This window comes from Lipophrys pholis (assembly GCF_963383615.2).
Source record: "Lipophrys pholis genome assembly, chromosome: 1".
In the NCBI taxonomy this organism is placed as follows: Eukaryota; Metazoa; Chordata; class Actinopteri; order Blenniiformes; family Blenniidae; genus Lipophrys; species Lipophrys pholis.
Window position 1 is genome coordinate 16,128,021 of NC_137635.1, and position 101,851 is coordinate 16,229,871.

A 101,851-nucleotide genomic window follows, 5' to 3' on the forward strand; every position below is an offset into this window, starting at 1 on the left:
CGTAGCTTTATTTTTATTATTATTATTGTTATTATTATTATTTTTATTATTATTATTATTATTAATAATAATAATAATGTTATTTATTAGTATAATTATTTTATATGTGCAGCTATAGAAATAAGATAAGACTTTATTCATCTCACATGGGTGAATATACTGATCACAGCAGCTTCACATTGCACAAAATAAATGGAAAAAAAAAACAAGAATATCAAAGAATAATAAATATAATGTAGTGTATATATGTTGTAAGTTACTTCTCAAAAGAACCTCTGAAACACTTTTCTTGTTTCACTCTTATTTAAATGTAGCACGTGCACATATGTAACCACTGTTGTTGTTTTCCCTGATTTAAAAGAAAAGTACAATTACATTGCTGTGTTGTGTTATCATCGTAATTATTCTCATGTTTTCACACCGACTGAAATGTGGCCAGTAGGTGTTTGCTCTGTGGAGATTTATTGGTGGGTGGAAAAAAAATGGGGGAGGGAGAGGAGGGGGCGCCATTATAGGCAGTGAATGAAGTCACTGATCCAAAAAGCAGTTTTTGTCATGTAAATCGGGGAGGAGGTGGGTGCAAACTGGCTGAAATGTGGAGAGTCTGGACATCGGAAGCCTCTGAGAGTTTTCCTGCTGCGGGGAGAGAGAAGCTCCGTCCTGTCTGCTCATGAGTCCACGCTGACAGCATCTTTCTCATAGTAAGTCATCTATGATACATGTCTGAGGGTGAAAGTGGTGTGTCACACCATGAACAACTGTTTTAAAGTGGACAAGAATGTAATTTACCTTTAATCTATATGCATAGTTAAGATGACAATTACAGCTTTGTAAGGTTTACACTGTGGACGCTCTTGTCTACAATGTCAGGCTTGATTTGGAACAAATATTCGCCTGAATGTATCAAGAGTGCTGCTTTGAGACTCGAGCCAAGAAAGCCAGAAGATTTGTGCCCCCCCTGCAGAGTCATCCATTGAATCAAACCAGGTGGTTGCTAGGAGCTGCCCAGTGTGGCATGTACAGTAAAAGAGGGGCAACAAAAAAAAAGTTGCTTTCACCTCAAGTAAACTCTGTTCTGGTCCGGCCTGGAGTCCAGATCTCAGCCTGCAGCTCCTCCTCTCATATAGTGAGTGATGGTGAATAACCTTCAGCACCTGGAGTGTGTGTGTGTGTGTGTGTGTGTGTGTGTGTGTGTGTGTGTGTGTGTGTGTGTGTGTGTGTGTGTGTGTGTGTGTGTGTGTGTGTGTGTGTGTGTGTGTGTGTGTGTGTGTGTGTCTGCTTGGATCCAGAGGAGAGGCCTCTCTTTTTGGACTTGTTTTCCTTCAGAGATGAATCCCGTCGTTTGATCAAAGTGTTTTCACACAGTATCACAAGAGGAATCATTCAAGCTTCTGACAATCTCAAAAATCTTGCCGTTTAACATCTGTGTTCTTTGATGGGAAAGTCCGTGAATGCCTCACATTGTTTGATTCCAGAGGTATCAAACAAGAGGATATTGCCTGTTTTTTTTTTTTTTTCTTTCTTTTGTAATGACACCACACACACACACATACGCAGAGAACAATACACTATATATATTAATGGCGAGTTCACGGACATTCAATTGGCCAGAATTATGTTGGATTGCTATTACGGGTGACTTAATTCTAAAACCGCCAAGTCCAAGGAGAATATGGCCTGAGAGTCATGACACTCTGGAGGCCGCCATCGTTGTTATTGTCCATCTAATCTTAGTCTCTTTTCCGGGCTACACTTATCTTGGAGCAGAGCTTCACGACCATGTAGAAACAGTCCCCGAACCAGCAGATAAAGAGAAAAGGTTCAAGTACTTTCAATAAAAAAAAGTGATAGAAGACATACTCTTCAACGTTCCTCGATATCTATACGCATTAAAAGCCTCACTGTCAGGTATGGCACCACCGTCTGACTCTATACCTTGACCATGAGCTAAAAGGCGCAATGTGGTCGGAACATTTCACCAGGAAGCAGTTTCCTTTTGAGAATCTGCAGCTGTCTGAGTTCGGGGCGAACAGAAGGGGCGCCGGGACACGGCCCCGAGGCGCCCCTGGACTGGAAACGAGGACATCGGCCATGAAGCCATTAACTAAAAACACTCTGCTTCCTGTCAGATACAAAGTTGAAAGTCAACAATAAATGTTGATCAGGGAAGTTAAAAAAGGAATGACAGTCGGTCAGTAAAGCTTTTGCCGCCCCACGTTATGAAAAGTTGAAAAGAATTGAAAAAAAACATCTGCGAGCTGGTTGCCGCAGCATTTCAGATCCTCATATCAGTTCTCTTTCAGAGAGGAGAGACTCAATCTTGTAGTATTCCAAGCTCCTCATCACGTACTGATTGATGCAGGCCCTTGATCCCCCCCGTCTGGCTGCTGTAATTTTAGCTTTTGCCAAACAGAAGTTTTGTTTATTTCAGTCCAATATTTTGTTTCAGTTTGAAAGATTTCATATCTCACGTCTCCAATGTCATCTCTGAAAATTAAGAAAAACTTTTTATTTCTGTCAATACCTGATTCAACATCTAGCAGGGCTTGTTTTTTTTGTTTTTTTTGAATAAATAACTACCTAAAGAGGGCATGCAATGTTTTTTCTATGAAAGAACCTTGAGCTCTGACTCAGAGGCGATGTTCTGCTCAATAGTAATTCACGCCAATCGTGCCCTTTAATAACCGACTGTTGTTGGTAAGAGCGCAGCTGAGTCATAAATATTTACTAATTGGTCCATGAAGAAGAACCTTGGGATTGAAGTTGCTGAAAGAGTATTTATTGATAAAAAAAAAGTATTTGAAATGGAACATTGCACAAGGTGAAATGTTTAAAAAAAAAAGTCTTGTTACAACTGAGGAGCTTTTTGTTCTTTTAAGTGATTCAGTTTCTTCATACCGTCTCCATTGTTCTGAAAAATAGGATGATGTGAAGCCTTCTGGTTTAAAACAGCTGAGGGGCAGACGGGGTCTTGGGGCTTCTGATGGTCTAAATTGAATCCTCTTGATAATAAATGTAAGATTTTGTGTTGAAATTGTAGAATTGTCATGTCAATCTTCCAGACCGCTTTACTTGATTGCGATTTCTCATAAGAAACATCCAATTTGGAAATGTGCCGTCGTGTTTAGTTGTTTACGTCGGAGGTCTTCTTAGAAGATCTTTAACTTTCTCCTGTGAGATTCCTCCACAAAGGTCAAACCCTCGGTTTTGACTCTGCAAACTCATTTGTAAAAAGGGACCAGCAAACACAGCGATCGAGAGTCGGGGTCACTGTGTCACGCCGGTTCCTCCGTTCAGGAATGTAAATACCCTCCTCACTCACTCGTATGCCACCTCCTCAAGCGAAAGAAGGAAGTCTCTCTGCGCCCTGCAAAAAAAAAGGGAAAACGCTTATGTGGCAATGTCGAGATTAACTATTAGACGGGGAGAAAATGTGCCCGTGAGTGTGGAGTACGTGATTGTGTAAACACAAAGTCACAAAAGCAGTTTCCCATAGCCTGCGGCCAGCGTTGTGCTCTGCAACGCCACTCCCAAGAGGGGGGAGGAAGCCGCGGAGGGAGGGGCCCTGACTCCCAAGTGTCAAGCCCACACAGGTGAACTCCTGTCGGGGTGGAATGCAGTGGGGGGGGGGGGGGGGGGGGTTCTGACACATGGAGGTGTGGAGCTTTCAACTTGTAACTGGGGTGGGGAAGAGAGATAGAGGCAGCGGAAGGGAGGTGACCATCGGAGCAACTCACCTGGAGAGGGAAGGGTGTGTGTGTGTGTGTGTGTGTGTGTGTGTGTGTGTGTGTGTGTGTGTGTGTGTGTGTGTGTGTGTGTGTGTGTGTGTGTGTGTGTGTGTGCGTGTGTGTGTGTGTGTGTGTGTGTGTGTGTGTGTGTGTGTGTGTGTGAAGCTAAAGGAGGGATCAAGTCTCAACCCTCAGTCACATCCACTCAGTCTTATTCTCACCGCGGCTCATATCTCTCCCGCACTATACACACACACACACACACAGACACAGACACACACGCACACACACACACAGACACAGACACAGACACATACGCACACACACACACACACAAGCTCGACTGAGCGGACTTTAAGGGCAAAGGAGTCAATATTTGACTGGAGTGAAGTGTGCAAGAAGGAAGAAGCAAAGCGGAGGACGTTACAACTGGAAGTGCATTTGGGAGGGAACACAGGGACTTGGACTTGTTTTGATTTTTGTCTTTCGAGCACAGGTGGATACGAAGTTCCCCCAAACTTGTGGGTGAAAAGAAAGAAAGGAGATACTTTTTTTTTCTTATTTATTGCTGGACTTTTGGACTTGGACTTGGGCGAGAGCACAGTGAAAGGTTTGTTTGATCAGTAATCTCTTTGTATCCAGTCGTTAAAAAAAAAAAAAGTCCCAATGCCTCCATTGTTTCTTAGCGCACAGTTCGCTTTTTAAACGCTGAGGCCTCGCAACAAGTTGCACATACGACTTTTCAAGTTGCCTAAACTTTTTGTAAATTCCAGACTTCAGTCTATGGATTTTGAACACGTTGCCAAAGTCTCCAGACAAACTTGCATTGAGCTCAGTGGTTAATTTCTCTTTGAATCTCTTCCACTTCTATTCTTGCCCACATGAAAGAAGGACAAAGCGTCGCAGGTGAAAGTGGAGAATCGGAACGAACAAAGGCGGGAGGATTCCTTCTAAATCCAAACCTGCTGTCGCGGTCTGCGTGATTGATTTTCCAGCTCTTCCCTTTGGCACTGGGTTCACTGTCAAAGACCCCTGAGTGTGACCCTCTAACCTGCTCCGCCAAGCTTTTCTGGTGACGGGGTCGCGCCCACGCCCAGTGGTGGTATGTTCACCTGGCAGGCATGTTGTTGTCTGCAGAGCAGACTGTTACGTCGTTGAACTTCAGGGAGACGATCCTCGTTTTTTTTCCGTTTTGTTTTGGGGTTTTTTTCCAACCACACAGGATTTAGGAATAGTGAATAGTGACTATTGAAAAATGGGAGGTGGTCCCTCTCACGACAGTGATTTATGTCACACCCGGTGTTGTGATCTCTCCCACACACCTGTAGCCAGCTCCAGTTCACGTTGACACGCTAAGGTGCTTTTCCCATGTTTTTTTTTGGTTTTTTTTGAAACTCGGACAGGTCATCCTCTCACCAGAAAGAGAAATTCCTTCTCGCTGTTGTAAATCTTAAACAGGAACAAATCTTTTTGACAATGTATTTTTTTGTGTGTGTGTGCACCACCCAGACAATTCATGCCACACTGCAGCCTTTGTCTGCTCTCCACCTCCTGTTTTTAGCAGGGTTTCTTTTCTCCTTCTTCTGGCTTCATGTACATCAGATTGTTCCTTATGCATGAAATTATAAAGGTTTTTTTTGTGTGTGTTTTTTTAATGCCTCCAGGGATATTTCCAGATCCCATCCTGTCACTGCCCTTTTCCTGTCTCAATTACCCCAAGCACTCTGTATCAAGCCCGGACTGGCTCTTTATAGTCCCTGCATGTTACGAACTGAACGAAAGCAAACAAGCGAGAAGGGTTGTTTCTTGCCTCAGTCAAGAAGAAGATCAAACTTTTAACAATAAAGTACTTTCAGATTAAAGAGGAAGTAAAACCAACCAGATATTCTTTATCTTATGATGGATGTTAATAGACATTTTCCTCAACACATCAAGAACATTGATTTCACTGATGTTCAACAACAGACCTTAAAATCTGCTTTTCCTTCAACTGGAGGCAGATCTTGTGGTTTTTTTTTTTGTAAATTACATTTACATGTACTACATGCAGACATAAACGTGTCGACACACCGGAGGTTAAAGAAAACCCCCATAAACAAGCAGTGTTTATGAGACATCTTGAAAGCCATTATTTACGTCAGTGGTTGGAAAACACAAGAACAAGGACTGAAGCACAAACTGAAGTTAATGCCAGGAAAGTGTCTGGGCCAGTCTGTACTTTAAAACCAAGCCGAGGTGGTTCAAGTTACACCTTCGCTTTTGAAAACACACTCCCAATCGTTCACTCCCCCCCAACTCTCTCTTGATGTGGATTCAAGCATTTCTTGCGTGATTCTAAATGTGTTTGTGTCTACTTACAGGAAGGAGATGGGGAGATGGACGGCGCATCTCTCGGTGGGGGTCGGCCTTTTGGCCGTCCTGGTGACCTGCTGCTTTGCTGAAAGTGAGAAAGACTGACGTCTTATTTTACGAACCCTAAATGAACCAGCAATCGTTTGCTTACGGGGGGAGATCATGCCAAAGACGTGTGGCAATGTAGACTCTCTGCTGGCTGCTGATGGATGGATGGATGGATGGATGGATGGATGGATGGATGGAACTTTTATTGAGCTTTCCCTCCGCTTGTAGAGTACATCTCAGATCTAGAATTGCTTGTGAGGCATTTTAGAACAAATCAATCAACCCAATTCCTCAAATTGTGTTGAGAATATAGACTGAGCAATTATTCTTGATACCCACATCCAGAACTGAAACCCATGTGCCTCACACTCAAGGTCATGACCAGAACCAATGCATCTCCGGAAGCCACAAAGTCCAAATTTACTGTTGAAAAGAAGGTTTTCCGTAAATCCGCATTTCTAATTTTGCTTGTTCAAACCGAGGACTCAGTACACTGTCATGTGGCCCAAACCGGTACTACAAGGTCAAACATGTCTAGGTTAAATTGCTTGATCACTAACATGTACATTTCTTTCAGGATAGATTTGAATATTTTGCGTGAACTATGTAAAAGGAAAAGAGAGTAAGAAAATTGAAATGACGCATTTCATCCTCTCTTGGATTTGGCCCTATACTACCCGGAATTAAATACACTACGTGCAAATGGCTACTTTCACATTTCCTACATATTTATCTTGTTCTTCCGAAGTTTGAAACCAGCGACTGCTTACATTTGTGTTTCTCCACTTTTGCTTTCACCATTTTGCATTCCAGACGGATTTAAGAACAGATTGTCAACAAAATTGATTATAAGCAAAATGAATACACACTAACAGTCAAAAAATATTATTCTCTTTTTTTTTTTTTTGTATTGATTTCAGTCATATTTGCCAAAATTGACAGAATCAGACATATCAGAAAGCAGAGGAATCCATAATAGAGCAGATTCAGAGCGGCCAAACATCTTTAAACTGTGACCTCATTGGAGAAAAATGGTTAAAGTTGTGGTGAATCTGTTTGGAGTTACCGCAGGTATTCCAGCTATGGATCACGGTTTTAATTTCCACGTCTTTGTATTGTGCTCGTGCAGTTCTGACACTTCTCTCCTCACTCATCTCCTCTTCTCTCTTTCTCTCGGCCGCGCCCCGACAGTAAACCCCTGCTTCGCTTCCAGGGCCAAGACCTGCTCAGAGTGTCTGCAGGTTGGGATCGGCTGCGCGTACTGCCCTGATGAGGTGAGAGCGCGAATCCGCAGGATGGTATCTGCTCGCCAACATCGGGCAAATAGATATGCGTTTTGTAGGTGGTACAATATCCTGACGCAAGGAATCTTAATTTTTTCAATCAGATCGCACAAAATGTGTGAGAAACATGCATTTGGAGGATACGCGGAATAGCTGAGCATGTGGGTTGTGTGCACATGAATCGTAGCGAAAGATTTGCTTTTAGGAGGAATTGATACAACTACGAAAAACAGATTACCCAACGCAAATTCCTTTCAGGAGTTATGCAGTTAGATTCTGTTTTCCAAGACTTGTTTTGCTGGGGTAGAGGTTGAAACTCATGTCAAATATCATATTTTAAAGTGTAAACTCAAAACCTTCGTCAATTTTGAGTATCCGTTTACACGACAATGGTAATCGGGGTCGTTGAAAACGCAACTTTTTTTAAACCGCTCTCAAGGTGGAACTTTTCAAAAACACTTTGACACCCTATAAACAGGGAAAAAGCCAACTTTTTGAAAACGCTTAGGCTCAGTTGAGAGTCCCTGGAATAGCCATCCTACTTTGCTGTTTGTCCATACGAATGTCCGTGTACTCCCATTGTTAATGTTTATAGCGCATTGTTCTCTGCTGCACGTGTTTTGTTTGATTACAATAACAAACAACAGCACCCACTAGTGGCCCAGCATAAAAACTACATCATTTTCAGACTCAACTGGAAGGAGCAAGTCAGGAAAGTGTTGGAAATACAAGCACTTTCAGATGACATAAGAAGTGTTGTTTTGTTTCATTCAGCTTGTTAATTGAGGTTAACACCTGATTTTTGTTCACACCTGATTTGAACAGACACTGTGCGGCTGACTGGTTGAAGTGATATTCATCAAAACTCTTTCATCAAACTCTTGATCCCCTCTAGAATTTCAACGGCCCTCGCTGTGACCTGTATACCAACATCAAGGCTCACGGATGCAATCTTGCAGCAATCATCACGGCTAAAAGCGCCATGAATATAGAAAAAGTAAATCTTAATCCCTCTCATTTCCCACGTTGTGTTCATTATGATTTCAAATCTCAAAGGTGAACTTTTTATTTTTGTCCCTTTCTGTTAAGAACAAACAAATCGACATGAAACTCGCGCAGTCTCAGGTGTCTCCGCAGCGGATGAGCATAAGCTTACTGCCGGGAGAGGAGAAAGAGGTGGACATGCAGGTGTTCGCTCCCACTAAAGGTCCTCTGGATCTTTACATTCTTATGGACTTCTCAAACTCCATGGAGGACGATTTGACCAACTTGAAGAGAATGGGGAAAGAGCTCGGTGAGTTCGAACTGTGATGTGAACTGAATGTGCCTGTTTTTAAATTCGATCTTTTATAGCGATTATACGTCACCCGCATTGGTTCGGCGCCGATGCCGCCCGTCCACATGTGAAACACACACAGAAAATCTCAACTTGGACTCTTCTAAGTTGTATGACTTCAATCTGGTTGGATTTCAACAACTTTTGCTGTGCAATTCCAAAAGCAACTAAGATGTTCGCGGTCCAAAAACACCAGGCTTGGACTTTGTTGTGTTTTGGGTGTCCGTTTACACGACAACGGTGTTTGGAGACGCTGAAAACGCAACTTTTTGAGAAATGCTCCCAAGGTGCAACCTTTTGAGAACGATCTCACTCAGTCTCCGTGTAGACGGAGGAAAACACAACTTTTTCAAAACGCCGCTACTGCGCATGCAGATCACGACTGCAGTAAATCTCTCGTCTGCACATGCGCAAGTAGATGACCAACAACGATGGCGGCCACCAGAGTTTCATCACTCCCATATTCTCCTGGGATTTGGTGGTTTTATCACTGGGAGTTACGATTACAAAATCTGTCTTCGAGTCGTTCCAGGACAGAATTCAAAAATAGCCTGGAAGAGTACCATTAATCGGAAGTCTTGTGTTTCTTGTAGCTTCTCTGGTGGAGAAGCTGTCGGACGACTACACCATTGGATTTGGAAAGTTTGTGGACAAAGTGGTCGAGCCGCAGACCGACATGAGACCTTCAAAGTAAGACCTGAAATGTGACTTGCTTAGGGAAAAGAGAGAAAAAGCAGAAACACTCATGTTTCATTTGTCTTTTCTTTGTCCTCTTTCCACTTTTTCAAGGCTTCGGCAGCCGTGGCCAAACAGTGACCCTCCCTTCTCTTTCAAAAATGTCATCACGCTGACCCCCAAAGTGGACTTTTTCATCAGTGAGCTCCAGAAGGAGAGAATCTCTGGCAATCTGGATGCTCCTGAGGGAGGGTTTGACGCCATCTTACAGGCGGCAGTGTGTGGGGTCAGTTAATATATAAATCAAGCTATCTCTGAATTTGGGTGGCAAACAACCCTAAAGTGATGGTCTTTACGGTTCCAGCGGCCATCGGGGATATATGTGGCCCCTGAACTAAAATGAGTTTGACACCCCCACTTTACATGATCAGTCACATTCACTCATTCAACGGTGGACATTCAGAGAAAGTTGGGTTTTCATGGGAAACTTTGTTTTCTAACATCCATTGCTATCTTCCCACCCATTCCAGGACAAGATCGGCTGGCGCCCAGAGAGCACACATCTCCTGGTTTTCTCCACCGAGTCGGCCTTCCACTACGAGGCCGACGGTGCCAATTTGCTCGCAGGCATCTTGCCACGCAACGATGAGGCCTGCCACCTCGACTCGGACAACAAGTACAATATGGACATCTATCAGGATTACCCCTCCATACCCACACTGGTTCGAGTGTTGGGAAACAACAACATTATCCCCATCTTTGCTGTCACCAATCACTCTTACACATACTACAAGGTCTGTGGACTTTCATTCATGTTCTGGTGTATTTTTCCAGAATTTTGTTCTTAAAATCTTTTTTTTTTTTTGTGGAACCTTTGTGTGCAGAAACTTCAACAGTATTTCCCAATTGCTGAGGTCGATCTGCTGCAAGAAGACTCGTCCAATATCCTCCAGGTCATGGAGACAGCTTTCAAAGTAAAAGCTCGCTTTTTGTGTTTTATTTTTTTTAATTTTGAGGATATTCCGGTCACATGAAAAGTTCTCAGTGTGCTTAAGTTATTCTGTCTTTGCAGAATATCCGTTCGAAGATGAGTATCCGTGCAGATGACACACCCAAGGCTTTCAAAACAGAGTTCTTGTCCACCAGTGGATCCATTACGGAAAACGGAGCGTTTGATTTCAAACCTGGTGCAATTGTAAGTTTCCAAGCAAACATCTGATATTCGTTGTCTGATGTAACTGAAAATAGTTTGGATACAGGCACATGTTTTGTACACTGCAGTGAGCAATGATACGTTCAAGCAGCTTGAAACTTAGGAAGTTTCCATGTGGGAAAGTCCCCCCCACCAAGTCATGCCAATCTCACTTAGATAAGCCAACACACAAATAAAGGAGTAACTGCAAAGTGATAAATATTCATGTGATTCAGTTTTGAAATTGTTTTTTTAATAGCTACCCATAGAGGCTAAGCCAGTAAGCCTCAGAGCTTCAATGTGGGAAGTTCCCAGTTCGACAGCAGGTAGATGTATTGGAACATTCCCACTTCCTAGTTTCTCATGGACACATTGGTACCCAGTGAAGATCTGAATCGAATTAGGATAAAGAGTAGAATCGTTTAAGACAGAAAATGAATGTAAATCGGTGTAACGGTCTCTGAAGTGACGGAAACGTGTGTGTGTGTGTGTGTGTGTGTGTGTGTGTGTGTGTGTGTGTGTGTGTGTGTGTGTGTGTGCAGGGAAGGTTCAAGATGCGGCTCAAGGCCCAGCGGATGGTTGACGAAGAGCTCGTCTGCGAGATGGAGCAGGGCGACAAAGAAGGCATGATGAGAGTCAAACCCTCAACCTTTAACGCTGCCCTCAACGTCCAGGCCTCTGTTCTGTGTCCACAGTGTGACTGTGAGAAGGTCAGACACAGGCATTCAACAAAACATGTCAAACCGGGCGAAACGCTTCTTTGTGTAGCTTCATCTCTGAATTTCTACTTTGTCCTAATCTTCTGCAGACCACCATCCCCAATGCGGAGAAATGCTATGGGAATGGAGACCTGGTGTGTGGGAGGTGCTTTTGTTATGACGGCTGGTGAGATTTTAATTGATCTTTTCATTGTCTCTGTGGTACATAACGCCGAGTTTCAGACAAACTCTTCGTCTCTTCTGTCCACGTGTGTCCTTCAGGGTGAGTACTTTCTGTAACTGCTCAGCGAGGTCTTCGGCTCTGGACACCAGCCAGTGTGTCGGTCCCAACATGACGGAGCCCTGTTCGGGGCGCGGCGACTGTATGGAGTGCGGGACGTGCGTGTGCTACAACCCTGAGCAGTTTGAAGGGCCCTACTGTCAGTATGACAAGACCCGGTGTCAGCGGTACGGCGGCTTCCTATGCAACGGTACGACGAACTGCAACGACTGGATTTATAAATTCTGCAATGCATTTGGCTCTTTTTTTTTTTAACCTCTTCACAGCATTTTTCAGAGTCAGACCAATTTAATTTGCTTAGATTTAGAAGTGATCACGAAGCATACCATTGGGAGAACCTTGGCGTAGTGTCTCGTATGAGGAAACTTGGGCAGAGATGATCAATCTTTCAATCCTGGGATTTGAAGATGACAAGTACCCTACATCTGTGTTTCTCTGCCTTTTTTTCCTTGTGCAGACTCGGTTTTAAACCTCTGATTCGCTAAAAAAAGAAAAAGACAGCTAAGCTTGATGGTGTGGAAAACTGGAACTGTATACAAAAGCGAGAGCCTTTAAAATAACAGATCAAATGTCCTTCTCTGGTTTTCTTTTAACAATTACCATACTGTAAACATCAACAGCTAAGAAGATATTATAGGAAACTAAAATTTTGGTGGCAGCTTGATGCTTTAAAAGTGGCTTTATTAGTATATCGAATAAGACCTTTTTTTGGCCCCTTTTACGCGAACAATTTGGTACAGGGTGGTACTTTTAAAAAATGCTCTGAATCCATCTCCATGGAAACGGGGCAACTTTTTGAAAGTTCGTCTCCAGAGTGGCATGACCTCCAGTCCATGTAATCATGAACCTTTTCAGATACGAAAATGAAACAAAGATGAATTTTCACTTGAAACTTCGCGTACATGGGACCTAAGTAACCTCATTTCTGAACTTGGATCCACTGACGTGATGGAAGTTGGAAAGATCCAAAACAGATTTTGAATGAGCGTGAATGTTTCTGTTCGGTCTTTTGTGCCATAATTATCAATAAGGATGATGTGTCAGCATCTGCAAAGTGTCGTAATTGTAAAATCTCTGCATTTTCTTGACACCACAAGATGCTTCTCAGGATTTGTGGATCACCTTGTCATGACGACCCGTCAGTAGTTCAGCCCTTAAGTGTCGTTTTTTCGTCTCCGGTCAGATCGCGGCTCCTGCCTGATGGGCCGGTGTGTGTGCGCTGAAGGCTGGCAGGGCAACGCCTGCGAGTGTCCCATAAGCACCCAGACCTGTCTGGACAGTAAAGGGGTGAGAAGAGAACAAACAATTTGTAGACAAAGTTACGGCAGCGCCTTCCACCTGTGTTTGACCGCGCTCTGTTATGTGCCAGGGGGTGTGCAACGGGCGCGGTAATTGTGTGTGTGGCCGCTGTCTGTGTCCAGACTCTGGCATTGAGATGACGTCGACCTGCGAGCCAAACTTTGAGGTATGAACGTAAACTTATAGATATCTAAGTTTATATTTTACCTTCTTTCCTGACTTGTTTTTTGTTGTTGTGTATTCGTCCTCTTTAGGCCCAGCTGGGTGTGTGTGAGGCAACCAGAAGTTGTGTCCAATGTCAAGCCTGGAAAACCGGAGAGAGGAAGGAAAAAGAGGAGTGTGACAAGTGCCCCTTTAAAGTCGTCATGGTGGACGAACTGAAAGAACGTAAGCGCTCGCAAAAAGGGATAACGGTGTACGATCTGTACATACAAGTGTCGTTATTTACGAGCACGATATGGCGTGTGTATGTTTTCAGGTGAGCAAGTGTTGGATTCCTGCAGTTACCGTGATGAAGACGACGACTGTACGTACCACTACACTGTGGAAAACCCCAAAGATCCCACAATCAAGGACCTGGAGGTTCAGGTGCTCAAGAAGAAAGGTGGGCAGTGTGTTGGACACAACGTATCTTACATGTACAGCTTTCGAGGGTAATCGCTGACCAGAATGATTGATCATCTAGTTTGATAAACTTGTTTTTGGTTGTTTGGATGCTGCTTTTTCACTTTTTAGTCTGGTTGTAGTGTTGAATTCCCAAACTGCCTGACAGCAAAAAATTGTTTAAAATACTGATCAATATTGATACTTTTTCACTACAGTTTGTTCTTTATTGATCATTTTTAACTACAATTTGTACAATTTATGCCTCCTAATTATTACTGGTACTTTATTGATACTTTTTGACTTTTACTGGTCCCTTCACTTTTTTAACTCTTACTGCTATCAGTACAGATACATATTATCTTCTCTCTCTTTCAGACATACTCATTCACACTTTTTTGATACTTTTTGAATTTTACTGGTACTTTATTGATACTTTTTAACTATAACTTGTACTGTATTGATACTTTTTTACTTTCACTGTTATCAGTAAAGATACCTATTATCTTATTTGTCTTCCAGACACTCATACACACAATGATAGAGCTATTGCTATTAGAATGTACTTAATAGTGGCAGCATAGATGGGCTACTAGTTGGCAGTGAGCATCAGACACACTCAAACTTTAATGGGGAATTTTCTCGTGCTATTGCAGTGTTATAAATCACACACATTTCCAATCTGCATTTAAATTTGTACTTAATCAAGCACACAGTTTTTTGAATTGTATGATCTGTGTTTATGGTTTCTTCCTGGCGACCCTTCAGATTGCCCCCCGGCCAGTCTCCTGTGGCTGCTGCCACTCCTCCTGTTCCTCCTGTTACTGCTGGCACTTCTTTTACTCTGCTGCTGGAAGTACTGCGCCTGCTGCAAAGCCTGCTGCCAGGTATGAGCATTACTTGTACTCACATGTGATGGATACTTCCCAGTTGTATCTGAAATAAGAGCTTCTATTTCCCTCTTCACAGAACTGTCTGGCCCTGCTGCCCTGCTGTAACAGAGGTAAGATGCTTTCTGTGTCAGGAGCAACGTGTAATAAATTAACTTGTTTTGGCAACTTTTGCATTTGTTGTTGTTTTTTACTTACAACTGGACATTGATGACAATCATATGAATACATCATTAAATTGGTAGTTTCATCTGATAAATGGCAGAAAAAGTTGTTTCATACTAAGTTTGGATTCTTTAAAGGGAGACAACACGCTGCAGTGTTTGTGTGGTATTTTACTGAAGGCCTTATAAAAGGTTGAAACATTCAAACATTAGGTATATCTGCCACCACAATGAGTCACTTTTGTACTTCACTGTCATCAGTCCAACAACAAAGAGGAATTACACATACAGAGACTTTCAATGTCCCTTAAAGTTTACACATTGTACTTTTGAATCGCTCCAGGTCGCATGGTCGGCTTCACGGAAGATGAGTATATGTTCCGTCAGTCTCAGCTCACCTCAGATCATCTGGACACCCCCATGGCGAGGACCGGTCCACTAAAGGGAACCGATGTAGTTCGCTGGAAGATCACAGACAATGTCCACCGGCAGTCCAATCACCCTCAGACTCTATTAAAGCCGAATCCCAAAGAGATCAGTAAGTCCTATATGTTTTTTCCTGATAATGTTTCAAATTGCGACTCTCATTTACGTGTGTTTTCTTCCATCCTCTGTAGTCCCGTTCCCAATTTCCCTCCGACTGAACAGGATCTTCTCAGAGAACCTGTCTCGCCCCGAGTCTAGAGACGCCGAGCAGCTGCGCAAGGAGGTGGCTGATAACGTAGGTGTTTTTATTTTGTCGGTTTTAAAGGGCGTACGAGCAATGACCGTGTGACAGCGTTTAAGATTTGCTTCTCCATCCAGCTGAATGAAGTGTACAAGCAGATTCCAGGGGCGCAGAAGATTCAAAAGACAGCGTTCAGGTACACACCCGAAGAAGATGTTCGAGGCAGACAATACTGTCGTCTTCATGCCTGTGATCCAAAATTAATACAAGTTTTTACTTTTACAGATTGCAGAAAAATGCTGGGAAAAGGTGACATTATGTTAAACTGCATGGCAACACCAGCGTTTATCAAAGTAAAAGTAACATTTGTCTCACATGTCTGACCGTCTTTTGGTTAAAAGGCAGGACTACGCCATCATGGACACCGTCCTGTCTGCTCCACGCAGCAGCTTCCAAGATATCGTGAAACTGACGGAGAAGAACGTCCAGTCGGGCAGATTACAAGACCTTAAAGTGGTGCCTGGCTACTACACCGTGGAAACAGACAGAGGTGTGTGTCTGCAGAACAAGAACCCACAACCTGATGAGTTGATTTCAGCTGTTGTATCTCTGATAACGGAAATCGTTCCTCTGCAGATGCTGTGGGAGCCATCGAGTTCCAGGAAGCAGTGGAGTCAGTAGACGTCCACGTGCCGTTGTTCGTCAAAGATGAAGACGACGACAAGAAGAAGCTGCTGGTGGAGGCCATCGATGTTCCGCTGGGCATCGCCAATATTGGAAAACGTCTCGTTCACATCACAATCATCAAAGAGAAGGGTGAGTATACAGGTATATATATATATATAGTATTTAGTTACTTTTGCTCTTAAAATTTTTATTTGACATAAAGATTTGTTTATATAATTTTTTCAGGATAAAATATGCAGTTATTTTAAGTGACAAAAATGATCATAGTTTAAATATATTAGTGACAAATACAACATATTATAGGTGTAAACATCTTTGTTAGACAGGTTATGTTTAGGGGCTCCCTCCGCACAGCCTCTGCGTTGACGCTACGCTTGCTTTTGGTTTATACGTCAATGTTTCTGAAATAATTATGTGTTTGCACGACACTGATTACTTGTCCTCTGTCTCCCTCAGCTGCCAGCATCTTCTCATTCCTTCAGCCTCACTACTCGTACAGCAGGCAGGACGGAGTCGCCCACATCCCGGTCAGTCGCGAGATCATTGAGGACGGACGAGTGCAAGTCAGCTACCACTCAAAGGACAGCACCGCCAAGGACAAGAAGGTGAGACGAGTGCGGAGATAAAAGTTTCGCGTTGACACAGCAACTTTTTGAAAATAAAGTCCAGCTGAAACACTGAGAGCGATGTCGTTAGCATGTTGGGCCACTGGTTGCTGTTGCTCATTTTTGTCGTGAAACTACACAACTACACAGAGAACAATAAGCTATAAACAATAACAATGGCAAGTTCACAGACATTTGTCTGGACAGATGACAACGTTGGATAGTCCAGCTATTAATTAGGTGAATTATACTTCTTTTTTGAGAAATTGCTCAATGTATATGATATTGTGATATTTATTTATGTCATTTATATTGTAATCTGTTAGTGTGCCGTATGTCAGCCACATCACTTCTGTGTTCTTCCATAATTTGTTTTAGGACTATGTGACTGTAGAAGGAGATCTGAACTACAATCCGGGTGAGACCCAGAAGATCGTTCCTGTCCGTCTGCTGGAGCTGAATGACAGAGACGGCCTGCTGGAGGAGAAGCAGGTCAAGCAGTTCATCATGGAGCTCAGTAACCCACGTCAAGGGAGCAAGCTGGGTCGATACCCAAAAACCACAGTGACCATCACGGACCTACCGGGTGAATAAACACAGAAACCTTAAAAGTATGATCGATCCCATCCAATGGTTGGTTCTCTTAACCACCATATCATTTTATTCTCCACCAGAACCCAGTGTGATGAATTTCAAGAAGGGCACCCAGAGCTTCATGACATCAGATCCTACCTACTCCATCCCCGTCGTCCGCTCTCGCAACCCAGACAGCGCTGCTACAGTGAAATGGCGAACCAAGAAGGCGAAGCGTTTCGAGCTATCTGGTCCTCTGAAGTTTGCCCCTGGAGAGACAGAGAAGATCATCACAATCGACCCGAAAGCCCACCCAGGACCAATCCAGCCAGAGACTTTCCAGCTGGAGCTGTTCGACCCAAGCAGCAACACTTCCCTTGGAGAGAGGAAGACCACCACTGTCAATATCACAGATGGGGGTGAGCATCATGAATGTGAAAACCGGAGTCTCGTTTGTGTTTGCTTCATCCACTCTCTCCTCCCAAAACATGCAGGTCCCAGATCTCCAGAACTGGCCCAGATGCAACAGAAGGGCTTCATCAACCAAAAAACCACCGTTGGTGGTCATCTCACCTCCCCAGGGAATCCGAGGCCCAAAGCCACTGGACCCAGAAGCATTCGACTAAACTGGGACCCCCCACCTGGTAACCCCATGGGTTACAAGGTACAGCAAATCAGCTTTTTCACAAGCTTTAACTTTGAGACATTAGGTCTTTCTCAGGTTCTTTGACAATTCCTCGTGTTTTAGGTCAAGTATTGGATCTACGGTGACCCGGAGAAGGACGCCCAGGTGTTAGACGTGAAGACAAATCATGCTGATTTGACCAACTTGTACCCTTATTGCGACTATGAGATGCGAGTGTGTGGCTACAATGTAATGGGAGATGGCTACGACACCGACGTTGTTACCTGTCAGACAATGGAGGATGGTAATTACTACAATTTCAGTAAAATGCAATTCATGACTGTATCCATCGGGGGATTTCAAAGTGTGAAAAGCTGAATTGGACATTGATTTGGAAATCTTTACTCTTGCGTTGCTTGCAGTGCCCGGTGAACCAGGTCGTCTGGCCTTCAACGTCATCAGTCCAACCGTCACTCAGCTGAGCTGGGGAGAGCCTGCGGAAACCAACGGCAACATCACAGCCTACGAGGTCGTCTACACCCCCATCGATGATGAAATGAGTAAGGCACTCCCTCAATCGAGAAAACACTTCAATAGTTTCCATCATTTCATTTTCACACTGGTGTCCCTTTCTCCTGACAGAGCCGGTGGGCGCCGCCAAGAAAGTAAAGATTGACAACCCAAAAAAACGGATGCTGCTCATCGAGAATCTGCAAAACGCCCAAACCTATCAGTACAAGGTCCGCGCCAGGAACAGCGTGGGCTGGGGTCCCTTCAGAGACGCAACCATCAACTTGGCTTCCCAGCCTGCAAGACCTCTGTCCAGTAAGGGGAAACTTCAATATCCAAGTACAAAAGTTCGATTTGATATGGCAGAGATCTCACTTTCTTTTTCTTCACAGTTCCCATCATCCCTGACATCCCCATCGTGGACGCTGAAGCAGGAGACGAGTACGACAGCTACCTGGCGTACAGCAACGAGGTGATGAAGTCTCCGGCGGGCTCCAAGACGCCCAGCGTCTCCGGTGATGGTGGGTAGAGTCAAAGCTGCACGCACACAGAATGAACTCGCACTGCTTGACTTCTGTTCTCATGTGTTTTTGGCTCTTTCGGCGAGATGACTGCCAGACTTCCAGAGTGAGCTATCGTTCTGGTTGCTCCATCGGGCTTTGTCATTGTGACGAAATGAAATGTGTTCTGTCGAGGTGTCGTTTTCCCCTTCAGAAATGCAGGATGACCAGATTTCGAGTTTCCATTCCAATCATCTATCTGGCTCTTTGTCACTTTTTATTTTTATTTTCTGAGATTCAACCCACAGAAAGCTGCCATTAATTCCCTACAAATAGTCTACAGTGATTTCTCAAAAACAAAAGCAAAAAAAAAAAAAATCTCAGAAATGCCAATATTTCCATTGTTCTATTCTTTTTTCCTTCATATCACTTCCATCTGGGAGGCATTTGTTTTTGCCCATAGAAAACGCCAGACAGACAAGCAAAAGATTTGCTTCCATTGCATCCCCAAACATGTGCACTTATCCTTCATTAAACGTTCTGTTGGTCTAGATTCACCTGGAAGACGATGTTGTCTGTAACATGCAGTCAGCACTGTAGCACTGTAACCCGAGATATCAATTTAATATAATCCCATGATTGTGTTCCTTTTTTTTTTTCTAAATTTGGTAAAACACCTCTTCCATACAAAACATATCCTCCACCTATGGCTTCTCCCCTCCCTCCCCCTCCCCTGTCACTGCAACACCAAGGCTGGAAACATGTCCAGCTGGTGGGGTCCGACCTGAATCTCCGTAGGGTGTCATGGAAAAAGCGAGTGGACGTCATCGCCAGGCGCCTCAGCACAGACACAGAGACGAGCTCAGAGGAGACCCCCCGCCCCAGCCGCGCCCAAACGCCCTCCAAAGGTGACGACCACTCCCACTGACAGAGGGCTAGCAAGCATGCCGAAGTGTGGTGCACGGCCGGGCATGTCGCCAGCAGCGTTTTTCCCCCTCTGCGATGTGGTCTGCTCAGAGATTTTGGCGGTTTGTGTTATCGGCCAGTTTCGGGCTTCAGTCCTTGCCCATTAGTCGCGCCTATCACTGCCATCAACTGCCCCACCACCAGTTGATAATCAAGGGCAGGCTTTCTCCGAGCGCCTGTCTCTGTCTGTGTTTGCTACGCGTCCGAGTGGGGAGGCAGCGATCTGGAGGCGGCTTGTCAGCTGTGCATATAGAGGCTTCGTCACTGTGCAGCAACATGGAAATAATGGCATACTCGATGAACCCATTCGCATTTCTGCAGGGCAGTTTCAAAGATGACACCTTTTCTTTTTTTTTTCTTGCAGCTGTGTTTGCTTTTGTCCTCAGATGTGTCCTCTGTTTTTGTTTTGTTTTCAAAGATGCAAAGCACCTCAGGAAACCAGCCAGAGAAAAAAACCCACACACTCCCACACAAGGCCTTCACACAACCGGACGTGATGAGCACATAACACACAAAAAAACTGTGAATTAACCAGACGATGCAAATTTGTGACAAATCCTCTCTCAGCGGTTTGAATAGATTTTCCTTGGAGCGGGATTGATTCATTGCCATCTAGCTAAAGAAAACCTGGTCCTCTTCCTTCTCTCAAGCATGAAGAAGAGATCATTTTGGTAACATTTTTAAATCTCATGGTAAAAGAAAACGGAGAGTTCTTCAGCCTCAAACCGAACACTTTTGCTCTGTCTGTTTACATGACAATGGTTCTCTGAGCCACTGGATACGCAACTTTTTGAAAAAGGTTCTCAAGCCCAGTTCCGATCAAACATAGACACACAAGTTTTGGAAAACACTCCTACTCTGTGTGGATGGGGAAAATGCAACTTTTTGAAACCGCTCTGCTTCCATCTCCATTGAAACTGTTTAAACTGCAACTTTTTGAAAATGATCCATCTCCGGGGAAACAGTGTAAAGCGCAACTTTTCTGAAACGCTGCTACTATACATGTACAACATGGCTGTAATAAATAATTCTTCTACACAGCGGGAAGTAGATGGACACTAACAACAATGGCCTCCAGAGTGTCATGACTCCCAGTCCATATTCTCTTGGGACTTGGTAGTTTTATAGTTGAGAGTCACCCATAATAGCGTCTAACTTTGTCATCTGATTTTATAAATGTCTGTGTACTCGTACACACCATAAAAAGTAGTCCCAGGAGAATATGAACTGGGAGTCATGTAACTCTGGAAGCCATTGTTGTCATTGTTTATCAACTCAAGCATGCGCAGAAGAACTATAAACTATGGCTGTGGTGCACATGTGTGGGACCAGCGTTTCAGAAAAGTTGTGTTTATTTTCACCATTTACATAAAGACGGAGTTGGGGCATTTTTGAAAAGTTGCATTTTCACAGAGATGGAGTTGATTTCAAAAAGTTCCACTTCGAAAAAGTTGCATATTCCGTGACTCTGAGCACCACTGTCACGTAATCAGACACCCAAAACACTACCGAAGTTTTTCATTTTCACTTGAAAACGTTGTTGTGTAATTGAGGCCTTAATCTGCAGGTGGAGTTCTGTTAATGTCAATAACTTTTCAGTCATTACTATGTTGATCCAAAGATCTTCTTCAGGTTTTTTCGTAAAATGTTATGAAAAGTCCAAGGTGGCAAATCTTAAAGACTTTTTTCTTATTTTCCCATGTGACGGTGCAGTGAAATGTGAAGTCTGACCCTGCCGCTGCTTCTTTCCTGCAGGCCGAGTCGAGCTGGTTTGGGGCGCTTCGCATCAGCAAAAAGAGTGAATCACGTCTGTCCTGATGAAGATCTCGGCTCTCGTGTCTTGCAGATTTCACAATGAACGGCAAGTGGGACCAGAATTTCCTCTTCCCGGGAGGTTCGGCCACACGCAACTTATCGGCGTCGTCCTCCCCGATGTCCACGTTGAGCTCCAACTACAGAATCGGAGGAGGAGGAGGAGGAGGAGGAGGAGGAGGCTCCTTCACCACAGAAACCACCACCACCTTCCTGACTGGGCCAGGTGGGGACAATCTCGCCGAGGTGGAAGGATAAGAAACAAATCTGTGTGAACACCTTTTGTGATGCGACGGTTCTGCCTGCAGGGAGCCCTCGCAGGCCGGACATGATGGGAGGAGGCATGCACTCGTCCGAGGTCATCATGAGGAAGCGCTCGGAGAACAGAGGTTACACGGAGGAGAACATCCGCGACTCCATCGTCATGGGAGATGTGTCGAGCAAGTTTCCGGACCTCAGTGAGTTTTCATTTGAACGTATTCCTCAGTGATTGCAGAAGGACATACCTTGTGAGAAGGATTTCAATGTGCTGTGCAGTATTTGTGATGCCTCGGCAGGTGCATGAGGCCGTCGGCTCATTAGCGGCGGGGGTTGGGGCTGATGGCTGTTCAGCAAGAGCTATGCTGACTATCGCTGTTTCTCCCTCCCTCTCTCCCTTTGTTCCTTCTATTTATTCCACTCCACTTCCTCTACCTGCCCTCCTCCCTTTCTCACCGTGCCACTCCTGTCACCTCCTCCCTCCGCGTCCGTTCTTCACCACCTCCGCTCCCTCCTTCCACCTCCTCCGCTCCACGCGCCGCCAGGCGAGTTCGGCTACGCTGGGATGCAGAGCAGCTCTCAGAGCCAGTTCAGCTACAGCCTGTCTCAGGGCACCAGGGCCAGGACGCCCTCCTCAGACGTCCACGAGGCCCTGTATAACCTGGACAGGGTGCTCCAGGGTAAGTGTGCTGCAGACGTGCATGAAAGCACCGGGCGGGTTTCTCGCTGGGTGTGACCCTCTTCAGCCATCTTCACTCCTGCTTCTGTCATGGTCACAGACTTTAACCCTAGAGTGGGCCGGGCTGGTAAAGTAGTGCCATAAAATTAAATGCCTTCACATTTACACTTTAAAGTTGTTCTTCGTTGTGAAGTCACAAACAGTACCAGAAATTATTCTAATCTCAATATAAAGCCAATTTTGATTTCTGATGCAAAATACAGTGAAATGTCCAACAAAACTTCTCCTATTGCTGTTGCATTGTGCATGTTTTTACAAACTCACCCTGACAGCATGGCTTTAAAGCTAGTTTCCTTTCTTATAATGCAGCATCATCGATATCTCAGCTCAGATCTTAGTGTTGTGTTCACTACTCTTAAGAAATTTGCTATAAAAGAAATGGATTTTATACAATTTGCCCAGTGGTTTGGCTGGATTGGAGCCGCTCGTTAGTTTTGTCACACGGGCCTTATGTCAGACACTCCTGCTTTAACTCCCTCTTTAATCACAATGCAGCAGTTTTTAGTTTCTCAGCAAACACAATTCCTCATATATTCCATTTTATACCTTAACCATTCTTTTTGGAGTTGCTTTTCATCTTTGTATGCCAAAATAAAACATTTAAGTCCAACAGTTGGATGTTGTTATAGAATATTTCAAAACCTACCTCATCATATCATGAACAAAGATGAGGATTGCAAATAAAGATTTTCTAAAAATTTAATCGCGATTGAATATTTACAAAATGTCAGAAATGAAGATGAAATGTTGCTAATACACTCAGAATGTCTCGAATAAAAACGAAACATCACAAATAAAGAGAAATTATTGCAATTAAATATGAAATACGTTGAAGAATGATTAAATGTGAATAAAGACAAATGTTGCTAATGATCATGAAATATCATAAAAAAAGACACAATGTCATAAATAAAGATGGTATGTTGGAATAAAGATGAACAAGAAATATTCCAAATATGAGAAAATGTAAATAAAGAAAAATGTTGCAAATATAAAATGTTCTTAATTGGATTGCGATGAAATGTCACAAACAAAAATGACACATTGCGAAAAAAGAAAGAAACTTAAAGAATGAAACAAAGACTTTGTGATTAAAAGTGAAACTGTCATATGTATTTGCTTTGAATTCAAGTATCTGTTGTTGAAGTCTCACGTTGACCCGTCAGATGCGCGGCTCTCCCCCGGGGTCCCCGACACTCCCAGCAGGCTGGTCTTCTCTGCTCTGGGGCCCACGGCCCTGAAAGTAAGCTGGCAGGAGCCCCACTGTGAGAAAGACATCCTGGGCTACAGCGTCCTATACCAGCTGATCAACGGAGGTAAACACCTGGGGGCTGTTTCTGCTCATGGACCACGCCCGTCTGCGGTTTGTCACAACCTCTGTCCTCCTGCAGGCGAGATGAAGCGCATCAATGTGACGAACCCGGGGCAGAACTCGGTCGTCATCCAGGACCTGCTGCCGAATCACTCCTACCTGTTCAAGGTCAAGGCCCAGAGCCAGGAGGGCTGGGGTCCCGAGAGGGAGGGGGTTATCACCATCGAGTCGGCCGTGGACCCCAAGAGTCCCCTCAGCCCCATGCCAGGTGCTGCTTCGGATCCGATGTTACATGATGTTTCATGAGTTCCTCATTTCTCATGCTGTTTTTCTGTCTGGTCCTCCTCCAGGATCACCGTTCACCCTGAGCACCCCCAGCGCTCCGGGCCCCCTGGTCTTCACGGCTCTGAGCCCTGACTCCCTGCAGCTGAGTTGGGAGAAACCTCGCAAACCAAACGGAGACATCCTGGGATACGTGGTCACCTGCGAGCAGCTGCACGATGGAGGTGAGTCTCCCCAGACGCCGTCAATCTGGCATCACAGTGAGAAGAAAGTGGCCGTTTCGCCTGACGTCTGTTCCCGGTTTGTCCCAGGTGACGCTCGCTCCTTCCAGGTGAGCGGCGACAGCGCCGAAACCAGTCTGAAGGTTCAGAGCCTTTTGGAGAACGTCCCGTACAAGTTCAAGGTCCAGGCAAGGACCACGCAGGGCTTCGGCCCCGAGAGGGAGGGGATCATCACCATCGAGTCTCAGGACGGAGGTACAATCAAGTCGGTCGAAACGCGATAATACTAGCAGCTCGCTGGTGAACGCAGAGAAAGTAGCATTTATTTAGTCGGTGGACACCAAAGAGGATCTTTTAGGGGGACAATGTTGACACCTGAATATAAAATCAATAAACTACTGTAGTTGTTGATGGACCTTAAGTGTTCCTCAGGTAAGCTCGGGGGCGAGCGAATATGATTGATATTATAGGACTAGATTGCCAAGATTATACAAGACGTTACCTTATTTTGGAACAGATATAGACATCCTTGTTTATTGTTGTGGTGCTGAGTTTGTGTGTTCTGCCAGTCAGCTTCATCCACAGGAGACATTTGCCCATGTTTTCTTTGGGTTTGGGAAATGGGATAAAGTAAACCCTGTTGTTTATCCTTTCAGGATACCTCATCTTGCTGTTGCCTGTTCTTCAGGGACATTGTTTGACCATTTTTGTGCCTTAAATGACTTAAATCACACAGAAACCACAAAAAGTATCACCAGCTCTAATGCTTCTCAACAGAGTTTATAGTTGAGATTGTCCCAGTCGGCTTTTCCAGGAGGTTGATAGTTGAATGCGATTGGTTTGTTTGCGTTCATGGGCGTGGCTTAGCCACAGCTCAGTGTGTGTTCTAAGGAAGTGACCTTGTAATAAATGAATATGTTCGAGTACTGAAAGCAACTGGAAATTACAAGCAAAACTTTTAGGGGGGAGGGGCTTAAAGAGAGAAAGGTGAAGGAGCCGATTTGATGGAAACTGAGACTGTAAACCAGCATCAAAGCTTGATGCTTAATTTCTGCCTTCCTGCCACGTCCTTCCTCCTGCAGGAGCTTTGTCTCAGTATAACAGCCAGTCAATGACGAAAAGGGAAGTCTTCCAAATGCCGACCGAAGTCACAACCCGAACCAACGTCTCCCAAGCCATGATCAACGACCCCTACTTCACAGGTACAAACACAGCTCCACCTGTTCAGTGTCGATGAGACGAACCAGACGTTCACTCATGCATAATTTCCCTGTGGGACAGATGGGATGATGATGACCTCGCAGCTCATGGAGAGCAGTGGCATGATGACCCGCCAGGTCACCAAGGAGGTGGTCCAAAGGAGCATGATGGGAGGGACCACAGTCACCAAGAAGATGTTTTATGAGTCTTAAAAGGTCCAGACTCTCTGTAAACTCAAGAAGTGGGCTGTTTTTTTTGGTGATCTATAGATTAAAGAGGGGGAGGTCGTCCTTTATGTGTCTGTTACACACACTTTCAGTTCAAATGTATCTGCTGGTCTGACCTCATGTGAGTCGACTCCCTCTGTTGGCTGAGACTCGGTAACGTTGGGGGGCTTTAGAGAAGTAATCCAGTAATCCAAAATGAACCTCTACCCCCCACCCCCCTACCCCCCACCTCCCACCCAATATTCTGACTCCCAGGTTGCTTTAAACACTTTCTGTCTCTTTTCCGGTCCTGAGCTGGTGGATTTGGGATTTATTTTTATTTTCATGTTGATACATTTGTATTATAATAAAGTGTTTCCAAACATATTTAATTCTTCTATAGACTCGCTCTGCAGACACAGTTTGTGTTCAGTATTTTTTTTTTATTTTAACAATCAGGGCAAATGATCAAAGATCAATTGCAGAATGTGGGTGCCGTATCTGCTTGGTGTTTTTTTGTGTTTCTTCACCCCTGCAGGCTTGTCGTATCGCTTTTTAAGCAGATTAACGTCTGAATGGTGAGATATTCTGTTGGGTTGGAAGAACGGGGTGTGAGGACAGAATGATTGTATATGCTTCCACTGCCTTATTTTTGTCTTTTTCATACACTTTGAGGATGACGATCGAATATGACCAAAAAACAAACAAAAAAAACACTCATGATCAACAAGTATGACTCACATTTGAACAGTTTTTCTTTTTCTTTATTTTTTAACCCTTCTTCGTGTCAATTTTATTGCACTCAATAAAGATTCTAAACACAGTGGGAGTATTTGCAATCGATTTATTGATGCTCGGGAGGAAATATAAAGCACTGCCATCTTGATACTGCATTTATGAAGAAAAACAAGCTCATGCCAGAAGAAAACATCAAACGGATTAACTACAGACATGCGGCAGCCCAGCTCGGATTCATTGGACAGAGGCTTCATCACACCACAGCACAGCACGGGGTCGATTTTCATCTGTAGGTCATAAAAAAAGTCATAGAAAAAAAAAAAATGTTTAAATAGTGTCCCATTGCATGAAAGTCCCAAAGAAATGTAGTGACGCGTAAATCCTGGATGGTGTGGAGGGAAAAAGATGACATGATACAAAAATTCTGTGCCACTTTACAGAGAAAAACAAACATGTTTTAAATCTGTGAAACTGAGAACGTAGTCTTTTTTTTTCTCCTTTAGACTGCTTAGGACTGGATACAATAAAACTTTATTGATCCAACATCAGGAAACTTCACACAGGTTTTGTTCTTATCATTTAAATCTTTTCAGAAATCACAGCTTTACTTGAGACATGAATTACAACATTTAGTCAAAATTATGCAGTGTTTCGCATTATTCTTACACTTCTTTTTCCTTATCAGTGACATTTCAAATTTATTGTAAATTCTTGGCCTCAATGTCATACATTTTAGTTCATTTAGGACTTCTATATTTTGACTTCATTCGTTGTGTAATTCTCAATAATTGGAATTCATTCTCAATTTTTTTACTTTTTGTGATTTTGTTTTCAACATTTTTGACTTTCTTTGTCATTTAGAAGAAAAATAATAAGAAGAAGAAGAATGGACTTTTTTCCTGATTTCACGAGGCACCTCACAGAAAGACACTTCGAGACCCCGTTCACACAAACCTTTGAAGAGAAAATGCATAATTTTTGAGTTTTTGTTTCAGAAAAGCATCACATTTACTCCGTAAAGTTATGAAAATACTGTTTGTTTATACAGAAACAGCAGAAATGGTGAAAATTAAGTAGTTAGCACATATGGCCACTAGAGTATGCTGTTGTTTGTTTTTGGAAAGAAACCACACACACATGCGTGCAGAGAACAATACGCTATAAATATTGACAATGTTGGAGGTTGAAGTTCCAGGAGAATATGGAGTCATGAGACTCCGGAGGCCGCCATTATTTCCATCTACTCGCACATGTGCAGAAGAACTATTTACTATGGCCGCGGTGCGCATGCACAGTAGCAGTGTTTCAGAAAAATTGCGCTTTCTCCAGTTTCCACAGAGTCGGAATCCGTTTTGGTAGCCGTTTTCAAAAGTTGTGTTTTTTGTGGCTCCAAACACCGTTGTCATGGAAACGCACACCCAAAATGCAATGAAAGTTGTCCGTTTTTACTTGAAAACGTGGTGTAAACTGGGCCTTAGTTCAGAGCTGGCACATCAAACTCAGACTGTCCAGAGAGAAGCACAGACTTGGGGGGGGGGGGGGGGGGGGGGATTCAGTTCCAGAGGCAGGGTCCGGGGCAGAGGCATGGCTGTCTGAGGTCCGCGGGCCTGATCACCAGGTCTTTCACCACCTCCACAGTCCCGAACAGCGGGTGCAGCTCCTCCGTGAACTTCTCGCTGTAGGTGTAGAGGTGCGAGCGTTTCTCCACATCGTAGAAGGACAGCTGGCCCTGCTCGTAGTCCAGATACACCCCCACCTTCCTGGGCGCCAGGCCCTGGGGCAACGCAGCAGTGGGCATGGTGAGGGCTTTCAGGTCCGTGCCTCTCTCCAGACGCAGGGTCAGGTATCCCGTCTCCGTGTTGAGCGAGCGGAAGCCCCGCCTCACCGCCGACGCTTTGGCCACGCCCAGCCGCCAGTCCCGCTCGCCCACCTCCACCTCCCAGTAGTGGCGCCCCGAGGTGTAGCCCTCCTTCGCCACAGCACACCACCAGCCGTTGAAGCGCTGCGGGCAGCGGGGGGCGTCGCAGCGCTCCAGGCCGCAGCGCATGCGTTTCTCGTCGCCCGAGATGACCAGGTCCGGATTGGCGGTCTCCGGGTCCAGAGTGACGTCCTCTGTGGGGAAAGAGCGCAACACTGAGTCTACAAATACCAACATCTGATTGTACAATCTGACATAAACTGAAAGTTTGACATACCTGCTGCATCACAAATCCAGTTCCACACTGGAGAGGAGAGAAGAAAAACAAGTTATCCTCTTTTTCTTTTAAAAAAACACATTTTAAACTGGTGGAAACCAAAAAGCTCAAAAAGAGAGGAAGGTGATAACTAAATATAAGCTGTTGGCAAACAATCTGCTTTGTACCAGAGAATGAATGCTGTAAAATAATGGTAAAGTGTCTGGAAATTGCATTAACAAATCATTTCTATTAATATAAATTTTGAAAAAATTCTAATTGTAAAATCAAAATTAGCACAAAGTGAAGTGATTAGTATTTGGCTCAGTGCCAATACTTAAACTAAATGATAATGGTGCAGAAGATGGACAGACTTACCACCATGGGGGATGTAGCGGACAGCATCTGAAAGACAAAGATCATCACTGTTATTACAAAGAAACAAAGTAAAGTCACAGATTCCATATTTTATAACAAACTGTATAAGAAGCCAAAAAACAACAGCGACTATTTTTATCTCTTTGCATGTGTTAACACCTAAAATGTGATGTCGCTGTAAGAAATCCTAAACATGTTGGAAAACCCGGATTGTGTCCGATTTAAAGGATTATTATATAAAAGATTATGTATGTGTGTTGGGTATTGCTACCTTCTGTCCAATCATCACTTCATATCAATGAAGTTTGGAGGTATTCGATTTATGTAGCAACATAATACCTTTTAAACTTGACAAGCTCATTGTACCACCTTGTGGTGGAAAGTGGAATTTCAAGAAAAGTCACCCTGGAGGTAATTTGTGAACTTTAGATTCTTCCTTGACATTTTATTATAATTTCCTGTATAAATCTTTTAAATGCTTTAGATTAAGAAAATTACATACTACACATTTGGAAATATATCTTTATAATGTGAGCCTGACTGCACATTTCTTATTGGAAGACGTAAAAAGTCAGAAAACGACTGCAATGACCTTTGTCTCTTTACATGTGTTGACTGGTAAAATATGACATTGATGTAAGAAACCCTAAGCTTCAGACGTTGGAAACCACATATTAAATCGTAGTTTGTGTTTTAAAAGCTTTTTTTTTTTTTAACTTGAGTCAGTTATAACCTCCCCTCGTCTCTCCACTCACCGATCCTCTGGTTCCTCTGCTTTCTCACCAGCCACTGCTTCGTCACGTCCTCCTACACACACAAACAGACAATAGAAACATCCGCCAAATGAGGCCAAGGTGAGCTGCACAATGAGATAAAGGGATTAGCGACGACTGCGTGTCACATAACATCCTCAGAGCAGCGTGTAAAATTCTGTCCTTCTCAGGCCTTTTCTTTTTTTTTAAAGCATCTAATCTAGGGTCTGATTATTCAGCGGCTTCAAACAGAGAGTGGATGAACTAGTTTTCCTCTGGAACGTCGTGAATATTCATCAGGGTCCAATTAGAGGAGTGTTTGTTTGTTTTTTAGGGAATGCACAGACCTTCACGGGGCTGTCTGCGTTCAGCACGGCCAGCAGGACGAGCTCCACGGCCGGCAGCAGGTTGGGCAGGCGGCCCCGCTTCCACTGGAACTCCAGGTCGTCCAGCATCATGAGGACGGGCTCCCCCGGCCACACGGCGGGCTGCACGGGGAGCGAGCACAGACACTTCAGGGTGACGGTCAAGGGCAAGGTTTAACTTAATCATCCTGATCGGGTGGAAGCGGGGAACTGGGTCAGACTGTAATCGCCGCCCAGCCTCCGGAGGGGAGATGCGGCGCACGTTATTCTCCGAGTGTAGTCACCTGAGATCTGGCTTTAATCTCCCGCGTCCAGTCCAGGATGACCCTTTTATGGGGCCCCATGTCGTACTCGCCCCCCGACTCCAGCATGCACAGAAAGTGGCCTTTCCAGTCTCGCTTCTCGTACTGGTATTCGGACGGGAGGATTTTCTGCTGAATAGAAGAAAAGACTGTCAACACAGTTTCTTCTGAAGAAGTGCAAACCTAAATGACCCTGTGTAACAACCAATAACATATAATCTGCCAATAACATAATAATCTGGGACTTTTTCAATAATTTTGGCCTTTTCAACTGTAATAATGACCAATAATTTAAGATTATTAGCCTTTTTCAAAATAATGCCGCATAAAAATGTTGTAATGTTGATCTTTTTAATGTAATAAAGTCCAATGACATAATTTGGACTTTTGTCACTGTAATGCCTGCCAATAAGTCTTAAATGCAATAAATCCAATAATGTACTAATGTTGAACATTTCTGGTGTGATATTGGCCAATAATATAATATCTACCAATAATGTAATATTTTTGGCCTTTTCAAGCGTGATAATAGCCAACAATTTCATAATTTTAGTCTTTTTCAATATAATACTTGCCAATTATTTCATAATGTTGGTATTTTTCAATCAAATAACGTGAATAAAGTACTATTTTTTGCTTTTTTTAAAGGAATTAAAGCCAACATTGTGATAATTTGCCAATAGTGTAATAACAGATTTAATCCCTTATTGTCATAACATTTTGTCAATAATGTTATGAGTTATTACATGAAAATAAAATGTCATAATACACGAACAGGGCTACATTTCTTGGAAATTAAAGCCTAAATTTCTTTTAATTTGGACTTGTCTTTAATTTCTTATTTGTTCAAAACTTCACAGTGAAGCCAAAGACTGTCAGACACACCGACTCCCAAAAGCTTTCATAATAAGACCGTTATCCAGATCTGATGTGTGCAGAACTAACCTCCCCTCCGGGATCCCCCCCGGACCCTTGAGAGGGTCCCAGACCTCGGGTTAGAAACCTCTACTTTAAGTGGTGTGGATTTCCAACAACTGATTCGTGGACCGACTCAAGCAAAATTCAGCCTAAAAGAAGACTTTCTGACCCAAAAACAAGTCTTAAAGAAGCTTTCAACTTCATCCAAAGATCTGCAGGGGAGCAGGTGGCACATTTATTTTACCGGTCTGTGGAATCAAACTGTGAGACTCAGAGGCTTAAACAAACTCCCTCAGATCTTAGTATGACGCAGATGAGAAGTTTGACGCATTTGAGCAGTTCACATAAAACGGCCCGTCGCTCTCCAACCATTTAAACCTTATTGGGAAAGAAAAGACGCTATTTTTCCATGCGGCTGCTATAAATGCAACAAATCTAGCAATTGTGTAAGTTTACATACAATATTGAACAAGAGATTTGGCAATGAGCACAGTGTGATTGTAATCTGCCTGGTTTTAAGCCCACTGCTAACTTTCTCACGCTCAGGTTGTATCAGGAAACATCACGTTTGATCAAATATTTTAAAAACAAAATGGTGACGACATGTTGAGGCGACAACATTTTCAAGTGAAAACTTAAAACTTCTGTTGCATTCTGGGTGTTTGTTTACATCTGCAACGGTGTTTGGAGCCCCTGAAAACACAACTTTTGGAAAACGGCTCCCAAGGTGGAACTTTTGGAAAACCCTCCGTCTCTGTGGAAACTGAGAAAACGCAACTTTTTCAGAACTTTTTGGAAATGCTGCGACTGCGCATGCGCATAAAGGCCGTAGTGAATAGTTTGTCTGCACGTGTGCAAGAAGGACAATAATAACCTCCAGAGTGTCATGACTCCCAGTCCATGTCCTCCTGGGACTTGATAGTTTTACAGTTGAGAGGCACAATAATAACAAACGTCTGTTTATTCCCATTGTTAACATTTTAGTGTCTTCCTCTCTGCGCCTAGTTTCATTACAAACACAAACAAGAGCACAAACTACATGGAAACTTTTCTTCAACAAGATGCAAAAACTTTAACTTTAAAACGTTGCATAAACAAGGCCTCATTTTAAGAGAGAAAATATTTGAAGGGATGCTTGTGGTAATTGAAAGATTACACACACAAACAGGTGTGGGGGGTTCATGCATTGACTTTGTTGCACTATAGTTCTATTTTTTTATTGAAATTGTTAAAGCAGAAGTTCTTTTTTGTCGGCTTTGTGCCGATGACTTTGATGGTTACTTCATAATGCTATTTCATTTTTCAGCACTTTTACCTCACTTGAGTTTTTTTTTTTGTTTTGTTTTTTTCCTTTAAATGTACGCGTACATCAGGAAAATGGGTTTGAAGAGGAAATAATAAATAAAAATGAGTAAATGCAAAAAAAAAAAAAAAAAAAAAAAAACAAAGAGAGAAAATATTTGAAGAAGGTTTTGTGCACCCCCCCCCCCCCCCCCATGGATCTTTGACGCCCCCTGTGAGGGTGTGGCCCCTCAAGTAGTTTAGCTCCAGAATGTGAAGCCTCAGCTTCAAGCAGGATTACCTGCATCGATTTCCCAGTGTTGTTTTAATTAGTGGGCAGAGTGTCAGACGGAACGATTCAGTTCCAGCTTCCTGTCTGTCAGCTTTTGTACCTGCACTCGTTTCTCCAGTGTGGCCGCCCACTCCACGATGAAGTCCCTGCACACGCCGGCCGGCCAGATGTCCTCACCGGTCCAGATGTGGCTGAGGACGTTTGACCTCTGGAGGGTGGAAGGAGCGACAATGAGAATCCACACTTCACAAAGAAGAGGAAGAAGAAGAAGGAGAAGAAGAAGAAGAAGAAGAAGAGGAGAGATGAGTGGAGCTCACCTGACAGATCCTGTTCAGCTCTCGAGCCAGCTCCATGATGAACAGCTGACTCTCCACCAGAGGCTCCTTCTTGTCGAGCTTCACTTTCTTCCGAGACTCCTGGAGAAAAACGGAGGATTAGAAAACTGGGCCGGAACATGACTGGGGGGCAGATTTCTGAGGGAGCGAGCGGAGCGGGGTGGCGTGCCTTGAGTCGGATCTTGAGCTTTTTGGCCGGCTCCACCAGGAACTGCAGGCAGTCTTTCATCATGCTGGCAGCTGGAGAAGGAGCTGGATGCCCTGTGATGCCACCGTTTGGAGGAGGGAGGGAGAGACAGAGAGACAGGAAGAGAAACAGAGAGAGAGAGAGAGAGAGAGAGAGAGAGAGAGAGAGATTTAGTGAGCTGGCACTCAGCTGCAGCTGACAGAGCTGCTGTGGCCCCCACATGAATCGATGAGGGAGCAGAAATGGCTAATAAGTGTAGGAGAGGACAGAGAGAGAGAGAGAGAGAGAGAGAGAGAGAGAGAGGGAGACTGCTGCAGAAGTTTCATCACATCAAGTCCACAGAGAGCTCATTAAGAGACACTACAGTTAACATTAGAGGAGGAAGAGGAGGAGGAGGAAAAGGAAGAGGAGGAGGAGGAAGATGCGGAGGAGGAGGAGTTTGAGGAGGAAGAGGAGAGAAGGATGAGGATGAAGATGATAAAGTGGAGGAGTTGGAGGAGGAAGAGAAAGAGGAGGATGAAGAAAAATGAGAGAGCAAGAGGAGAAGGAAGAGGATGAAGAGGAGGATGAGAGGGGGAGGAAGAGGATGAAGATGCAGAAGAGGAAGAGGAAGAGTTGGAGGAGGATGAAGATGAAGATGAGGAGGATAAGGAGGAGGAGGATGAAGGTGCGGAGGATGAAGATGAGGAGGATGAAGATGCGGGGGAGTGACATGGTGTGTGTCACTCTGTGGAAAATGTTGCATATTAACAGGATTTCCTGACACGTGTGAGTCGATTCGTCTCATCGACGCTCCTGGATTGGAAAATGTTTCCCGAAGAGACATGGAGGGGGGGAGTGGGGAGGGGGGGGGCTGTTGATTCAGCACCCCCCACCTCCTCCTCTCCTCTGCCCCCCTGTCTGATGCACTGAGGGGGGATTTACTGTTCTCTCGGATGGAGGAGGAGGTGGCGGCGCAGCCAAAAAGGATGCTGGCAGCTCCAGCGCTTTGCTGAAAACACTGCAGCGATCAGCAGCACTCAACACGTCTGCCAGCAGCGAAACTAACTATCGTCTAGTGCGTTTACACTTATACACCTCTGTCACATCAACAACAAGGAGTTACAATAACTGACATCAACAACAAACTTTCTTTGAACAACAATCTTTGCAAGTTAAAGATGAAAAAGAAAGCTCTATATTCTTGTCATTTGAAAGAACTAAAAATCAATAGATGCAACTTGAAAGTTCCACATCTGTACATTTCCACTGGTTAAACAATAGTTAAATAAGTTTATGCACGGCCCATTATTGTAAACATTGCCACAGTTAGTGATATTTTCTAAGCATATCTAATTTTCTGAGCTAATTTCAGTAAATATTTTGAGTTTAAAAAGCTTGGTCATGCATTCTCATATCTTAATCCAGGTTAATATTTTTTTTTTGGGGGGGGGATCAATCACTCTACAAAATGTAAAAACTGTAATTACATCTTCCCACTCAATTTGGCTCCTTGACCCACCAACAGCATGAAATGATTCTCGAATCCTAATCCAGATTGAGCCTGCTGACAGCAGGTCCTTCCAATTGCATGATGAAGATGGTGATGATGATGAAGATGACGAAGTGAACGTGGGCACCTGAGTGACTCCCGTGTGCAGAAGTGTGTGTTTATTTCTGGCTGCGCGTGCAGGAGCTGGAGGAGCTTGGAGATTAGAAGGAAATCTAGGATTACTGCTGTGCAGCACAGGTAGTGACTTTTCTATATCGGGAACGTCAAAACACAAAGGCTGCAACGCACAGAACACAACAACAGCACTGCACACACACGGGGATAGTTTGCATACTTACCTAAAATGGATTAATTTAAGATATTGCTTATTAAGATGAATAAAACTGCGGTCGTGCATTCTTTAAATGTATCAACAGTGATTGTCAGGTTCATTATCAGTCCGCAGGAGGTGACACAACACATTTCTTTTCACGAAATACTTTTAAAATATGCAGAAACGGAAATCTGACCTTATCAAATGAGAAATTGTGAGTCGTGTGCGGTGTTTCTTCTCTTCTGGAGCAGCTCAGTGCTCTTCCATCATCATCCTCTTCCTCCTCCGACGCTCCTTCGGCTCAGACTGAAACTGCGGCTCTGCTCTCTCTCTCCGCCTCCAGGAGCAGTTTGGAGGGAGGCCACCAGGGGGCGGCATTGTCTGCAGGTACAGCTGTGACCACAGGCAGCGGTCGTTCTCTTGTGGTTGCTCTGGTTCAACTGGATGTGTCAGATTTTGCTGTGGATTAAAACCTGAACCACATGCCCGCAACCCCAAGAGCTGTACTGTAATGTTAAAGAAAAGTTTTTATCTTCATTATATTTGCATATGGTATTTCTTTCAAAAGACTCTTATTTTCTGGGTAAAAATAGCTAGAAAACGGTGAAGCAGCCAAAGTGGCTATAATTGCATAAACAAGAGAAGAATAAATTGAAAAGTCTGAAAAAACAAAAATAGATAACGCTAAAATGGCTCGAATGACTACCAAAAACGGAAAAACTGACTTCTAATTTCTAAAAGAGTCAAAAAAAAAATCTAAAACAACTAAAAAAAAAGGCGAAAACAACCAAAAAGTAAAAAAATAACTAAAACAGATTTTAAAAATTACAAAAGTAGCCTCAAATAGAAAGAAAAGTCAAAACACTACAAACAGCTACAACAGCTAAAATAACTAAAATGGCTCAAAAAAGAAAAAAGAAAAACATTAAAGTAACGACAAAAATATATATCTGATGTTCTAAATTGTATTCATGGTAGGTGCTTGTGAATTTCCCCGTTGTAGGAGGAAACAAATATAATCTGGTATGAAACATCAGACACGCATCATATATTTCCCTGTGGTCCGTGTAGGCAGCACGGTGACGTTGCAGTGTCTAAACAGACCGGCAGAGGTCGCTGCAGTAAACAAACATCTCGTTTATGATCTCAGGAAGAAAAGAAAATAAGCGATTCAATAAACAGGCGGATTTGGCTGCGCACATTTTTTTTAATCTCTATCGCGCAGATTTAATTCAAATTGTTTCCTTGATCTTTATCGACACTGCGGACGTTGAGGAAACGGGTGCGACGCGGAAGTGCGACCTGTGTGCGTGTCAGGTGTTTGAATGACAGCAGGCTGAGCGCGCGCTGCGCACCTTTCTCCTCATCATGGCCCCTAAAGACCCCCTGCTCGGCACCCTGAAAGGTAAGCGTCGGGATTAGGCGTTAATCCTTCGATATAATCTCGACTGATCGCACACGTTGCAAACAGAAATCAACAAACGCAGCTGTCACGCAGCAGATCCGCTGTAGTGTTTGTTGTTGTCGTTTTTCTTGCAGTGTGTGTCCTCAACCTGCAGTCTGATGGAGACACAGTGACAGACTCCAACCCGCACCTGGCCTCGTGCTGCGAGCTACTGGAGCTCGTGCTCAGAAAGGGGCTCCAACGTCAGTGTCGATTACATGAATTCCCTCACATTGCTTCTCTTTTTTTCCCCACATTTATATATCTGTGTGATCATAATGTCTCATCTGTCATCATCACCTCTAATGCATGTTTATGGACTGTGGAGGGAAACTGGAGAAGATCCACACACAGGGAGAACATGCAAACATCCCCACTGTTAAATCGTTGCATTGCAGAAGGGAGTTTTAGGTAGTATTTCTGTAGAGGTAGGTGTGAGTATACACTATGAGTATTGCAGTATAATCTGTATAGTTAAAAGTTATTATGCAGACATTTTACTGGTCTCACTCACTAAAGGCCAGATTGTTCTCTGAGTGGCCTCTGGACTGAAATTACAACTCTGTTGCTGTGGAAACGGGCATGAAAAAGTGCAACATTTCAAAAACGCTCTTTCATCAATAATGTCAGCTTATTGTTTTCTGTGGCTGTTGTGTGTGTGTGTGTGTGTGTGTGTGTGTGTGTGTGTGTGTGTGTGTGTGTGTGTGTGTGTGTGTGTGTGTGTGTGTGTGTGTGTGTGTGTGTGTGTGTGTGTGTGTGTGTGTGTGTGTGTGTGTGTGGTTTCATTCCAAAAACAACTGACAGCACCAACTCATGGCCTGGCATGCTGCTGTTTCTAGGAAACTGACATAATTGTCAAACGTTGCCTTGTAAACGTGGAACCTTTTCTTGGAATGATGCGTTCCCACTTGAAAAGGCCCTTTAACGTGGGCCTAACTGACGAAGGAAAGAGCCAAAGTTTAGTTTCTCTGACTTTGTGGCACTATGATGACATAATGTCATAACGAGCAAGCACATGTATAACACAGTAAGTTAATTGAGAGATGTTTGATATGCACGATAGCAGGCACACATGAACAATAATCTGCAATCTTTACACAAATAAAACAGTGAAATGATGGGTTTCTGTGACGTGTCGGCAACCATTCAATGATCCACAGAGAGCTTACCTCCACTGGGTGTGTTTCTGTCCCTTCAGAGCCGGTTCTCAGCCTGGTGCAGAGGGATTACTGGCAGTGCTTCGACCAGCTCCCTCATCAGGACGTCTGCGGCAGGTAAGGCCGTCCTGCATACGGTGCAGCGTTGTGGAACTCCTCCCCCCGGTGTGTGACGCCTGTGTGGCTGTGTGCAGGCTGTCCGCCGTGTCCCTGGCGGTGGAGCAGACCAGAGTCTGCAGGAAGCTGCTCTCGGCTCAGGGCCGGGGCCGCTACCTGCTCCGGCTGGCCCTCAACCGCCGGGCCCTGCCTCAGTTCTTCACACACCTGCTGCACACGCCCCGGGTCCTGGAGGTCAGACACACACACACACACACACACACACACACACACACACACACCCTCCTCTGAAAGACTTGTTGGGATCTGTTTCACCGTGTCGTCCTCCCCTGCAGTGGTACAGTCCGGCTGTGTCCATCCTCAGAAATGAAGAGTTTGTGGGTGAGCTTTATCTTACGTCATCTCTGTTTCCACTTCGGCATCAACAGCCGAGCTAAAATCAACCTTTCTCCTCGTTTTCAGAACCTTTTATGTCCCTGCTGCTGGTTCTGTCCCACATGGAGTTCAAACTGGACATGGAGGTAAATCACCTCCAACATCAAAGTGTCAAAACCACGAATATTCTCAACACGTTTCAAATCCAGCCCTGAGATGTGTTTTCTTTGCACAGAATTGCAGTTTTCTGGATGAGAGCTGGCTCCTCCCGGTAAGGACAAGATCTTAGCAAAGCTGATCTTTTAAACGAAGAAAAAAACTAAACAAGTGAACACGTGGGTGTGTCTTCTTGTAGGTTTGTGACATTTATGAAGTGGTGCCCTGTCGAGAGGTCGGCATCGTTTTGAGGTTCGTATTCTTCAACTCTTCAAAGAATCATTCTTTTAGTAATATTAAAAGAAAACGCTATAACATTCTGCATGACATTTTGTGTGTGGTTGAGGCTCGCTGGCAACTAGTATCACCTCCATGCTGTCATCACTGAGTGAGTTCAAGTCGCAGTAGCTACGTATTGTGTGTAAGAGTGTGTTTGAGAGGAGAGAATGAGTGTCTGATAATAACAGTGAGTGAAAAAATATTGATAATGTACTAATGTAACTTAGAGTATAATTTCTACCAGAAGAAAAGTATTGATAGAGTACTAGTTATAGTGAAAAAGTATAATAAAATAACAAAAAAAGTTAAAAAGTAGCGTCATAGTAACAGTAATAGTGAAAAGGTGTCATTAAAGTACTGGCAATGATTAAAAAGTATAATTAAAGCACCAATAAAAAATGTCAATAACAATGGTCTGTCCGTCTTCGGCTCCGCCCCCTCAGGTATCTCAGTGGGCGTGTCTTCGTCCTCGACCTGACGCCCGGCAGTCAGGCCCACGTTGATAAGTTCATCTCCCCCGGTGACGTCATTGATGAAATCAACGGGACGTCGCTGAGGAATTCCAAAAATGGACAAGTGAGGAAACCCTCCGACGTGTTTCATTTAAATCCATATATATCGAATTAGAATAATTCCTACCGTTTCACTGCACATGGAGACAAATCTGACCTCAGACCAAAACTGAGAGGAAGCAAGAGTAACTTCTGACAGTTTTGACTCTTCCACTTCTTCCTCCCAGGCCGGCGTGGTTCTGTCCCGGCTCAGAGGCTGCCCGCTGTCCATCCGAGTCATGCGCTGGCGCGCCCGCGACGGGACGGTTTACCGGCCCCTCATCAAGCTCCTGCAGCACCTGAGGACGGAGAACCCGTCCCTGCAGCTCGGCCCCCCCGCCACCTCCACCTCCACCCCCCAGCAGACCTCCGGCAGGGACAAACCGTCTCAGTGCCTCAAAGAGGGAAGGCGAGTTACCGGCGAGGGGCGGAGGCACTGACAACGCAACTTTGGTGGAACTTTTTGAAAACATTCCAGCTCAACTATGGCTCATTTCTCCTTTCAGGATCGTGTACATCGTGCAGTTCTTAGGAAAAGCAAACATAGGAATGGTAAAAAAAAAAAAAAGAAAATTTAATGAAATAAAATGACTTTATTTCAGCTGTCGATGTTTCGAAAAACTGAATCTGATTTGCAACTTTCCCAGTTCGGAGGGAAAGAAGTGCTGCAGCACACGATTCCACAAGTGCTCCAACTGAACCAGCCCAGCAAGGTAGTGAAGCAGCCGGAGTAAACCCAAGGTTGGAAACACTGCGACTCGGCCGTGGCTCAGGTGGTGTGATGTGTCTCTGCAGGAGGTGCTGCTGGACCTGAAGGAAACGCATCTGACCTGCACGGACAGAAACACCAAGCTGGTGCGGAAATCTCCTCCTCTGTGGTTGAAATCCTCCTGGGAGAGTCGGCCGGCTGTATTCTGTTTTCTCCCCCACAGGAGCTGTTCGAGCATCATTATCCAGAGATCTCCTGTGTGGGCAGATTCGCCCAGCCGGATTACACCATATTTGCATTCTGTGTGGCGTGAGTATGACATTTACCACTACTCGGAGCACGCAGCTGAGCTAATCTGGGAAGATAATCCACAAAAGCAAATAGTCCAAATTTCAAAGAAAACAGATTTTCCTTTTTTTTTTCTTTTTTTAAATCAAGCAAATTTAATGAAGAATAGTAGACACAACAAAACACTTAAGACATTGGTTTCTGTTGAGATTGTGGTCGTTTTCAATAATTGTTTGGTTTTGTGAAAATATAGACATTTTCATCACGTATATATTCTGCACTGCAACAAATCAAACATTAAAGTCTAAGTTTAGAATATATATGGCACTATTTGATGGTCTGGCCCACTCATGTTTCTTCATGTAAAAACTGTCTGTAACAGTGGAGCTGATCTCCTTTAGGGGGCGCCACAGAGCTTTTGGCGGCAGATCGTTTGGGTGGGCTGGTGCTTTCCAGCAAAGTTTCTGTTTAATTTTGAGAAGAAATCATATTTATAAAAAAAATAAGGAGAAGGTACAACTAAACTATAATATATGTACGTTTATTAGAATGATCAAATAAGCTGCTTCATTTCACACAAAGTAGTACGTTTCACTTCATATCTAAACAAGTGTTTTAATAAAATAATTCCACTTGTTTCTTCTCGTCATGAGTCTTTTAATTAATTTATAGAAAAACTCCTGATGAGTAAAAGCACAATATCTCCAAAACCCCCCCAAAAAAAGACCAGATGTCTCAATATTTATAAAGTTTCAACTATTGACACTGGGACCTTTTTTTTTGCCAGTTGCATTTGGGAAAAGTCAGACTGGGAATTTCCCAGTGGGGAAGTGGGAAGATTTAGATTTCTCACACTTTTTGTGTCTTTTCTGGAAACATGCCACTGCTTGTTATTGTCACATGGAGGCTGTAAAGTGGGAAATGGGACCTTCCCAGACTGAACTATCTCAGTTCCCACCTGTGTGTCCCGGCCACACCCGTCAAACAGCTGACTGATCCAGATAAGAGTCCGTCCACCTCGACGGACATCACGTCAGATCCTTCCGCTTCCTGACTCAGCAGGTTGAAAGCAAAACCAAGCTTGTGTCTGGAAAAGTATTCCGCTTTAACTGGATCACATCACTTACAACACAGTTTAGTCTGAACTGATCTCGGCTCGCTCTCTATACCGTTTAATACAGGAGGACGTAGTTGTGATCGTTGCTATTCCGTCGCTAAATGTACATGAAATTTGAAAAGATAAGTAAAATGACTCGCCATTAAAGGTTTCAACTGCTTTTACCAAGAGATAAACAAATCTCTCGTATTTTTATTATGAGAATTGTTGTAGTTATTCCAGTTGGAATTACATGATGGGTTTATGCATGTGGGTGAAGAACATTACGAATAGGTTTATAGATGCAAACGGATGATTTGTCCGTCAGCTCATTTCTAAACCTCTCCTGCTCTCTCTCTGCAGCCGACTCGTTTTTGGGTTGACTCGGTTCCCTCAAAAGAACCGACTCATTCAGCTCCCCAGTGGTTCCTCTAGTTTCAATTTTTTTGCATTTTAATTTATTAACAAATATTGCAAAACATATCGTAATAATTGTGTCTGTGTTTCTTTGCGGTTTAATATGTTCAAAATGGAATAGATGGCTGCAAAAGAAAGAAAATATATATAGATATATTTTAAACTCTTTAAATTCCTGCTCAGAGAAACTCGAGTCAGATAAACTTCCCTTGAACCTGATGGAACCGTCGCCAGCGACCATGCGGCTTTTAGCATTTTGTGGAAAAAAAGGTTTGATTCTCACCGGGAAAAAAATATTTTAAAGTATTTTTGTGGATGTAAAAAGGTAAGAGAGGGATATCATTTTTACTTACCAATATATTTCTCAACCCATGATAGATAGATAGATAGATAGATAGATAGATAGATAGATAGATATTGCCTTTTTAAAAGAAATTCCACAACACATAAACATGTAAAATTTCATATGTTCATTTAATATTTGTCTTTATTGGATATTTTCTTTCTATGACAAGTGTTAGAAGGGGAGTTAAAAACAAATACACAATATAAATTGATTAAAATAAAAGACTGAGTCTCTGATTGTAAATCCAATAATGATACCTTTTAACTATTTACAGTGAAACTACATAAAAAATCTTTGAGAAATATAAACCAAAAGGAAAAAAAAAAGTTGACCGTTTTTGGAACTTTTCTTTTTTTTTTTTTTTTGCCAATTGCATTCCAACAAAAGTCAAAGTGGGAATTTCCCAGTGGGAAGGTGTGAGGATTTAGATTCCTCCCAGAAGCGGATCTGGCCTGTTTGGGTCTTTTCTGGAAATGTGGACATGCCACTGCTTGTTATTGTCACATGGAGGCTGTAAAATGGGAAATGGGACCTTCCCAGACTGAACTATCTCAGTTCCCACCTGTGTGTCCCGGCCACACCCGTCAAACAGCTGACTGATCCAGATAAGAGTCCGTCCACCTCGACGGACATCGTGTTAGATCCTTCCGCTTCCTGACTCAGCAGGTTGGAAGCAAAACCAAGTTTGTGTCTGGAAAAGTATTCCGCTTTAACTGAATCACTTATAGCACACTTTACTCTGAATTGATCTCCACTCACTATACTGTTTAATACAGGATGAATTAGTTGCTCTTAACCATTCAGATTTCTGGTATTAGTATAATGAAATGCTGTTACAGAACTCTGACATTTATCCATATATTTAGAGACTTTTTGAGATGAGAAATGTTTTCATTTTTAAAGTTTTCTAAAGCAAATGTGAAAAACACAGAAATCAAATCGCTTTTTAGAAGACAAATGAAATATCAGTTTCCACTCCAGGTTCAGCTCAGATTGCACTGAAACTGGTTAATTGTTCTATTTCACAACGTAATGACAATTATGGCAAAGCAAGACTTGACAAATCTATAGTCTGGTTATTTTAATGATTCATAGAAAGATTTACCTCATGCAGGCCAGTTTTACCCTCAGCTCTTCTCCTGCAGAACAACCAGGCCCATTAAACCAAATTCCTAAAACAGGATTGAAAAAAAATATGTATTTGCAGATAAGCTTTCGTGTGATGCAATTTTATTTTGGTGTTCTAGTTTCATTAGCCTAAAACTACCCTGAATCTTGTGAGACTAATTGTCATTAATCTGCTTCCTCTTTTAAGACATTAGCAAAATGTGAAGTAAGTGCACAGTAGCAGTTAGGAGCCTGTTGTGGGCTGAATCTGGCCCACATTATCCATGCCTGTTCACATATAGTTATTCTGCCTCAATTCTAAATTTTGGTGCCCAGTAAGACGTTTCTTATCAAAGCCCTGCAGACAGTATTATAGGTTTAAGTCCCACCCCTGCCAGCAGAACATTACATGAGCCAGTGTATCTTCTTCCATTGGCTGGACTCAGACATTAAAGCGTGTGATTGGCTGTCTCCACAGAGACTCCCCTGAAACCCCTCAGTCCACTGGATTCTGCTGTGTGGTTTTCAGAGCCGCCGGCATCAAGGAGTGCGAGGAGGTGGTGTGTCGGATCGGTGAGAGACCGTCTGAACGTCACCAAACTAACCCTCACCCCGCAATGATAAACTCTTCCTCCTCTCTTTCAGCTACTGGGTTCAAACACACCGAGTGGTTCGTATGAGATCGACTCATTTAAAGTGTAAATAAATTATGTGACTAAACAAACTGTGTTTGAATCAACAAACAAAACACATTATTTTCTACTCATAAAGACCTTTAATAGAAAGACATGTGACGACATTTCATAAATAGTATTAAATGTAGCTGCCAAGGTTTTATGTTGGAAAAACATGTAAAAAGCCATCCAGAGGACAGAGGGGCGTAGTGAGGTAGCCGACACTCCCTCACACCCCTCCATGTGGAAGATGTGAAGAATTCATCCTCGCTTCGGAAAGATAACTCCATCCCCAGAAGGAGCCCAGCACCCACCAAGAATCTGCAGTAATGACACATTTAGTACAACCAACATGGATTTGATGCTCCTGCTGCTACCCTAACATGTACTCAGGCGTGTGGAATGGTTCATGTATTGTCGCAATCTAAAATACAATAGACAAAAAAAAATAATCCAAAAAAGAAAACTTATAAAAAAAAAAAAGCAAAACCAGGAAATAAAAATGTCCACAAAAAGGTTAAGAGCGACAAACAGGATCATTTGTCGTGGCAGATCAGCCGCCGGCCACTCAGGCCCTCTCGCCCCTTATCCTGCGAGCCAGCTGGATGTCTTTGGGCATGATGGTGACACGCTTGGCGTGGATGGCGCACAGGTTGGTGTCCTCAAACAGACCCACCAGGTAAGCCTCGCTGGCCTCCTGTTAGAAAAACAAACAAAAAGCCCACATTAGAGTGTTGGCCTGGCCGACTCATTGAGATTCTATTTAGTTTTATTTACCTGAAGAGCTCCAATGGCAGCGCTCTGGAAGCGCAGGTCAGTCTTGAAGTCCTGGGCAATCTCTCTCACCAGACGCTGGAAGGGCAGCTTGCGGATGAGCAGCTCGGTGGACTTCTGGTAACGACGGATCTCCCTCAGAGCCACGGTACCCGGCCTGGATCACAGGAGTAAAGACATGTTTAACACTCTGAATCCCAAACGGCTTCAGTCACATTCCCACTAGCTGTGGCATTTTTCTCCACACTATGAAATCCCGTCCTGCACGAGTCAGATGAAACTCAATGTCTCTTGAGCAGTACAACATAATCAGAATGCAATAATAAATGGTGAACCATTTGCAACACAACATTAGGAACTTTTATCCAAAAACAATGTTCCCCTGGACCACCATGCAGGGTCCACTCTAGTGGCTTGGTATACAGAGCATAATCAGTGGTACCAACCAGCTCTGACACCTGCAAAACAACGCCATGGGAGGCAAAATTCAATGATTCTTTTGAACAGCAAATGCAGGCTGCATGCAAATCATTCAGTGCTTTCTGAAAGCATGTTTGTAACATAATTAACTAGAGCCAACTGCTCATTATATGCTTTTTCCACCTATCCTGCTCAGACATGTTGATGACGTCACATGTGAGCCATTCAAGCGCCCTCGAACACGGGGGAATCTGGACGACACCACGTTTTGGACAAATTGTAAAAGACAATCATTTACACACTAATTTTTTACTATCTAGTACTTAGATTTCTGAAAGTCAAGTCAAACCTCACCTGTAACGATGGGGCTTCTTCACTCCTCCAGTGGACGGAGCGCTCTTTCTTGCCGCCTTGGTGGCGAGCTGCTTCCTCGGAGCCTTTCCTCCGGTGGACTTACGGGCAGTCTGCTTGGTACGAGCCATGTCGTGCTTGCTGAAAAGCCAGAGATTGAGAATTGTTAGACAACTGCAGAAGTGGATGGATTACAGCTTGACGCATGCGCACACTGCGATGCTAACACAGCTAACAGACTAGCGCACCTCCCCTCCCCCCTCAAATCTATAGTCGTTGAGGATTTTAAAAACAGATCTCAATATATACAAAACCTTATTTAACCTAAACATTAAGTCACCACTAAAGCGATGACCGTTTTGAATAAGAGCAAATACGCTTTACCTCTATACCCAACAAGAACCCGTTTTTTTGTCATTAAACTCTATTGAAATCAGATTTAATGGCGGTCGAACTGTCCCGCTCCTCTTCGCCATTTTCCCGTCTCTCGTTTCTTCCTCAACCAGCTTCTATTCGACTCGCTTAATCCCCACCCTCAATACAACCAATTAATTCCACAGCATCAACAAAGCAAACGACACACCGAAGACTGTGAATCCAAGGTGAATGTCCTCGGTTAAATTTCTCGGCCTTGTTTATGTTTTCTGGTAAAAGAGAAACCACAGCCTTCACCAGCCTCCATTGTTCTATTTTTAGCTAAGGTAGTCATCAGCATGCTGCCGCGTTCACGCTCGACGACACTTTTAAAGCGAAGCAAAACCATGGCAGGAACATCAATACCGATAATTTATCATTAATAACATTAATTGATTAGTTTTTATTATCGCCTTACCTTTAGGGCGTCTGTCGGCTGAAAGATAATATCAGTTAACGACTCCAACGGAGTGGCAACCGCAGATAACGACTTCTCGCTGGAGGATGGGTTGCAGTTGGATATATATACATTCTTTGACGTCATACGGGTACACCCCTGCACGCTCATTGGCTCAGAGCTTGGAGTTACATTTCTCTCATCCAATCAGAAAACAGTACAATTTTTTGTTCTTATTTTTTCAAATTTTTTAATTTTGTATAATCCCATCACATCTTTCTTTCTTCCTACTTGTAATCTAATTAGCCGACTATTTAAATTAATGGTCATAATGCCACGAACTCCATGTCCCATAGTTCCGTATTATGTCTATGGGTCTCCCCGCTACTACTTCCGCTAGCCTTGCGCAAGCTCACATCGTCGTAGAATGCGGATTTCGAAGCTAAAAACAAGCTTCTCGTTGTTTGGCTCCAAACGGGTAAAATGTCCAAAACGCACTCGCAGCCGCCGTCGGCTTCAGCAGTGACTACCACCGGGGGCCCCTCCTCGTCCTCCTCGTCGTCGCCCGCGGGAGGGTCGACGTCTCCCGCGACAGTGTTGAACGTCCAGCCCGAGAAACCTCAACATTACACGTACGTAAGCTAGTTAGCTGGATTAGCTGCACGCAGCCTCACGTGCAAACATCAAACAACGTTTGGGTTTCAATATATATGTATATATATATAAGGACTGCGCAATAAATGTGAGGATGTTTGAGTGTAGTGAACGGAAGCTATCAAACCAGAGCAGGAGGCCTGATGTTTCTCAGTAAGAGGAGCCATGTCAACAATGACTTTGTTTACAGTCTTCTCTGGGTGTTTGTCTTATTGTCTAAGCAGAGAGTGGTACTGAAGAGAAACCCAACCAGTGTTGGCAATGTAGCGCAAACATGTGTGTGTATATCTGCTTCTAATGCTTTTTCCAATGTGTTCCTGGCTTCCCCTCCCTTGTAGATATCTGAAGGAGTTCAGGACCGAGCAGTGTCCCCTGTTCGTGCAGCATAAATGTACCCAGCACCGGCCTTTCTCCTGTTTCCACTGGCACTTCTTAAACCAGAGGCGCCGGAGACCCATCCGCAGGCGAGACGGGACCTTCAACTACAGCCCGGATGTTTACTGCACTAAATATGATGAGGGGACAGGCACCTGCCCCGATGCAGACGAGTGAGTACAGCCGAGGATTCAGTGTTGTGTTTTCTATTATTTTCTATGGCTCTTGTTATGGTTTGGCGGGCCAGATGGGAGCCTCTTGTGGGCCGGTTTTGGCCCACGGACCCTAGGTTCCCCCCCCCCTTGATCTAGATATATAAAATATGGATTAGCATTAACAGAAATCAACCTCAAAATTAAAACGTGTAGTATAAATGAATCGGATACACTGCGATGAACTTCTCCGTGGTGGAAAGCGAGATGAGCAGAAATACATTGAAAAGACACAGAACACACTAAAAGATTCAGTCATACTTCAAAAATAAATAACTATTGTCATTGAAGCATCATGAAAAAAAAATGCAGTCATACCACCTGGGACTCTTGTGAATGAGGTCTATAAACAGTATTGTGTTATTAATCTACCAGATATCACAAAACTTAAACACCTTCAGCCCAGATTCAACTGGTGTTGATGTTTAATTGTGGCCTTAAACTTCTCCTCGAAGACATACTACCTTTTCTTCTGTGAGGAAAAACTCACAGAACATCAACGTAACTGCAATGCTGCCTGTGAAAGCAGGAAAACCCCACATTTATGTCATATAATATATCACCTAGGAGCTAATCGTACATCTCTATCCAAACAATATAGTGTCAAAATAATTTCAAGCTCAAAAGTGTTTGTTGAGAATCTCTATTTAATTCAAACGTACAAAACAAGGTTGTTTTGAATCTCATTTGCCTGTGAAATTGTTTCTTTTTATTCCAAGATAATTAATGTAGTTATTTATTGGTCTCCAGCAGACATTTTCCCATTATTGTGAGAGGTGCAGAAGTTCATCCTCACTACTCAAAGCCATTTGACATTACTTACACATTTCATCATGCGTTGTACAGACCACAGTATTCGCTCTTGTGGTCGCTCTTTTGAATGTGGTTTCTCTTTGTCCTCCAGATGTCCATTTCTCCATCGAACGGCGGGCGACACGGAGCGGCGGTATCACCTCCGCTACTACAAGACCGGCTCATGCATCCATGAAACGGACGGAAAGGGCCACTGCAGCAAGAACGGCTCCCACTGTGCCTTCGCTCACGGATCCCACGACCTGCGGAGTCCCGTTTACGACATCAGGTGCGAATCGTCTCCACGTCCCCCCAATCAGTTTCTGTGCACACGCCGTACAGGAGAAACTCATGTTGTCAATATTTCAGAGAAGTGCAGGTGATGGAGACGCAGGGCGGCTCGGGGGGCACGGACGGTGGCGGGGGAGACGGGCAGTCGGGACAGGCGGCGAGCACGGCACTCATCGAGAAGATCCTGAGCGAGGAGCCACGCTGGCAAGGTAAACATGGAATCATCCGGAAAACAGCAGATAAGTTAACGAGATCGAAAGAAGTTTGTGTTAATTTTCTGGTTCTATTTTTATATATGGAAGGTAGTTTTTCTTGTGTTCGTCTGTCCCAAAAATATTTATCTGATGTAGGCTTTTGACAGCCTCACTGCTCACCCATGAGTTCGTTTGGAAACGACTCACTGAAATATATGTGGCGGAGCCACGTTTAATAATCTTTGGTAAAAAATGTAAGTAATATAGTTTAGTTACTCTTTTTTCTTTTTTAATCAGATAAGTTGTACAGTGAACATTTAAGTGTGAGTTAAATTTTATCTGAAGTATGAAAACCATTATAATGGCATCTGATAAGTACTCATTACAAGTTAGTACTCGTACTTTAGATAAGTGGTTTTGGGTCATTCCCAGTAAAAACACATTTTCCTAAACACTACCTTGTGCCTAAGGGCTTTTTCATATACGTTTTGACCTGTGGTCATGTGTCTTTTTGATTCGAACCTAAATATTTAAGATAAAAATCCTGTTTTAGAATTTTTCATGTGGAATTTCCTGTTTTTTTCTTTTGTTTGTTTTCTTACCCCTATAAACTTGGCAATCATTTGATGAGTGCTTGTGCAGTTTATCACACCAGGTGAGAGCGACTGTATGACGTACATTCAGGCCTATTGGGTTCTGAAAAATGTTAATCATCTCTAGAAATCACCCAGCATGTGTTTGTAATTTGACACCAGCCTCTTCACCTTCCGGGCCCTATAAAGAAATTGGATAAATGGATGTCAGCAGCTTAAACATGACATTTACCTCTCTGTTTAGCCGCAATACATTTGATTAGTGCGATGACAATAAGGTGAGAGTTCGATTCTGGAAAAGTGTAACTACTCTACTGTTAGATCCTGGTCTTGGATTTAAATTATTTTCTGAATCTCTAAACATTTCGATGACTCTTGCTCTCATCTGATGCCAGTCTATCAGCTCCCAGAATGCAGCCTGTTTTCTCCTCAGATAACAACTACGTGCTGTCCCACTACAAGACAGAGCTCTGCAAGAAGCCCCCCCGCCTCTGTCGTCAAGGTTACGCCTGTCCGTACTACCACAACAGTAAAGACAGGCGGCGCAGCCCGCACAAGCACAAATACAGGTGCATCATCACACCAGAAGAGCTTTGTGGTCCATCTGTATTGTGTGTTTGTCTTTAGTTTTTTGATTGAAAGATGCGTGTTGTTGCAGAGCATTGCCGTGTCCAGCAGTGAAACAGAGCGAGGAGTGGGGCGATCCCAGTAAATGTGAGGGAGCAGAGGGCTGTCAGTACTGCCACACGAGAACAGAGCAGCAGTTCCACCCTGAGGTTTGTCCTCGTCGATGATTCAGGCCCCGTTTACACGACAACGTCTTCAACTGAAACTGGAAAACTGTCATTGTGTTTTGAATGTTTGTTTACATGACAGCGGTGCTCGGAGCCACTGAAAATACAACTTTTTGACAACGGCTAACACCGTGGACCTTTTCGAAAGCTGCGTTGACTACATGGCAGGGGGGGAAATTCAGCTTTTCTGAAATTCTGCGACTTGCTACTGCGCATGCGCACCACGGCCGTAGTAAATGTGCGAGTAGATGGACAGAAACAAAGCTTTTTCACCTGAAACGTTGTCATGTAAACAGGGCCTCAACACAGAGCTAGAGTGAGTGGAAATCAAACTGAGTGAATGTGAACGTGTCGTTTCAGATCTATAAATCCACCAAGTGTAACGACATGCAGCAGTGTGGCAGCTGTCCCAGAGGGCCCTTCTGTGCCTTTGCCCATGTAGAAAGTAAGTCGTGTCTTACAGGTAGTTTTTCCAAACAGGAGCAACCCTGGAGCTGAGCTGTATCAATGTTACACGTTTTCTTCTTCTTCTCTGACTTTGTCCAGAGCCGTTTGCCCCGGAGGAGCCGTCTTTCCCCAGCCCCAGCTCACCTCCCCCCTCCAGGCCCCCGGACCCCCTCCCGGTCCAGGAGGCGTCCTGCAGCCCCAGCAGTCACAGCATGGGGCCCGGCGCCGACTGCTCTGACCCGTTCTCCCCCCTGGTGGCATCGTGCATGGCGGAGCAGGGGCTGCTGGGTAGTGTTCTGTCCCTGTGCGAGGACGTGGGCGGGGGGCCGGAGCCGCTGTCGCCGTGGGCAGGGGAGGGAGGGTACGGCAGAGCACCGGGATTCGAGCGGGAAGATCAGGTGAGGAAAAGTTAAAAAGAAAGAGATGGAGCAGTAGTTAGGAGTTAGTTAACAAGCTCTCTCATGTTCTCTTTTAAGTTTCACTCAGCACAAGAAATGTCTTGTTAACGCCCCAGACACCCTTAAATCAGGACAACAATCTTTTAAATTTACAAAATAATTGTTTAACTTCCTGATATTAACTGATATGTTGATTGTGTCTTTTGTATTGAATAGGAACAAAAATCCCAAACACCATGACGTCAGACACAATTTAACAAAATTAGAAAATAAAGTTGCATTGCAAAGCTCAGGCTTTGACTACACCTAGCAATTACAGTACCTCTGCTTTTTAATAACTTTATAAAGATCTGTAATTTGTTTGTATTTCCAGGCAAAGCAGAGGAGTTTTGCTGTCGAGCAGCGCAACAGAGAACTGGCATCAACACAAAGCAAACAGGTAAAGTCACAACCTTCAATTCATCCGCTCATTTAATCTGTCTTCTTCATGTAATCTCTGGTCCCGTAACCTCGCCCTGGCCTCTGTTCTGCAGGACCTGCTGGTGTTTCTGCCGGTCGGCAGTCCTTTGAGTCTCTCCTCCAGCATCCCCTCCAGCCTGGCCGCCACCCCGCCCAGCCCCGCCCCGCTCGGACCGCCCGGTTGCAGCGTCTCCTCGGGCATGAACGCCAATGCGCTGCCCTTCTACCCCACCAGTGAGACCGTGGAGTCTGTTGTTGGTATGTAGCGGGGTGCGGGTTTACATTTGAAGCTGCTGTCCATCTCTCAAGTTCTCCTCCCCTCTTTAAAAAGATGTTAAAGATATTACAGTGAAGGCTAACGGTGGCAGACTTGCCCACTTTCAACAACATACACAAGCACGAGCCTGTACAGTATAAGCAGAGATTCTAGAAAGTGTCTTATTGTTTTTGTTTTTTTAACATATATAAATCTAAGTGTGTCAAACTCCCCCATGTGATCTCTGATGCCCCTCAGTGTTGGAAACAATGAGTTCACTTATGTAATAAATGTATCTTGAAAGGGTCTGTTGAATAAACAGAGAGTTGTTTATTGCAACTCTTTACCAGTCCTCGAGGACGTGTCCATTAGAATCAGGTTTTGGAAGCAATGAGACATTTATAGCCTTTAGGTATAAATATTACAGTGAAGTCAAACACTTTTTGAAAAATATTCCTAATTCCATCTTCATGGACACGGGTAGAAATGCAACTCTTTAAAAATGCTCCATCTCTGTGGAAACAAGAAAACACAACTTTTCTAAAACACTCCATCTCCATGGAAACGGGGGGGAAAATGCAACTTTTCAAAAACAGTCTATATCGAAGGAAACGGTCTCCTTGGAAATTGAGGGGGGGGGGGACAAAATTTTTTTTCTGAAACACCGTTACTGCACATGCACTCCACAGCCGTAGTAAATAGTTCTTCTGCACATTCTCAGTAGACGGACAATAACAACAATGGGAGTGCCATGACTCCCAGTCCATATTCTCCTGGGACTTGGCAGTTTTACAGCTGAGTCACAAGGTGACATGCTGACTATCACAAATAGAGTGGAGCCTTTAAAAAAACAATATAGAAATAACAGAGTTTTGGTTCAAGAATCTAGAAGTAAAAACATGCTGCGATTTGCTGTGTTGCAGAATCGGCATTGGATGATCTGGATCTGAATGATTTTGGCGTATCTGCGTTGGAAAGAAGCTTAGAGAGCAACTCGGCTCTGCCCAGCGTGGGAGTCATGCTGGGTACCTGATGACACTCAAACCACAGCTTCTCCACATCCGACTGAGACTACAACCTATCTACTTTTTTTCTCTGTGGTCCTGCAGGAGGCAGCCAGCTTCAGAGCTCCGCTCCGGTCAACATCCCAGGGTCCTTCAGCAGCTCTGCCCCGTTCAGCTCGCCCTCGCCCTCGCCTCCAGTCAGGCCGCACGCCTCGGCGTTCTTCTCCACCCATCTTTCGCAGCCCGGCCAATCGGAGAGCTCCTTCCTGGGACCGTCTCACAGCTCCTTAGGTCAGCAGCGTTCTTCGTGAGAAGTCATTTTGGGGGACAGTGGGATTTTTGCTTACGGAACTTTGTTGCGTTGTAGGTCTGAACGGTATGAGCTCAAACATCTGGGAGCACTTCCCGTCGGGCCAGGGCTCCCCCGGCACTCCCCCCACCTTGCTGCCGTCCGGCCCCTGCGCAGAGACGGTGCGGCTCAAACAGGAGCTGGAGGAGGCTCACCGGGCCCTGAAGCAGTGGGGTCACAGCTGGAGGCACACAGCTCAGGTAGGTAGGTAGTGGAGTGTGTCGGTGTGTGTTGTGAAAAAAAAGTGCACTCATAAACTGCCTTCGCCTGCAGTCGTGGGCGACGGTCAAAGCGGACGCCGAGGAGTCCCGCGCTCACGCGGCGCGGTTATCCGTGGAGGCGGAGAGAGCCAGGCACGCGGAGGAGGAGGCGCAGAGGCAGGCCTCCCTCCTGCAGGAGGCGCTGGAGAGCTTCAGGAGCGGAGACAATCCCCATCTAGCATTGCACCAACTGCAGCTTCTGCATCGGCTGCCGCTGGAGTCGGTGCTCAGTTTACAGGCTCAGCTCTGTAACTGTTTACATGCTGTGGAACAGGTAAACAAACACAACAAGCGGTAGACTGTCTCGTTTGCGGTAGTCGTCACGCCGAGAGGCCTCACCAGCTCCCCTCTCGTACCTCCCCAGGTGGTTTACAGGAAACAGAGACAGTGCTGCGTAACATGTGGAGAGCAGGGCTCAGTGTCGCTCCCTTGTGGCCACGGACTTCAGTGCGAGAGCTGCTCCACGTCCACAGAGTGTCCGCTCTGCCCCGAACAGACGCTGGAGCCGCAGCTATCCTGACCTCACGGCTCAGTCGGACCAACTCCATCCTGATTCCACAGATACCAGCCTTCGGATCCCGACCATCATTTTTGAAACAATTAGATCTTCTTTTCTTTTTTTTTTAAATCCGCTAACAAGCCAAGCGCTCATCTGGTTATGTACTCTTAAGATGACATGTATTGCGAACTGACCAGCTTAGTGAGTCCTAGTCACCAGGTAAAAGCTCTTAATGTGGGATATAAGGATTAATACTGTTTCCAGTGTTATTAATGGAACACCAGTACATTTTACTAGTTATTACTCTTGACCAGCAACACTGTTCTTAATCTCTTCAGTAACTACTGTTATTTCTTCTTCAACCCTGACTAAGGAATATTTACATAGGTATTTCTAAATCACGTTTTTCTTCACTCTAAAGACAAACATATTTCTGGGAGTGTTATTCATCCATCTAGATTGTTTTGAGGTAGTTTGCAGGGGAAAATGGCCAAACTGTCAAAGTTGCTTCACTAAACTAACTATTTCATATTGAGATAAATGTCAGTACTCCAAAAAGATTCCCCAGTTGATGACATTGATTCATTGGTCAGCCAAATGCTGTAAGTGTGATTGAAGGAGTTGTGCACCATAGGTCAACCGAGTGCCATGTTAGGAACTGGTGAAATGATTTTATCGGTCAGCTTAGTGTTGTGATTAATGAATTTGCACCATTGGTCAGCCTAATGTAACATGACTGAAGTGACGCTGTTGATCACCTAGAATGGTTTACGAAGTTGCTCCATTGGTCAGCTGAGCTCCGTGTGAATCTCTGAATAAGTTACACCGTTTGATCCAAAACACGGCAGCCGAGGAACTGAAGTGTTCTGCAAGTGATGAAATTGTGATTGAAGTTGCACTGTCCATGAACTAAAACTATTGCATGTGCGATTGTTGACGTGACGCCATTGGTCAGCTAACCGAGCGATTGTCCAGGTTTATCACTGGTCAGCCAAATGCAGCGCAAAGTGATTAATGAAGTTGCACCATTTGTCACCAGAACGCTGCTCGACTAAAGTTACACTATTCTTAAACCATGTGATGTGTGAATGAATTCTGAAGTGGTCAGCTGAACGCTTTGTGAGCGATTGGACGGTTGGTTATTTGGGTGTGGCGAAAACGGTTGAAGAGTACTTTTGCGCCATTGGTTGGCCAAGTGCTTTGTGGATCTTTGAGTTACGTCATTGGTCAGCCTCGCGCCGTGTGGGGACGAATCAAGTGTTTTAATTGGTCGGATAAATTTGCGAGAGATTGAGGCTGAATGTGATGCCTGTGATTGTTGGAGATGCGCCATTGGTCAGCAGAATGTTGCATCATTGCTTCGATTGCTTGATTATTGTGAATCGTTGTTAAGGTACACTACTGGTCAGGTCAGTGGTGAATTTGCAACATTGGTCTGCCTAATGCTGACAAAGAAATTGAGGAGTTTGCACTATTGGTTGGTTAACTAGAGTTACACTATCAATGAACTGTATGGCCGAAGCTGCGCCATTGGTCAGCTGAATGTTGCCTGAATGATTGAAGGACTTGAAGCTGCGGTTTGGCCAAATGTTACATGACAAACGTATAATGTTGCACGATTGGCTGGTTGAATGCTCCAACTTCATTCATCAAAGTGAAACCTTCTTCTGTTCAGTGCTGCATAGATCTCACAACGGTCTGGATGAATGGATAACGTCTTCTTTTTCAATTTACTTACGGTGCGGATCCGTCTTAACCGAATCGACAAGTTTGACTGAAAACACTCGGAGGCGAATGTAGCCGGATCTGCACCGCTACGGCCCAGCGGACGCTCCAGTCTACTGGTCGCATTTGTTCAGACTATACTGAATTAGATTTTTTTATTATTATTTTTTTTTTTTTTTAGATATCATCATAGGTTATTTTTTAGCTCAAGGAAATGTTGAAATTGTGGATGGCTGTTCGGTTGTAACAGAAGTATTTAAAGATTAGTGTTTGTTTGAATTTACAACAGATGGCCTCTGTTTAAAGCACTCAGGTTTTCTCAGATGTTCTTCTAAGTTAACTGGAAGAGAGAAGCATGTCGACACAATCGAGGCAAACTCAAAACGTCAATGCATATTTTTACATTTTCAATTCTGTTTCATACGAACTCAACATGTTTGTTAAAACCGGCCCCATTATTTTTTCTTCTTCAAATCAGTATGACAGGTTACTCTTCTGCCAGCATTTTTACATTTGTAGAAATCGACATTTCAGTGAGTCCATTGTAGTCCAATATATAGATAGAAATATATATATGGATATATATCTGCATACAGTCACAGTAAAGTGATGTCATACTTATCTCTTGCACTGATTAAGACAAAGCATCATGAAGCATACAGAAAGCTGTGTGAGGTTCAAATGCAGGTGTGAATGTGATCATGATCACTGTGACGGTCTTCAGTGAGCCCATGTCCACACGCCACTCATGCAACACCAGTGTTTTCTTCTGAGTGGATTCTCTTTGGGGGTTTTTTGTTTTTGTTTTTGGTACAGATCATTAAAGCAAATTGTATATTTTTGGAAGAACAGCTGGTTTTCGTGTCTCTTTCTCATGACCGGCTACACTCCTGCGACTGTTTCTCCCGCTGCCGCCGCTTCTTCGCAAAGGCTTGGGCCTCCCGCTCTGCTCTCCTGGACTCCAGTAATCTCAGGATGCCGTCATCTGAAGAGGAAATGCGTAGCGAGGAATTAAATCAGGTGTGATACTTGAGTTGAACAGAGAACAAAACTAATTTGTATGATTACACAACATTTTCAAGTGAATTCAGAAAACCTTTGTTGTGTTTTGGGTGTTTACAGTGTAAACAGTGACAGGTACAGTTGACAGTGGTGCTCAGAGCTACTGAAAATGCAACTTTTTGAAAACTGCTCCCAAGGTGGAACTTTGAAAATGCTCCGTCTCCATGGACACGGGGCCATAGAAGGTATGATGTGTGCCATGTCTGCATTTGTGTTTGTTCAAATGTACTGCAGTCAGTAAAATTGCATCAAAGTTGTTTTCAAATGGTCAAAACTTCAGGGTGTGAACATATCCCAAGCAGTTAACGAAAAAAGAAAAGAACACATTTGAAAATAGAAAATACAAATACAGCTAAAGAAAAGCTTCTGACGTGTTCAAAAACAAAACTTATAACTTTAAACACAACTATTGTGATGGAATGCAAAGATACTTGAATAAGTACACTTTATCAAAGTATATTATTCATTATTAAGATGACATTTCTTTCCCAAAGTATCCTGTTGCATGTTAAAGGTCCCATATTATACAGTATCAACAATTTCACTTAGTTGTAAAATGCCCAACAAAATTGTATTTAAATTGTATTTCCCCAAATCCAGCCTTGGTTGTAAATCTCAGCCAGTCTAAAAGTCTCTCTGGTGAGCTCTACTGAGAACAGGCTGTTTCTGTGCCTGCACCTTTAAATGCTAATGAGCTCTGTCCAAGGCTACTCCATGTCTGTTTTCCAGTAGTGTTTGTGAGGGGGAAAATACTTTAATAATAATTTTAGAGGGCAGAGCACACATTTGCTAAATAAAAAAAATGGAGCAAGCAAGATGACAGACTTTCTTCTGGGCCCTCATAAAGCAGGCTATTGTCACACATTACTGTTAAAAAAACATTAGAAAGTGAATTTTGCATAATATGGGACCTTTAAGAATCTGAATCTACTTATAAAGTCTTACCATTAGGTTTGGGGTGCATCAGTGACAGGCGTATTTGAGCGGGAGTGGCGTCCGGCTGTAAGCTCAGTCCATCTGCTTCCCCTCCAGCCACTCCCGGTATGGCCTTCAAGGAGAGGAAGGCCTCACCCTCAAAGTCGTCCGTCCTCAAGGTGTCATGGTCCAGAACCGTGACCATGAGACAAGCCCCTTGAACCTGGCACTGTTCCAAAGAGACCAGGCTGCGAGACATGAAAAAAACAAACTAGATCAGACATGCTACGCGCAGCGACGACCTCTTTACCATGAATGATGAACGGCTTACAATTCAAAGGACTCGTCAAAGAGGGGGTTGAGATCGCAGCTCTTGATTTGCGTGCAGCGAGGCTCCACCAACGGGAAGATGTGGTTCGGTTCAAGGGACAGCTGCACAAATGGATCACTGGAGCCTGGAAACATCACATCTTACTGTAAATCTTATTTTTCCCCCCTATCTGCTGCGACTCCCGCCGCCCAGCGATGCCTTACCGTTGGAGTCCATCGGCAGGAGGTTGACCGCGTTCAGCACCTCGACTCGGAGTCTTTGGTCGGACCTTCTGTAGGACGTGAGGAGGGTGACGGCGCCGTACTTCTCTCCACTGAACACTTTCTGTCAGAGGAACACAAAGAGAGTCTCAAGCACAAGCATGAAAGCAGAAGAGCGGGAGAGGTGCTTTTTCAAGACTTACCTGCTCCCATATTTTCCTTTCAAAGAACTTCTCGATCAGCTGTTGGCAGCTCATGGCGTTATGACTCAGGTGAGCTTTGAGAGTCTGGAGAGAGTGAAGGGACATCAATACAACTGGAGGAGGTTGTCAACGGTTGGGCTTCTGGTTGCTTACCTTGTACTCTTCAGAGTGGAGGGCGTCCAGAGGAAGTCCATTCCCCTCGGCGTGGAAGCACTGCTCAAGACACTGAACACAGCAGGAAGTCGTATTTCAGCATTCATAGAGGATTTAACGTGCGCAAATCAGCCACAAGGTTATGGACCCACCTGCACGGTGTAAAGCAACCTCTGGCAGAACACCATGAGCCCTTCCTGCTGTGGATACTGACTCGCTACCTGGTAGAGGATTCTCACCGAGTTGTTCCACAAAGGGGTCAGGAGACTGGACACAAGAGAGATAGAAAAACAACACTATTATCCTTAGAAGGTCTTGAGATTCCAGAAGCAAACAATTAAAGGTTAAAACTACAATGAAAGTAGTCGAACAAACATACTTGCCCATTCAATCCTAAATGAAACCATCCCCTTCACAATCAGAATAGTGAAACCACAAAACCCAACTGAGAACCTACCCTAAACGCATGCTATGCTGAAACATGCTGCTGAAACACGATCATGTGCGTCAAAGTTACACATCAGTTCAGTACCTGTTGAAGTTCTCCTGGACCAGATTTTCATTCATGTAGTGCAGCTCTTGCTCCAGGTAACGCATTAAAGGAGTTGCAGCCTAGAAATTAAAAAAATATGTTTGTTATGAAGCAAACCTAGCAGCTAAATGTTAAATATAACCAGCAGAATTACTGATCTCTTACATCCTCTGTGGACTTGGAGGGGATTCTCCGTCTGGTCGCCATGCTTCTGACGTGAGTCTCGATGTCTGTGTTTAACTGCAGGGTCGAGCATTTTCATTTTACCGATGATAATATGTACTACAGTTTGTTTTTTTTGTTGTTTTTTTTAAAGCTGGTCAGTGATTTCTTGTCGTACCTTCTTCCCCAGGGTATCCAGAGCGGAGCGGATCTCCCGACCCAGGATGCTCTGGGCCTGCTGGAGCTGCGAGTGCAGCGTGTTGTTGAACTGACTCTCCCCGATGACGTTCTGGGTTCGATCCCGGAGGCCCGTCCAGTTGAGCTGCGTGGGGAGGCGGGTCAGCACGGAGCGGAGGTGCTCCAGGTCGTTCACGACCACGCACAGCTGCACACAGAGAAGAGACGTCTGACACTCTGGCGCTCCACTGGATGGCTTGCCTCCATTGCGTTTCGCTCACCATGTTGATGGCGCTGCCGTGGTCGGAGTTCTCAGACAGGATCCGGACTCTGTCTTTCAGGATGTGACAGTAGTTCACCACAATTTTACACACATCCTGAAAACACACAACAGACTTTTAGTTTATGTCAGAAGCAAGTAAAGCTATATATTTGTCTTGTCCCGGGACCATTAGATGATCTGTATAAACTGGAGTGTAAGTTTGATAGATTATTTATCGTCCATCTTCCACTAATACAGCAGAGTCCCCCGCCTCTTTGTTTATCTTCGTTCTATCCATCTGTGGTGCTTTAAACGCTGATGGCTTATGGGTATTCCAGTATTTGGTGTTTTGAAATACTGAATGAAACACAGCAAAGACAATAAGATCGTTTTTTGCTGTGTGGGTGAATTTAAAAAAAGATTAGCTGACATTATTTAAATTAATAAAAATATATCAGAGTCTTATATTTGGAACAAACATTTCTGACTTCAGTAGTAGATGCATTTGTGTAAAAATACTAACTTCAAAATTCATTGTTGATTTGACAGAGTCAATGAAGTTATATTTACTTCTTATATTTTTCTCCGTGTAACCGCACTGCATAGGTGATGATCTCAGAGGCAGAAAGCTGTACCTCGGTGAGTTTGACCATGAGCATGAAGGCCTCCTCCGGGTCGGGCCAGGACAGCTGCTCCCACAGCTGGCAGATGGGCTGGACACAGGCCACCAGGTCCACTGCCGAGGAGCTGTGTTTGACCGGAACCCCCCCGGACTGCAGCGGCTGGAGCTGGCCAACACATCAGAGCGTCACTGAGCTGTGCGGAGGCGAGACAGACAGCCTGAGGAGAAAAACGTTCCCTACCTGGTCCACCTGCACGGCCCGCTCCACCCGGTCCTGTGTGGTGCTGAACGCCTGGTTGAGCCAGTAAGGCAGAGCCTCCCGGAAGTGCTCGTGGAAGTTGGTGAGCTCCAGTAATCCCCTGGAAATCATGGGACATCTTTCATGTTCAGCTCCCGCACACGCATTTACATGCACCGTGGAAACAGAAACCGAGGTGAATTTGAGGACCTTTTCTGTAAGAAGGCCTTGTCTTTGTGGATGGCCTGCAGGCTCAGATAGACCGGGAACAGGCTGTTGGCCAGCGGCTGCTCCATCTGACCCTCCATCAGGGACAAGGTTTCTCGCACTTCTCTGGCGAGCTGCCGTACGAAGAGTGAGACGCTGAAATGTTAAGATCTAAAATACAAGACTGTGGATGGTGGGAATCTTTTCAATCCCACTTACCAGGGAGTCAAACTTCTGATAGACGACAGTGAACACGTCCAGTTGCACAGCGCTGTTGTGGGAAGAAAAAAAGAAACCCCACATTGATTAGTCAAAATGATTGAAAAATAATACCCATAATGAAAGTCATCTTCTTTTTCCTTATTCTGTAATATTCATACTCTCAGTCAGTCAATGTGAAATTCAATACCATAATTTGAATGAAACATATAGATATTTTAAGATACAAGCTGAAGATGTAGAGGTTGAAACCCTTGCAGACAGTTCATATTTCATGCCTCAACAGAATGATTCAAGTCAATTCTCAACCCAGAATTCACTGATAGTAGTAAAATGAATATTTAGAAAGTTAAAAGGCCTCATGGTATTAATAAGTTAATCAATATTTCAGATCCTGAACAGGATAAGTGGCAGAGAAAATGGAAGGAAGGATGTTTCAGGTTGCTTAATGAGTGTATTGAGAAACTACTGTACATTACTTTGTACATTCAAATTACTCAGACTGACGACAGTCGTATCCAAGTATTACTTTAAATGTTACCTAATTACTCCGTGAAGCTCTTTATATCAGCCTTGCTTGGAATATGATTCAAAATATTATTAGTATGAAATGTTGATTTGAGGCTTTTCTGTTTTCTATCACCTGACAAACACTCTGTTCCATGCGTCCTTGTTGTGCTTTATGTCCTCCTGCACCTCCACAATCAGCCTGGAGAGGGCGCTCCCGATCTCTGACAGCTCCTGCACAGCAGCAAGATGAGTGCAGTGAACTCAAATGGGCCAGCCATTTAAAGCCCCACACATGCTTGACTTTACCTTGGTCATCGGCTGGTGCAAACCCTTCTTGACTGTGAACCAGTCCTGGGTGCCTGTCTGAGGTGAGAGTCAGTACGTGGGTTAGTCAGCGATGGGCTGTCGGTGTGAACAATTGGAGTATTATGCTCATGAGCACGAGGGCCGACCTGTACGGCGTCGTTGATCTCATCGTGGAGGTCAAAGTTTGCTGGGTTTAGTTTCTGAAAAGCCTGAGTTTTACAGATCTGTACTAGAATCCTGGAAAAAAGCACATTCAGATCACACATAATCCACAGTCTGAGTTCAATGGGAACATCTCTGACAGTCACTGAAACACTTGTATCTACAAATACCTGAGCAGAGTGTGCAGTTTGGGTGTCGCATTGGGAACTGGGGGAAAGATATCTCTGTATTTGGCCACTAGACACAGTCCGTACTGCAGGAAACAGTGAAGAGAGTCCCCGAGTTCCTGTTTCTAGTAAGAGAGCACAACAACTTTCTCAACACTCATCTGAGCCACATTATCACCCGCAAGCTCAGACGCCATGCAACTAAAACATCATGTTGGACCACTGAATACTGCAATCTTATAGTGTCCTTGCATTTTATTCTGTCATTAAAATTGGATAATTTCCTGTGAACTGGTCAAATATTATTTTTTACAGCGGATGGGAGAAGGAATATCATATTAACCTCACATGTTCCAGATATCAAGTGTAATTAATCTTGGTTAACATTAAATGTATTTTTAGGTGACAGGTATTGTATATTTGGCCCTAATGGAGGTATGGATTTTTTTTTTTCTTTTGAAACTCACAATGTTTCAATTTAGAGTAGCTAATAACTTGTAATTACATTTTAACTGTGCCGAAGCTCCTCGAGTGTCTGACAATAGAAACATGAACATGGGTAGATAATACACTGGAAGACAGGACTGGATGTTCACCAATATTTCCATTGAATGTGGGCTCCCCTTAGATTGGAGTCAGTTTGGTTCCTGTTCATACTCGATGGAGCAGGACAACAAAGGAACTTTATATGGCTCCACCCGAGGTTCTCTTTGATACTTCGTGCAGACAGACGATCGGCTCCTATTTTATTCAGTGCAATGCAACTCTTTTCAACAGCCTATACTAAAATTTTCTAGGTTTTAATGCAGCGCTATTGCACATAAATCCAAGTATAGATGGTTTGTTTATCATTGTTTTGTTTTTTTTTTATCCAGAAGCAAATGATGGATTTGTGCCTCTGAGGTTCATTCGTAAGAAGGTCAGAACTAAAATCCAACACGCAGTTCAAAGTGAGTACCTGTTGGTAGGGCAGCTCCTGCTGATGCCAGTGGTACTCGATGCTGGTGAGCTGCTGGAACAACACGGACGAGTCCACCTCCAGACTCTGGTACAGCTTGCTGTAAGCCACCCACTTCCTGTACACACGACACATCCACATTTACAGGGAAGCGAAACACACAATGGACGACACCTTCACACGGTTACAATGCGAAAACGCAGAGCTGTGCGACACGGATGGGGACCGTGCAAAGCTGAGTTTTTTATTATTAACTGCAATTTGGTAATAGTTACTAAAAGTTTCAGTAGTTGTCACGTTAATCATTCCGTATACTAGTGTTGGCACCCGGTGCTACTTGCGCTGGACACACGAGTGAATTTCTTCATCATTGTGTGGCACAAAGATGTTTTATGAACCTAAACAGCCTAATTTAGCTTAATAATTTCTGTAAACATCCGATGTAACAGTGGTTCTCTTCATCCTTACAAATGTCTTTTTTGTTTATTTTCTTGTGAAACAAACATATACATTTTTTTGTACGTGTTTATTGAGTTCAACACAGAATATTATTGATAGCCTATAAGAGGACACTTAAAGTTTTTTCTTTTACGTGCACAAATATTAACTTAGAAGTTAATTATTAGTTGTTGTTTTTTTTTTTTTATATATTTGTATTCCCAAAGACAATGGTGCACAGCTAAAGTGCAAACACTAATGGTGTTTTTCAGTTTTTTTTGTAAATTAAAAATGCTGTGCTCTGGTAATTGGCTGAAAAAAGGCCAAGAACCACTGCTTTATAATACATTTCAGACGACATGAACACTTTTTTCCCCCCGTATTTTGTTAAATAGGCAATCTGTAAGTCTAGTTCCCACAGTCCTGCATACAGACATGAAAACATGAGACTTACGCCAGATCCTGAAGAAAAGGTGAAAGGTCATTCTGGGTGGCGTAGAGCTCCAGCAGAGTCTGAGCCTCGCCGCTTAGCTCTCCTTTCCACGGAGCAGAACTCTAAGAATACAAGAGATTACTGGGAATGACCTGGGCATAAGCAAAGATATTACAATATTGGAGTGTTTTAGTTTGCCTGGGAGAAAGTATCTATACAGTGCGGCCATGTATATGCTGTATACGTATATATCTTTGAGATGAGGTTGAGACTATTTTTTCTTCACAGCAGTTGTTTTGGAGCTTGTGGCGATCAAACCAAGACACACTTGAAAAGATTTGAGACACTTGTCCTGTACCTGCTGCTTGGAGATGTAGGCCTGGACAAACTGCTGTAGGATCCCGCAGTAGTTGATGTACGCGCTTCGACCGGCGCTCAAAGTACCGTCTCTCTGTTAGCGACACAACACATGGCGAGTCTGAAAGTTTTCCTAAACTGACACATATAGAGCTCATACCATGTTTGACCCCTAAAACAAAAACGCACTGTCATTAACTTAACTTGTGCTATTGAAATTCTACTTCCTCTTTCCGTACTCATCAGACAATGAAATACCATTCGTGCACTTGCACGTTAACTAAGGTTTTGAATGCATATTTTACAGCTTTATGGATGAATTTGAGCTTGAGGTGGCACTGGCCGCGATTAGGGTACGTCTCCGTCCTGGGCTCCAGGTTGTACCAGTTGTCTTCAGTACAGTGAAGATCCTATGATGGAGTGACACAGATGAGAACTCGACTGGAGCGACCAGAAATATGTAACATTATGGAGGGAAAATTATAAAGTCTACTACCTGTAGTTTTAGGACAACACTTCCCAAAAAGTCATCTGTGCCTTTCTCCTTTTTGGCCTCCTTGATCATTCTGAATTGGTACAAAGAGAAACGATAAGCTTCTTTTCTTGGGTGGCCATGTTTGTACAGGTCAGGGGTGAATGACTGAAGCCTCATGTGGCTCTTTAGCTCCCTGAAGCTTTCAGACAGAAATGGACGTAGTTTTCAAAACTTTTCTGAAAGGAAAACGCAAAAACGTGGCGTTTTCACTTGAAACACTGTCATGTAAATGGGGTCTGAAATTGTCTAAAGTACAATTTTAGAGGATACATGATTACTGGACACAAGCAAAATGGTTAGAGGAGTCAAAATAGCTCAATCGGCTCCAAACTGGATTGCAGCTAAAACTTTTTAGGAACTTATATAAAGAATAAACTATCAAAAAATGTAGGCCTGTCTATAAAACGTAAGGAGCTTAAACACTTTTGCGACTCATTTGGTAAAAATGGTCAAAAACGTAAGATTGCAGATTCCTGGTATAAGCCATAGAAAGAGTCTCCGACCTCCTTAAACTGTTGAAGTTGGTTTTGATCTCCTCTAGTTTCTGAGAGAGCGACACCTCTTCGTCCTTGTCCCTGCAACACAAGAACTCAATGACAGGACGGTGACGGAGAGGATCACATGAAAGCATTCAAAGTCGGAGCTCCATGTTTTCCTCACCACATCTCAAGGTGGAAACTGCCATTCATGTCTTCAAAATCTCTAAAGATGGAAGAAACTGAGAATAAATGTTCATTTCCGAATGTTTCAGGGTTAAAAAAGGAATCATAAAGTTGGACTCACAGAACAAAGGTTTGGTCCCAGATGGGGTTCAGGGTCTGCTTCTTTATGTCTGTTTGGTAGATTTTGTCGTGTGATGCAGCGTCCTTGACTACCGATTTACTGGGTTTGGCTCTGGACTGGCGGGTCTGACTCTCCTGCTCGTCTTCCAGGATGGTCAGCAGACAGTATGGGTCACTAAAACCTGTTGCACATATAAATCAACCTTTTATGAGAGAATATACATAATTCCTGCGTCTAGAGATTTATATTTACTGCTCTATTGTCTGTGATCTGAAAAATGTAAACATATTTGCTTTTAGGATTTGGGGGAAACTAAACGACGATCCCATGTTTTAACCCTTCACAAGGTGAGTGACCATGTTTGGTAATTCACATGTTTACACGGCAACGTTTTTGAAAACGATGTCCGTTTACACAGAAATGCTGAAAGCCATGTAGTTAGGATGCAAGTTGGCGTTGTTGGTCGTTTTTCTAATGAAAACACACATATGCAGAGAACAATACACGTGGTGCACATGTGCAGTGGCAGCATTTCAGAAAAGTTGCGTTCTCCCTTCTTTCCATGGAGACGGAGTCAGAGCTTTATCAAAAATGTACACCTTCGGAGCCGTACTAATCCTTCTTGAATGTCTTGATATACCCTTAAACAACACTGTGGGAGGCTGATCTTTTGCCTCCCTACATGGCTTTTGTCATCATCACAATCACCACTGGAGGGCACCATGATAAATAGTAATAAATGGTTCCTTTATTCAAGCATTCAACCCATGATGTTGTTTTCCTTCAAGATGCTTTGACTCGCACATACAAACGTGTAGAACTTACCACTGACATCTTTACCCAGGATTTCCTTGGCTTCCTTGATAGTGGCCATCAGACAGTACACTGGAGGCTGTGGAGGTCAAACAGACAAGACAATTATACAGCTGGGTCAAACATACACATTGCAATATTTTACCCCACAGGAAAGGTGGTGGATGAAATATGAAATCTATAATTAAATATGAGAGGTCTCTAACGGGTGCACGAGTGCAAAAAAACCCTGCCCGCTTCTTTTTCTCACCTCTGTTTTCTGTACTTTTTCCATCAGACCCTCATGCTCTGATTCTGTCATAGTGAAAGCCTGGTAGAGTACAAGCATGAAAAACAATCGTCAAAGACCGCAACAGTGGCAGTGTTATCTGTGCTGATGCGTGTGTGGAGAAGGTGTTTACCTCTATGATGTACTGGTGTAGCTGTGTGTCTGTGAAAATCTCCACCGCCGACGGTTTGCCCATCTTATGTGTGATGGTGTACAGCAGCTCCTTATACAGTGGCTTCAACTTTGAGTAGAAACAAACAGACTGTAGAGACGAAATACCATTTCCAAAAAACACCAAGAACAGACCATACCTCCTGCTCTTTGTGTCGCCTCGCTTTTTCCTCTGGATTTTCATCTTTTTTGAAATCCTAAAGGCAACAGGATTATATCACTCACTTTGACGTCTGTGGTAATCAGATAATTGTGGTCTAAAATGATGCCGCATCACCTACCCGTTTGTCTTTTAATTTCCTCGTCTGGGCCAGTTTGCGTCCAGGTACAAACTGGCGAAGCAACACAGAAAAAGTCATAAAAACAGTCGCAACAGAAGGGATACATGAGAACCAAAGCAGTGATTTCAAATGACGTGTTAGAGTTCGTTTAATACAAATCATGAATATGTTACATCATGGCTAACTATTGCCTAAAACAGGGGTTTAAAACCTTTATGACATTACAAGCTGTTTTTGCAACTTTGCATGAAATACAACAGATAAAATCAGAAAAATACTGCTCATTATGTTGGTATACAGCCTATGGTTTATATGCAAAGAAGTGTAAGTTTCATAACAACAATTTCGAGCTGCTCAAGTTTTATTCCATTTTTAGTGGTTTTAGAAATTTTAAGCCCTGTTTACAAGAGAACGTTATCAAGTGAAAACGCAAAACTTTCCTTTACGCGACAACAGTGGTCGGAACCACTGAAAAAGCACACTTTTGAAAATGCGGACTCCGTCTCCGTGGAAACAGAGTTAATACAGCTTTTTCAAATCTCTCGGGTCACGTCTCCGTGGATACGGTGGAAAGGCAGCGACCTCGCAGGTGCCCCTAGTGCCCCACAACCGTGGTAAATACTTGGTCTGCACATGTGAGAGTAGATGGACAATAACATGACTCTCAGTCCATATTCTAGTGCACACGTGTCGAACTCCAGGCCTCGAGGGCCGCAGCCCTGCACGTTTTGCATGTCTCCTAGCTTCAACACAGCTGATTGCAATGAGCAGCTCGTTATCTGGCTTTGTGCTGAATGTGATGATGAACCATCAGGACATAAAGGGGAGGGAGACATTGAAAACGTGCAGGGCTGCGGCCCACGAGGATCTGAGTTTGACACCCCTGTTCTAGTGTGACTAGTTTTATAGTTTCCTGTAATAACAATCCAACTTCGTCTCGTTTTCAAAATGTTGCCTTGTAAACGTGAAATGAAACGGCAAAAAATATGCACTTTCACTTGAAACATTGTCGTATAAATTGGGGCCTTAGACTGGTTTGGCCATTAATTCTTGTTTATCCTTTGTGGAATTTTTTTTAGGTATTTTATCCTTTTTGGTGTTCTTAAAAATAGTCTGGTGCGAAAATAAAATGAAACGCACAAAACAAAGTGCAGCTAACAGATTAAGCACAAAGTCAAGAAAAAGGGTAACATTTGAAAATGGAGAGGCGCAGTCCGCAGGTGGTACCTGTCTGGGTCGAGGTAAACTGTGTTCCTGGGAAACAGAAGACAAAGGTGCTCCAGTTTGAATATAGTAAAATGAGAAGAACCAGTCTAGGTAAACAGTGCAGGCAAATAAAACAGGATGAAACGGTAAATTCAAGTTGACTTCATCATATTTTTCGTCACTGCCAGATCTAAAGAAATAACTGTCTGATGAGACGAGCTTCCTCTATTGCTTTATAATGAAACTAACTCGAAAACAACTGAGGTAAAAAAAAAAAAAAAAAAAACCCTCAATGACCAAAGCAGGAAAATCTCACGCACACACTTCAAACCTGTTGACTACCAAACAGATGCTGTATGACTTCATTGTCATCTGATCCACAACAATCCTGACTCACAGTCACAGCATCTTCAAATAACTGCTCGGACAATGTGAGTCAACTTCAGGATTATTCTTTATTTATGTAGCATTGAAAGCTTGCTTGGTTTTGATCTTTTGTGGCTTCAGAAATGAATACAAACTTAATCGGAACAGCAAAACCTTTAACAACTGAACTTTAATGTAGACATATTTTACCTTTCCCCATATTTGGCTGTCTTCCCATCTACATGTGAAATATGTGGTTTGTTGGCATATAAATTATGCAAACAACATGCACTTTCCAATTAGATCATGAGGCTTACCTGTTCAGGTGTTTGCGGTAGATTATCTCCCATGCTGGCAGACTCACTTTAATTTGATGTAATGATGCTGCTACCTGAGTTCCACACTGCTGCTGCCTGGCGGGATGGTGTGCTCTGTGTGTGTGTGTGTGTGATATGGGGAAGCTGTGTGCGCAATGTGTTTCGATGAACCATTGCAGCGAAGCCGGAAGTCATCACTTCCTGTAGAAGGTGGCAACGTCGAGAGCTGTGACTGATGGGTTTTTTTCTGCCTTGTGTTTGACTCCAACTTCACAAATTGGTGTTCTTTATTTGTGTCTCATTTAATTTTAACGTTTGAATCGTGACCACGGTGTCTACGACAACTCCAAGACCAGGCGAAATCTCACAATACACATGATTAACCACAGCTGAATGAGAGAGAGCGACGCTGCATGTAATGTGAGACAGGCCTCAGCAGTCCATCTGTGGTTTGGTGTTAGTTTTAGCTGTGTGTATTTGGGTAGCTTATTTACTTGGTCACAGCTCTCTGTGTTGTCATATGTAAACATCTAACACTACCTATAGATTGTCTTAGCACTATTTTTGAAACATAAATTTGTTTCTATAAGTTGTTCAAGACATTAATTATCATGTTTTGGTGGACTATTACCTCATGGTGAGTCAAGATTCGATTTGATATTTCGCATCAAAAATCCAACAGCAACATTTTTCTCACCTCGTGTCTTTGCCATTCTTTTGAATGTGTTATTTCAAGATCGTCCTCGGGGGAACAGCATCATGTAAAGCTGGACAAAAGTGAAAGATCAATATTTCTATGGCCTCATGTATGCAGTGTCAGCATTATGTGATATTTCAAGAACAATCACTCAATTGGTAGAATTATTTCTATAGTTCAAGGATTGCCTGTTTGGATCAGTGAACTCATTTTAGTTCAGGGGACACATACAGAACAATTTCACCTCGGGTAGGCCGGACCCGTAAAATAGTGCCATAATAGCCTTTAAATTCAAACTTTAAAGTATTTCATTTGATGTGGCACAGAGTATACATGAAAATGAGTCCAATCTCAACAGGAAGCCAATTTTAATGAACCCTTCTGTTGCAAAATACAGTTAAATGTCCCCAAAACTTGTGTTTGACGTCCCATGACTTGGGTTCTGGTGGACAAAGCTCACAGATTTGCCATATTCTCATTGTTACAGGATGTGATGGTTGCCCTAATTGAACATTGTGTCACCATTACCGAAGCTTACACTGGTCAGATTTTGATGGGCAAATATCAAAGACAGAGGTCAGTTTGATTTGAACTGAAAAACCAACTGAATACAGGATGAGCGTCAATGAAAATGGAATTGTGACCTTGCATTTGTTCCACGCTCTTCTTTGCAATACCCAGGCTAAACAGTTTCCCACTCATCTTTCACAAGCATCAGGGTGCTTCTGCAACCCGACAGATCTCCTGTCACTGAGTCATTCTAAGAAATCAGTTACTGTTCAGGGCATGGAATACTGTGTATGAAGAAAACAAACTATTTTCTTCATACAAAATTACAGTCAGCCTCCAGACTTGTTTGTTGTACAACACCTCTCAAACCATTGGACCGACTTTTCTTGTCAATAACCTCAAACACATATAGAGCAAATTCTCAGTCTCTTAAAAGAATAAGATTATTTCTGTAAAAAAAAAATAAAATTAATTAATGAATACAGGGATTAAGTTAGGATTTAACTAAGTGCACATGAGGAGCCATGCAAAGATGCATTAATATATAGAAATATACACGAATGCATCGTGTTTTAAAGTTGTTGGTACACTGTTTAGAATTCAGTATTTTTCGAGCATAACACATGACAGAACTTAATATATATAAAAATAAGATAACATGACACATCATACCATAGAGATAGAAAGAGAGAGAGAGAGGGAGAGAGAGTGTCACGTGACTTCCGGTGTCGACAGAGAAATGGCGGCGCTCCCTGTTCACTGATCGGTACCTCTCAGTTTATCACAACAGCCGCTATCAGCAGCTCAGATAGACACCGTTAACCGAGCCTGGCCGGGGGCACGCCCGCAGATCCCGCTGATCCGTGTTCCTTCGGAGTAAACCCGTGGACATGACTCTGAACCAGAACCACTCGGAGTCCGGCGGAGTGATCATCAACAACAGCGAGAGGTAACGGGCCGCCGCGGCGCATCGTTTCACGGGTTAGCTAGAGGCACTTCACCGTTAGACCACACTCCCTCCTCTCTCTCTCAGTATAACTACTAATTTCATTTCTAGCTGGTCACGAAGTTACTTAAAATCCTGCATGTATAACGGGATTATCACATGAACACGGTTTTGTTTTGGTTGTTTTTTTCACACCCAACTTACTGAGCTTTAATTCGAACTTTTAGCACCTGACATGTTAACTGTTGGGGCGGCTGGACTTTCATTTTTGAAAACTATAATTTCACTGAATAAAGTGCTTAATGATAAATGATCTATAAGCCGGACTGGCAAGTGCCACTATATCAACTGCTAGATGCAATTAAATAAACTAAAGTGACATTAAATGACGAGAGCTACGTTAATGTATTAAAGCGGGTTGTTTCTCAGTGGTGTCTGGCGTGTCCTCCTGCAGAACCGGGTCTGGGCCTTCAACCTGTTATATCACCACTGCAGGCTTTTCACGTGTAATTACCGAAAATTTGTTTATTTGGCAAATGTGATCCATTCCTTTAGTAGTTATCTGCACTTATAGCTGTAAACGTGGTACTAACTTTTAACCTTTGTCACATGCAGAGTTGCCACAATGTGCTTGTGTGTAAACATCACAGCCAGATTCTTCCAGAAGAGCCTAAAGATAAACCCATTACAGGCAGCCCAGAACCAGTAGTCCGCTTTGTCCCTGGGTGGCCTGTAATCCTAATGGTTTTACTTTAAAGCAAAGATGAGCTGTAATTAGTAGCACAAAAAACACAATGATCTCATTTTTAAGCGGTTCAAGTCGAAGGTTACGAAAGAGGAGTCGATTCATTGATGAAACACAATCCCTGTTTGTTCTTGTTGTGACCAGATTGTTGTAACCGAGTCTTCTTTGTCTCTCTCCAGTGTGTTGATGAACTATGATAACGTGGAGCTGCTTTTCTGCGACGCCGACAGCCTGCCTGAAGCTTTCAGGAAGAGCAAGAAGGGCAGCACCTACCTGACTCCATACAGGGTGAGAGGCAAAACCCACAAGTGAAGTCTGGAAACACAACACACAACTGGTGCAAAATACAGTAAAACCTCCCCCCAAAAAACCAGCTGTTGCATTACATATGTTTTGTAATGAAGTAGCTATCTTTCATGGCAGCATCACCGATATCTCAGTGTTTAGTGTCTTAAGAAATTTGTTAAAAACTTAATGTTTTCTTTGAAATATTCACAATTTGTGGGCCGATTTTGGACCACAGGCCTTATGTTTGATCCTCCTGTATTATACAGTAAACTAAAAATCCAACAAAAACTTCATACAAGATTTAGTCCGATCTTTGGAATGCAGTTACACGCCCACTCATTGTTTCTGCGATGATGATAGAAAATATAGCTTAAATCTTCAACCTGCAGAAGTGTGAATAGAAGTGATCGACGTGAGTTGAGTGCTGAGATGTTGGTGGTCACTGTTGTTTTTCTTCCCAGGTGATCTTCCTGGCTAAAGGCCGAGATGCACTGCAGTCCTTCATGATGCCTTTCTATTTGATGAAGGGCTGCGAGGTCAAACAGCCTGTTTTGGGCGCCAATTACATCAAGGGCACCGTCGCCGCAGAGCCCGGAGGTAGGTGTATGTGCACCAGTATGCATAATGTGGTCCAAAATTTAATTAAGATTGTTTCTGTATTATTATTTTATTTTGTGTGTGTTAAACCACTTTGTGCTTTAATGTCAATTTGTGTCTTCCAGGTGGCTGGGAGGGCAGTGCTACGTTCAAGCTGGTCTTTGCTGCCGGAGGAGCCATAGAGTTTGGCCAGTATATGCTGCAGGTTGCTGCTCAGGGTATGCAAAATAATGAAGCAGCTGACAAACGTGTGGAACTTTGTCCTAGTTGAGACCTCGATTGATTATAGCCTCACTGTCTCTTGTGATTTCAGCTTCCCGGGGTCAGCCCGTGACTTCCGGCTTCGGTGGATGCCCCTACATGGCAAACGGGGCCTATGCTTACCCTCCTCCCCCCGCCAACGGAATGTACCCCGCAGGACCCCCGCCTGGCTACTCTTACTCCAACCCTCCTCCTTCAGGTGGGGTTTTAATTTAAAGTGGAAACTCCAGCGGCAGTCACGACACGACATTTACAGGACAATACAAACGCAAAAAAAAGATGCGTTTTCACTTTAAACGTGTGAATGGGGCCTAACTATTTGCTCCTGTCATCCAGGCGGGTTCTACCCGAATCCTCCAGCGTTTGATGCCTCCGTGGGCTACATACCTCCTCCTCCTTACTCTGCTCCGCTGGGCCAGCAGCCCCCTCATGACCCAGACCTCCCCTCCTCTGCAGCAGGTGGGTGTCATCACCAAAGAGGCTCAGACCGATGATCAGACAAGTGCTGCAGCAGCCTGAATAAATGTGGAACTTTTGAAGACGATGTGGTGCTTCTTTGTTGCTTTAGGAAGCAGAGACAGCTTCCCATGGTCTCCAAGTACAAACTGTTAATCAGGACAATTTAAAATGCTGGAAAAACACTCAAGCGTTGGCCTCCTGTTCAGATTTTTCATCTGACAATCTGAATTGATTCATGCCACATTGCCATGGCGCTCTGACAGAACCAACAGTTGTGAAAGACGTCCCCTCAGCTGCCTTTGTTTCACCGTCTGTTCTCCATCTCTATCTCATCTTCTGTCTACGTTGTCTCTCCTCTCCTGAAGCTTGATCAGAGCCGCCAGTCTCGTATATCCCAGCCATTACCATTAAAAGTCTTGTTTAATTAACGCTCTCCCCGCTCCTCTTTCTCTCTCTCTCTCTCTCTCTCTCTCCTCCTCCCAGCGGAGGCCAAAGCAGCCGAGGCAGCAGCGAGCGCCAGCTGTGCCACGCTGCCTCCCACACATGTGTACCTGCCACAGGTGAGCGAGCTGCCCGGCCTGTCTTTCTCAAAAAATCTTACAGAAAGGTTATACAGTTTCTAGTTGTCTACATGTCTGTGAGCTCATTGCCTGTAAGTACAGTTAAACACGTCTTCATTGAACTCAGCCATTTACCTGCGGTGGGTTTGTGGACGATAGTTGCCATCGTGTCAGGAATTTTCAAGACTGATTGCTGCTGTGAGCTACGGCTTCTTAAAACCAACAGGAGTGACGCAACAGTTAACACTACAACTGAAGCCCCTCTCTTTAAAAGTGGAGTTGACTCTAAAGGAAACGGAGAACATGCAGCTTTACTAACGTGGCGCCATTCTTCCATCAGTGAAGCACAGTGGAGGCAGCATCATGATTAAGGGCTGCGTTGCCGCCTCAGTGTCACAATCACCCATCCATCCATTCTCAAATTGAAGAATATTTAAGGATAATTCCAGGGTTCATTTATACTGAATGTCTAATGAAGATGTGAACTGTTAGACGTGTTTGTGTTGTGTCATGTTATCTAACCCCGTTTACACAACAGTAGTCTCAAGTGAAAACGGACGACTTTTTGAAAAGACGCCAAATCTGTGACGATGTCGAAAAGAAACTGCATTTTCACTTGAAATGTTGCCGTGTTAACGGGCCTTAGTCTGTAGTAATGGCTTGAATGAAATCACAATTTATGAATGGTTCATAATAAAAAACAAAAACAACTTTATTTTGCTACTTTCTTTGATGTTGGTCTGATTTACCTGCAGGTTTGCCAACATCTTATTCTTGTCAGAGCCGTTTGGATACCAAACTAAATTTCCACATTGTGTCATATACACTACACGATTTAAATTTTGCATTATGTCTCAATCATTCTTTTTAATGAAAGGATGCCCCGTCAGTAGTATATTCTATATTAATACAGTTAAACTGCAGTACTTTTCCTATTATGCCTCCGTCTCTGCAAGAAATCAGAGCTAACCGCTCCTCCTATCTTCTTCCAGGACAAGCCTCCTCCCTACTCTCCTCCAGAGGACAAGAAGAACCAGTAGAACTGCTCGATCTCGCCCTCGTTCCTATCCGATCATCTTGTTTTTCATTCCGTTACCTGAACACCGGGAGGGTCAAAGTGTTGAGATCTTTGAGTCTTCGCTCTGTTCGCTCCCGTTTAGTCTCACACTTACTCTCATTCCACAGCTTTCCTGTAGGCAGCTTTTGTTTTTTCATTGTTTTAATAGTGGGGAATCAACTTAATTATGTTCAGAGGCTCCTTTTAATTTACGTGAAGTAGCACCGTAGATGATTTGACAGCAACCTTTTGTGAGGCAAGACTGATCAGGTCAATGCGGTCAGGATTTTGGGGCTTTGTAACCTGACGAGCTCTTATATGGTAAAATTTGCCTTCACGCGTCCCGAGAAACTTCAGATTCTGCCGTTTTCATTTTCTACGGTCTAACGGTGTTCCTCGCTTCGCTAACTAGACCAGAGGCCAGCTGGATGCAGTCTTTTATTTTTCTATGATTTGTGTGTACAGGCTTTTAATATGTAGACTTCTAAAAGTATTTTCTCAAAGACACTAACCGATATGATAAATAGCTTTTGTAACGAGGGGTGTGGGCGGGCGGGTGTTCCGGCGGGCCGGCATGAGTCCGGTTCTGCCATGACACGTTTTACCGGAAAGGGATTAGAGCGGCATAGAGCCCCCGAAGTGAATCCCTGATCCTGGATTAGAGCAGATAGGAGGGCTGCCAGAGCTCCGGAGGGGAGGGGAGGGGGGGTATTATCTTTAATAACGGGCAAGAGCGGCGCAGTCGCCCAATGATGTCACTTCCCGTCATTTGAAAAAAAAAAAAAAAAAAAAAAACCTAACACTGATCCCTCTCATGTCTCCAACCTGCACCGTGACTGGATTTCTCACTTGATGCATTTGTTTGTGGTCGTTCAGCTTAACTCTCGGATGTCCGTCTGTCGGTCTGGTGCGGAGCGCTCGGCATCGGAGCTTCTACTCTTCCTTCCTCTGTGGTCACTAATCTGTAAACTGTATCTGTGGCACATCCGTGGCTGATTCTTTGCACTTTGAAGCGAAAACGCTATGCATCGGGCTCCCGTTTGCTCTGTCATGGCTGCGAAGTTCTGTATTTATTCCAAACTAATTTATTGAAATATTTCATGTGAAACCCGTCAAGTACGAAAAAACAAAGCATGATCTCCACCAATGCATGTGGGCATTGAATTTTATTAAACGGCTCTTGATTGATGTGGAAACAGAACTGTGTGGCTTTTTTTCTTTTGTACACTGAGTAAATGTTAAAACAACACCATAGTGTATGAGCATACTTGACATATTCCAGAGTCAGTTTATTTATTTATTTTTTTCTGTCAGAGGTGGACAGCTTGTGTAAATCCACCACGGTCTCCCATCACGCCAGTACCTGGGCATCCCAGAATCCACTGCTTTACTTTGCAAGCGCTTGTAATCCGACAGCCCAAAGCAACGAGGAAGTTTCAGTCCTGTGCAGCTTGTGCATTCATTCTAAAAAACCAAACAAAATTTCCCACAGAAAATCCATTTTTCAGTGCCGTACTCTCAGTAGTAATGTCACACACAGCCCACGATCTCTCCATCTGCATCACTTGTGTCGTCGTAGCGATCAGGATTGTTTTTCTCAAGAGTTCAAGCATGCTGGAGTGTAAAATTCAAACGGTTTCAGATTTATTGCTTCATTTCCTGGCTTGTGTGCAGTGTGAGTGCAGCACAAGTCAAGTTTCATCAGTTTATCGAGATACTGAAAGAACCGTGCATTCAGTGTAGCACGTAATCCACCACAAGTTTGGATCCCATGTAGTAAAAAAAAAAAGTCGTAAGAAACAGGTTTTCCAATTTACCCATGATGCTCCACCCAATGGAAAAGTACTGTACTCGCACACAAAAACAAAATACTTGTGTAGTGGTTCCTTACAACAAAGATCTTATGAGAAGGTGCAGTGTGTTGCATCATCTTATATCCATGGACTGTGCTCCACTTGTTAATCTGATCCAAGAGAAGAATCCAGGAAATCGACGTCATTAATAAATAACCACGCTAATAACTTCCAACTTTTAAAACCAAGATAAAACTAAGCCAATAGTACAAATTTGTTTCTATTTTATTTCTTTCGTGAGTGAGAACGCAGCACATTTCCATAAAAACTAGCAGCTAATTAAAAGAATTCTACTCTGGTAAAAAAAAACAAAAAAAAAAAACCCCACTGTGGCTCTTTCCTTCATTAAAGTGTATTTCTACATGTGTGCAACGAAAGCTGGCAGCACCCATCGTTTCCCTTTTAAAGTGGACATGATGGTTTTCTCACTGTATACCATCACTACAGTAATATTTTCTTAGTTCACAGTTGAAAAAATGTGAGTAATTTGACACCAGCCTCAATGTCTCATTAGGCTAAAAGTAGATTACCGGATAGAGACAAAGCAAAGTCTGAAGCACTGATTTGCTGAGTTTTCTTTGTAGTGGTGCTACTTTAAACAAGTGATTGGCCTCTTTATCTGATACTATAGTATGAAGAGCACTGTAAAAATACAAGAGAAGCACAGGACGGCTTCTTTAATCAGTAATATGTGTCCCATTGGCCTTTGCATGAGGCCCTAGAAATGAAGAAAGTGTCATCTCCCTCACTTGCTCGCTCCACCTTTTAGTAAATGTGTACTCATACTGGTGAATGGTTGAGTTTCCCTTTATGTCATCGTGCAATGTTGTTAGACCGGAGACAACTATGTCAAATTGTTTAAAAACTGTATAATACGTGACCTTTAAGTTGTCACTCGACGGCCTCGGTTGCACGTGCGCCGCGCACCAAAATCTACGATTCTTCAGTGATGTGGGAGAAGCCCGTCAACACAACTGTCTCCGCACTGTTCCCGTGCTTCACCTGCACACCGGATTTCATTTTAGAGTTTGGAACAAGTAGTGTCCGTCTACAGGATTAAACAAAACTTAATCCAGCAAGTGTGTGTAGGTTTTCATGAGCTAGTGACTCATCTACTTGTAAACTCTGACAGTAAGTGCATATTGTCTCACAGTAGAAGACTTAAAAAACAAAACACACACACACACAAAAAAATATAATGTATTGACTGATTCTTCAGTGAGCTCAGTCTCCCAACTAAAGAGTGAACATCTCTCCCAAAAAAAATAAACCAACCCGTACTTCAATGAAGCATAGTGAATTTCTAATATGTTTTGAGAGTACGGTGTGTTCCCAGTTTTCAAGCTGAGGATGAGAATCTGAAGTGAAATTGCCCAATGGAGAGAGGAGACTGTTCCCATCTCCATTAATGGTCATCTCCTCCAACGTCATCATCTTGTAGGAGCTAAGCCAAAGAATGAAAGTCTGCCAGTCAGGGTAAAAGTCCGTAGTGCTCCCTTCTTTACCTGGACACTCCTCATGTGGAGCACAGCGTGATGCTGACGCCCTCTCCTATCCAGCAGGCGGGGAACAGCTCCTGGGTGAAGGCACAGTGGAAGGCGTGGAGCCGGGTCTGCCCGTCCCCGTAGTACGTGAGCGTCCCCGCCTCGTAGTCCAGCAGCATGCCGATGCGGCTGTGCTGGGAGTGTCCGGCCAGAGTCTCGCGCCGCCCGTTGTGCCACGCGCTGAGCTGGTGCTCGTCCAGCTGCAGGCTCCAGGACAGCTCATTCATGCCCACCATGCACCTCTTGCCCTTCTCTTTCCTGGGGATGGTCTCGTAGGTCACCTGGGGGCAGATGGAGCGCAGAGCTATGGACGAGTTGGACCGACAGAATGTTTCAACCGGTGTTTACTTGTGTGAACAGGAGTTTTACTATGACTCTGTCATTACAGGACCACACAGAATGATCTCCCGACTCTATAATTACAGCTTCCTTGGTGACGCAGCAGCTGAAAATGATAATATCCTGTTACTTCTGTGCACAGCAAAACACCTCAACGTCATTCGGATTGCCAAGAGAAGTGTTCCACTTGTGTAGCATTTATCCCCAACATCAACGCGTTTGGTTTTTTGGATTATCAGAATAAACCGGGAACAACTCTGGTAATAGCCTGACTTTTCCTCGGACTCAAAATGTCAGTTTGTCAGGAGATTACTTTGAGTGGTAACCGGCAGAACTAAGAAGGTGAACAAGGTCAACGTTACGCTTAATATCTGTCCGAGAGCTTTTCTGTTGGCAGGAGAGAGCAGCTGGTCTGGCTGCATACTGCTCCGTTCAAGTGGAAAACACACACTTCAAAGATGAAGAAAAACACTAAAGCTAACTCGTGGACCAACCATTACTTTAAGGACTGATTTTTTCGAAGGAGAGGTCTTTAGAGGACCGAGAACGAGTGAAGACCGAGACCTCAAAAATGTGTACTCAGGGTAGAAAAGTTATCCGAGAAAAGTTCTCTCTGGTAAAATGATTGATTGTTAATGAAGCTGAGTGGCTTTAAAAAAGGAAGATAAGGATGCAGCTTTATAAATAAACTGGTTGTTTTCATTCCAGCTCAGTGGTGACATCCATAGCAAAAGGTAGAAGTAGAGCATGCGGTCTTTACCCCGAGGTAGGCCCAGGGCTTGGACACCTCCAGCTCCCAGTAGTGCTGCCCGTGTTTGAAGCCCTGGAAGCAGAGCACCTGCCAGGTGTGATCGAAGCGGGCTTCGTGGACCGGGACGGGCCGGGGCCCGGAGGTCAGGTGCTCCGCCCTCCGGTTCTCCTGGGACAGGAACAGGTGCCCGTTGGCGGTGCGGGGGTCAAAGGTCAGGGAGCATCGGTCTGTCAGCAGTGGAAAACAGGCGGGTTACATCAACACCTCAGGGCAGTTTTGATTTCAAATGAAAAAAATGTCTTGTTGGACTCACAAGCACTGAGGCCCTCCTTCCCTCCCGGGTGACATGGAGCAGCAGGACTGGGAACCACGGCGAGTATCGGCCTCTTGTCTTGAGGAGAACCTGGAAACGACCAACTGCGTGCGTGAGAACTTGGAGCGGCTGCCGAGAAAGCTGTGGAAGGAACGTCTTTGCAGAGTTTCGCTTACCGTCTTTGTCTTGACCCACGGCGGTGCTCACAGCTTTCTCTAGGTCCTCCGACACCAGCTTGGAGACTCGGGACAGGACTTCTGTGATGCCGTTTAGCTTATCCTGAAGGTTCGGCGTGACGTCTGTGGGAATGTCGCGGAAACGTGGAACTTCCATATGCATTGATTCCTAGAAAACAACACGTGGTAACAAATACAATCTTTTTTTTTTTTTGGTTTGTTTCAATGATTGAAGTTCTAAATATACTTTTAGTTCTCCAACTCTTATTTCCCCAGAAATAAAAGAAGGTAAGCACCCTGATGAGATCCGTGTCCGGGAGGCTGTGCAGCGCTGCGATCTGGCCTTGGCTGTCTCGGAGGATCTGACACCGCTCCTCCAGCTCGGCCAGCCGTCCCTCCGCCTCCATGACGGCGCCCTCTTTCTGCATGTCCATGTAGAGCTCTGTGGCCTCCTGCTTCTCAGCCAGGATCTTCATCAGGCTGGAGAATTTGGCGTTTACCCAGGCAGAGGTCTGCTCCAGAGTCAGCTGTTAAAGAGGTTACGGCATCTTTTTTTTTTTTTTATAGCTACTTTATCCACAGAACTAAGATTTTCTATGTGTCTTCTTAATGTCACAATGATCTGTTTATATCTAAAGTGTTGGTGGTTCCTCTGTAACAGAGCCTGCCATGATGCAGCAGCATGTTTCTAGAGAATGTCCAAACCAAACACCGGCTCAACGGGGAGTTTTTAACACTCATCAGCCAATGAAGATGATTTGTAGGAAGATTAACTGGTATTCAGTCTGATTCAATCTGAAATTTTATGATGATTTCCACTGGCCTTCTGAGCTTGGGGTTTCCTTATTTACAATGATGTTGCTTCTCTAAGAGTAAGCCTGATCTCTTTCTGAATATAAATAAAACATGAAACTGTATTTCATTCAGAAGGGGAACATAACTTTGCACGCATAAGTAAAAACTAGCAGAGCTGTGAGTACGAAACTTTCAGCTAATGTAAACTCATTAAAACACTGTTTAAGCCAGTGGTTATGAACTGAGATCAGTGGAGATAAATAAAGAACAGGTTTTATGCTTTAAATGAAATTGAGACATGTTACACCAGCCAGATTTAACGTCAAAAGCCTGTAACTACAATGTTAGAGTAATTTAAGCTAGTGAGGCTGAGCCTCTCCTCCAACATCTTGAGAACCGCCGGATGTTAACATCAGTTAAATCAGAGAAAGTATAATCGCATCATCCCAAGTTCGTCTTACCTTTGCTTGCTTGATATTCTCTGCCAGGTCATTTAGACTTTTCTGCGTCTCCTCCAGAAGTTTCCCCACCTCCTTATTCTTCCGTTCCAACAGCAGCTGCAGAAACGACACATCAAACAGTGTCAGAATTGATGGATTATCTGATGCAGGAGTTAAAGGGGACAGTGTTATATAACTGGACTGAAAATCCACCCATGGAGGCTGCAACAGTGAGATTTGTGCTGACGTACCTCTTGATGTTCCCTTTCTGCATCCAGCAAGACCTTCTCGTGGTTTCCACAGTCGGAGATGCCACACTCGCAGCACACCGACATCTTGTCCTGTTTGCAGTAATACACCAGAGGCTTTTTGTGGCGGTCGCACAGCTGCATGGCGCGGGCGCCCTCACTCCCCCTCACCAGCGGCTCCCTGTAGGATGGCCCGGTGCTGTTGGCGGCCTCAGTCAGGACGGATAGGGACACGTTCCTCTTGAGGGCAGGCCGGGTGGTGAACTTCTCATTGCAGACGGGACACTGTGGACCAATGTTTGACTTGCTCTTCGTGTCCCAGTGCATGGTGATGCAGTTTCTGCAGAAAGTGTGACCGCAGGGGATGGTGACGGGGTATTTGAACCGGTCAAAGCATATGATGCAGGTCAGATCGGAAGTCTCCATCTTTGCAGTCTGGACCCCTCTGTGGAAACCAGAGATCATAGTGTGATGAACCTCAAGATGACAGGTCTGTGTGAAGATTATGGACTGCAATGTAAAAACGTTCTCACAATACTGCTACTTAATGAGATGATCACTCTTAGATATATTTTAATGACATCAATCGTGAGTTTGAACGGTGACATTAATACCTCACATCAACTCAGCCAGGTGGAGGAAGATGCTAACGTTAGCTAGCCTCATAGCTACATTCAAATCCTTTCACGTTCGCCGCGAACTACTGGGAACAAATATTCACACAAAAAAAAAGTTTAAGAAGCGCAACGATTTCACTTCGATACGAAACCCACTGTAATGCACTTAAATAAAAAACGGCATAATAAAAGGCTGTTTCTTTACCTCTTCCACAGACACAGCAGCGCAGCATCAGAGGCGGCGCGATGACGTCATACGTATTGTGTCATGACGCCGACACACGGACACAGAAGAGCCGGGTCGCGTAAATTACCATAGCTGTTTTGATCGATGCCCGAGCTCTCCTTTTGGTCTCCTCTGTGCCTCTACTTGGAAATTATGAAGATTTTAGTTTGTTTTTATTTCGAATTAATTTGATATTTTTTAGAGTTAATTTGTTTCATGTTGTGGTTCACTGTTATTGTGTGGTTATTGTGCACTTCCGTTATATTTTGTGTTTTAATTTTCCAAATGAAGAAGATTGATGAGGTAAAAAAAAAAACACAATTCAGTAAGGCTATAATTATGACAAAAAAGTCAGATTAAAGTCAGCAATTCTTTTTTAAACAAAACTCTGCTTTAAATCTGAGAGTTCCTTTTTTTTCTCTTAGATTGATTCAAAATTCTGACCTAAATGTAAGATTATTATTATTTTTTTTATTATTATTTTTCGTGAATCAAATACAATTCTGACTTTTTAGAGGAATTCCAAAATTTTACATGCACAATGACATGCTTGTGGATGTTTTCTGGTTTTTTGTAGTTATTTTGTATCTCAATGTTTTTATTTTGTGTCTTTCAGTGACCATTTTGGATCTCATCATGCTTTTTTGTTGTTGTTTTTTTTGGCTCTATGTCATCAATAAATCTTTCTTAAAGTTTCACTTTGCATGTTAGTGGTTTTTCTATGTCATTTTTTACTGGTTTGTATTCCATCTGGCTGATTTAGGTTCATTATTTTTGCATGGTGATCAGTTTTGTCTAACCTTTCTCACATTTCAAATCACTGAAATTAATCAAAGCATAATTTATTTTAGTATCTGTTGTTGACGTCCTGCGGTCACTTCGCGGTCTGGCTCCTATCGGCCACCGTGATACGTCATTCCAACATGGCGCTGCGCGGTGTGTGCACCGCTACACTACGGGGTGTAGCTGATTTTAAGGTCAATAATGTGAGGACAGTGGCTACAACAGGTAATGTTACGATAATAAACACTGGGGTATGTTTATATTTTGTTGAATCTGTGCAGCTTGTTTCTTTAGCGTTTAGTTTGTTGTGTCTGTAGCCCCGTTACATGCTGTCCTCTACGAAAGACGATCTGAACGTGACAGTTACATCAACATAAACATTTCCCCCCAAAAAATCTTACTCTGATAGCGATGCTTTACGCTACAGACGCTGGTAGGACTTCACAGTTTACATTACACTGCGATTAAATATAAATATGCATGATTTTTGCTTATGTATTGACTTAAAATGTCAATCAAATCTGGAACACGCCCCTTCAATCCCACGTAAATTCATAAATGTAATAGAATAACTGCATAGCACTCAGACTATGTTTCTCAGGGTCTTTAAATATGTCTATTGTGTTCGCTTTGGTTTCAATACAAACTAAATGATTGAAAGAAGTGATTTGATTGTGGAGGTTAAAGTCAACACGGGAGGGAACTCACGTGGGTCTTTTTGAAATTTGCCACGCTACTAACCTTCTTCGGGGAACGTTTCCACAGCGATCCTCTGCAGACAGCGGCCCCCTTTGGGCCCGATGCCAAATGAGGACATTGACGCGTCAAACCTGGCGTCACTGAAGAAGTATCGCAGCTACAACCGTTATTTTACAGAAGCCGAGAAGGTGAAGAACCAAGCTGTGTGGTGGAGGACCTACAGGGGCTATGTGGAGAAAGCTGATCCAGACCACGGTGAGGAATTAAACGCCCGTAAAAAAAAAAAAAAAAAGATAAAGATTTTTGGCTGTTGTATCCCCTACATCTAAAGGGATTTGCTGTATTTGAAGGTGCGACGCAGGTGGACATCGGGCTGCCGATCTCCCGCCCCCACAGGACCAAAGAACTGAAGGAGCGGAGGCAGGTGATGAAGGACAACAAGAGGAACGTTGAGCTGGAGAGGGCTTTTCGGCTGTGCACTTGTAAGCTCCATTTGGCCCTTCAAGATCAATCTGTAATTCAGAGTTTAAACTGAGTACAGACTCAATAATCCCAAATTCAGTTTATAATGTGTAAATATGACATTTTGATATAAATTCATTGTCGCTGAGGTTCCACATTCAGCCCCATTTTATCTCAAATGGGCCAGACAGGTAAAATGACTTTGTAATAACTAACAAAGAGGAAAAACTAATGAGAAAAGTTTTTGAAGGTGGGTGGAAAAAACACAATGTCAAATATTGAAACAGTCTGGGGTTGTGGTTTCAACAAGTACCATTTTCTGCACAGAAGAAGGCTTTAGTGGCAAAGGCCAAGGAAAATAATATTACTGTAGAACACTCTACCAACCATTAGGCATGGTGAAGGAACCATAATGCTGTGCGGCTGCTTTGCAGGATCTGGTACTGAAGGCCTTGACCGTATTACAGGAAATCTGAGAATTTTAGAGGGAAATGTCCAAACCAGTGTAAGAAACCTTGGTTTGATTCAAAGATCATGGGTCCACCAGCAAGACAAAGACCCAAAGCACAGATCACACTGTTTGAAAAGGAACAAAATTGATATTTTAAAATGGCCAGCAGAGTTCTGATCCCAATCCATTGGAAAACCTTTAGGCTGAGCTGAAATCTGCCATCATAGAAAAAGAACTTTGAAAACGTTGAAGAGCTTGAACAAACGGCAAAGGAAGAGTGACAGAAAAGAGTCTGTCGTCACTGCCAAAAGGTGTGAAACCAAATGGATGCCTTTATTGCTCCACATGTGGTTTTTTTTTTCAGTTTGAAAACAATAAAACAAAAAAAAAAGCTTTCTTTGCTATATTACTTTGGATTTCCAATTAAAAGATCATGACAATATGAATTTGGTACATTTCTGTTTATTTTTGATGATATTGGACAGGTCATGCAAAAACATGAAGGTGTGGCAGCAATGGTGAGCTGTGTTTATACTCTATGAATGAAATTTATACCATACATATAAGAGCTATCACAGCACCTTTACTTAGCTCTTCTTTCTTACTTTCTGACTTTTGATCAGCTGAAGAAACAATGCTTTAGTAAATTAGAAATGCCAAGCTCGGATGAAACTGGTGAAAGCCCTTTTTTTTCTCCACCCAGTGATTCCACCTTCTTATCATTCCCCTCAGTTAAGATCCCTCTGGATCGGCTGCAGGAAACCTGGGAGAAGACCAGCGGTCCGTTCCAAGTCAGGAGACTGGCAGATCACTACGGGGTCTTCAGAGATCTCTTCCCAAATGCGTATTTCATCCCTCAAGTCACACTCCACATCAGCTACAGCCATGACAACGTCGCTGGAGTGCATCATGGGAATAGGCTGACACCCACTGAAGTACGCTGTGTGAACAAGACAACAAATCATAACCGTTTATTGATCTCTTTCAGTCTTTGTGAATAATGTTGATGGTTTGGTTGTTTTTTTTTTTCCCATCTCTAGGCAGCATCTACGCCCCAGATCAGCTTCGATGCCGAAGATGGCTCACTGTGGACCCTCCTGCTCACCTGTCCAGGTAACAGCCAGGATCAGTCTCACTGTCAGGAGTCTACAACACAGGAAGCTTGCTTTCCATCCTCTCCCATGCTTGCTCATATAGAATTGTTGAGTTTTTCTCAGTAAAAGTGCCTTGAAATAAAAAAAATAATAATTATATTTGGAGCAAATAAATGTGTCTCCTCTTCTAGATGAGCATCTTCTGGATAACGAGGCAGAATACGTCCACTGGCTAATGTGAGTACATCAAGCACAGACCCGTCGGTTCAAATCACTTGATCACATAAGAATAGTTTATGAGTGGATATGAGTGGAGATTTGTGCACGTCTCCGCAGAGGGAACATACCAGGTGGGGCGGTGCAAGCCGGAGAGGAGCTGTGTCACTATCTGCCCCCCTTCCCGGCCAAAGGAACTGGCTTCCACCGCTACGTCTACATCCTCTTCAAGCAGGACGGACACATCAACTTCCAAGGGGATGCCAGGCCGTCGCCATGGTGAGGAACAGACACAGCACACACGTAGGCAGGCAGATGTGGATGATGGTACAACACATTTAAATCTGAGGCTAAAAATGCATTGTTTTTGTGTTGGTTTACTGCAAATACACTGAGTACTTGCCGCTCCTCCTCTCCAGTCACTCCCTGGTGGATCGAACCTTTAAGACGGTGGATTTCTACAGAAAGCACCAGGACAGCATGACGCCTGCTGGCTTGGCCTTCTTCCAGAGTCAGTGGGACGAGTCGGTCACCGAGACCTTCCACAACACACTCGGTGAGTCTCCATCCTACACACTGTCACTGTTCAAAGTCCTGGTTTAATTGTGTTGTCTCTGCAGACATGAGGGAGCCGGTGTTCGAGTTCATCAGGCCCCCGGTGTACCACCCTCCGCAGGTCAAATTCCCTCAGGGGAAACCCCTCCGCTATCTGGACAGATACAGAGACGGGAAGGAGCCCACCTATGGAATCTACTGATCACGTTTATGTTCTAATGTTAACAATAAAGAATTTTTCAGTGGTGTTCAGGCTACATTGTCTTTATTTTTGGGAAAAAACAAGAGTTTGTATGTGTATATTACAGCGCCATAAGATCATCACAGAAGCACAAATCCCAGAAAGAGAAAATATGTCTGTCATATGAGACTGCAAAACGGGTGGAAAACCCCCCCCAGCAGGTTGAACTGCAAAGCTGAAATTGTAGCGGGTAATTAAATCCTTGGACAAAGCAGAAGTGTCTGAGCAGCTCTACAATATCTAAAATGATGGACAACATTGTACAATTTGATCATTTGGTTGATCTAAAACAAGAGTGATTGAGTTGAGTGTTGGCTGGCGTTTGTAGCACCGCCCCAAGGAAGATGTTTGAGGTTTCTGGAAACTTCTCAGATAGTACATTGTACCTCAACCTCATCCAGAGAAAGATTGATGGTGCATCTCTCATGGATTCAGTATATTGAGAATCAGTTGCCTCCTTTGCTTCTCATTTCAATATATTGTGTTGATGATGATACGAATGGAGCAGGATTGGAGGTAACATTTTACCTATACTAATGTTTATGGTCTCAATTTCTACATTTACATTTTTCATCAATTTCACTATGTTTTTGAATAAAAAGATTAAAACATTGAACTGTTGGCCATGTGCATCTAAAAGTTTAGAGAAGGTTCACCTGTAAAGGTTATAGTGCACTTTACGTTCATAGTGGAATTTTACCCAAGAGCCAAATGAGCTAACTCTTTCTGAGCAGTGTAAAGCCTGTTGATTCTGCAGGAACTCGTAGTCTCAATAGTTTAGGGGAAGAAGATGCAGTTAAGGCAGGCATGAAGTCAAAAGTGCAGGAGACACTCATTACGTACAGAAGGGTTCTCCGTTGTGTCCAGAAATTTCCATCCATGAATGAGATGGGTCTGTACACCAAAGATTCCTTCATTTCTCATTGTTTAATCACTTGTTCTCCAGTTGTTAATGGCATTTCCACTTCCATCTTTGAATGTAAATTTTTTTTTTTTAATAAAGATATCTTTTTATGTGTATGTCACTGATGTGATCATTAGATTTAATACTGTCTGAACTGAGTGTACAGCTTACCAAATAAAAGCAAACTCATTGCAACTTTTTTAATTTGATGTTTTTATTTGTCAGTCAAGTGGGTCAATGTGGGTTAACTTTGATCTCACAAGTTAAAGTAGCTGATTGGTTGATTGGTCCATGCTTCTTCCTCCTCTGGAGTCAGAGAGCCTATTACACCTGATGAGCAGCACCTGTGGCACTTGGTGAGACTATTTGAACAGGAACCGTCAGTCTGCACTCTCACTGTCCACCTGCAACAATGGCATCTGGTTGGTGTTTCCTCACATGTGTGCTGCTTGTCTGGCTGGCAGAAGGTTTGTTTCTCACACCAATCTGCTTAGATGCTGACAGTTAATGATTGCAATGGACCCATTGTGCTACTTGCTACTGAAATGTTTATTAACTAGCTTTCTGTCCACAGGATCCTGGGGGCTGGAAAATGTGCTGCAGAGGGGGACGCGAGGTAAGCTAACTAGTGCGGAACTCTTTAGGGAGTGACTTTCTGACTCTGAATATTTGCTGTTTTTGTTTCAGAACTGTCTGCCAATGATGTGTCCATGAAGAAGACGATGAAGCTTCTCCAGTCAATGGAATCCATGTTGGATAAAAGGGCAAAAGAAGGTAAGCAAATTCTAGGAATCAATACTGAGCTGACTTCAGTATTGGAGGCACACAAACTACATATTTAGCCAATACTGGTTACCTTCAGTTCATGTTACTGAAAGTTGATCTTTTTGTTTTTCCCCCAGTTGAACAAGGAACCAAGGAAGTGGTAGAGATAACAGTTAGTCATGTGAAACTAGTGCAGCACGACTCAAAGCCCACAAACCCAACCAACGAGACGGCCGCCGCCGACAGCGGGCGCTACAACGAGACGGCCGCCGCCGACAGCGGGCGCTACAACGAGACGGCCGCCGCCGACAGCGGGCGCTACAACGAGACGGCCGCCGCCGACAGCGGGCGCTACAACGAGACGGCCGCCGCCGACAGCGGGCGCTACAACGAGACGGCCGCCGCCGACAGCGGGCGCTACAACGAGACGGCCGCCGCCGACAGCGGGCGCTACAACGAGACGGCCGCCGCCGACAGCGGGCGCTACAACGAGACGGCCGCCGCCGACAGCGGGCGCTACAACGAGACGGCCGCCGCCGACAGCGGGCGCTACAACGAGACGGCCGCCGCCGACAGCGGGCGCTACAACGAGACGGCCGCCGCCGACAGCGGGCGCTACAACGAGACGGAAGGTCTGAAGATAACGGTAAGTACAACTCAAGCATTTTAAGCTTTTGTTCCAGAATTGTGAAACTGATTACTTTCTTCACAGTTGCAGTGACGGCTCCAGTTCAACCTGTGAAAATCAGCCAATGAAGAGTCAAACTCGGGTCAGTGGGGAGACGCCTAAAGGGAACGCCTTTTTGGACTTAGAACCCGACACTAACTCCACTGATGTGACCCCAGTCGCATTGAGGGGAGGTGACGGGTTTTTAGAAACCATACAAGAGTTTCAACAGGTGTTTGAATCATCTTATCCCTCTGCTCTGAATAAAAGGCTCAATTTAATTTGATTCTTTACTGGCCACATTCAATTCAATGTCATCGGAATTGTTTTGACTCTGCTGCTGACCGACGCACTCCACGTTCATGCGACCTCGTCAACCACATCTTAAGTCTCCAACGGGACCTGATTTACAGTTGTCTAGTGTCTCTCAGAGCTGCGAGTTGACCTCAATTGTGCCTTAATTTAAACATGTACGATTCTTTCCTGTTTTAGAGCTTTAATTGGTACATCAATACTAGGCTGCTCCAACTTGGTATTGTATGCTTTAGTAACGGGTATGTACTACAAGCCTTTAAGGTTGCTGTTAATCCTCTTTAAAAGCCCACCCTTGATTCAGATGTTAAGCTATCGGCCAATGTCCAACTTTCGCTATAGTTCTGAAATCCTGGGAAAAGTAGTCAGCTGCATGACCATGTACAAACTGTCTTGTCAGTTGGGCGTTGGAGCTCCCCATAACGGATGGCTTCCCCTTCAGACCTGACCTTAAAATGCATTTCACCCTGATGCAGATGGTTTACAATTGTCTGTATCCTGTATTTCAGGCCAACCACTTGATTAGATGAGGTTATTACTTGTGTCACGGCATGCAGTTATGGGTCATCCTGCTTGCGCTGGATGGTATCCTTGGCCTAAGCGACTGTAAGGACCTCCAGTCTGCAGATTCATCTCTTCTGGTCCTATGAGATCTGTGTTGAATTTGATAATATTGATCATGACATCCACTAAGACTGGGCGATATTGGGATTAAAGGTACAGCACTAAATGGTTTTCCGTCATGTTCTTTGTCAGTGACAGCAGACTACAGTTAAACAATGAGTTCCACAGGGCTTTGCTAGAACCCCATCTCTTATTTACCTGTTTGGCTGAAAGGCTTCATGTCAGGTTCAATGTTCTCCATTGTAGTTTTTAAATGCACACAAATGAATGTGTACAGGATTAATGCTTATAAATGTAATTTTTTTACAGAGACGTTTGAGGGGGGAGAGGCAGTGGGTGGGGGACAAGACAATACCCTCGTTAATGCTACATATACTATTTACAGTTCTCACACTGATCCAAACACTTTCCAACTGTTAGATTAAACTAACCTGAGCAGCACTGTCTGCATATCAACATGATTTTCAAACAGGTACATAAATTTGTTGTGGAAAATCTTAAGACCTTTGTACTGAGATGTCTTTGAGATATTTACAGCTGTCCTTGCATCTCCCAGTTTGTTATACCTTCCTGTTGATTAGCTGGCACCTCTGACTTGGAGGATGGGTTGTATTGACTACCTAATGACTGCTCCCTGCCCGACTGGTGCATCTGTGTGTCCTTGTACAAAGTAAAACAAACGTTATCAGACTTTGAGGAGCCGGGCCAGAGGGCATTGGTGTGGGAAAGGTTTCTTAAGAAACAGAGGGGTCCTTTAGGGGGAAGTCTGTCTGAGTCTCTCCGTGTTGGTCTCTTTTCTGTCCCAGTGTGTTCTCTGCCCGTGTCCACGTCTCTGTCTGATTGTGCTGTGAGATCTCGGACTGTTCCCTTGAATAAAGTCCCTTGCATCAAATCCAATGTTTCTTCTACATTCATCCTTCTGACCCTGAGCATAACCGGGAAGCAACGGAAATTCTTCAACAAAATTAACGAAATGGCAAATACAGAAGTACATGATTTTGAAAGTTGAACAAATGATGGCAGAAAACAAGCAGTATCAGCAGCACAGCTCATTGAGGAGTGGAGATGTATGTGCGTGCGGGAGGCAGTGACACCCCGGGGCCCGAGGTAATCGGGCCCGGACACCATCACCCTGGCGCCCGGCGGCCAACCGGGAAGGCTCCAGTGAACCACCCCAGAGAGCCGCGTCCCAGCCCAGAAAGCACCAAAGTTGACTTGAAGATCTTGTCTAAGGCCTCCTTCACTCTGCGGAGAAATGAGACCCAATTCAGATTTTTTTTTATATCCAACCTGTTTTGTGGCTGTGTGAAAGCTTCAATTCCGATTCCGAAACGCCAGAACCAGGCCTCGATCATATGCGGTACCAATTCTGATATTTTTCTACATGCAACTGCTGCGGCATTGACGTGTGACTGACGTCACGGATAAGCGCCAGAGGAAGCAGCTCCACCAAAATGTTTAAAGATATGCTCTCTTTTTTTCTTCATTCTCCTTTATCTGCTGATTTTGTCTATTATTTAACACCCACTTAAAAATGGATATACACACGCTGACCTGTGTTACCAGATATGGTGGGTATCCCCCAATTGGGGAGCCAGCTTCTCTTACCTTTTAATTTAGTCTGTTTTGTGCTTTTGTTTGTTTATGCCGTGTTTTTTTTTATGACACATATAATACTTTTACAGTTTTAATGTGATTTCTACAAAAGCTAAGATTTGGGCTGGTTTTCATCGAGGTGTGTGGGTTTTAAGTCGTTTGGAATGAAAACAGTCACATCTGGCAACCCTGGTGCTAACCAGCGTGTCGTGAGTGAAATCGTGTGGCAATCCATTTTTACTTCTGTCAATAGTGTCTTCTGCGCATGCACGTTCACACAGCAGTCTGATAGAGGTCTAGTTTAAAATGTAATGTGAAGGATCACGCAAAAATAATATCTGAATTGAGCATCAAAACCTGTGAACATACCCTAAGATCTTGGTAAGTAAGCATCATTTTACAGAAATTTAGTTTAAGCTTCGAATTGATCTGCAATTAATTTGTAACCAAGCCAGGTGAATCTACCTTGTCAATACATGAAGAAATTGAAAATTTGAGAGCAAATGGTCTTTTTTTAAGTTTTATAAACAGAACAAAACATAAATCCAACATTATCAGAACGGAACAATCTGGTCACTGGGTGAAATCCATTCTGATGTATAAGAAGAATAAAAATAAGTGCAAACAGCAATATTTATCTGTGTTACATGGGTTTACAGTAGTCCGTGGGAGAGGTGAAGAGAGTGAGGGGCAGAAGGGTGTCGGCATAAGTCAACCGACCCTGGGTGGGAGTCTCTCCAGTGTAAGTCCCTCCATCGATCTCAGTAGTAAAGGGTAAAGGGAGATTTGCATTATCTCATATCGGTTTCTTTCATACATACAATAGCCATTTCAACCAATTCTTGCCAGCTTTGTTACCACAGAGTCTTTAAACGAATGTCAGTCTTTCCATTTTCCATAATTCCTTTAGTGTGCCTGTCCAGTCTCAACGTTGGTAGCTCCCTGTGAAGCCATTTCATGTTTTTGATATATTGCTGGCTATCAGCAGTATTTTCAAAAGGTACTTATCCTGGGAATTTAGATCAGATGGTTGGTTTCATAAATATACAGTTTGAAAGTTATATTCAATGTCAAAACGTAGAATTGCTTTTACTTCTTTGACTACTTTCAACCAGTAAAGTTGGATTCCGAGGCAACCCCAAAAGATATTAAAATGGTCATCCATCACAGTATTACAGTGTCTCCAGCAATGACCAAACTCAGTTCTGCCACTCCATTGATATTTTCTTTTTGGGGTTGTGAAAAACCTGATAATATTTCTTCTTTTTTTGTTTTTTGTAAGATTGCAGGCATAAGTATTATCTAAAAACCACTCTCGTATAGCCATATAGGCATCAATGATAATGTTAATGAGGTCCCATTGGAAATTCTCAAGTGTTTTGTTTCTGTGAAAATGGTGTAAGTATCTGTAAAAAATCTGTTTAAATCATGTTTTCCTGCATGTGTAAATTGCAGAATTTTTGGAACTAGATGTTGAGGGAAGCTTTTGTAAGTTCACTTAACTGACTTCAGTGTATAGTTGTGAGACTTTTATCACCTAGCAAAGATTGAAGAGAGATGTCAAGTTGGTTAAGCTCTCGTAATAACGTATTTTACATTTTGCAATCAACCAATCAGCTAGTTCAACTTGTGTGATCTTCAGGCTTTTATTTGTTCAGCTGTACACTCAGTTTAGACTGTCCTCAGGGAAGAGTATAAATAATTAAACTGGCAACCCTAACCCGATTGTAAACAGAAGTCCAATCTCCAAATTGGTGGATATTTATCCACTGGAGACCACAAATGTGCAAAACAACTGAAAGCTCATGTTGACAATTTGTTGTATATACGTTGAATGTAGAGGATCCATGGTTTCTCACACACTGACTGAACTCTCTCTCACTGTTCACCATTTCTCTGCACACTGACAAGGACAGGGTTCATTTATAAGCCATTGCATAGGATCCCCACTAAAATGTACGTGTGCCAGCTGAAAACAGCGTGCACCAAAGAAATAACCAGATTTATAAAAACTTGTGCACACACACTTACATCACAGGTTGCGCAGATGGATTCACCTTATATCCTGCCCTTTTCATTCTAACAGTCTACCCTGAATGGTCAATACGAAGAACCCAAATTGATTTGTTTGCATGTAAATACGCCTGCTGCACAGCACATGCCTGCAGCCTGTTCCTGACACTGCTGTACATCAGGATGAATGAGTCATGTACGGAGCCAGGCCACCATGCCACTACATTTGTCAGACTCACGTTTAAGGCACTAAGCAGTGGTGGGTCTCATCCGAGGGGATGAGGAGGATGAGTACAGATAGGAAGTGAAGGCCTTTGTGATACTGAATGTTAGTGACTTAGTAATCGATTTCAGGAAGAAACAGCCAGTGCACCCCCCACTTTACATCATGGACACTGCAGTGGAAATGCAGCACACCAGATTCCTGGGGGTGCCTGTGCCGAACAACCTCACCTGGTCTCTCCATACCTCCTCCATCGCCAAGAAGGCACCCCTAGTTTCCCCCCATCTGCGTGTGCAAGGATCAAAGTTGATATACTGGTGCCCAAGGTTATTTTTATAAATACCAACATTTGCAAGGGAAGTTGGCTGCACGTCTGTAAGGCTCTGTTTTGTGTGTAAGCAACATTTAAAGATGACGCCCCAGGTCTGGAGGAAGGTTTTCACTTCTTCTCTCAACTCAAAAGATCTTTTCAAGACACTTCCCCTGCTGAGCCAACGGACAGCGGGCACAACAAGATGGCCGCCGCAGACAGCGGGCGCAACAACGAGACGGCCACCGCAGACAGCGGGCACAACAACGAGACGGCCACCGCAGACAGCGGGCACAACAACGAGACGGCCACCGCAGACAGCGGGAACAACAACAAGACGGCCGCCGCAGACAGGTCTGAAGGTAACGGTAAGTACAACTGGAGCTTTATTTTTAGCTTTTGTTCCAGAATTGTAAAACTGATTGCTTTCTTCACAGTTGCAGTGACGGCTCCAGTTCAACTTGTCAAAATCGTCCAACAGTCCATGAAGAGTGACAATCTGATCGGTGGGGAGACACCAAAAGGGAAAAGGCAGAGGTTTGGACTTAGAACCCTTCAGTGACTCCAGTCGCATTGAGGGGAGGTGATGGGTTTTTAGAAACCATGCAAGAGATTTTCAACAAGTGTTTGAAACACCTTATCCCTCTGCTCTGAATAAAAGGCTCAAGTTCACTTTCTTTGAGCAATTTCCATGAAGACATTGACATTTTTTCTAGACTTTTATCACCAATTTCGGAGCTGCAGCCACTGTCTGCAGATGAAGCAAGGAACACCTTCCACTGGTACAACAAATCTCCTCCTCTAGAAAGGTCTTGGGATTTATGGTTGGTTATTAGCATTAAATTACTGTAAGTAATAGATTACTGAAAGTAATAAATCACTGGAAGTAATTTATGAAAAATTGAAATTATTAATGGAAGTAAACGGTAATTTACTCATTAACAACTCCTAAAGTAATTGAATAATTACTTTAAAAACAAAAAAAATGAATAAATTATCAAAAATAATTTATTAATAAAAAAATTATTAATTTGCATTAATTTGTTATTTATGTATTAATAATAAATCGGGGCACCACAAGATAAACTGGAAATAGCTAATACCAAAATATTAGTCTCGTTTGTAAAAAGTTTATTTAAGTTAGTTAATATTTCTGCATAAAATATAACAATCAAATTGAATGGAAGGTGTGAGATCCGAGCACAGACTGTTACAAACCAGTGAATTGTCAACAATAAATACACAATAATCACCAAGAAGCGTACAATTCAGCTAACAGGCGTTTATTAATAAAAATTTATTAATTCATAAATAATTCGGAAATCATCTCATAAATCAACACATTCAAATAGCAAACAACATCTAACACGGAGATCTAATCTATTAAACAGCGAACACTATGTACAAAGTGTGTGTGTGTGTGTGTGTGTGTGTGTGTGTGTGTGTGTGTGTGGTCTGGAGAGATGAGGGTGGCGGTGTAATGACCTCGAACGTCCACCAGGTGGAGGCAGACGTCCTCGGGTCAATGTGAGGGGGTGTAATGACCTCGAACGTCCACCAGGTGGAGGCAGACGTCGGCGGGTCAATCCGGTGACTGTGACGACCAATAGGGGCGTGCGGCGGCGCGCAGAGGGAGAGCGCAATGACTTGATGTGTCCACCAGGTGGATGTCAAGAGGGATTGCGATGACCCACGCGACCACTAGAGGCGTTTGACTCGATCTTTCTGGGGACACGGCGGTTGCTTAGCGGCCAGATAAACAAGACGTCCGTCGAGCGCGCATGCCCGAGGGCGGTCTCGGAGCGAGTTAGTCTACCGAGGGCGTAACGAACGGGCGGTTCTGTTGGCCCGGTTCTGAGTCCTAAGTGGAGGTCGGGACCTGCAGTTAGGACTCTTGTGATCACGGTAGATCTGCTCTGCAGCAGCTATCATGCAGTTGTTACATGCAGTAGTGTGTGTCGGTGACCTTATCTCGATCTGATAAGGGGGGCGCGTTGCTGCGGGTTAGTGAAATAGGGGGAGAGAATGAGAGAGGATGAAGACAAGAGAAAGACAGAGAATTCTGCGAGGCTCGGTTCTGATCCCTGGTTCCTCCACACAGAGCTCCCAGTGGGCCTGTAGCTCACTTGTACCTCTGGTTCTGAGGTGGAAAACCAGAGTCCTGGACTTGGTTGGTCGCGTGTGAACGCGCGTGCACAAACAGATGAGATGCTGCGGCCTTCTGAGCGGCACATTGAAACACATTGCATTTTCAACAGAACATCATTCTAACTATTCTCTGCCCAGACAAAAGCTCTCACTCTCCCTGGTTTGGTGCTGAAAAGCACCGTCCGTGGTTCTGTGTGGCTCTGGTAACTGGTTGTTACCGGGTCTGAATTCAGCGTCCTGAATTCAGAGGCCTGGCTCCAGCTGCAGCAGTGGGCAGCAAGGCAGTTGAAGGAGGAGAGGAGAAGAGGAGAAGAGGAGACTTTGGTCTCCAGAATCCCCCAAAAAGGCAAAAATAGAGGAAACAGAAGATGTAGTCCGAACTGGGTCCTGCTCGTCCAGCGGGCTGGTGTTGGTTCTGTCTCTTTGTTTCTGCTTGGTGCTCTCTAATACCATCCTGATGAGGGAAAGAGATGTCTCTCCCTCGATGGTCAGATTGAAAAGCAGAGAGTGTTGGTAGAAAGTTGGTCTCACCAACTTGGGTTTTGGACCCCTGTGGTGTTCAGGTCGGATTCAAGCATCCTCATTGGCCACTTCCGGGGTCTGGCTCGATCCCCTGCTGTTTTATGGCCTATCCATTGTCCCTGGTGATTTTCTTTCGGGGGAGCAAGCCTCTGGAGGAGTTCATTAAATCTTCAGCCCCAAAAAAGGTTAATGGTAATCCTGTTTCCTTGTGACTAAAAGTGAAGGTAGTTGAAAGACCCAAGCTCTCCAGGCGAATTGGTTGAAATGCTGCCCATGGGAGCTCTGATGTGTGAGACAGGCTTTTTAGCTTTTGTTAGAGTGGCACATTCCCATCACAGAAGCCCCAACATTCAATTTCATGTCTGACCAGGGTTAGAACTTTTTCAGTTCCTACTTGACCCATATCATTGAAGAGTTTCAGGACCATGGGCTGACAACATTCAGGCAAGACCAGCTGAGACCTTTGACTAGTCTTCCTGTAGAGCAGGCCACTTTCAAAGTGTAACTTATCCCGGTCATACAGAAGTTTTCTTGATGGGTCACTCACTTTTTTCCTCATGTCACGGGTTAGTGTGTCAGTTGTCACCTTCAGTTTAACAACTTGGCTGATAGTTGGCTCATCCTAGTGGGACTTCACAAGCTCGTCATAGCTTACAGTAGAGAGTGGGCTTGGTAGCAACTTCTTTCAACTAAGCAGCTTTACTTCCATCCCATATAGCAGGGGTATTCAATTCAAATGTTCAGAGGACCAGTTTGACAATGTCTTGATCCAACGGTCTGGAAGATCAGAATGTCTAACCATTTAAATGTGATATATATTTAACTATACACTTTCTTCCCGCAGTTCAAAAACATGTGAGGTTAATTGGTGACAAAATGCTAGGTGTGGCTGTCTGTCTCCGGCGGTTTGTCCTGTGATGGACTGGTGACCCGTCCAGGTGTATCCTGTCCTCATCCAAAGTAAACTGACTGGCTCTGCCATCCCACGACCCTGACTAGTTTTCAACCGATTTTGAAGATGGATGGATGGATATATTTTTATGGAGCCTGGTAGTTCTATCAACATCTGCATGTAACCAACAGCTGACTGTCAAATCAAATGAATTCAGTTCAGTTCAAAAACGTATTGACAATATGTATTATCATGTATCATGGAACAGAAAGTATATGTCTGTCGGCCGTTACAATATTCTCTCATTTATTAAATAAAAGTCAAGTTAATTTTTAAAATGAGAGAAAAGAAATACAATTTGAAAATTGTGTATGGTGAAATACAGTACTTGACTTCAGAACAATAAAACACATTGTACAGATAATAAATCTAAATACATGTTGACTACTAGAGAAAGAATCACTTCAGAGCCATTCTGAGACTCAGGTGGAGGAGCTCATTGGTGAATCTGGAACCATATTTGGTTCACTGTGGAGAAAGCTGCCTCACCATTATGTTATGTACAGAGCTACTTTCCTCAGACCTATGTCTCAAGGACATTTAGATGGATGGATAGATGGATATAGATTTTTCTGCCAAATCCCCTATTGGTGGCAATGAGACCCCAATGATCTTCTTGGCGGCCCTCACCACTCTCTTCAGTGCTTTTCATTCAGAGGCGGTGCTGTTCTCATGCCACAGAGAGATGCTGCCGGTCAACACACTCTCTATGGCTCCTCTGTAGAAGGTGGTGAGGACTGATGAGCTCACATGAGCTCTCTTCAGACGCTGCAAGTAGATCAGGCACTGATGGGCCTTCTTGGCGATGGAGGGGGTATGGAGAGACCAGGTGAGGTTCTTCGGCACAGGCACCCCCAGGAATCTGGTGTGCTGCATTTCCACTGCAGTGTCCATGATGTAAAGTGGGGTGTGCACTGGGTGTTTCTTCCTGAAATCGATTACTAGTTCTTTGGCTTTTTTTGAACATTCAGTATCACAAAGGCCTTCACTTCCTATCTGTACTCGTCCTCCTCATCCCCTCGGATGAGACCCACCACTGTTATGTCGTCCACATACTTTATGCTGTGGTTTGTGCTGAACTTTGCACAATAGTAGTGGGTCATCAGAGTGAAGAGGGGGGGATTCAGAACGCAGCCCTGTGAAGAGCCTGTGCTCAGCGAGATTGTGACAAACTTGTTGTTCCCACCCTGTACGTGCTGAGAATTGTCTGTTAAAAAGTCCAGTTCTGCAGGGGAGTGCTCAGTCCCAGTTGACCAAGTTTGCTGACCAGATGCTGAGGGATGATGGAATTAAAGGCTGAGCTGAAGACAACAAACAGCATCTGGACCAGAGCATCCTTGTTCTCCAGATGTTCCAGGGTCAGTTGAAGTGCAGTGGATATGGCCTCCTCTGTGGAGCGGTTCAAATTGGAGTGGGTCACGTGAGGCGGGTAGGACAGAGGTGATGTGATCCTTAATCAGCCTATCGAAGCATTTCATGATTATTGATGTTAATGCTACAGGGCAATAGTCACTGTCCATGTATCAGTATATGTGATCAAACTAGCCCTCTTGAATGTGCTTACTCAATGTGGCAGGACCCTCGTCAGGTATCTGTGCAATTCAGTTACAGGTCCAATCTGCAGACTGGACCCAGAACAGATAATTCTTGTAAAAACAGTAGAAAAAACGAGACATGTGGTGGTGAGCTTCCTTTTCAGTGCAGCTTCAGGGGCAGACTGAAGAAGCCACCTGAGAGTTTGTTTCCAGGAAGTCATTGAGGGAAGCTGGATGAGAAGCACACCTACGCCACACTGCCTCCTACTTTCCAATTGAAATAACTGCAATCAAGGTTAAACACATTAGCTCAGAATGGTCCAAAATTGAAGTTCAAATCAATAAACATAAAGACATTGGACTCCAATTTCCCCCAAAAACATAAAATGTGACCGTGCATTTTGTGTGTATCACACTGTTCTTTTCTGGCCTTTTCTATCTCCCAACCCCAACTGAAAAAGCAGAAAGTCCCAACCACTGGGCCTAACATTAAAAAGCAATTTGAAGCAATGTCCAGTTTTCCAAATGTAATAGACACAATTGACTGCACTCACATTGCTATAAGGGTTCCCAGTAGGAATGAATTTGTCTACGTGAAACGTAAAAATTGTGCATACAATCAAAATTCCAAATGTCCAAATTCTTAGTGCCTTAAACGTGAGTCGGACATATGTAGTGGCATGGTGGCCTGGCTCCGTACATGACTCATTCATCCTGATGTACAGCAGTGTCAGGAACAGGCTGCAGGCATGTGCTGTGCAGCAGGCGTATTTACATGCAAAAAAATACATTTGGGTTCTTCGTATTGACCATTCAGGGTAGACTTTTGAAAAGGGCAGGTGAATCCATCTGCGCAACCTGTGATGTAAATGTGTGTGCACAAGTTTTTATAAATTTGGTTATTTCTATTTCTATTTTCTTCTTCCTCCTCTGGAGTCAGAGAGCCTCTTACACCTGATGAGCAGCACCTGTGGCACTTGGTGAGACTATTTAAACAGGAACCGTCAGTCTGCACTCTCACTGTCTACCTGCAACAATGGCATGTTTGGTGGTTCCTCACATGTGTGCTGCTTGTCTGGCTGGCAGAAGGTTTGTTTCTCACACCAATCTGCGTAGATGCTGACAGTTAATGATTGTAATGGACCCATTGTGCTACTGAAATGTTTATTAACTAGCTTTCTGTCCACAGGATCCTGGGGGCTGGAAAATGTGCTGCAGAGGGGGACGCGAGGTAAGCTAACTAGTGCGGAACTCTTTAGGGAGTGACTTTCTGACTCTGAATATTTGCTGTTGTCTTTGTTTCAGAGCTGTCTGCCAATGATATGTCCATGAAGAAGACGATGAAGCTTCTCCAGTCAATGGAATCCATGTTGGAGAAAAGTATCAAAGAAGGTAAGCAAATTCTAGGAATCAATACCGAGCCAGGTGGCTTCAGTATTTTAGGTACTTCAACTTGTACAAATAGTGTTCCTGGCTACCCTTCATGTTGCTGAGGTGACTTTCCTTGTTCCGCAGTTGAACAAGGAACCAAAGAAATGGAAGCAGAGATAACAGTTAGTCATGTGAAACTAGTGCAGCACGACTCAAAGCCCACAAACCCAACCAACGAGACGGCGGCCGCCGACGGCGGGCGCTACAACGAGACGGCGGCTCGTTGGGTCTTAAGATAACGGTAGGTAGAACGCAAGCTTTTTAAGCTTTTGTTCCAGAATTGTGTAACTGATTACTTTCTTCACAGTTGCAGTGACGGCTCCAGTTCAACATGTGAAAATCGTCCAACAGCCAATGAAGAGTCAAACTCGGGTCGGTGGGGAGACGCCTAAAGGGAAAAGAGAACGCCTTTTTGGACTTAGAACCCGACACTAACTCCACTGATGTGATGGGTTTTTAGAAACCATGCATGAGATTTTCAAAAGGTCTTTCGAATCCTCTTATCCCTCTGCTCTGAATAAAAGGCTCAAGTTCACTTCCGTCTATTCTTTAACTCTGGTAGTTAAGGAGAGTATTGATTAGGTCTCATCTATAGTGTTTAGCAACAATGGCTATGCACGAATCTGAGTTGTGATAGAAATAAGCAAAACTGAAAATCTATTTTAGCCATGCCTTGCACAAACGAGTTTGAATGAATACTATTTGCTTAACCTGGTAAACATTACAGCTAAATGTTTGGGGCTTTCTCTTTAGACCACATTATCAAATGCCTAGGTCAGCAATCTTACTCCGAACCTTGTTGCTGATTTTGGAATTTAGTTCATGTGAGCTGCCATTTTTGATTTTAGAATCCATCATATCTTGCCATCTCAAGTGCACAGTGGCATATGCACACCAAGCTGTATATAGCAGAATCTATTTTGTTTCCTTACTGAATAT

General features: G+C 43.8%; 9 protein-coding genes across 14 annotated transcripts; 5 read left to right on the plus strand and 4 right to left on the minus strand.

Annotated features, from left to right (window-relative positions):
- Window positions 1-3,925: 3,925 nt before the first annotated feature.
- itgb4 (integrin, beta 4) lies at window positions 3,926-26,556 on the plus strand. 2 transcript variants are annotated; one of them, XM_080470295.1, is made up of 42 exons: window positions 3,926-4,338; window positions 6,089-6,171; window positions 7,320-7,402; window positions 8,307-8,408; window positions 8,501-8,705; window positions 9,341-9,437; window positions 9,537-9,708; window positions 9,953-10,216; window positions 10,307-10,396; window positions 10,495-10,617; window positions 11,157-11,324; window positions 11,423-11,499; window positions 11,595-11,803; window positions 12,797-12,900; window positions 12,983-13,078; window positions 13,167-13,299; window positions 13,391-13,516; window positions 14,284-14,402; window positions 14,485-14,518; window positions 14,913-15,107; window positions 15,187-15,290; window positions 15,374-15,432; window positions 15,522-15,545; window positions 15,638-15,786; window positions 15,873-16,052; window positions 16,380-16,528; window positions 16,907-17,114; window positions 17,203-17,520; window positions 17,596-17,765; window positions 17,850-18,030; window positions 18,149-18,286; window positions 18,369-18,551; window positions 18,629-18,757; window positions 21,549-21,740; window positions 21,823-21,972; window positions 22,318-22,452; window positions 23,678-23,827; window positions 23,903-24,091; window positions 24,174-24,329; window positions 24,417-24,581; window positions 25,409-25,528; window positions 25,608-26,556. In XM_080470295.1, the coding sequence occupies exons 2-42, from the start codon at window positions 6,096-6,098 to the stop codon at window positions 25,736-25,738; spliced, it is 5,853 nt and encodes a 1,950-aa protein (XP_080326421.1). In that variant the 5' UTR covers window positions 3,926-4,338; window positions 6,089-6,095; the 3' UTR covers window positions 25,739-26,556. The 2 variants fall into 2 exon arrangements, with proteins under 2 accessions (XP_080326421.1, XP_080326422.1); XM_080470296.1 differs by lacking the exon at window positions 22,318-22,452.
- Window positions 26,472-35,567, minus strand: LOC308113824 (butyrophilin subfamily 1 member A1). 2 transcript variants are annotated; one of them, XM_080470315.1, is made up of 10 exons: window positions 35,456-35,567; window positions 33,437-33,528; window positions 33,250-33,348; window positions 33,033-33,140; window positions 30,424-30,573; window positions 30,122-30,262; window positions 29,778-29,829; window positions 29,023-29,049; window positions 28,666-28,692; window positions 26,472-28,582 (listed from the first exon to the last, which is right to left on the minus strand). In XM_080470315.1, the coding sequence occupies exons 2-10, from the start codon at window positions 33,497-33,499 to the stop codon at window positions 28,023-28,025; spliced, it is 1,227 nt and encodes a 408-aa protein (XP_080326441.1). In that variant the 5' UTR covers window positions 33,500-33,528; window positions 35,456-35,567; the 3' UTR covers window positions 26,472-28,022. The 2 variants fall into 2 exon arrangements, with proteins under 2 accessions (XP_080326441.1, XP_080326442.1); XM_080470316.1 differs by lacking the exon at window positions 35,456-35,567 and adding an exon at window positions 34,956-35,132 and having other exon boundaries at window positions 26,566-28,582.
- Window positions 35,568-36,395: 828 nt separating this feature from the next.
- LOC308111391 (uncharacterized protein) lies at window positions 36,396-44,019 on the plus strand. Of its 3 annotated transcripts, XM_080466270.1 has the most exons (16): window positions 36,396-36,664; window positions 36,799-36,906; window positions 37,902-37,977; window positions 38,055-38,211; window positions 38,313-38,358; window positions 38,440-38,498; window positions 38,588-38,623; window positions 38,708-38,760; window positions 39,231-39,363; window positions 39,527-39,747; window positions 39,845-39,890; window positions 39,986-40,051; window positions 40,134-40,193; window positions 40,271-40,356; window positions 43,780-43,874; window positions 43,947-44,019. In XM_080466270.1, the coding sequence occupies exons 1-16, from the start codon at window positions 36,628-36,630 to the stop codon at window positions 43,979-43,981; spliced, it is 1,314 nt and encodes a 437-aa protein (XP_080322396.1). In that variant the 5' UTR covers window positions 36,396-36,627; the 3' UTR covers window positions 43,982-44,019. The 3 variants fall into 3 exon arrangements, with proteins under 3 accessions (XP_080322396.1, XP_080322395.1, XP_080322397.1); XM_080466269.1 differs by having other exon boundaries at window positions 40,134-40,356; XM_080466271.1 differs by lacking the exon at window positions 36,799-36,906 and having other exon boundaries at window positions 36,400-36,664.
- Window positions 42,560-46,767, minus strand: LOC308111407 (histone H3.3A). The gene is made up of 4 exons (XM_080466298.1): window positions 46,353-46,767; window positions 45,524-45,661; window positions 44,753-44,906; window positions 42,560-44,672 (listed from the first exon to the last, which is right to left on the minus strand). Exons 2-4 carry the CDS (start codon window positions 45,649-45,651, stop codon window positions 44,544-44,546), a joined length of 411 nt encoding a protein of 136 aa, XP_080322424.1. The 5' UTR covers window positions 45,652-45,661; window positions 46,353-46,767; the 3' UTR covers window positions 42,560-44,543.
- A 47-nt stretch (window positions 46,768-46,814) lies between these two features.
- On the plus strand, window positions 46,815-54,461 carry unk (unk zinc finger; the record flags this gene model as incomplete). Its single annotated transcript, XM_080466259.1, has 15 exons — window positions 46,815-46,963; window positions 47,324-47,533; window positions 48,477-48,653; window positions 48,734-48,864; window positions 49,876-50,011; window positions 50,101-50,218; window positions 50,597-50,681; window positions 50,783-51,081; window positions 51,455-51,520; window positions 51,615-51,798; window positions 52,720-52,821; window positions 52,906-53,091; window positions 53,168-53,349; window positions 53,423-53,683; window positions 53,774-54,461. 15 exons carry the CDS (start codon window positions 46,815-46,817, stop codon window positions 53,927-53,929), a joined length of 2,442 nt encoding a protein of 813 aa, XP_080322385.1. The 3' UTR covers window positions 53,930-54,461.
- Window positions 54,462-55,813: 1,352 nt separating this feature from the next.
- Window positions 55,814-69,124, minus strand: unc13d (unc-13 homolog D (C. elegans)). The gene is made up of 34 exons (XM_080466247.1): window positions 68,988-69,124; window positions 68,326-68,352; window positions 67,099-67,149; window positions 66,958-67,014; window positions 66,780-66,887; window positions 66,629-66,688; window positions 66,391-66,457; window positions 65,566-65,746; window positions 65,443-65,484; window positions 65,286-65,357; window positions 64,744-64,813; window positions 64,553-64,657; window positions 64,249-64,341; window positions 63,912-64,012; window positions 63,020-63,137; window positions 62,065-62,186; window positions 61,879-61,969; window positions 61,733-61,789; window positions 61,560-61,657; window positions 60,917-60,968; window positions 60,701-60,831; window positions 60,494-60,611; window positions 60,266-60,418; window positions 59,650-59,745; window positions 59,370-59,576; window positions 59,195-59,269; window positions 59,030-59,109; window positions 58,650-58,764; window positions 58,498-58,569; window positions 58,345-58,428; window positions 58,145-58,265; window positions 57,942-58,065; window positions 57,641-57,858; window positions 55,814-56,618 (listed from the first exon to the last, which is right to left on the minus strand). Exons 1-34 carry the CDS (start codon window positions 69,018-69,020, stop codon window positions 56,506-56,508), a joined length of 3,312 nt encoding a protein of 1,103 aa, XP_080322373.1. The 5' UTR covers window positions 69,021-69,124; the 3' UTR covers window positions 55,814-56,505.
- A 1,783-nt stretch (window positions 69,125-70,907) lies between these two features.
- Window positions 70,908-76,300, plus strand: wbp2 (WW domain binding protein 2). The gene is made up of 8 exons (XM_080465444.1): window positions 70,908-71,143; window positions 72,065-72,173; window positions 72,635-72,770; window positions 72,896-72,988; window positions 73,084-73,230; window positions 73,368-73,490; window positions 73,974-74,050; window positions 75,043-76,300. The coding sequence occupies exons 1-8, from the start codon at window positions 71,085-71,087 to the stop codon at window positions 75,088-75,090; spliced, it is 792 nt and encodes a 263-aa protein (XP_080321570.1). The 5' UTR covers window positions 70,908-71,084; the 3' UTR covers window positions 75,091-76,300.
- trim65 (tripartite motif containing 65) lies at window positions 76,243-82,448 on the minus strand. 2 transcript variants are annotated; one of them, XM_080465426.1, is made up of 8 exons: window positions 82,389-82,448; window positions 81,570-82,011; window positions 81,340-81,435; window positions 80,380-80,595; window positions 80,084-80,252; window positions 79,908-79,997; window positions 79,604-79,821; window positions 76,243-78,785 (listed from the first exon to the last, which is right to left on the minus strand). In XM_080465426.1, the coding sequence occupies exons 2-8, from the start codon at window positions 81,990-81,992 to the stop codon at window positions 78,477-78,479; spliced, it is 1,521 nt and encodes a 506-aa protein (XP_080321552.1). In that variant the 5' UTR covers window positions 81,993-82,011; window positions 82,389-82,448; the 3' UTR covers window positions 76,243-78,476. The 2 variants fall into 2 exon arrangements, with proteins under 2 accessions (XP_080321552.1, XP_080321551.1); XM_080465425.1 differs by having other exon boundaries at window positions 80,380-80,610.
- Window positions 82,449-83,320: 872 nt separating this feature from the next.
- On the plus strand, window positions 83,321-86,925 carry mrpl38 (mitochondrial ribosomal protein L38). The gene is made up of 9 exons (XM_080486163.1): window positions 83,321-83,417; window positions 83,958-84,146; window positions 84,242-84,373; window positions 85,537-85,739; window positions 85,845-85,917; window positions 86,090-86,135; window positions 86,235-86,393; window positions 86,534-86,670; window positions 86,735-86,925. Exons 1-9 carry the CDS (start codon window positions 83,333-83,335, stop codon window positions 86,869-86,871), a joined length of 1,161 nt encoding a protein of 386 aa, XP_080342289.1. The 5' UTR covers window positions 83,321-83,332; the 3' UTR covers window positions 86,872-86,925.
- Window positions 86,926-101,851: the final 14,926 nt, after the last annotated feature.

Coding starts and splice junctions, on each gene's coding strand:
- LOC308113824 (XM_080470315.1), bottom strand. CDS start 33,499: ATGATGAAAGACTGCCTGCAGTTCCTGGTGGAGCCGGCCAAAAAGCTC. Junction 29,050..29,777: donor GCAGAGGAACCAGAGGATCG/GTGAGTGGAGAG, acceptor TTTGTCTTTCAG/ATGCTGTCCGCTACATCCCC. Junction 28,693..29,022: donor CCGCTACATCCCCCATGGTG/GTAAGTCTGTCC, acceptor TCTCCTCTCCAG/TGTGGAACTGGATTTGTGAT.
- LOC308111407 (XM_080466298.1), bottom strand. CDS start 45,651: ATGGCTCGTACCAAGCAGACTGCCCGTAAGTCCACCGGAGGAAAGGCT. Junction 44,907..45,523: donor AAGAAGCCCCATCGTTACAG/GTGAGGTTTGAC, acceptor CCTGTGATCCAG/GCCGGGTACCGTGGCTCTGA. Junction 44,673..44,752: donor CTGCCATTGGAGCTCTTCAG/GTAAATAAAACT, acceptor TTTTTCTAACAG/GAGGCCAGCGAGGCTTACCT.
- LOC308111391 (XM_080466269.1), top strand. CDS start 36,628: ATGGCCCCTAAAGACCCCCTGCTCGGCACCCTGAAAG. Junction 38,761..39,230: donor GAGGTCGGCATCGTTTTGAG/GTTCGTATTCTT, acceptor CCGCCCCCTCAG/GTATCTCAGTGGGCGTGTCT. Junction 39,891..39,985: donor GAAAAGCAAACATAGGAATG/GTAAAAAAAAAA, acceptor CAACTTTCCCAG/TTCGGAGGGAAAGAAGTGCT.
- unc13d (XM_080466247.1), bottom strand. CDS start 69,020: ATGGGAGATAATCTACCGCAAACACCTGAACAG. Junction 59,270..59,369: donor TGGATACCCTGGGGAAGAAG/GTACGACAAGAA, acceptor TCGACCCTGCAG/TTAAACACAGACATCGAGAC. Junction 59,110..59,194: donor CCTCCAAGTCCACAGAGGAT/GTAAGAGATCAG, acceptor TTTAATTTCTAG/GCTGCAACTCCTTTAATGCG.
- itgb4 (XM_080470295.1), top strand. CDS start 6,096: ATGGGGAGATGGACGGCGCATCTCTCGGTGGGGGTCGGCCTTTTGGCC. Junction 10,618..11,156: donor ATTTCAAACCTGGTGCAATT/GTAAGTTTCCAA, acceptor GTGTGTGTGCAG/GGAAGGTTCAAGATGCGGCT. Junction 24,330..24,416: donor CGAGCAGCTGCACGATGGAG/GTGAGTCTCCCC, acceptor GGTTTGTCCCAG/GTGACGCTCGCTCCTTCCAG.
- wbp2 (XM_080465444.1), top strand. CDS start 71,085: ATGACTCTGAACCAGAACCACTCGGAGTCCGGCGGAGTGATCATCAAC. Junction 71,144..72,064: donor ATCATCAACAACAGCGAGAG/GTAACGGGCCGC, acceptor GTCTCTCTCCAG/TGTGTTGATGAACTATGATA. Junction 73,491..73,973: donor CCTCCCCTCCTCTGCAGCAG/GTGGGTGTCATC, acceptor TCCTCCTCCCAG/CGGAGGCCAAAGCAGCCGAG.
- mrpl38 (XM_080486163.1), top strand. CDS start 83,333: ATGGCGCTGCGCGGTGTGTGCACCGCTACACTACGGGGTGTAGCTGAT. Junction 83,418..83,957: donor GAGGACAGTGGCTACAACAG/GTAATGTTACGA, acceptor ACGTTTCCACAG/CGATCCTCTGCAGACAGCGG. Junction 86,671..86,734: donor GACCTTCCACAACACACTCG/GTGAGTCTCCAT, acceptor TTGTCTCTGCAG/ACATGAGGGAGCCGGTGTTC.
- trim65 (XM_080465425.1), bottom strand. CDS start 81,992: ATGGAGACTTCCGATCTGACCTGCATCATATGCTTTGACCGGTTCAAA. Junction 80,253..80,379: donor CGGACACGGATCTCATCAGG/GTGCTTACCTTC, acceptor GTTGTTTTCTAG/GAATCAATGCATATGGAAGT. Junction 79,822..79,907: donor GAAGGAGGGCCTCAGTGCTT/GTGAGTCCAACA, acceptor CACTGCTGACAG/ACCGATGCTCCCTGACCTTT.